This window comes from Argopecten irradians, chromosome 4 (genome assembly GCF_041381155.1).
Source record: "Argopecten irradians isolate NY chromosome 4, Ai_NY, whole genome shotgun sequence".
NCBI lineage: Eukaryota > Metazoa > Mollusca > Bivalvia > Pectinida > Pectinidae > Argopecten > Argopecten irradians.
Window position 1 is genome coordinate 15,620,515 of NC_091137.1, and position 144,179 is coordinate 15,764,693.

The 144,179-nt window shown below is 34.7% G+C and overlaps 10 protein-coding genes across 17 annotated transcripts; 4 read left to right on the forward strand and 6 right to left on the reverse strand.

Moving 5' to 3' along the window:
• Positions 1-20,673: 20,673 nt before the first annotated feature.
• On the reverse strand, positions 20,674-22,837 carry LOC138322119 (C-type lectin 1-like). The gene is made up of 4 exons (XM_069266177.1): positions 22,834-22,837; positions 22,358-22,615; positions 21,495-21,665; positions 20,674-21,058 (listed from the first exon to the last, which is right to left on the reverse strand). The coding sequence occupies exons 1-4, from the start codon at positions 22,835-22,837 to the stop codon at positions 20,811-20,813; spliced, it is 681 nt and encodes a 226-aa protein (XP_069122278.1). The 3' UTR covers positions 20,674-20,810.
• A 22,325-nt stretch (positions 22,838-45,162) lies between these two features.
• LOC138320729 (uncharacterized) lies at positions 45,163-51,032 on the forward strand. 2 transcript variants are annotated; one of them, XM_069263899.1, is made up of 12 exons: positions 45,163-45,262; positions 45,556-45,615; positions 45,824-45,903; positions 46,257-46,328; positions 46,567-46,684; positions 46,937-47,028; positions 47,903-47,986; positions 48,297-48,405; positions 48,896-48,961; positions 49,783-49,897; positions 50,298-50,503; positions 50,860-51,032. In XM_069263899.1, the coding sequence occupies exons 1-12, from the start codon at positions 45,235-45,237 to the stop codon at positions 50,982-50,984; spliced, it is 1,155 nt and encodes a 384-aa protein (XP_069120000.1). In that variant the 5' UTR covers positions 45,163-45,234; the 3' UTR covers positions 50,985-51,032. The 2 variants fall into 2 exon arrangements, with proteins under 2 accessions (XP_069120000.1, XP_069119999.1); XM_069263898.1 differs by having other exon boundaries at positions 45,164-45,262; positions 48,896-48,976.
• A 4,782-nt stretch (positions 51,033-55,814) lies between these two features.
• LOC138320733 (L-proline trans-4-hydroxylase-like) lies at positions 55,815-67,596 on the reverse strand. The gene is made up of 9 exons (XM_069263904.1): positions 65,858-67,596; positions 63,846-63,921; positions 63,379-63,460; positions 62,877-62,987; positions 62,673-62,764; positions 62,032-62,122; positions 59,943-60,072; positions 58,488-58,639; positions 55,815-57,241 (listed from the first exon to the last, which is right to left on the reverse strand). The coding sequence occupies exons 1-9, from the start codon at positions 65,862-65,864 to the stop codon at positions 57,137-57,139; spliced, it is 846 nt and encodes a 281-aa protein (XP_069120005.1). The 5' UTR covers positions 65,865-67,596; the 3' UTR covers positions 55,815-57,136.
• Positions 67,597-67,745: 149 nt separating this feature from the next.
• Positions 67,746-87,574, reverse strand: LOC138320732 (histone-lysine N-methyltransferase SMYD3-like). Of its 2 annotated transcripts, none has more exons than XM_069263901.1 (13): positions 87,365-87,574; positions 84,629-84,692; positions 84,198-84,308; positions 83,657-83,723; positions 83,265-83,392; positions 82,951-83,018; positions 80,400-80,508; positions 79,855-79,965; positions 70,212-70,278; positions 69,915-70,040; positions 69,414-69,588; positions 69,045-69,153; positions 67,746-68,231 (listed from the first exon to the last, which is right to left on the reverse strand). In XM_069263901.1, exons 1-13 carry the CDS (start codon positions 87,460-87,462, stop codon positions 68,115-68,117), a joined length of 1,350 nt encoding a protein of 449 aa, XP_069120002.1. In that variant the 5' UTR covers positions 87,463-87,574; the 3' UTR covers positions 67,746-68,114. The 2 variants fall into 2 exon arrangements, with proteins under 2 accessions (XP_069120002.1, XP_069120004.1); XM_069263903.1 differs by lacking the exon at positions 87,365-87,574 and adding an exon at positions 85,266-85,558 and having other exon boundaries at positions 67,747-68,231.
• Positions 75,981-79,861, forward strand: LOC138320731 (tripartite motif-containing protein 2-like). The gene has a single exon (XM_069263900.1). It carries the CDS (start codon positions 76,564-76,566, stop codon positions 78,817-78,819), a length of 2,256 nt encoding a protein of 751 aa, XP_069120001.1. The 5' UTR covers positions 75,981-76,563; the 3' UTR covers positions 78,820-79,861.
• Positions 87,575-90,520: 2,946 nt separating the features above from the next.
• LOC138322120 (uncharacterized) lies at positions 90,521-93,465 on the reverse strand. The gene is made up of 5 exons (XM_069266178.1): positions 93,453-93,465; positions 91,896-92,083; positions 91,230-91,601; positions 90,783-91,041; positions 90,521-90,708 (listed from the first exon to the last, which is right to left on the reverse strand). Exons 1-5 carry the CDS (start codon positions 93,463-93,465, stop codon positions 90,521-90,523), a joined length of 1,020 nt encoding a protein of 339 aa, XP_069122279.1.
• A 1,942-nt stretch (positions 93,466-95,407) lies between these two features.
• Positions 95,408-103,632, forward strand: LOC138320739 (flavin-containing monooxygenase 5-like). Of its 3 annotated transcripts, none has more exons than XM_069263910.1 (7): positions 95,408-95,552; positions 97,121-97,263; positions 97,823-98,037; positions 98,617-98,916; positions 99,499-100,053; positions 100,361-100,526; positions 102,436-103,632. In XM_069263910.1, exons 2-7 carry the CDS (start codon positions 97,155-97,157, stop codon positions 102,681-102,683), a joined length of 1,593 nt encoding a protein of 530 aa, XP_069120011.1. In that variant the 5' UTR covers positions 95,408-95,552; positions 97,121-97,154; the 3' UTR covers positions 102,684-103,632. The 3 variants fall into 3 exon arrangements, with proteins under 3 accessions (XP_069120011.1, XP_069120013.1, XP_069120012.1); XM_069263912.1 differs by having other exon boundaries at positions 95,414-95,552; positions 97,143-97,263; XM_069263911.1 differs by having other exon boundaries at positions 95,432-95,516.
• Positions 103,633-108,346: 4,714 nt separating this feature from the next.
• LOC138320740 (flavin-containing monooxygenase 5-like) lies at positions 108,347-119,631 on the forward strand. 3 transcript variants are annotated; one of them, XM_069263915.1, is made up of 8 exons: positions 108,347-108,365; positions 109,791-109,895; positions 115,318-115,427; positions 115,762-115,976; positions 116,357-116,656; positions 116,938-117,492; positions 118,215-118,380; positions 118,821-119,631. In XM_069263915.1, the coding sequence occupies exons 3-8, from the start codon at positions 115,319-115,321 to the stop codon at positions 119,072-119,074; spliced, it is 1,599 nt and encodes a 532-aa protein (XP_069120016.1). In that variant the 5' UTR covers positions 108,347-108,365; positions 109,791-109,895; position 115,318; the 3' UTR covers positions 119,075-119,631. The 3 variants fall into 3 exon arrangements, with proteins under 3 accessions (XP_069120016.1, XP_069120017.1, XP_069120014.1); XM_069263913.1 differs by lacking the exon at positions 108,347-108,365 and having other exon boundaries at positions 109,678-109,895; XM_069263916.1 differs by lacking the exons at positions 108,347-108,365; positions 118,215-118,380 and having other exon boundaries at positions 109,673-109,895.
• LOC138320741 (uncharacterized) lies at positions 119,578-126,839 on the reverse strand. Of its 2 annotated transcripts, none has more exons than XM_069263918.1 (7): positions 126,737-126,839; positions 124,568-124,623; positions 124,206-124,333; positions 123,194-123,343; positions 122,249-122,295; positions 120,525-120,591; positions 119,578-119,711 (listed from the first exon to the last, which is right to left on the reverse strand). In XM_069263918.1, exons 2-6 carry the CDS (start codon positions 124,609-124,611, stop codon positions 120,526-120,528), a joined length of 435 nt encoding a protein of 144 aa, XP_069120019.1. In that variant the 5' UTR covers positions 124,612-124,623; positions 126,737-126,839; the 3' UTR covers positions 119,578-119,711; position 120,525. The 2 variants fall into 2 exon arrangements, with proteins under 2 accessions (XP_069120019.1, XP_069120018.1); XM_069263917.1 differs by having other exon boundaries at positions 120,514-120,591.
• Positions 126,840-127,828: 989 nt separating this feature from the next.
• LOC138322121 (uncharacterized) lies at positions 127,829-134,606 on the reverse strand. Its single transcript, XM_069266179.1, has 6 exons — positions 134,503-134,606; positions 132,330-132,385; positions 131,968-132,095; positions 130,942-131,091; positions 129,915-130,043; positions 127,829-127,902 (listed from the first exon to the last, which is right to left on the reverse strand). Exons 2-6 carry the CDS (start codon positions 132,371-132,373, stop codon positions 127,829-127,831), a joined length of 525 nt encoding a protein of 174 aa, XP_069122280.1. The 5' UTR covers positions 132,374-132,385; positions 134,503-134,606.
• Positions 134,607-144,179: the final 9,573 nt, after the last annotated feature.

The following is a 144,179-nucleotide window of genomic DNA, read 5'->3' on the forward strand; positions in this document are numbered from 1 at the left end:
AAATATAATCGATTATTTGTATTATACCGACCACATAACCTGCCGATATAACAGAGACAAATATAATCGATTATTTGTATTACACCGACCACATAACCTGCCGATATAACAGAGACAAATATAATCGATTACGTGTATTATACCACATAACCTGCCGATATAACAGAGACAAATATAACCGATTATTTGTATTACACCGACCACATAACCTGCCGATATAACAGAGACAAATATAATCGATTATTTGTATTATACCACATAACCTGCCGATATAACAGAGACAAATATAATCGATTATTTGTATTATACCGACCACATAACCTGCCGATATAACAGAGGCAAATATAATCGATTATTTGTATTATACCGACGACCACATAACCTGGCGATATGATAGAGACAAATATAACCGTTTATTTGTATTATACCACATAACCTGCCGATATAACAGAGACAAATATAATCGATTATTTGTATTACACCGACCACATAACCTGCCGATATAACAGAGACAAATATAATCGATTATTTGTATTACACCGACCACATAACCTGCCGATATAAACAGAGGCAAATATAATCGATTATTTGTATTATACCGACGACCACATAACCTGGCGATATGATAGAGACAAATATAACCTTATTTGTATTATACCACATAACCTGCCGATATAACAGAGACAAATATAATCGATTATTTGTATTACACCGACCACATAACCTGCCGATATAACAGAGACAAATATAATCGATTATTTGTATTACACCGACCACATAACCTGCCAATATAACAGAGACAAATATAACCGATTATTTGTATTACACCGACCACATAACCTTCCGATATAACAGAGACAAATATAACCGATTATTTGTATTACACCGACCACATAACCTGCCGATATAACAGAGACAAATATAACCGATTATTTGTATTACACCGACCACATAACCTGCCGATATAAACAGAGACAAATATAATCGATTATTTGTATTATACCACATAACCTGCCGATATAACAGAGACAAATATAATCGATTATTTGTATTACACCGATACCACATAACCTGCCGATATAACAGAGACAAATATAATCGATTATTTGTATTATACCGACCACATAACCTGCCGATATAACAGAGACAAATATAATCGATTATTTGTATTACACCGACCACATAACCTGCCGATATAACAGAGACAAATATAATCGATTATTTGTATTATACCACATAACCTGCCGATATAACAGAGACAAATATAACCGATTATTTGTATTATACCACATAACCTGACGATATAACAGAGACAAATATAATCGATTATTTGTATTATACCGACCACATAACCTGCCGATATAACAGAGACAAATATAATCGATTATTTGTATTATACCGACGACCACATAACCTGCCGATATAACAGAGACAAATATAATCGATTATTTGTATTATACCACATAACCTGCCGATATAACAGAGACAAATATAACCGATTATTTGTATTACACCGACCACATAACCTGCCGATATAACAGAGACAAATATAATCGATTATTTGTATTATACCACATAACCTGCCGATATAACAGAGACAAATATAATCGATTATTTGTATTAACACCGACCACATAACCTGCCGATATAACAGAGACAAATATAACCGATTATTTGGATTACACCGACCACATAACCTGCCGATATAACAGAGACAAATATAATCGATTATTTGTATTATACCGACGACATAACCTGCCGATATAACAGAGACAAATATAACCGATTATTTGTATTACACCGACCACATAACCTGCCGATATAATAGAGACAAATATGATCGATTATCTGTATTATACCGACCACATAACAGCCTTTCGATTAAAAGAGTTGTTAAAAGAATAAATAAATAAAATTGATTACACTAGGACAAAAATATCTTAATATTTATATGAAATAAAGCAATGCTTGTTTTTTCCTACTTATATCATATCATCACAAATACATACATAAATATACATATATGGCAGGATTCCAGATACGGGACGGGACAAACAACCTACAATTTGTATAACATATTGTATCATGATTCCAAAACTGACTGGTATTAATACTATACTATACGCATATATGGCCACTGAAAGGATAACTTACCAATACTTACGACTTACTAGTCAGCATACTACGACTGCAATAATGATTAAGTCTCCAAGCAATAAAATTTCTTTCGAACGTAACTTTTTGCCCGTTCCCAGCCACCGTCCACGACTATTGGCTTTTTATGTATATTGTTATGTATGACACTAAATACATGTTGTTATTAGATAAGGGAGATAACTCCTATAGCTTTATTATCAATACATCCTATAAAGGTCATATCATTGATTTAGGTTATAGAACTTTCTAGAATATTATCATGTATAAACTAATATGTTTGTAAACATGTTGATTATAAGTAGAGATCTAGAATGATTATTTGTTTACTGTTTTTAGTTAGATATTTCTAGAAGTAGAAGGTTCTCCAATATTCTTGAATTAGGGTTTAGCTATATATACTCCAGCTGTCCAAGGCTAATCAGAACTGTAATGAGAACTGTAATAAGACCTGTAATGAGACATATCAAGAATTGTACAGTGCCATATTAGATTCTATTGGGAGAGCTATTGTGACTTTATCTGTGGATTATTACAACACTTTGTGTGGATTTATTCATATTGCCTGGAACTTTACAAATCATCTGTGGACATTCATTTTCCTTGTGGATTTTTTGATTATTGTTAATTTGAAACCTGGAAGGTTCAAGGATTATACCAGGACATTCACATACAGATAAGTAACACTTTAAATCATCGTATTACTATTGTACCACCACCAATTACTTTAGATATTGTAAACCATCTCTGTATAATATTGTATATATAATTAAATTGTGTTTTGAATTTAGCTGCTGGTTTCTCATTTCTGTTATTCTGGGTCATAACAATTTGTATGAAGTTATCAATTTGGAAATTGTAAAGTGCGCCCATTCTTTCTTCTTTAGAAAGATGTATCTTTGGAGTCTACATGCTCTCAGGAAAAACTTACGGTCGATTGTTTCATATTATTGTCAAAATATGATCAAATTTTCAAATTCACTAATTTTATGCACATAAATTTCAGATGAGTATCATGGCAACAATAGCTGCATTGATTGAAAACTACCATTATAACTGAATGAAGGGTGTACTAAATGCATTTCAAATGCAACAACGTAATTGCTGAACAGTTGTTATACCATAAAGGGCACATACTCCATATAGTCATGCATTACACAATATTAAGTAGTCGTTTTCAAAGTCTTTGGTGACGTTTGTGAAACAAATGTATAATTCCAACAATTTGACGTAGTTAACGTTTACAAGACACAAAAAATGATTTAAATATCGGAAATTAATCGACAAGCTTCCTTCGGTTTTTGTAATATTTTTATAACAAATACCCTAAAATAGCTTTCAACGGTAAAATTAAAACCTTAATATATTAAATAATTTAAAACCCCATTTTTTCCAGAAATACCGTCCCTTTGATTCCAGACCTATATTTTAAATGTAAGCATTAGTTGTATGGTGTTCACATTCGATCCAGTTATATCTATGGTGCTTTGAGCGCTCATAGTCATGACAGTCAGACTTAATGTGTCCGATCAAGATATTAGTCCAGTAAAGATAGGGTGCTTCTCCAAAATAATTGAAACAGATTTTTTTCTTTGTTTTTCATACAGATCTGACTTTTTTATATAAGAAAAAAAGTCGCCACAAATAAAAATTTGGGAAAGTGTTTTTCTTGACCCCCAAAAAATCAGAAAAAATTGGGATATTTGCATAATTTCCCAAGTTTGAAGCCAAATATAAACTTACATGGTTATCATGAGATACTAGAAAATTAATGTATGACAAGAACGTTATAAGGACAGCACAGATTGACAAAAACATAAGTTGAAATCAACACAGGGAAAAAGTATAACAGCATGAAAATTGCATAATTATGTTCTTGCAACAGCCAAATATGCTTTTGTTGGATTGTTAAGATAAAAAATTGTTATTATCAACAATACCATTGATATTCATTTTGGTGGAATCTTTTAAAATAAAACTTGTTGATTAAAGGCTTTAAAAGTAAAACATTTAAGTTTCACTACCTGAGATAATATGGTTGCTCAAAGTTGGTCTTTTGGCCTTTTCCAAGGACATTTTGAAGTCCAAATCGAATAATATGTCTTTTTCATTCAAGAATTATTCAGTAAGTACCGTCTCAAGTGTTTAAATAGTTATTAATTCAGATTCTATGTAGGCTATACTCACCTAAAAGAGACTACTATATCAAGATATCCCCAAATATAAAAGACGTGAGGTCGATCAAATCCACATATAGTGCCAATTAGACTAAACTTCTCTAATTGGCTAAGTCCTTAAGTTGAAATGTTAAAAATGTGAATATCTATTTTGTGACTAATCAGATTGCAAAATTATTTGGCAGATATTACCACCATAATGGAGCGCTTTTTATAAAGTGAGATTGAAGTTTCTTTTTGATCAAACATTTGCAAAGGTCAGTTTTTCATTTTTCAATAATGGAACTGGATGGGGGTTATATAATTTTCAATGAGATAAAGGAATAAAATAAAAGCTCAAGTTAAATTTTATAGCTGAAAATCATCACAGTTCTGATTTATTTACTGGCAAAATTTTATGACAAACGAATAAAGCATATTCGAAAAATTAAGATTTTTGTATTGCAGATTTATACACTTAGACATATTTTGGTATTCAGCCAAATTAACGTGATAGGAAGTTTTTACTACTAAATAAGATGTGCATATTCATACCGTTTTTACAACAAATGATAAAATGACAAGTACAAAATATACAAAAAAGGGCATAACATATTTGGAAGCATTTGCTTTTTTATTTTCCGAAATATTAACTACCAAAATGGGTGTTTTGCCAAAAATCTAAGTATACAAACACTTCAAATTGGCACGATCAGTCAACTTTACATGTTAATTTTTTTTTTTTTTTTCTAGCTAATGTATTTTCGATCATGCATTAATATCAAAGAAAATTGAATTCTTTAAGGCATAAAACATAAATTGATATAGTTCAGAGTAAGATTTTATAAATGTTTGCATCTAAAAAGAACAAAAACGGTAATGCTAGCTAAATTCAAAAGGTTTTGAGCCGTTTTCATCCTTCTTTATTTCTTGGATTGACTGAAATTATTATATCATTTCAACGTATTTGTACTAACCTAAAGTTTGTCTTTAAAAGTGGTCAAAAGTGTAATTTCTATATATTTTCTTATTTTTCAGGTGTTGAAAAAACGACTTTCCGAACATATGATTTTTGGCGACTTTTTTCATGGAAAAATACTAAGATCCTCCAACCCAAGAAGCAGAAAACAAATTCTGTTGCAATAATTTGGAGGTTAGGCCTCTATTTTTCGTATTTTTACTGGACTGTATTCTTTTACGTTTAATGTGGGGAGACTAAGACGAGATCAAGGTTAAGCTCAGTATTCGATCATTTCATTTTTAATATGACACATTGACTATACAGTACAATTTTAAAAAGTGCAATTTATGGAAATAACGGAGCCGAATTTTCTGGGTTTTTTTTTTAATTTATATATTCACACTCTATTCTGTCCAAAAACCCTCATTTGAGAAGGAAACCCCCATTAGAGAACGAAGAAATTTTATTTCCATAACGGATATTCCGTTTTTGGTCAGTTGATTATATTGGGAGGTGGTCTAAATCACTTGAACGCTTACGAATAAAGAGCGATAACACTGAGCTTCTGCTGGACGAAACTTTCGTTTGTCAGATCATAAGAGCATTTGTACCGCTTGAGTATATACTGAGCTTACGTCAAAGCATCGTATCCATGGTAATTACCCATGATTCCCCTCCACATAGGTATAAAAAATGGCGGTCGCAAACTGAAGATGTCAGTGTGTAGGATCTGATTTTGAAGATTGGGTGTTTTCTTTCATTTTCATATGCGTGTTACCTTAGAAGTGCTTCGCCCTTCGTGCCCTTCGGGCAAGCAATGGCTTTTTTGTACGTTTTATATGAATTTAAGACAACCCTCAGAAGAGCGCAGCTACATATATAAATGTAAATATAGTTAGGATTATAACCTCAGAATGAGATTAAAACTGTTTAAACTTGTAGTCCGATAATTGATTTTTTTATTGAATGCTATTCTTCAAATGTTTGTGTCTAGCAGTCGTCATATACAGGTTAGAAAGAAATATTCAACTGGATTATTTCAATTTTTTCCGATCTTGTTTCTCTCTTATTAATGCGGAAAACTTGGCAACATGCCATGTATCAAAAATACGCGGGAATATGTTGTGTCATCTTCAGGACCAAGCTTCCTGACGTCACGGCTGACGGTGCCGTGCGCTTGACAACCCACAGACAGTATATCATTTTGACCAGAACATTTATTGTATCGTTCTTGTCCATGTGTAGTTATCTAAAACTACTTACAGTAATTTCAAAGTGTATCCTGGTGATAAGTTTTGCCTACAGAGAAAATTTAAAATCTCGCCGTGCTGATTGCGAGAATTAAAATATGGCTGCCTGCATGGAGGCACGAGACTTTTCCCCGCGGGACACGATTTCAAAGTCCAAGGAGTACTGGAATGTATTGGATTCTATATGTTCACACACGTGTTATGGTTAGTAGGGCTTCGCTCTACGCGGCCTTCGGCCGCGCAGAGAGCTGCGCTCTTATTAATTAGTATTTGAAGATATCTTCAACGTTGTCACAAAGTTATCAAATGAATAATATTAAGTTTTAATGAAGTTATGTCTTCATGTTGTGAAAGAATTGAAATATAGTCATGAATTGAATTAGTTATGTCTGAATAATCATAAATAACAAGATCTCCTTACGTTTCAACTGTAGTCACAAATTTTAAATTAGATTTATTACGACTGCAAGATTTTTAAGATGTCATAAGGTAGTGTCGTTGTAAGGAGATAACTCGCGTAATTTTCTAAGGTGATAAAAGCAGATTTTAAATATGTTATTTTTGTGTTGATATTACTTTATTGTGGTGCACTTTATGATTCCAACAAAAAATACAGGTTGTATTTGACGTAATTTCAATAAAATGTGCTTGAAACGAAGTCCACAACGATCCTTGTCTAGAACGATCGCATCGCTTATCGCCCCTGATATCACTCGTAGATTCGTGACGTCGTCTGAGACCCTGCTGTGACAAGAGCCGGGAAATTCAATTGGGTAGTGTTGCGGTATTCGTCATTATAGATATTTAAAACAGTCGCGCTGCGTGTAATTGCTATATTGATAAGTGGAAATGTATCCGTATATATAATATACAATCTATAACATACCCTGATATAATAAAAAATCGTTTACTCATTCTAATCGTTATATTCTGGGCTAAAAAATTGTTATGTTAGGTTGCGGTTGACTCTTGTCTGTAAATTAAAACTCTAAACATAGACTATAAAGTTTATCTCAACAAGAAGACATATAAGTTTACAAGAAAATGGACCAAACCAATAATGACACTACATGCTACATGTACATACATATAATGCATATTTATAAAAGTAGACCTCGCCATCCTTCATACCCTTTCTAAAACCCTATCATACCGCGACAAACGTGCCCCTATCCCGCCTTATGTATGTACTACACACCTCTATTTTCTATTTGGAACTTAATCCTTCAGAACACCGCACAGAAAGGGTAAGGCTTATTTATTTTTTAAAGTTCTGTAATGAGTTTTACGGATTTATTCGACAAAATTTCGGGGCTTTCCGTGTACGAAAATAGAATAAAATGTACAATAGTAATAATTTTAGTTTAAATCAATTTTATTGTAACAAAAGACAAATGGATTGGACAAAAGTTATTACAACTTACTGACGTCCTTTCCGAACAAATAAATATATAATTACAATGATAGTTTGTCACGTGATAGCTTAAATATGTCTATATATGTTTATTTTATATATCAAAACAAAACAAAAGGTTACAAATTAGGATATAGCTAAAGAGATAAAGGAGGGATGAGAGACACCAACGCATATTTTTGTTTGTTATAGAGGGTTTTACTTAGAACGTGTGAGTGGTTATTCTTAACTAGTCGGCGTAAATATAATCCTTGTCTACACACACATAACCTTCTGCTTTTCTAATGTTCAGTCACATCCCGTGCCGCGTTTGCCTTTCACCATGATACTCCGGGTCCTTACGAATTCCTGTCTTTCGTACTTAGCCGACTAGATAAGATCAACCAGGCACACGCTCTTTATTGTTGGATAAATTTATGAAAATAAATAAATTTGTTATATTTACATTTGATAAGTAATCTACGAGCTTGAAGTAAAAGTGGGAGACGTTGGTGCTAAAGAGGAGAGTGGGGGGAGTAGGGCCTAGATTTGGGCAGATAAAGTTGAGAGTATCCTGGCCGTCCGTTATGGTTGGTGGGAGTTACATGTTAAACCGTTTAGAGTTAGAAATAAAAAGTTGGACAGATCTACATATTTGAATATTTAGATTAGCGTCTAGATTTGTATCTCCAAAAAGAAGGTGTTCCACAGTGATTTCCTTGTACCAGTTAAGAGACAGGAGCATTAAGATGCGGGACTGATCGTGATTTTTACAGTATAGTAAGAAGTGGGAAGCATCTTCTGGGTAATGTCCGCAGTCGCAAGAGGAGTCGTCTCGAAGATTAGCTTTATAGATAGAGGTCGTAATGTAGAGGGCTACAGCGATTTCGTAGTTGACAATGTAAAATGTTAGTTTTTCTAGGGCTATGTTCGAGAAAGCATTTAATGTGAGGAAGTATGGTATTCTGAGGTCGAAGGAGAGTTTTGAATTGTTTGATAGAGTCAGAAGACTTTGTTTCTGTTGGTAGGTTGTTCCAGGAGTTTGAAGTGTTTGGTATGAAGGATGATTTTGTGATTTGCAGTCTGTAGTGTGGGTTTTGGAAGTTATTATTGTTTCTAAGATTATAGTTGGAGAAGTTTGACACAAGTGGTGGGAGAAGAGATTTAAGATATGAAGGAGCGTTATTATGATAAATATTGTAAAACATTGATAATTTTCTGTCCTTTCGCCTTTCTGATAATGTTTTCCATCCAAGCTCTCTGTAAATAAATTCTTTTTTCGAAAATATTGGTAAACCGGTTATGATTCGACCAGCTTCGTACTGCATGTTTTCTAATTTATTCGAGAGTGTTATATTACAATTATCCCATACTTCGCAGGCATATTCAAAACATGGTCTTATAAAAACAAGGAATATTTTGTCTATGTTTTTTCTATTTAGGATGTATTTTAGTTTCCTTAGAGTTGCAATATACTTGGTAGAATTTGATAGTATGTGTTCAATATGGGTGTTCCATGTACCGTTGTTGTTCATAACGACTCCTGGGTCTTTGTGATTTCTAACAATAGGTATAGATGTGTTATTGAAAATAAATTGGGGGTTTGCAGGAATATGCATGTTAGAGACTAGGAGTATTTCTGTTTTGTTAGGATTAAAGTTCATTAGCCATTTCTGTGACCAGAGGTGTAGTTGTTCCATGTCATAGTTTATTACTTGTGTTATGTCATGTACGTTTTTAGAGGAGTATGCTAATGTTGTGTCGTAGTAACAATGCAAGCACGACCGATAAAAAAGACGGGACATAACACAGATACTAGATACAAAGACCAAATATACATGACATGTACTCAACTAACACAGGGCCATGAAACAAAATATTTCTTATAAAACATATTTATCATTTACAAGACCGCTTCATTATATTATCTAACCGTGCGCAGTTATGGAAATAACAAACCTTTCGACCTTAAGTAAATTTCAAAAGTATTCTAACAGTCCACTGGGATTTGAGAATTATTTAGTTTATCTTAACAAGAAGACATATGGACACACTAGATAGCCTATTGACTGTTATGAGACGATTTAGGGGTCTAGATAAAAAAAATCGGTAAAATTCGTATTCTACATATACGCAAGTGTACTATGTAGAATATAACAGGAAATTAATGAGTACGCAAATTGGCCAAATTGGCGAGCATTGTGGTGTTTTGAGGGTTCGGAGGAGACCCCCGGGAAAAATATTACGATTAAGAATGGCTGAGATATGAGTTTCACGATGTATTTTGATGATTTTGCTAGCAGTGAAGGCGCGATATTTTGGTGTTTGGGGGTGAAGGTCTCCCCCGAGAAGGAAAAAATATTACTATTTACAATGCCTGTGATCAGCTTTACGATGCATTTTGATGATTTTAAAGCGTTATTAACATTGTAATTTTTCGATTTTAAATTATCTGCATTTAAATAATGATAATATTGTGAATGTCGTCATATCATTATGCAACCCTGCTCGATCTGAACATACCGGCTTCACGCCATCGGCACATTGTTGTGTAACTCAAAGTACAAAGAAATGCAATAATGAATTAATTGTCTTGCTAAGACTTATACACATTTTTTGAAATACATGCAGAAGAATCCTTAAAAGGAAGTATGAAAACTGTGCAGGAGGACCCTTTTTTCAGTCGACGAAAAAAGGGGGCAAAGACACAACAGATAAATTATTGTTTTTTGTTTTTTTATTGGTTACTGGTGTATTTTTTATGTCTCCTTATGTTTGTAACGGATGATTTTATTCATCAAAACGTAGGTCTAAAGAGGTGGGCCGCAATAATATTGTCCATTTTCACTACGATCTTATTTTGCACATAACATTACCAGTATGTATATCAAAACTCCCCGGTTAATTTTATGTGTAAACTATAAATTACATACATGCACAGTCGCATTACTCCAGGGTGGACTGAATAGGAAAGTAATACTTATTTATTCGTGAAAAAATGACCTCATGTTTAACCCCTCACACGATACTCCACATGATATATGTACTCGACATTAATGACATCATCATTTACATATAGAGACGTCATTTTATAGGTTATGACGTCAGTAATGTGTCATTATGTAGGGGATAAACACGCTACCCAATAAGTCAAATTCTAACATATTTTTCTCCGTTTGTATTTCCGTAAGTACTAAGACCTGTGGCTATAATCCACATGCATGTTGACAGTTCCGTGATCGGCACACCGGCTTCCGCTAGTTGATTGTCTCAGATGACGTCACAACTCATCGGAACTCAAGGGAGGTAAGTCATAGAAAAAAAGCTGTCGTCAAAAAGATGTGAATATTACTTTCATTAATTTTACTATTTAGAGACAAAATATAAGCAAATATCAAACTGATATATGTTTTAACAGGACATGCAAATGTTTCTAGCGTATTATCTCATTTTCCATGTCCTTTCCGTTTTTATCACCTTTAAGCTGACTACCATACAAACTGAGGCACCCGACAGCCATGTAGAACCTTCTTGTTGATGACGGTGTCCTTTGCACCAGATACCCCACGGTTATCATTCAGGTTGTAGCGTTGACTCAGTATCGTCATGCACTCTAATGACCACATTAATCACACTACTTTGATGTGACGACAGATCTATTTTATTTTAAACACCACGTCCCCAGTGATGTTTTAACTAGATGATAAAACAGGAAAAGCATACGAAGGATCAATACAGTAAAGGGAAATTATTACCACAATGGCAAGATCAATGAGAAATAAAAAAAAGGAAAGCTGATAAAACTACTCGCATGCTGCTTATTATCAAAACGTATCAGAATTTGACATGATCCATAATCCATACTATGTAGCAATACAAGATACAATAAAACATAAAAATGAGAAGCAATTCCCAACTAGCAGTACCCAGAACAATACATCGCATCTGTGCGGCGACACTTATCCAATGCAGTTCATTAAAATATGCTCGTTTTGAGCAGCAAGGAACAAGATTACGGTGATTTCGATTGTAAATTTATCATTGTTTACAGTATTTAACCGTTAAAACTATCAGCTTTCTAAACACGTACCTAACGATATTAGTGTGAATGTACATCAAGTATAGATACTAACCAGAAAGAATCCTTATTAAGATTTGGCTTTAGAGTCTACAAGCCCTCAGTTAAGTTTGCCCTCAGTATATATTAAATTACGCTGAATTGTTTCACATAATTGTCTATTTCCATGATTTTATGAACACAAATTCCGGAAGGGTACCATGGCTGCATTGATTGAAAACTACCATCAAATGCATAAAGGATGTAATAAATGTATTTCAAATACAACAACTTAATTGCTGAATAGTTGTTATGACGTTTGGGAAAAATATACATTTATATCAATTAAATACATTGTATATGTAACGCTAAGCCCGAATTCATAAATAAATAAACAATAAAACTAAAAGATATTCGAAAGAAGTCAGTAAAGTTCTTTCAATTGTTATAATAGTTTTATCACAAATAGCTCAAAATAGCTTCCAACGATAAGCTTAAATCATAATAATACTGTTAACACTCCCCCTCCATTTTTTACAGAATTACCATCTCTTTGATTTCCGACCTAGATTTTAAATGTAAGTATTCGTTGAATTTTGTCCACGTCCGTTCCAGGTACATGTATGTTTCTTTGAACGCTCATAAGCCATGACAGTCATACTTAATGTGTCCGATCTTAGACATCCTTTTACATCCTATTATGCTTTCCGTTGAGAGACCAAAACGATACCGAGATTAAGCTCAAATTTTGATCATTGAATGAATAATATTAAGTTTAGACGAAGCAATGTCTTCCAATGGTACAAAGAGAGATTATAAACATAATGGCTAGATCAATGAGAAATAAAACTACTCGCAAGCTGCTTCTTATCAAAATTTGACATTATACAAAATCTATAATCCATTAAATGAGAAAAAATTCTTATTTGTTATGAAATATTGGTAACTTTTGTAAAGTTTAAAACGAACCCTAAAAATCAATAGTAATAACAAATAGCAATATGTAGAACAATACAACGTACCTGTATGGCAACAGTGAATCCAATGTAAACTGTCCATGACAATTTATATACGTGAAAAGCTTTTTGTTAGTAGCACGGAACAAGCTTCCGGAGATTTAGATAGTATCATTGTTTACAGTATTAAACTATTCAAGCTATCAGCATCTAACACCGTATCGCACGATATTCGTGTTAAAGGACGTCAATTATAGATACAGTACCAAGCAGAAATAAGCAGAAATAAGCTAAAATTTATGAAAAGACGCTATCGTATGGATAGCAATAAGATATTTGACCGGAAAAATGTATATTACGTTTGTTATTAAAAGTAACGATCTGTAGCAAATAAGAAGTTCCAAAAGTATCTTCCATGTCTACCAATCGTAAAAAATACTTACTGTGTCAACCATGGCGGAGACGAGTGTATATTTTGGTATGTCCAGGTTGGACATAAAGATGCTCCACCGCCGACAGAGCATAAAGAATACTCGTCATTAAACAATAATTGGCGTTTAATCGTGGAAATATTTGCGTAATTAACACAAAAATAATATAAACTGATTTATTTCCTTTTTAGTGCATACGCAATCAGTACTTCGTTCCATATAGGATGTAGTGCCAAGGTTTTTTTCGGATGCAATTATCATTTTTTATTATGTTTATCTTCATGTAAAAAAGAAGCCCAAATGGTGCTAATGGTAAGTAAGTAACTTTTGCAACTGAAGAAAAATATCAATTAGTCTGCTCCTGTTTTTGATAGAGAAAAAATACCGTTTGTCAGCGGTGGAACATCTTTAACACCTCATCTTATTTATAGTGATATTGTGAATAACACTGGTCAATACTTCACCCTCGTTCACACATACAAGTGAAGCTCAACTCAAAGACTCAAATTTAGACGGTAAGTAAGTGGGCATAACAGAGACTGTCATAATATCCATCTTAAGATAATGCCATAGTTAAAACAAAAGGCATTTCAGTAGAACAAAGACCATTACCAGGCTAGGGGAAATATTGTTTGCGATAATCATGCATGGTTGTTTTATTTCTCTATCCAAATTCACCCATTACGATTTCATCACTGAGGAATGTTAAGAGTTTTGGCAACAGGTCTCCGCTTCCATACGTTTGAAAGGGAAGTGTGACAACGGGTTCGTACTGACTTTTCGTTTCAGTAGTATTATAAAATGGACAAATTGCCGTCGTTACATGACTGTACGTTTTGTCGTTTACTGATTCGTCTACTCCGCTCAGACAGGTCTTTAATCTACGAAACCACTGACATTTAATGTTATACAGTATCCATCACAATACATGTACATTTGTATGTTGTATAGCGATCACGTCATGGATTTTTGTTCATATAATTGAATATATAAATGATATCGGGATGACACAATCTAACAATCCTGTAATTATTATCCTTACATTTTTTCTATTTCACAGTAAAACATATTTTAGTTGCAAGAGAGCATTTGAGTTTCCCCTACTTAACCATTTAACCTGAGCATCCAAGGTCAAAATAATAAAAAATATATGCTATAAATGATTAAAAATATAATTACCCATTTAACCTCCCGACGTTTAAAAGGTTTCTTTTTATATTATCATAGCTGAACTAGATCATTTAAAGATTATGTCAATTTTCAACCGCGGACTGACTTGGTGTTTATAAATATAACAATTAACAGGATTCCCATAATGGATATAGGAGAAATGTTAATATTTGCTACTTTAAACCGATTCATAGTATTCTTCATAGAGTAATTAAGGATGTTTGACAAGACCAAGTGACAATTTTGTTAATATGATATTGATAAAAAAAAATCGATCTCAAATAAATGGAGATATAATTATCTTTCTTGAATTAGTGTATTTTACTAGTTTTCTATAGTTGTGTTTTACTTATTTCCATATCTTCACATTTTCATATTCTTACTGAATTAGATGAAATATATTTTGTTTTGTTTCAGACAAACATACTAGATTTGATACATCCATTTCATTTACCGAATGTATAATTATACAAAATATCTAATAGAGTTATGTAAATTTATTGATGGGAAGTACATTTTGATGTTTTTTTCTTGACAAATCAGTGATGTTGGTGACCATAGCGTTAACTTTTATAACTGTAGAATCTCTTCTTAACCAGAATTTACAAAATTCTCTCATTACATCTCATTCTAGTGCTCGGAATATCGTTTACTAGGTACCCTCACACCGTATTCAATTGTGTACAGGGACAAAAGAATAACGTTTTGTTAACATTCAAAAGTCATAAAAGAATAACTTTTTGTTGACATTCAATAGTGTATAGGGACAAAATTATGATTTTATTAACATATTTTTTATCCAATTATTTGATACATTTTCACGGAAAAGTAAGATAATCCTTTAATCTTTTGAATGGAGATGATATTTGTTTAATATTGTCTTTGACGTTTTGTCTCCAATAAAATAGAAAAAATGAAAAATAAACAAACTAAAGAAAAAAAGATTGTAACAAGAACAAAAACACGATCAAATAGTTACCTTGAATTTGTACTTACCTACACATTGGTTAAGAAAAATAAATATCCATCTTTTCATCTTAACGTTTTCTGCGGTAATAAACAGAATCACATCTATAATTTCTTGTGTTGTACTGTAAAGGTTACGATAAATACATGGCTTTATGACAATGGGTACTCTAAGTCGGTCTAAATCATACATAAATATCCAATACCATTAATATCACACAAAATCATCTAAACTTATTTTATTGGACAGAATTTAAAGATTATTTCAAATACCATTCTCTACTATATACTATCTATTATAAAATGAAAATGATTTTAACTATTAAGTTCTTGATAACCTTATTGTAGTGTAACAAAGTAAATGTGTCATAATGAAACATTTGCTCATTTAATGAAAGTAAACATAAAGCATCCGTTCTGTTTTTACATGTATCCTTAGATAAAGGCTTAGAGCTATTCCTAACAAAGAATCCATCAGTAGCTTCTATTAGGCTATCCTCATCGTAATACAAAGGTCGTACAACCACTTTAATCAATGCGTATGATAGTTGGCCCATAGAAGTCATGTCGGATATACTGTTTGTTTAAATAAGAAATGTATCACTTCATATTGTTCAATAGGGGCACGACAGCAATATTAAAGTTTCGCCTGAAAAGTACTTCAATGACTTTATTTACTATTTTATTTCAATAGGCGCATTTCTAACAATACCGGACGATAGACATTTGCTATCGTATTAACATGAAAAAAAGACATGAAAGGCAAAATAAAAATATAAAAGTACAAGAATGGAAAATAGTAATAAAAGGTTTATCGATATAAATTTTAAAATGATTATTTATAAAAATTCATAAAATCTTTAAGAAAAGGGGCTTGGAAAGCAAAACAATCCGTGATACATTCTTGAACACAAAAAAAACAATGACAAGATTACGGTAAGCGCCAATTATGTGTAGTCATGTTTTATATTTAAATATCTCTCGCTAAGGATCAGCTCTGGTAAAAAATCTAAATATTCTGATGACTATCTTTTTTTCAAAAATAACTTTTTAGAAATAGGAGTACATTTTAAATTTAAAGATGGAATAAAAAATAATACAGTTTTGTGCTTAATGTTGAGCTATAGTGAATCAATAGAAGCTATTTGATGCCAATTGTGATTTTACTGGAATTCCACTGTTTTGACCATGCACACGACAACATAAAGCAATATTTTCCCAATTAGTTATCTGAGTGATAAGTGTAAATATTCGCATAATTGCCAAAACTAATGAAAATGAAAAAAAATACTTCAAAATCGACACATTCCTTTTGTTCAAAATAGCAGTATATTTTACCCCTACCCCCTCAAGTTTGAAGGTGAAAATACCCCTTTTTGTCTTACAATTAATGATGAACAATTTTTCCTAAAATTTTGAAGTTCAAAAGATGAAAAGGTTACTGTCTCATATAGCGGTCAGTGTGTTTGATGCTTGTTCCGTTTCAAAATTTATTATTCTCCAAAATTTATTGCTAAAATTTCAAATAACTTTAACTTCAATATAGTATAAAAAAATTGAACTCTAAGTGAAATCTACAAAGTGTAACAAATGTACTTTTTCAAAATTCCGCAAAAACTAGTCATTTTTAATATTTGTGTATGAGAAATTCTGCAAACAATAGAATTTGTTTTTAACTTATTTTCTATTTGTCAATTTGCTACCAAATAGAGACAATTCTTTTTTGAAAATAACAAAAAAACTGTTTAATAAATGTTGAAACAAGATTTCAACAAATTTGTAACCTCACCAGAGTATATGTTGAAAATAAATGCAAGAAATTAACTTTCACATTCATTGTATGGATAGATGATCAATGCCTCCATGACTTACGCTTTCCTGCATGTAAATTGTTAGAATTCCGCCCTAATAAAAAGTTACTAGAAATATGCATCATACTGTTTATGTTAAAAGATCTGCTCTCTCACACATTTAATATGCTGTCTATGATAAACATTGTTAGCTCTCTCACACATTTAGTGTGCTGTCTATGATAAACATTGTTAGCTCTCTCACACATTTAATATGCTGTCTATGATAAACATTGTCAGCTCTCTCACACATTTAATATGCTGTCTATGATAAACATTGTTAGCTCTCTCACACATTACGTGTGCTGTCTATGATAATCATTGTCAGCTCTCTCACACATTTAATATGCTGTCTATGATAAACATTGTTAGCTCTCTCACACATTTAATATGCTGTCTATGATAAACATTGTTAGCTCTCTCACACATTTAATATGCTGTCTATGATAAACATTGTTAGCTCTCTCACACATTTAATATGCTGTCTATGATAAACATTGTTAGCTCTCTCACACATTTAATATGCTGTCTATGATAAACATTGTTAGCTCTCTCACACATTTAATATGCTGTCTATGATAAACATTGTCAGCTCTCTCACACATTTAATATGCTGTCTATGATAAACATTGTTAGCTCTCTCACACATTTAATATGCTGTCTATGATAAACATTGTTAGCTCTCTCACACATTTACGTGTGCTGTCTATGATAAACATTGTTAGCTCTCTCACACATTTATTGCTGTCTATGATAAACATTGTCAGCTCTCTCACACATTTAATATGCTGTCTATGATAAACATTGTCAGCTCTCTCACACATTTCATATGCTATCTATGATAAACATTGTCAGCTCTCTCACACATTTAATATGCTGTCTATGATAATCATTGTTAGCTCTCTCACACATTTAATATGCTGTCTATGATAATCATTGTCAGCTCTCTCACACATTTAATATGCTATCTATGATAAACATTGTCAGCTCTCTCACACATTTCATATGCTATCTATGATAAACATTGTCAGCTCTCTCACACATTTAATATGCTGTCTATGATAAACATTGTTAGCTCTCTCACACATTTAATATGCTGTCTATGATAATCATTGTCAGCTCTCTCACACATTTCATATGCTACCTATGGTAAACATTGTCAGCTCTCTCACACATTTAATATGCTGTCTATGATAAACATTGTTAGCTCTCTCACACATTTAATATGCTGTCTATGATAATCATTATCAGCTCTCTCACACATTTCATATGCTACCTATGATAAACATTGTCAACTCTCTCACACATTTAATATGTTGACTATGATAAACATTGTCAGCTCTCACACATTTCATATGCTTCCTATGATAAACATTGTCAGCTCTCTCTCACACATTTCATATGCTACCTATGATAAACATTGTTAGCTCTCTCACACATTTAGTGTGCTGTCTATGATAATCATTGTTAGCTCTCTCACACATTTAATATGCTACCTATGGTAAACATTGTCAGCTCTCTCACACATTTAATATGCTGTCTATGATAAACATTGTCAGCTCTCTCACACATTTAATATGCTACCTATGATAATCATTGTCAGCTCTCTCACACATTTCATATGCTATCTATGATAATCATTGTCAGCTCTCACACACATTTCATATGCTACCTATGGTAAACATTGATAGCTCTCTCACACATTTAGTGTGCTGTCTATGTAGACATTGTTAGCTCTCTCACACATTTAATATGCTATCTATGATAAACATTGTCAGCTCTCTCACACATTTAATATGCTGTCTATGATAATCATTGTCAGCTCTCTCACACATTTCATATGCTACCTATGGTAAACATTGTCAGCTCTCTCACACACACATTTAATATGTTGACTATGGTAAAAACATTGTCAGCTCTCTCACACATTTAATTTGCTACCTATGATAAACATTGTCAACTCTCTCTCACACATTTAATATGTTGACTAAGATAAACATTGTCAGCTCTCACACATTTCATATGCTTCCTATGATAAACATTGTCAGCTCTCTCACACATTTCATATGCTATCTATGATAAACATTGTTAGCTCTCTCACACATTTAGTGTGCTGTCTATGATAATCATTGTTAGCTCTCTCACACATTTAATATGCTATCTATGGTAAATATTGTCAGCTCTCTCACACATTTAATATGTTGACTATGGTAAACATTGTCAGCTCTCTCACACATTTAATAATGCTACCTATGATAATCATTGTCAACTCTCTCACACATTTAATATGTTGACTATGATAAACATTGTCAGCTCTCACACATTTCATATGCTTCCTATGATAAACATTGTCAGCTCTCTCACACATTTCATATGCTATCTATGATAAACATTGTCAGCTCTCTCAAACATTTAGTATGCTGTCTATGATAATCATTGTTAGCACCCTCACACATTTAATATGCTGTCTATGATAATCATTGTCAGCTCTCTCACACATTACATATGCTATGATGAATCATTGTCAGCTCTCTCACACATTTCATATGCTGTCTATGATAATCATTGTTAGCACCCTCACACATTTAATATGCTGTCTATGATAATCATTGTCAGCTCTCTCACACATTTCATATGCTACCTATGGTAAACATTGATAGCTCTCTACACATTATGTGCTCTCTCACACATTTAATATGCTGTCTATGATAAACATTGTTAGCTCTCTCACACATTTAATATGCTGTCTATGATAAACATTGTCAGATCTCTCACACATTTAATATGCTGTCTATGATAATCATTGTCAGCTCTCTCACACATTTCATATGCTGTCTATGATAAACATTGTCAGCTCTCTCACACATTTCATATGCTACCTATGATAAACATTGTTAGCTCTCTCACACATTTAATATGCTGTCTATGATAATCATTGTCAGCTCTCTCACACATTTCATATGCTTCCTATGATAAACATTGTCAGCTCTCTCACACATTTAATATATTGTCTATGATAAACATTGTCAGCTTTCCCATACATGCTATATTATACTACATATATATGCTAAACAATGTCACCTCTCTCACACGTTTAATATTTTCTGTGTATGCTAAACATTGTCAGCATTTCCACCCATGTATTTTACTGTGTATGTTAAACATTGTCAGATCTTTTACACATGTATTTTGCTGTGTATGTTAAACATTGTCAGCTCTCCCACACATTTATTTTACTGTGCATATTAAACATTGTCAGATCTCTTACACATGTATTTTACTGTGTGTGTTAAACATTGTCAAATCTCTTACACATGTATTTTACTGTGTATGTAAAACATTGTCAGCTCTCCCACACATGTATTTAACTGTGTATGTTTAAACATTGTCAGCTCCCCCACTCTTGTATTTTACTGTGTATGTTAAACATTGTCAGGTCTCTTACACATGTATTTTATTGTGTATGTTAAACAAGATCAGCTCTCTCACATATGTAAGCCTTTGATAACAAACAATGGTCGTCCACTAGACTGCCATCATGTGTAAAAGCACAGTCAGCAGAGAACCGTTCTGGTAAATAGCTGCTGCTATAGTCGTTTAGCTGATGATATTCCCAGTAGGAGTAGTTAAGGAGGTTTCCATTCAGCCACACCCATGTCCCTTCTATCATCTTATCATTGATTCCGAGCCACATCTGGTCATTTGGAAAATGCTCTGTAAACAGATTACGGACATTTTACTTTGACTTACATACAAAGGGCACATTGTTGAAAAAGGCCAAAGGATAAATGGATACTTTGTCATTGCCTCAAATTCATAACGTATAGTAAAAGTTAAGATGCCAAGTTATATTTCATGGCGGAAATGGTGTAGGGCAAGATTTATTGGTAGTTTTGTTCAATGTTACATAAAATAGTCATATTCATATAAGTGCTAGGTTTGATGGGTTAAAAGCCGGATGGAACCTACCAACGCTAGGTTAGTACTTATAATGAAGCCATTGTCTCACAGATTTATGGCAAATTTCAGAAAGTATGTTAACTAAAATATTTTCTTTGTGTGTAGTGCAAATATGAAAGCGGCTGAGCGCGGTGATGTGGGTTTTACTGGTGATAGTTCGGCTTTTTAGCTATCTTTCAAGAAACCATACCTGCTAAGTATTGGTTAAGAGTATCATATTTGTAAATGTCGTCAATGACAACGAGCCGGCCATACGTGTCCTCACATTGCCCTTGGGCCTCGTCCCAGGTCAATAGGTCATTGTATTTCTTCACACACAGAGGTCCGCCCTCCAGAAGAACATAGCCCGCCCGCGTACAGCCTGTGAGGTATAACACAAAAATGAAATACGAGTACGTACTGACAATGTACAATGATTCAGAAGAATGCTGACTAAAATGATTGTCCAACTCGTCCCCACAAAACAGAGTTTATCATTTATGTAGAAGAACAGGGAATATACACATTCCTGTCGAGTGCCCCGACCAGGAATCGAACCTGGGTCTCCGGCGTGGAAATCTACGGCTCTACCGACTGAGTCAAAGAAGCATGATCCGTCAGCTGAGTGACAAAGACCATATTTAACACTATATTCAAGCCACACCGACCCACTGCTTTTACACTACTCCCCCTGTTTTTCTTGAGATTTCCTAAATTTCAACCCGAGACACTTTAACCACCATCCATGGGTTATTTAGTTGGGCGCCAATGTAGAAGAACAGGGAAAATACACATTCCTGCCGAGTGCCCCGACCACAAATCGAACCAGGTCTCCGGCGTGGAAATATACAGCTCTACCTAATAAGCCAAAGAAGCATGCTCCGTCAGCTGAGTGACAGATACCGTATTTAACACTATATTCATGCCACACCGACCCAGTCCTTTTACATTTATATTCAATACTATATTTTTTCCTTTTCTTAAATCTTACATTCCAAGTGTGCTTAATGATGCATTTTAGAAGACTTTCTAAGTAGTATGCCTTATTATTTTAATGATGTATTTTAGTCTCACTTTCTTTGTATTTGTAGATGACCTCTGACTTCTGTAGAATGGATGTCGGACTGTCCTGTAGGAACCGAAAGCCATGACACACATTGGTGATAGGACTGTATCCAGACATGAGACACTCAGAATTGTCCAGACAAACAGACACGCAGTCTGACGATCGGCGGGCTGTTGTGGTGAACACTACATCCCCTGTAGTGTTGTGCCAGTGGTACTTTCCTTTCTTCGTCCAGTATCCAGACTGAAGTGTACAATGAGCTGCATCTGTAAAAGTAACCAATAAAAAATAACAGTATCTAATCGTATATTCTGCCTCACATTCGATAGAAGTGCTGTTGTGTCTGACGCTAAACTCTCTTAGTTCAGTGTCCTGAATCCTACATTCAGCTGCACGTGACATTTCTGTTTTATATATAGATATTCGTACTATTGGTCCATGTTGTCTGTGGCGGTATCACAATATTGTTACCCCTGCTATGTACCCATGAGGACACGTTTAATATACTCATGTGGTCTGTGACATAATACGTCCAGTGCTTTCATACGTTCAATATAAGTACATATGCCACGTGTAATATAACAATGATTTTCATTGGCTGCATCCGACAGGAAATAAATTGTAACGTCATGGCAAAATAATTGTGTGACGTCAGGAAAATATGACATGACGTCATGATTTCGCCACGTCACGGTTTGAACCATATTTCATAGGATCTATCACTCATTTTGCACAATTGATACTAGTATTCACTAATAGGAACCATTAGTATGTTTCAGCACTACCTGCAACAAGGTCCAATCAATTTCCTTATTAAGAATGTTTCCACGTTTATAACTCTTTTAAAAAGTATGTGTTTTATCAATTTCTAGGCTCCAACAGTAGTGATCACAAACTCGCCATTGAAGTACAAATATCATATGGAAAGGGAATAAATAAGGTTGTATTTTAGTTGACATTCACATAAAGTGTACAAAATTCCGATATCCAGTTATCTCCTAGGGACCATAAACAATGGTCGTTTATACATAACACGCCTAATGGCAACGACAACATACGATAGGCTAGTACGTAAAAATTAATTGGTCTGCTTTTTAATCGTTTGTACAGGATGTTGTGTATAAACGGGCTATAAGTGATCCTAAAGTGCATATAGTGAAACGGACTATAACGCATGTTAAATTGCATTGCTTACAAACGCTTAAGTGATCACTGTATAAACGTTGTCCTCTTGATGCTTGGTTACATAAATGAACGGTTTGTAAACACACGAGCTCATGTGTATTTTGTTCCTTAAAAGCCCAAGAAACATAACATGGTGTCAGAAGTAGGATGGCAAATAAACAATGAACATACCAGGTAAGCGTGCAAGTGATTTTTGAAAGAATCGAAGTGAAAACGAACATTTTTGTCACAAAACAGCGGGCGAGCTGTAATCACGTGGTCGAGTGCGGAGGACAAAAATGGCCAGTTATCAATTTCCACCCCCAGACCGTTGAAGTTTAGAGAGCCTGGTCAATGGGTGAAATGGGAAAAACCCGTTTTACTAGATTCAGAGAAGCTTCGGGATGAAATGATCCGAGATAGACTTGTCGTCGGTTTAAAAGACAAACAGCTCTCCGAGAAACTTCGGTACTCGTAGATGCTGACCTCACACTTGCAAAAACGATAATTCGTGTTAGACAAAGTGAAGCAGTAAAACAACAATAAGAAATCGTTAGAAACGATGATAGTGCAGCTAACAATGTTTACCGGATATAGGGCAAATTTCACAAAAAGAAATCCTACAATAAACCTGACAAACCTAACAAAAACTCTTCAAATTCAAATTCGAGCAGCTGTGGTCGTTGTGGGTCGTCGCCGGGACACCCGAAAAATAGATGTCCTGCGAAAGCCTCAAAATGCTATGGACGTAAAAAAAAGTAGGCCACTGGAGTAGAATGTGTAAAAAAAAGGCTCGAATCAGGTGAATGAAGTTATATATTCCGGAATCAGCAACGGAAATGCCTTTCTAGGAGCAGTGACTGATAAGAAAACCAGAAGTAATTTGTGGAGCGAGAAAACCAGAAGTAATTTGTGGAGCGTCAATTTAGAAATCGGCGGGAAAACTGTACAATTCAAATTGATACAGGCGCTGATGTTACCGTTATACCGGAAAGTGTTCACCGTAAACTCAAGTCAGCTCGCTTAATGACAGCAGATAGGGTACTGATAGGGGCCGGGCAGCAGGAACTTTCATGTTAAGGTCAATTCATCGGTGAATTGCACGGAAAAACAGTAACAAAACAAAAGATCTACGTGGTTAAAGCCTATGTACAGCCGTTATTAGGTCAACCTGCAATAGAAGCACCAAGCTTACTCCAAATCGTGGGGTCAGTGAAAGTGCGTGCTGAAAATCCAACGTTGTTTGAGGGACTCGGTAAACTCGATGGTGAATATACGATCACATTGAAGGACAACTGTGAACCCCATCAAGAGACAACGCCACGACGTATCTTCGTACCGTACCTCAAACCGGTTAAGAATTAACTTGAACGCATGCAAGACATGAACTTGATTACCAAAGATACAGGTCCTACTGACTGGTGTGCAGGCATGGTGGTAGTTCCTAAAGCCAATGGTAAAATTCGAATTTTTACCGACTACACTAAGCTGAACGAGGCAGTCAAACGTGAAATACACCAAATGCCAGCCGTTGATAAGACACTCAGTTTGTTATAAGGCGCGACTGTGTTCACCAAATTTGATGCCAACTTGGGATTTTGGCAAATTCTGTTAAGTGAATAGTCGTCAAAATTCACCACTTTCATAACACCTTTCGGAAGATTTCGATACAGCAGGGTTCCCTTCGGTACCTCAAGTGGTCCTGAGATCTTTCAACGCAAAATGAGTGAAATCCTCGAAGAAATCGAAGGCATAATCTGTCAGATGGACGAAACCTTGATCTTCGGAAAGGATCAAGCCGAGCATGACATTCGGTTAAAAGCGGTCATGGGAAGACTTAAAAGTGTCGGACTTACTCTAAACGTGGATAAATGTGCGTTCTCGCAGAAATCTGTATCGTTCTTACGTCACATTATTGACGCCAATAGAATCCGACCTGATCCCGGCAGGATAACTGCGCTCGTGGAAATGAAAACGCCAACGGACATCTCAGAACTGCGTAGATTCTTTGGCATGGCGAATCAACTAGGAAATTTTCGCCCAAACTCGTGGAACTTACTAAACCCCTCAGAGACTTACTCAGTGTTAAAAACGAGTGGTGTTAGGGAGAAGACCACAATCGTGCGTTCAACGCAGTAAAATAAGAACTTAGCTCTGTCCCGATTCTGGCATTGCACAGTCCCGAGGCTGAAACAAAACTCTCAGCGGACGCGTCATCTTACGGACTTGGTGCTGTGCTCCTTCAAAAGCAGCAAAATGATGAGTGAAGAGCAGTCGCATTTGCCTCACGATCAAATACACATACCGAAAGAAATTCCGCGCAGGTTGAAAAGGAAGCTCTCGCGACAACGTTGGCATGTGAGAAATTTACGGACTTGATAATCGGAAAGTCAGTTATTATTGAGATTGATCATAAGCCTCTGATAGCACTACTAGGCTACAAGGCGTTAAATGAACAATCGCCACGAATACAACGTTTTCGCATGAGACTTATGAGATATACATACACGATAAGCTACACACCAGACTCGGGCTCGTCAATTCGTGTTGCGGACACCCTATCGAGGGCACTGGCAGCTTTAACGGACAATTGTGATGAGTAACTCGAGGCAGAAACAAGTGCGTATGTGAATTATGTTGTGTCTACACTACCAGCAACAGCGGGTAAACTGAAGCAAAATTTCGGCGAACAGCAAAAGGACATGACGTGCCAGGAACTTATCCGTTACTGTCAATACGATTGGCCGGATAAAAACAAACTGTCAAATCCAGCAAAGCTATATTGCCCAGTTACATCCGAGATCACCGTTCAAAATGGTCTCTTAATGCGGAATTCGAGAATCGTCATACCGTCGAGCATGCAAAGAGAAATGCTCGAAAGAATCCATGATGGTCATCAGGGTATCGTGAAATGTCGACGACGAGCATCTGAATCAGTGTGGTGGCCAGGTATGAAGAAGGAAATAGGTGAACTTGTTAAAGACTGACTGAAATGTGCTAAACACAGGACGGACCAGGCCGAGCCGATGATAATATCGCCATTTCCAGAACGCCCGTGGAATAAAGAAGGCAGTGACAGGAAATAACTATCTCCTTGTTGTGGACTATTTTTCCAGATATATCGAGATAAACAAGCTCAGTGGCACAACTTCTGGTACCGTCGTGGACATTTACGTTCAATGTTCGCGAGATATGGCGTCCCAGAAACTTAGGTCTCCGACAACGGACCCCATTACTCCTCAGAGACCTTCCATCAATTTGCGACAAGTTACAGTTTCGAACACCTAACTAGTAGTCCAGGCTACCCACAGAGCAATGGAGAAGCCGAGCGAGCAGTACAGACTGTTAAACATTTGTTAGCAGAGTCGTCGTATCCCTATCTCGCCCTTCTAACGTATCGAACAACACCACTGGAAAACGGTCAAAGTCCGGCCGAGTTACTTATGGGGAGGAATCTGCGGTCAACACTTCCAACTCATCCGTCGGTGTTAAAACCAAAATGGAGAAACCTGAATAACATCTCGCGGAGAGAGAGAGGGAACAGAAGTAAACAAAAACTGAACTATGATCGTCGTCACCGAGTTCAGCTTCAAACCGAGCTCGAACCCGGAACTCCTGTGTGGATCAACCGACAAGAAATACATGGAGAGGTCAAAGAAGCGGCTAATAAACCCGCTCGTACATTGTTGACACTTCACGCGGTGAATTCCGTAGAAATCGTAGAGACTTCTACTCTCATTAAGGACGCGAATCCGCCCGAGGATATCAACCCCGATGACACATCGCTGATGACTCCGACGGTTCCCGATGTCGCCAAACATGATGTGGCCAAACCAGATGTCGCCCAAACCCCTCCAATGAACATCCATACTCGATTCGGGAGGAAAATCAACAAACCCAAGTGACTCGATCTCTAGGAACTATGTTAAAGTGTTTTGAGTTTAGGTTATAACAGACTGTGCTAAAAATATGTTACAGACTGTGCTAAAAAACAGTGTTTTTCTAGTCTTTTAATTAAGTTCAAAGTTAAAAGTTAAAAGAGTTAAATATAAATCCCAAAATGGGAATGTTGTGTATAGTAATCTGAAACGGACTATAAGAGATCCCAAAGTGCATATAGTGAAACGGACTATAACACATGTTAAAATTGCTTTGCTTACAAATGCTTGAGTGATCACTGTATAATCGTTGTCCTCTTCATGCTTGGTTATATAAATGGACGGTTTGTAAACACACGAGCTCCTGTGTATTTTGTTCCTTAAAAGCCCAAGAAACATAACACAGGAGAAACTTTCTTTGTATTAAAATTATCGTCAATATGTAAGATGAAAAAGACTATTTCACGTTTTGTACTAAAGTATTGGTTATGAGGCAAGCAGAAAAAGTTTCAAGTAATTTATGATTTTGTTTTAATAGATGTTGTTGCAAATTAACGATACAAGCTATTCGCCTCTATAATTAAAATGTTTTTATATAGTTAAACTGATTCATTTTAATAAAGAGTGATTTTTTGCTTCTACTGTTCAAAATGAATAATTTTGTAGATGAAATACAATTAATCATTGATGTCAGTATTTTCAGGGATTCTTTTTTACAAATTAGTACGCAATGTCAATGTTTCTATTGTTAAGTCGAAATAACGTGGGGTTTTTGCGCCTTTCTCTGATTTTTTTCCATAGTAGTATGACAAAACAGGATTGTCCAATCAGAAATAAAAGAAAAACAAAACAAAAAACCCAAAAAAGCCATTTCAATCTTTGTTTTAACATACCAACTGTAGGACTTTTTCCTTTTGTGATTTTAAAAAGCCGAAAGGGCCTGAATTCTTCGTAGTCATTTTCATTAAAATTACATACACAAACATGCCAAAAAAGCTAAGCCTTTGTTAAATAATTTACGTTTGTTATTCATAAATCTTTTTTTTTTTGAAGTTTTTAACGGAAAATTTTGTTTGAAATAATATTTTTTTACGAAAAATTAACACTTTTTTTCGGAAAAAACGAAAACGGAACATTGCTCTTTGTAATCTCATTTCACCCTGTTATTGGTTTTGTCCATAATTTTACCCACAACTAAAAATATTCGTATGATATTTTCTATCTATAAGTTTCAAGATTAAAATCCGGGAAAATAGTTTTTGAGTGACTTAAAAATAGAGAGTGGAGGTAGCAACGGACCACTTCTATCGTAGTATACATAGTTATACATTTCCAGTTAATGATTCCAATATCCGATGTAAGTGAAAATCGGTGGACATTTATAAGTTTAGATGCTAAATATCATGGTAACACCTTTGAAAGTAATGGGTGTCATGGTAAGAAATCGAAGGCTTCTGATTGGCTGAAATTTAAACAATGTCAGAAATAAGGGAAGATTTGTATATAGGGGTTCTGAGACATGCTGAATAACATGGTATCACTTTCAAAAAAATTGGTTGCCATGGAAACAAAATGGAGGCCTCCGATTGGTTGAAATTAAAATATTATTCGATATGAGTGAAAATTGGTACATATGGGTTATTTGGTATGCCGAATGAGATAGTAACCGTTTTAAATACATTGTTGTCATTGTTTCGAAAAAAAGCCCTCTGATCGGTCAAAATTAAGATTTTGGCCTTTGCAGTGTTGGCATTAATTTTGAATCAAATGGAAATCTGTTTCCCTTTTTCATCCTTTTTTATTCAATTTAAAAAAAAAGTTTATCTACATTAAGAGAGATGGATCATCTTAATTTGTGTCTTTAAGTTTAAGGTGCTGACGAAAATATAGTTCTTTCCAATAGTTATTACATTTCTGATATTAAAAAAGAAACTATTTGTTTCACCCAAGAGCATATCTAGTTCGTAGGCTTTTTTGTACTTTTAGGTAAAATGTAAGAATAAAAATGCACTATTTCTTGAGAGCATATGTTTGTTTACAAAAAAATAGATCAATAACTTTTGTTTTGTTGTGTTGTCTATTATCAGTTTTAAATTTACGGTCATCTAGGGCAAATATTGATTTTTAAGAAAATTCCTCTCGTTACATTTCAGCCTATGAAATGCTATTTTCCCGGATTTCATTTTTTGGGGAAAAAGTATCTGTTAAAAGATTATACCTATATGTTTTTAAAATGGTTTAAAAGTGATGACAAAAACGATAACATGCCAAATATTTCGAGCAAAACCAATATCATCAATTTTTATTCTGAGGGTTTTTTTTTTTGCTTAAAAATTAATTTGTCGTAAAAATAATTCGTAAATATCATTATAAATGTAAACCAAATACAGAATGAAAGATCTTTTCTTAACAAAAATAATTAAATGATAAAAAAGAATGTGCCACGTGACCGAAGTAATTTAAAAGGAGTATTATATAGATATTGTACTTACCATTTAATGAGAATATGTATATCATCAAAATAAAAGAGTAGTCACGCATATCGACTGCTTCCGTGCTGGGTATAGTAGTTTGTATTTCCCTACGTTGCCAAATTTTTGTTGGAAGCTAACTCTACCATATGACGCTAACTGTGCTGTTAGTACGGACATACCCGTAAAGGAAATAGATGGTATCGATTCCAATACTTTTGTGTCAGCCAGAACCCCAGGAGAATTCTACTGTGATGGATTCCACATATATTGTATAGCTGTATCAAGTTCAATTTAAAACTTATGAATCATTCACAAATAAATGATGACAGTCGATTTTAATTGATATACCCGTTTTGTCGATTTTGCAAATATTTTCCCTTAATCAATTTCGTTAATTAAATATAATTGATTGTCTTAATTTTGCAAAATACAAATAAAAAGTGCGTTAATAAAATACCGCAAAGCATTTATGGATAAAAAATTGCAAAGTACATTTTGTAGGTACTGATTTAGATAAATATGCCTTTAGTATTGTCAATGTCAAAATAAAATATATTTGAGAAAAGGAGAGAGTGAAAGTATATCTTTTCCGAAGACATGCACCCACACAAATATTATGCGTTACATTAAGTAGTTGTACATATATCATAATCTATACTGAAGACTTTAATTACACGTGCACGTGATTGGTTCCTCTTTGTAGCACTCTTCCTGTCCGTTACGCGACCATGTTAAAACAAAACAGTATTTAGTAGATATGGAATTGATATAATATACACGTCAGTGCGTCATTGATCATCGGTGAGAAACATGACTATGGCAAATGTCGCAAAACTACAGGATTTAAAGTAGGACATTGTGGCGCTAGTATCTCTGTGTACTTTGGGCAGATAAATTAAATAAAAGATAGTAGCAATACAAAATATTGATTCATACATGTCAATATTTACCCTCGTTTTTAAACAAAATCAACTCTTTACTTTTCGAATAAGAGTGATGCGATTTTTTAATGCATTAGTGGTACAAAAATGAAAAAAAAAGTGCGGAAAATGTCTACCAGTACCTGGCATATATAGAAGATCTTACATGAGTAGCTATGTGATATGAAACGAGTTCGAGTGGCATTCCGAATTAATGAACTCGTTTGATCATATAGTCACTAATGTAAGATTCTATTTAACACGTAAGTTTTATTAATAGAATTATAAGTAAAACTGTAAATTGTGTGTCTATATAAAACAGTAGAAATCCAGCATGGAGTTGACGTTTCCGTCCACTGAGACAATCATGCGACGTCATATAAAGATTATGACGTCAAAACTACCCGTGACGTCACAATAGTGTTATTATACTAGTGTCTTACGGTATATATGACATGGCCGTATGATATGGCTGGACGGACCAGTTATGTGTTATAAATATTTTCTATAATACAATCATGGTGAAAGCGATATTACCATAGACCACTTTTTAACACAGATTCCTTTGATTGCATATTTTACAATAAAATCAACCTACATGTGATTTATGATTTTTTTGGCGAGAAATAGCAATTTTGATAACGCAGTGACGTCACGACGCTGTATCTGTATTGCGTATTTAGCCATGTAACAGAGCTTCAGACGACACGAGTGCATTGTATGAAATAAATCGATCAGTAATACACCTTTAGGTATGAAAGATAAACCAGTATTACACCGAGGGTATGAAAGATAAACCAGTATTACTCTCAAAGGCATTAAAGTTAAACCAGTATTACTCCCTAAGGTATGAAAGTTAAACCAGTATTACTCCCTTAGGTATGAAAGTTAAACCAGTATTACTCCCTTAGGTATGAAAGTTAAACCAGTATTACTCCCTAAGGTATGAAAGTTAAACCAGTATTACTCCCTAAGGTATGAAAGTTAAACCAGTATTACTCCCTTAGGTATGAAAGTTAAACCAGTATTACTCCCTTAGGTATGAAAGTTAAACCAGTATTACTCCCTTAGGTATGAAAGTTAAACCAGTATTACTCCCTTAGGTATGAAAGTTAAACCAGTATTACACCCTAAGGTATGAAAGTTAAACCAGTATTACTCCCTTAGGTATTAGAGATAAACCAGTATTACACCCTTAGGTATGAAAGATAAAACAGTATTACACCCTAAGGTATGAAAGTTAAACCAGTATTACACCCTAAGGTATGAAAGTTAAACCAGTATTACCCCTTAGGTATGAAAGTTAAACCAGTATTACACCCTTAGGTATGAAAGTTAAACCAGTATTTACACCCTTAGGTATGAAATAAACAGTTCACCCTTAGGTATGAAAGTTAAACCAGTATTACACCCTAAGGTATGAAAGTTAAACCAGTATTACTCCCTTAGGTATGAAAGTTAAACCAGTATTACACCCTAAGGTATGAAAGTTAAACCAGTATTACACCCTTAGGTATGAAAGATAAACCAGTATTACACCCTAAGGTATGAAAGATAAACCAGTTTTACACCCTAAGGTATGAAAGATAAACCAGTATTACACCCTAAGGTATGAAAGATAAACCAGTATTACACCCTAAGGTATGAAAGATAAACCAGTATTACACCCTTAGGTATGAAAGATAAACCAGTATTACACCCTAAGGTATGAAAGTTAAACCAGTATTACACCCTTAGGTATGAAAGATAAACCAGTATTACACCCTAAGGTATGAAAGTTAAACCAGCATTACACCCTTAGGTATGAAAGTTAAACCAGTATTACTCCCTTAGGTATTAGAGATAAACCAGTATTACACCCTAAGGTATGAAAATTAAACCAGTATTACACCCTAAGGTATGAAAGATAAACCAGTATTACACCCTAAGGTATGAAAGTTAAACCAGTATTACTCCCTTAGGTATGAAAGTTAAACCAGTTTTACACCCTTAGGTATGAATGATAAACCAGTATCTCTCCCTTAGGTTTCAAAGATAAACCAGAATTACACCCTAAGGTATGAAAGATAAACCAGAATTACTCTCTTAGGTATGAAAGATAAACCAGTTTTACACCCTAAGGTATGAAAGATAAACCAGTTTTACACCCTAAGGTATGAAAGATAAACCAGTATTACACCCTAAGGTATGAAAGATAAACCAGTATTACACCCTAAGGTATGAAAGATAAACCAGTATTACACCCTAAGGTATGAAAGATAAACCAGTATTACACCCTAAGGTATGAAAGATAAACCAGTATTACACCCATGAGGTATGAAAGATTATACACTTTTTGAAGATTAATACGAGGAATTGTTTGACCTGAGAAAAGGCCGAAATTGTTTTGTTTTATCAAACGATACAGGTTTAGCAATTTGAAAAATAAATGAAGCAAGGAAAACGCAATGACTCATTTAACAAAAAAGAAAGAAAATCTTCATTCATGTATCCTCAGTACTTACTTTTAGTACATCAGGTAGGCTTTGTTTCACAATTATTATTTTCGGAGATTCACTGATAACAAATAAGGGGGATATTAATCATTGATGTCAGTATTTTCAGGGATTCTTTTTTACAAATTAGTACGCAATGTCAATGTTTCTATTGTTAAGTCGAAATAACGTGGGGGTTTTTGCGCCTTTCTCTGATTTTTTTCCATAGTAGTATGACAAAACAGGATTGTCCAATCAGAAAGCCAGATTTTGTATGAAAATAAAAGAAAAACAAAAACAAAACAAAAAACCAAAAAACCATTTCAATCTTTGTTTTAACATACCAACTGTAGGACTTTTTCCTTTTGTGATTTTAAAAAGCCGAAAGGGCCTGAATTCTTCGTAGTCATTTTCATTTAAATTACATACACAAACATGCCAAAAAAGCTAAGCCTTTGTTAAATAATTTACGTTTGTTATTCATAAATCATTTTTTTTAAAGTTTTTAACGGAAAATTTTGTTTTAAATAATATTTTTTTACGAAAAATTAACACTTTTTTTCGGAAAAAACGAAAACGGAACATTGCTCTTTGTAATCTCATTTCACCCTGTTATTGGTTTTGTCCATAATTTTACCCACAAATAAAAATATTCCTATGATATTTTCTATCTATAAGTTTCAAGATTAAAATCCGGGAAAATAGTTTTTGAGTGACTTAAAAATAGAGAGTGGAGGTAGCAACGGACCACTTCTATCGTAGTATACATAGTTATACATTTCCAGTTAATGATTCCAATATCCGATGTAAGTGAAAATCGGTGGACATTTATAATTTTATAATTTTAGATGCTAAATATCATGGTAACACCTTTTAAATAATGGGTGTCATGGTAAGAAATCGAAGGCTTCTGATTGGCTGAAATTTAAACAATGTCAGAAATAAGGGAAGATTTGTATATAGGGGTTCTGAGACATGCTGAATAACATGGTATCACTTTCAAAAAAATTGGTTGCCATGGAAACAAAATGGAGGCCTCCGATTGGTTGAAATTAAAATATTATTCGATATGAGTGAAAATTGGTACATATGGGTTATTTGGTATGCCGAATGAGATAGTAACCGTTTTAAATACATTGTTGTCATTGTTTCGAAAAAAAGCCCTCTGATCGGTCAAAATTAAGATTTTGGCCTTTGCAGTGTTGGCATTAATTTTGAATCAAATGGAAATCTGTTTCCCTCTTTCATCCTTTTTTATTCAATTTAAAAAAGTTTATCTACATTAAGAGAGATGGATCATCTTAATTTGTGTCTTTAAGTTTAAGGTGCTGACGAAAATATAGTTCTTTCCAATAGTTATTTCATTTCTGATATTAAAAAAGAAACTATTTGTTTCACCCAAGAGCATATCTAGTTGGTAGGCTTTTTTTGTACTTTTAGGTAAAATGTAAGAATAAAAATGCACTAATTCTTGAGAGCATATGTTTGTTTACAAAAAAATAGATCAATAACTTTTGTTTTGTTGTGTTGTCTATTATCAATTTTAAATTTACGGTCATCTAGGGCAAATATTGATTTTTAAGAAAATTCCTCTCGTTACATTTCAGCCTATGAAATGCTATTTTCCCGGATTTCATTTTTTGGGGAAAAAGTATCTGTTAAAAGATTATACCTATATGTTTTTAAAATGGTTTAAAAGTGATGACAAAAACGATAACATGCCAAATATTTCGAGCAAAACCAATATCATCAATTTTTATTCTGAGGGTTTTTTTTTTTGCTTGAAATTTAATTTGTCGTAAAAATAATTCGTAAATATCATTATAAATGTAAACCAAATACAGAATGAAAGATCTTTTCTTAACAAAAATAATTAAATGATAAAAAAGAATGTGCCACGTGACCGAAGTAATTTAAAAGGAGTATTATATAGATATTATACTTACCATTAAATGAGAATATGTATATCATCAAAATAAAAGAGTAGTCACGCATATCGACTGCTTCCGTGCTGGGTATAGTAGTTTGTATTTCCCTACGTTGCCAAATTTTTGTTGGAAGCTAACTCTACCATATGACGCTAACTGTGCTGTTAGTACGGACATACCCGTAAAGGAAATAGATGGTATCGATTCCAATACTTTTGTGTCAGCCAGAACCCCAGGAGAATTCTACTGTGATGGATTCCACATATATTGTATAGCTGTATCAAGTTCAATTTAAAACTTATGAATCATTCACAAATAAATGATGACAGTCGATTTTAATTGATATACCCGTTTTGTCGATTTTGCAAATATTTCCCTTAATCAATTTCGTTAATTAAATATAATTGATTGTCTTAATTTTGCAAAATACAAATAAAAAGTGCGTTAATAAAATACCGCAAAGCATTTATGGATAAAAAATTGCAAAGTACATTTTGTAGGTACTGATTTAGATAAATATGCCTTTAGTATTGTCAATGTCAAAATAAAATATATTTGAGAAAAGGAGAGAGTGAAAGTATATCTCTTTTCCGAAGACATGCACCCACACAAATATTATGCGTTACATTAAGAAGTTGCGTACATACATAATAATCTATACTGTAGAATTTAATTACACGTGCACGTGATTGGTTCCTCTTTGTGGCACTCTTCCTGTACGTTACGCGACAATGTTAAAACAAAAAAGTGTTTAGTAGATATGGAATTGATATAATATACACGTCAGTGCATCATTGATCATCGGTGAGAAACATGACTATGACAAATGTCGCAAAACTACAGGATTTAAAGTAGGACATTGTGGCGCTAGTATTTCTGTGTACTTTGGGCAGATAAATTAAATAATACAAAATATTGATTCATACATGTCAATATTTACCCTCGTTTTTAAACAAAATGAATTGTTTACTTTTCAAATAAGAGTGATGCGATTTTTAAATGCATTAGTGGTACAAAAATGAAAAAAAGTGCGGAAAATGTCTACCAGTACCTGGCATATATAGAAGATCTTACATGAGTAGCTATGTGATATGAAACGAGTTCGAGTGGCATACCGAATTAATGAACTCGTTTGATCATATAGTCACTAATGTAAGATTATATTTATCACGTAAGTTTTATTAATAGAATTATAAGTAAATCTTTAAATTGTGTGTCTATATAAAACAGTAGAAATCCAGCATGGAGTTGACGTTTCCGTCCACTGAGACAATCATGCGACGTCATATAAAGATTATGACGTCAAAACTACCCGTGACGTCACAATAGTGTTATTATACTAGTGTCTTACGGTATATATGACATGGCCGTATGATATGGCTGGACGGACCAGTTATGTGTTATAAATATTTTCTATAATACAATCATGGTGAAAGCGATATTACCATAGACCACTTTTTAACACAGATTCCTTTGATTGCATATTTTACAATAAAATCAACCTACATGTGATTTATGATTTTTTTGGCGAGAAATAGCAATTTTGATAACGCAGTGACGTCACGAAGCTGTATCTGTATTGCGTATTTAGCCATATAATAGAGCTTCAGACGACACGAGTGCATTGTATGAAATAAATCGATCAGTAATACACCTTTAGGTATGAAAGATAAACCAGTATTACACCGAGGGTATGAAAGATAAACCAGTATTACTCTCTAAGGTATGAAAGTTAAACCAGTATTACTCCCTAAGGTATGAAAGTTAAACCAGTTTTACTCCCTTAGGTATGAAAGATAAACCAGTATTACTCCCTAAGGTATGAAAGATAAACCAGTATTACACCCTAAGGTATGAAAGTTAAACCAGTATTACACCCTAAGGTATGAAAGTTAAACCAGTATTACTCCCTTAGTATAAAGATAAACCAGTATTACTCCCTTAGGTATGAAAGTTAAACCAGTATTACTCCCTTAGGTATGAAAGTTAAACCAGTATTACTCCCTTAGGTATGAAATTAAACCAGTATTACACCCTTAGGTATGAAAGATAAACCAGTAAGTATACCTACTCCCTTAGGTATGAAAGTTAAACCAGTTTTACTCCCTTAGGTATCAAAGATAAACCAGTATTACTCCCTAAGGTATGAAAGATAAACCAGTATTACACCCTAAGGTATGAAAGTTAAACCAGTATTACACCCTTAGGTATGAAAGATAAACCAGTATTACACCCTTAGGTATGAAAGATAAACCAGTATTACTCCCTTAGGTATGAAAGTTAAACCAGTATTACACCCTAAGGTATGAAAGATAAACCAGTATTACACCCTTAGGTATGAAAGATAAACCAGTATTACACCCTAAGGTATGAAAGTTAAACCAGTATTACACCCTAAGGTATGAAAGTTAAACCAGTATTACTCCCTAAGGTATGAAAGTTAAACCAGTATTACACCCTTAGGTATGAAAGTTAAACCAGTATTACACCCTTAGGTATGAAAGATAAACCAGTATTACACCCTTAGGTATGAAAGTTAAACCAGTATTACACCCTTAGGTATGAAAGTTAAACCAGTATTACACCCTTAGGTATGAAATTAAACCAGTATTACACCCTTAGGTATGAAAGTAAACCAGTATTACACCCTTAGGTATGAAAGTTAAACCAGTATTACACCCTAAGGTATGAAAGATAAACCAGTATTACACCCTTAGGTATGAAAGATAAACCAGTATTACACCCTAGGTATGAAAGATAAACCAGTATTACACCCTAGGTATGAAGATAAACCAGTATTACCCTTAGGTATGAAAGATAAACAGTATTACACCCTAAGGTATGAAAGATAAACCAGTATTACACCCTTAGGTATGAAAGATAAACCAGTATTACACCCTAAGGTATGAAAGATAAACCAGTATTACACCCTTAGGTATGAAAGATAAACCAGTATTACACCCTAAGGTATGAAAGATAAACCAGTATTACACCCTTAGGTATGAAAGATAAACCAGTATTACACCCTTAGGTATGAAAGTTAAACCAGTATTACTCCCTTAGGTATTAGAGATAAACCAGTATTACACCCTTAGGTATGAAAGATAAACCAGTATTACACCCTTAGGTATGAAAGATAAACCAGTATTACTCCCTTAGGTATGAAAGATAAACCAGTATTACTCTCTAAGGTATGAAAGATAAACCAGTCTTTCTCCCTTAGGTATTAGAGATAAACCAGTATTACTCCCTTAGGTATGAAATTAAACCAGTTATTACACCCTTAGGTATGAAATTAAACCAGTTATTACACCCTTAGGTATGAAAGATAAACCAGTATTTCTCCCTTAGGTATGAAAGATAAACCAGAATTACACCCTAGGTATGAAAGATAAACCAGTATTACACCCTAAGGTATGAAAGATAAACCAGTATTACACCCTAAGGTATGAAAGATAAACTAGTATTACTCCCTTAGGTATTAGAGTTAAACCAGTTTTACACCCTAAGGTATGAAAGATAAACCAGTATTACACCCTTAGGTATGAAAGATAAACTAGTATTACTCCCTTAGGTATTAGAGTTAAACCAGTTTTACACCCTAAGGTATGAAAGATAAACCAGTTTTACACCCTAAGGTATGAAAGATAAACCAGTATTACACCCTAAGGTATGAAAGATAAACCAGTATTACACCCTTAGGTATGAAAGATAAACCAGTATTACACCCTTAGGTATGAAAGATAAACCAGTATTACACCCTAAGGTATGAAAGATAAACCAGTTTTACACCCTAAGGTATGAAAGATAAACCAGTATTACTCCCTTAGGTATGAAAGTTAAACCAGTTCTACACCCTTAGGTATGAAAGATAAACCAGTATTACACCCTTATGTATGAATGATAAAGCAGTATTTCTCCCTTAGGTATCAAATATAAACCAGTATTACACCCTAAGGTATGAAAGATAAACCAGTACTACATCCTAAGGTATTAAATATATACCAGTATTACACCCTTAAGTATGAAAGTTAAACCAGTATTACACCCTTAGGTATGAAAGTTAAACCAGTATTACACCCTAAGGTATGAAAGATTATACACTTTTTGAAGATTAATACGAGGAATTGTTTGACCTGAGAAAAGGCCGAAATTGTTTTGTTTTATCAAACGATACAGGTTTAGCAATTTGAAAAATAAATGAAGCAAGGAAAACGCAATGACTCATTTAACAAAAAAGAAAGAAAATCTTCATTCATGTATCCTCAGTACTTACTTTTAGTACATCAGGTAGGCTTTGTTTCACAATTATTATTTTCGGAGATTCACTGATAACAAATAAGGGGGATAATTAGTTCTACAAAGAGAATTATATAAGGGAGACAACTAGTACATACAAACATACAAATTGTATTTTCCCTTCCTCTCATTTCTCATTCACTCTATATTCATACAGTAAATGAAGTTCTGTACATAGTATTATGTATTTTAGAAGTAATTCTAATTGTTCTACAACAAAAGGTGATGATAGTAACCTTTTTTTTCTAGAAGATTGATTGACATTTGAAGAATACATCTTATTTTCTTTTCCTTTTTTGTTACATTGGACTGGTAATCCATTTCAAGTATTCCAACAATTTTTATTAATCTTTATCCATATGAATAAAGATACATTGATATGTATTTTCTTAAATTTTTATTTTTTTATCATGTGCTTAATTTACAGTATAATCTTACTGTAATTGTTCATATATATAAGAAAATATGTTAATTCAGATAAATATTTTGATAGTATTTCTTCAAATAACAATAAGTCTCTTACTAATGAAGGGGAGTTACCCCATACAAAGCAAAATATATATGGGAGTTAACCCGTACAACAAAATGTATCCTTTCATATTTTTGAAACATTTCTTTCTCTCTCTCTCTCTCTCTCTCTCTCTCTCTCTCTCTCTCTCTCTCTCCCTCTCTCTCTCTCTCTCTCTCTCTCTCTCTCTTAAACAATAAGTGCAGACTTCAAATATAAATATAAGTATATATAAAAAGGAAGATTTTGATACTATGAACTATACTAAGGCATTTGATAACATTTTGCACTGTTCCTTTTTTCTTGAATTTTGACATTTCAAATAATTTCCAATATTTTCTATAGTAATGCTTTTAAAGTTAACAAGTACAGATTGGACACTTATATTCTTGTTTTGGTACTTACCAATATTTCTAACTTTCGATACTGTAAATTTAGTGCTGATAACAATTGTTTCCAATAAATCTTTCTCTTTATCTTCATAATTACCTAGCAGAAATATTTCTTCATTACTTAATATATCAATAATTTTCTGTATCCAAGAGATTGATTAGAAAAATCGTGTTTTATACAAGACAAAAAATTCTGAACATTATTACATGTGTAAAATAAATGACACAGTGTTTTAGCATTTTCACAAAAATGACATTTTCCATCAGATCTATTCATTAATTGTAATTTTGTTTCTGTAAAAATGGTTCTATGTAAAAAACATCCACTCAAACTCAAATTGTTCATTTTATTGTGAGATAGCAATGTACTGAAATTTGGTCCATATTATTTGCCATTTCTTTTTTTTTGTGTGTCTAAACTACTATTTTGGAAGTAATCTTTCCATTTTACTTCTGCAATGGGTTCACAATCCGGCATCATATTTTTTTGTATATATATTTTCCTTTATCTTTTCAGAAGAAATTAGTGTTTCTTTATTCAATTTGTTGATTTTAATAGCTATTTTTAAACTGTTTAATATATTGAACATAATAATCTCTGAGTATTTGTAAAAAAAAATTTTAAAAAATGCGGAATTGAATTTTTAATAATAGTAAATTCTGCTATCCAGTTATGTTTTTGTATCAATTTTCTCAGAAGTAGCACACTATCAATGATTTTTTTACCTTCTTCAATCATATTATCTTTAATTTTTGTCAAATGAGACTTAATAAAAGATTTAAAACATTGCGATTTACCATTTACAAGTATTTCTAAAAAGGGAAGGCATGCTCTGATTTGATTTCTCAAAAATGTAAAAGCGACAGGGGACGGGGATTTCCCTGTATCAATTTAAAGCCAGGATACCATATTTGCAATGTCAACCTCTGAACAGGTGTTCATCGGTCTCAGGTTGACATTGAATTTTGTAAAGATCTGTCCGAGCTGTCTAATAACAAAATAACGTCATATAACAAAATCCAGTATTACAATTAAAGGTATGAGAAATAAACCAGTTTTACACCCAAAGGTATGAGAGACAAACTAGTTTTAAACCCATATGTTTGAGAAGTGTGGTATTGCGTTATTTTCTGTGTTGTCATTGTGAAAGATAAGAATTTAAAGGTTGTTTAAAAGTATCTTCTGATGTATAGGAAAAAAAGAATGACAGAATTTTTTGGAAAAAAATGAAAATATGCATCCTAAGTTAAATGCTAAGCATCATTTACGTCAGTCTATTCTAACACACTCCAATATTTTTAAAGCCTTCGTCCATATTATTTTAAAGTAAAACAAACATTTTTTATCCTTCTTCCTTTGAATGTATTCTTCAATAAACTGCTACACTATATATAGGACAAGTAACCTTATTGTATCACTACCATCATGGTGTTTATTCTATTTCCCGATATCATCCTCTTTGTATTGACGTACAAATTGTAGGATTACTTCGCTACACTCCACATGATATCCTGTACCTATTGTTGGCTAAAATGAAATTTAATTGCAATGCATGTCCTCACACGTTAACCTGTATAAGAATGTCGCCACGTTTTATAACTTTATAGGAAAGTAGGTCACCACATTTCACAACTATAGGAACGTAGGTCACCATTTCAGAACTGTGTAGGAACGTAGATCACCACATTTCAGAAAAGTGTAGGACTGTGTAGGAAAGTAGGTCACCACATTTGAGAACTGTGTAGGAAAGTAGGTCACTACATTTCAGAACTGAGTAGGAAAGTAGGTCACCATATTTATGAACTGTAGGTAAGTTTTGAGAACTCGTCGCTATGGAGACGTTTATTTTGGTTACGGTTCGCAGTCAAAGTCACATTCACCCTGTCTACTGTGTAGACAAGCGAGTAGTCACTCATTTAATGACCTGCTTTGTAATATTTTCCAATAATTCCCATTGATATACATACCATTACCATGTCTAGGCCCGGTTTTCTACTGTGTGCATTAGTCTCAGCATGATAATATAGGCCATGTTGGTTCTGTTCATTAAATTGTTTTAATTAAACACAACAACAAGTAAATTAGTTAATGAATCGTAAATACACAATTTGTCTGATAATGCAAAGCATAAATCAGTCATTCAAGGATTGTTGGTGTTGTTTTGATTAATTTAGCTCACGAACCGTTCAATAATAAAAACCAATAATAACAACCTCATATAAAGAAGAAAGCGACAATAGATGATTTGTTATGTGAGAATAAAGGCGCCTTTTTCAAAACATTTAGTTGCAAGATACCAAGTATCGACCATATATCGATTCCAAGGTTATAGACTAATTTACTTCGGAGATAACAAATATTATGGATAAACATACAGGGTCATACTCTGATTATGAAGTACACAAATAATTATTCCACAATTCGACCTTTACTATTCAGTCTCACAGACATATACAACACAAGCAGTAGAATCAACAACAAACATATTCTAAATCGACAATTTGATAAGACACCGCACAAAGTATATTGATTTTATCCATTTTGAAAAAAGAGAATAATTTATCATTCACATACTAAATAAAATGTCAGTGGATTATATGATATCTATTTGTTAAAATGATCTTTTATTGGGACATTGGCAGTCTTGATTAATACTACAAAACGTAGAAAGAAATAGCGAAAACTGACATGATATTCCGCTTTTTGTCCGTATCGATTTATGAGACAAAGGTAAAACAACGTTGGATATATTGTCGCACAGTACATTCATTTCAATATCAAAATCGCATTCCATATATATATGATCTTACATGAGTGTTCATTTCAAATGAGATTTTATGAAACAAGCATGAGAAGTTTTTTATTTTGCGAGCCCTGGCGAGCAAAAATTAAAACTTTCAGACGAGTTTCCTAAAATCGCAAATGAAATGAACACAAATTTAAGATACTTTTTATCACATATCTACAAATACCTACATTACAAAGGGTTTAACGTCAAAATGTATTTCGAAAATCCAGCAGTTACCGCAATTTTGTCCTGCCTTACTCGTAATCCTGACGTCGCGTCATTTTACTTGACGTCATTTAATTGTTTCTGTGTTACGTCACAATGAAAATCTCTCCAGGTCATATTACACTAGTGACATATGCAAAAATATTACACGGGCGTTATCAGTCGGATAATATGATAAAACCAATTACCAATAAAACATTAACTTGCATAGTTTGCACAACGTCATCACAAACCGTCAAATGTGTTTCGGAGGAATAAACAATGTCTAATGGAATAAGCGATTTCTGCCGTACTAATGAGAAAGGACATCAGCTACAATTCGACAATCAGAGTGTTATATCATCAAAGTTTATGTAGAGTACAATCTTTTGTATTATATCTCCATAGTAATCTATTTAAATTACACCTTAAAGGGACATGAACCTAAATAAACCATGTAAATTTGAGTAAAATACATATTTAAGACGTATCAGATACCTTACTAAGTAATATATATCAGTTATTGTGCAAATGTGTCAAATAAAATAATTATAATGGAAATTCAATCTTTCTGTATTTTGAACCGGCCCGGTCGAATTATGTAAAGATAATATAGTAGTGTTAAACTTTAGTGACCTCCCATAATGCACGGCACACATGTAAACAAAATGGTGGGTCAAAAACGTGGGTGAAGCGAACACAAACGAATTATGATAGAAAAAAAAGTGTACGTCAAGAGTCAGTTACGTGCGCGATTTGGAAAGAAGGTAAATACAAATGGATCGCTGAAATGCAAGAGACGTGAGGAACTCCCCACTTTATACTTGCGTGCTGTTCATATGTGCAATAAGTCAGGAACCTCACTTCGCGGTGCCCTGCCGAATGAAAAGTCTCGTTTGACTTTTGACTTATCATTCTTACGCTAAATACAAATTGTTTTATAACGAATATGGCTTAAACTTCATTTGTCAACCATCGTAGTAGAAAACAAATATTCCTTGTCATGTCAGCAAGTTTGTTGTTCATTATAACCTCGCATTCGGCCAGCTTTCGATTAGTGTTCCAAAAATAGAATATGACGGTCTTTTTTAAAAATAATTTTTGAGGTAAATATTCCCATGTTTTCCTGTCGTTTCAGATAACCAATCATTGTAACAAAATATTCAATAAACATCTGAAAACCATATCTAAGCATACAGAACAACTTATTTAAGGTCCATGTCCGTTTAAATAACTTCACATCTAAATCTCAAAAGATAACCACACAACTATATGTCTATAGTACAACAAAACAAGTAGGAAATGTGAACACGATATTAGCCCCGAAACTATCTAGTTTCCATGAGTCTAAATTCATATAACCGCTTAAGTTTACTCTTACCTTAGAAGTTGACCTCCATGACTAAAGACATATTACACATGGAATATAAGCATTATTCGTTGCATGAACAGGAACATACAATACACTTCATCGTTAATATTGGAAACATTGAAAGTATCATACTCCTGTTTATATGGTATATTTACACTTTCTTCACCATCATTATTGCCATTACAATAATTTAAAAAATATCGAGAAAAGCGCTCTATAGTGCGATTGTTTATAGTTTGTATATTGGGTATATGATGAGATAGATATGATCTCATATGCTGTTACAAATATCATCTTGAGCTATCAAAGATATTTCATAATCCATATCAAATTTATTATCATCAACTTATTCAGTTATTTCTTTTATTGTATTTCAGATAAAATTTGATTTAGATTATACACATAGACGCCATTGATAAGATCTCGCTTGAAGTTCAACATGTACACCGTTAAGGCGAGAGTCAGTCAAGATAAGAAGATAATATGGCGAACACTACACTGAGGCGAACAGGTTTGGACTTCACTCCCTGTGGTCTAACAACCGATTTAGATAGACAAACAGAAGTTTAAAGAGTTCTTTTGGTTGATTCTTAAATATTAATAACGGATTCGTTAATGTGTCTGTGTACTAATAGTAATGATGAAATATAAACAGGAAACGGCACACCGTTATCCTTGTTATACATTATACATAACGTTCCGAGACACGGAGATATATTCCATGTCTCAATAATAATAAAAAAACATGTATAAAGCGTGCTTTTGAATGATATAGAACTGTAATACATATATTTTACCATTTAGGAGTGAGCTGGTTAATCTATATAAGTCTGGTAACTATCGTTCGATCAGGACTATACGATGGTAGGTATTAACGCTAATGAGATATTTACACTGATAAGAAATACGTTAACTGGTAACATTGATAATCATTTATAGATAGATAATTAATTGTGTCGTTCGCATCATTTTAAAAAGTTTATTTTAAAAAAATCCATACGGTTATGGCAATGGCTTTTTCAATTTTGCCAAAACCTTATACTACATGTATCAATTCATATGACCTTGTAAGGGAGACAACTCTGCAGCCAATGTAATGACCGTGACAACAGTACGGACTGTAACACTTATGTATGGTGTGCCAGCAACCAGGTAGGACATGTGTCAAATTGTTTTACGTAGAGTAAACGAATCGTAAATCTATTTAGGTAGGAATCAATATTAATATAAAAGATGAAGATTTTGAGTGATTGACATATTTTTTAGCTGCAATATTGATTTTAATATGACGTCTTGAGTACTAATTTGTAACGTTAATTTACTGTTTTTTCCAAATCGTTCGTGAATCAAACACATTACTGGAATATAATTTATTACTTATTTTATAAGCTCTAACAAGACACGATATAAAAGAAATAAAATCAAAAATAAATGATAAGAAAAAAATCACACCATCTTTGTTGACATCTATCAACTTGAAATTAACTTGATTGTTTCCGCTAAAGAAATGCCTAACATCCAGCTATATAACGACGGATGGCCGAACAAAGTACTTCACTGGCTGTGTAGGTAAACAGGTAAGCAAATCAAAGGCAAATTTACAAATTTTATAATATTACAAAATCATGGCACATTAATGTTCACATGAAATATTCAAATAGATTCACAATAGTTTTATAAATGATATTATGAAATGACAAAACATGTCTGAGGGTACTTTTTTTTTGAGGATCTTGATAAAATATGATTACACATTCGACCTTTCCCCCCACCCCCCACGTTAAGGTCACTTGAGGAATTTGTTCTTTACCTTAGGCTTGCGATGATCTAGAACAGCATGGAACTGTAATACCGTTAACAGGACTCCTTCCAGTTCCGTCCAGTATATTTGATCAGAGCTGCTGTGATGGTCAGGGATGTAATGGTATCAGGGGTAGGTATCTGGTCACTGTTTTATAAAAAACAATTACATCGTGATATTTGTTTTAAATTTTAATAGTGAAATAAGTATGTTTCTAACAAATATTGTTTGAACCATATAACGTTTAATTATGACCATTTATTTTTAGTTATCAGTGATACACAGTAATTATGAAATCTTGAATAATTAAGGTTGTCAAAGTCGAAAAACATTCACCAAATAAGTGAGGGTGAATAAATCTCAATATATCAATGATATTGCCAGACTCACCAACTGGACAGCCGATGTGTATGACATGTCCGGAGATCGAGGATCCATCTCAATGTAACAGGGCCAACTTGTGTAGTGAACATCAAGTGAGTTTCCTAAATAGCATGGACTGAATATATCGTATTTGCTCTTTTCAATATTGAATGACATTATAGTTTAATAAATTGATCTCCGTTTATTTATTTGTTTTAATATTTTAGTATAATATGGTATTTAACCACCTAGTTCGTACGCGAATTCAAATGTTTCGCAATATGTAAATGTTTAGCGAATATTTGTATTTAAATCTCATATTTGGATGCACGATTGTACGCAAGAACTCTTGATCGGAAGTTTTGAATTTGATGAAAAATGTGTTAAAATTGATGAAGATACGAAATACTTACTGCATAGGGGAAAAATAAGCGGTGTACAGTTTACCAGAGAGGATCTGTAAACATAACAATTTATTAATTTTAGTACATTTTTACAATATGTTTGCTTTAAAATGTTTTTTTTTGTGTTTTTAGCATATTAAACGTTTCCACTCTCTTTCCTTTATCGCGAACCAAATCCAGCTATGTTTTGTAATATATTTAAGCATTGATTTTTTTTTTATATAATTTGTCTTATATTAAATTTTACAATTATATTTGATAGTATAAAACATGTTTAAATACACCAATCTTGTGAATTTCAAGGGATTCTTTTTCCGAATGGAAATGATACACAATGTTAATGTCTCTATTGTGGCGTCACAATAATGACGGGGTTTCGCGCAGTTCTCTGATTTATTTTTCATTTTCATAGAGGTATGCTAAAAAGTATGGCAACCCAGAAAGCCAGATTTAGTATGAAAATGAAGAAAAAAATATATCCCGATAATTAATTATTCTGACGTCTGACGTTGTTCATATCTAAAATTCCTTACTGTGAGTTGGGGCAGTGTTGAGATACCTAAGTTCTAAGTGTTGTTTGTAGGAGTGCCTGTATCACAAACACTTACACTTCGATGCTCAGTACCATGTTATCTATAAATACGAACTCAAGTGCGAGGATAAAAATGTGAGTTGTCTTTCCGGAATGTATACATATATATTGATCATATAACATTATTCATGAGTGATTAATCAAGCAATGAAAAACTTAGAATATAGGAATAAGAAAAACAATGCACTTTTTATTATTTTTTAAGACAACAGTTTCAAGCAAATTAATTTAACTAATGAAACTACACAATTTAAAGTTCTTTCTTTATTACTTACAGAACCACTGTATTTCCAATTGCTAAATCGTCTAAAATATCTATTTTTTCAATAACATGTATAAAATTTAGTAATTAATGACTCCTCGAGCACTAGCTGTTGCCTTTCAGTCCTGTCCAGCTAAGAATGGATCCTGTCACCCTTCCCCCAGGTCCCCAGGGTGTACAGGGGATCATGGCTGCTGTACGGGGGATTTCTGCAATCTCTTCCACGCCATGTGTAAGTCCATAGGTATCGTTAAATGAGCTTCATTTCAGAATAGGAATGTTTGATAATGCCTGTTACATTTTTTCGGGAATATGTTGTCCAACCATTCACCTTGCGTTTCAATATTGCATACCAAATATCTTACAATAATTATCATATCTAGTATAAAAATTAAGCACATTTGATTCGGTCAATATAGTGTTATACCACCCTGATAGAATATCAAATAAAGACATCGAACTATGCCCTCTGTCATTATTTAATTCTAGAAAGGTGGTAAAACACCAAATGGACCTCAGAAAATGTATATAATTGATAAATTGCCTATATATCACATTAGTTATAGCGATGGATTGAACACATTAAATTTGATAATATTGTTTAATATCCATTTATATATAGAAAGTTAATTCCTTCCAGATCAAAAAAATAAGTCAATTTCTGTATGATATTAGGACAAATGAAAAATAAGCCACTTAAAAGTGACTTTTATTTTTATCAGACATGAAGAATTTAACATCGACGCAATTAGACGCCGGCAATATCCAATATCAAACTGCTGGAACAGGTGGTGCGCTAAGTAGTAAGTGAACAGGTGTTACTTCATGCAGAATCATTTCAATTTTATATGGAAGTGAATCGTCGCAAAAGTTTACATCTATCCCATCTCTCGACAATACTACAAGGCAATATTGCTCTCTCAATCACGCCATAATAGATAGATTCCTTCTGAAGTACGCATATTTGCTAGTCTTTGGAGATATCATTAGAATATAGTTATAAGCGATGTAATGTTACATTAGAAAGCGAAGAATATAGGTAGTGAATCGACCATAGTCTCATTAATTATGACTGTTACTGCCACTTCATCAGTAAACGTATATAATGTTTAATTAAAAACATTGTTTGAAAGTTTACTTTGTTTCTAATTTATGTACAATCACTAAAGAAATGGGAGAGGTTTTTAGCCATACTATTATCATGTTGCACCAATTGTTACTTAACATTAACTGAAGTATTTAAAAAAAGAAGAACATGCTTTCTAGTTCATATGTGTGTTTCTACAGTTTTATTAATAAGGTATGTTTGTTTCCACTTAAACTGAATACTTCTCCCGTGGTATCAATACTGTATTGCCTTTCTTGTTCGGAATGCCATATGATAAACAATAAAATGAAAATGATAAAAGGTGTTTCTGATTACATAAGTGATATTGACAAGCTCATGGCGCCTCTCATCTGACATACGGATCCATTCTGAGTTTTATTTTTTAGTCTTTTTGTACATTTATAAAACATTCCATTCAATATATGAATATAAATTGCATAGTCAAACATGCAAAACATAACAAATCAAATAATACTATTGATTGTTTGTTGATGTGACCAGCGCAGTGTTACCTGGGAGCTGACACTGGACAGGTACAGGTGTGTACAGGGGCCACGCCTTATTGTCTGACGAACCTAACAAACTACCACAATGGGTATCGCCACGTCATCAAAAGGTGGCTAGTAACCGAGTTATTGTAAAAGTATAACATGATTATTATTGATTATAATAGGTGTTTATACATTAAGACGTTTAAAGGTGTAGTAAAGAAAGGATATTACTTTCACATTTGTGTCCAGAACTATGCAAGGCCATAGACAAGATTTACACTTATATCTGAAATGGGGATGGGGTATCTACTATTCTCGACTTTACCTGTTATCAGTATTGGGGAATATTAAACATTCAAGTATTTTTTTTGTCTAAAAAATAGGAAATAATTTCTTATTGAGCATTACACATAAATAACTATTCCATAATGTATTTTATGTGTTTTATTTTCTTCCTATTGATTAAAATATTAGTATATCTGTCAAAACTATGTGTTATGGAAATCTGTTTCTTACGTTTTCTAGTTGTGTAAGTGAAGCTGACTGTTACCAACTCTCAAACAGAGTTATGTCGAGTCACTGCGACCTATATAATCCGGACATTCTATACCAAAGAGACTTCTCCTGTTCGTATTGCTGTAACAAGGACTTGTGTAATGGACAAATCGTTCCCCCACTAGAAACCATGTACATTCCCAGCATAGGAAGTTCTCATATCGTGGTTCGTGAAGGTAAATGCTGTTTAGATTTGAAGAGCACATACTATTCAATTATCCATGTTAATGGCTTTACAAGATGCAAACAAATTGAATTTCTTTTATTATAAAAGTTCGGCTTTTCCGAAAGATATGTTCGGTATTTAACAAGGATCTAAATAATATTGAGATTACGTAAGATAGCTAATGTTATTTGTATTTTAATTTTGCAAATAATGAATACAGGATCATGACTTATACAGAAGCTTTAACTTAACTTAACGTGAGTGGATAATTATCAAGTTGAGACCGTTTTAGACTAACGACTGTTTTGTGATCATGGGTCCTAGTCTGACTTTATTATGGATTCTTAAAATCGATCATTTGTACAGAGCCCAGTGACGTCGATGTAAATGACTGCCGAGATGTGATGAGTGTGGACCAATGCCTCGTCTTCCCTTGTGACAATGAACACCTCGCAAGGATATACTGCAGAAACCACTGTAAACTGTGTTAGTTGATTGTTGTATATTTCACGGCAAATAAATTATACATTACAATATAACGCATTTTATTGGTATAAATTTATTGGCATATCATCGTACGATTTTTTATGATCATGGGGTATAATCATCGATTATGAACCTTTGTTGAGGTTACTAGTATGTTATATCGCCCTGTTAGAATTTAATAATAACCGAGGGCGTAGCCAAAGGGTTTTATTTTAGATTCTACCAGGGTTGTATAATACCATATTGATCAAATCAAAGGCAAAATACATCAGTTATATTTATTTTTTTCTGAAACAAAAATCCATTTTACATATATACCATTGGACACTACATTTTATCAGATATTGCCATATGCCTATTTACGACTTTTAAAGAAATATGCGGAAACCAAATGACGCACATAGTTATCATTTTAGGGATCCCAGATTTTCGATTCGGAACATTATTACAAGAAGAAAGATGATCTTAGGATACCAGCTATATGTTCGGGCTATGTAAGCTCAAGTGCATTAGTAGTATTAAGTTGGAGTTACCGAATATGGAATTACCGAGTTGATATGCTAATTATCTGTACATTACCATATATTAGCTAATCAGTGAAATATTAAAACCCATTTAATAGTGAAGTGTAAGAAACGCTTACTCGTATCAAAGTTTTGTTTTATCCATATACCGGAAGTCGGTTGTAATAATCATGAAATAGGCATGTAATTTACATTGCCACTGCATAGTTCCTATATGTTGCTACTAAGCCCAATGTATGATATTTTCTAATATTAACATTGGCAGTTAGGCTCTGGCATACTAATACCACAATCAAAGTTTAAGAGTTCATGCAAACACTAGGTTTTATTCAGTGTGGGACTTCTCTGAAAAAATGTTAAAATATTCTTAAAAATGATCAATATGAAAATAATATTCTAATTGAAATATTTGAAATGGATTGAAGTATTGTATTTATCTAGGTGTTTTGGTTTTATCAATAGGACTATTTTCATCTATTGCTATTGTTTAGTCCGTTGTTCAGGACAACAGACCGGAAGCCAGTGCCACCCAGTATTTTCCCGCCAAATCTTAGGTTGTTCCATCGAATGATATTTTTCTCAATACAGACGTATAAGTTTTATTTTCATGCTTATTTTTCTATATTTCTTTTTAAAATGATAATGACCAATTTAAATGTAAATATAAGCATTGGTTATCATATTTTTGACATGCATTGGTGTGTAAACATACATTGGGTTTTCTAGTATATATATCATGGTGCGCTAACGCGCATCACTTGGATATTGCTAGAACACCCAATGTATGTTACACACAAATGCATGTCAAAAATATGACAACCAATGCTTAAATAGACTTAGTTAATTAAAATGGAGTAACGAGAAGTGTCTTATCATAAGACCGTTTTAAACTAGGGACCACGGTGCTACAAGCCCTCCAGCTCTGGGTTCCCGAGTTCGAATCCTAAGTTAGACAGTTGCTAGGTATTTTTCAGCGTATAAGCCTGACACGTCCTTAAATGAGCATGGCTGTTAATAAGGCGAGATACAGCCACCCCGCTTATTTACCTTCGTTTTATTTACTTATACATGTACTATATATAATGATTTGTATAATATCATTTAGTGTTGAATCGTAATGCGTTTCCATTTTAAATTTCGACTGATAGCAACAAATCCCTAATATAAATCTAGATCACAATATCCCGACTGTTCTTTTCTTGATATATATTTTTTGAGATAGAAGAGACAAAACCATTTCGTTAATATGCCTTTAATTACATATATTTTGACATTAAGAGACAAAATTATATGACTTTTAATTCTGTACAACACAAGTGTCACTGAGCGGAGTGATACGGTGGCGGTTACAGCCTGGTGTGGTACAGCAGTCCATGTAGTCTATAGCATCGCCATCCTCTATCCTGGTCGGGCTAGGGTTCCCAGCCTGAAGCTCCGCCTGCAGCGAACTGCATTCCTAGCAATAACCACAAGCAATATATTATACAATTGTGAATAATAGCGTTTGGTCGCTTAGGGAATATAGTATTTCAAATGTATGATAAAGACTCAATAGGAAAATGGTACAGATAATCACATCGTCAGAAAAATACAAAATATAATAAAAAATAGTTTTTAATTCAGCCTGACTTACGTGAAATTAAAATGACTCTTGAATTAAAAAAAGAACATTGCTATGCAATGAACACGCATCAACATATCTATGTATCCTGCAGAGAATAAGCTCTACCGGATTTCGTAAGTGTACACATTTTATAACTTTCATAGGATAAAAAAATGCATTTTTTAAAAGTGAAAAAAAAAGAAATATCTATAGTATACGGATTCATTGTTTTTTATCAGTTTATTAACAATTTATATTTTATAACCAAACTTACCTCTACTTTCTTGCATCCAAGATCGTAATGACATGGATTTCCATAAAAGTCTCCTATCCGTCGGTTTATGTAACATACCTGTACATAAATACACGAACTGTCGTTCCAATTGTATATATGTGAATGTAATTAAAAAACCTCTCCTATCTATCTACGTGGCTCATTGGTTTTAAATATTGCTGATCATTACCAATCCAACATAATTCGATAGGGTATCAACCCTAATATTATATCACATGTTTATAACAATGTCTGTGATAAGTTGAAAAGCATCTCATGACAGGGAAATAAAACGTCGTATTTCCTTCGGGGGAAATTTAACATCTTACTTCCCTGGGGCACGTGCCCACATATGGTGACCGCCCGTCTTTCCAATGGATTTAATTCCCTTCCAATTGTACAGCAATAACGGAAGAAATGTAAAACGTCATTTTTTACTCGTCGCAATTTGAAGTTATATCTAAATAAGTGTAGCGAATCGTGAATTTTCGGTATAATAAACGATTTCAGTCCCCGGTGGCAGTGTGATATGAAGGTTTATTAACCCTCAGATGTATTATTTCCCTTGAGCTTGCCCTCGTGAAATATAACACCTTCGGGTAAATAAACCTTCATATAACACTGCCACTGGGCCATAAATGCATATTATTATGCCACATGTTTATGACAGTGTCTGTCATTAGTTGAAAAAACGTCCCATGACAGGGAAATAAAACGTCGCATTTCCTTCGGGAGAGCCCTCGGGAAACATTACACCTTCGGGCAAATAAACCTCCATATAACACTGCCATTGAGGCCATAAATACATACAATTATTTGCAATGGAAAGTATACTAGTACTGTAAGTATTTTTTCTCTCGAGGATTTTGCGTATACGTCTTTAATGACTTCTTCCACGGAGGATTAATACAGCGATTTGGAGCGATTTGGTCAGAACTTGTTTGTGGCGATTACTTTTCTCGATTTCTATAGCTCGTGAAATCCGCAAGTTTTTAACATACACAAAAATAGTTTTGTTTAAAATTAAATTTTCTTTGCATAATGTATCAATTAAAAAAATAATGAGCGGTTATCCCCGTTCAAAATGAAGAGACTAAATAAAATATACTACTTTTTCTTGAATATGGTTTTAAATGGTCCTTGTACCCCATACTGAACGCAGCATCCTTCTACAATTTTGTAGTATACAGACTTGCCTCGTCTTCCTGGCAGAGATAGGTCTTGTTACATGCTAATTCGTCAGTCTCCAGCCAGCAGTCATAGCATGTCAGACGGCCAGCTGAAAGTTCACACAAATCACATCAGTCAAGGCAATTTTCATGGAAACTTAATATATATATCTGTATTAAAAACAATATATTCGGTGTTACATTTATATCTTAATGTTGTATTTACTATAACAGCATACATATATGTACATGTAGCTTATGACGTTTTGAAGACGCTTCAATACGCGGTTGATGTTTAGAAACGCCTATTTCAAAGACATTTGGTCTCATCGACCAGAAGATTTGTATCGAGCTCGTCGTTCAGGAGAAAATTCTGAAGCGATGTGGTCTTTTTTAAAATATTTTTATCCTGTGTTTCATTTGGATAATTAGGAAACGTTTTGTGATTCTTTGAGGGTTAAAAATGACGAAAGCATGAAATTAATACCCATGAAGATATTTATTTTCGTTTTGACGCGCCATCGTCAAGTCACCTTTGGAATGTTATCTACTTCATCAAGGTAAGGTCAGGCTACCATCTTGACCGGCTGGCTACTTGACAAGGGTTTATATTGATATTGATGTGTCCGATAACGGAATTTATCTACTACCGGGATCTCTAGAGACTGGAAACGTTATAACACGTTATTACAGAAATGTACAAAGCAGTTTTATAGATAGTATAAAAACATGGCTTACCTGTCACAGACCCGATGGCAACACCTATCAAAATAATTAAGCATGCAACTGAGGGATATCAATTATAACCATAAGACATGACCATATTTCTGAGTAGAATTATACATGTATTCATGATTCCATTGATATATCGAAATGTCTTTTTTATATGAACCAATGTGTAATATTAGGGTCCGTATTGATGAAGAATGTATAAAAGGTTTGATTTAAACCAATGTGTGACAATGTTGCTTGAACGCACTTTCCTGTCTTACCATTAAATAATCATTGTTAACAATAACCGAGAACTCCTAACACCTAGTTATAGATTTCAAGGATAAAAACGAACTGATGACGAGACAACTTTGACAAAACTTACAGGCTAGGGCGAGAATCGCGACGGGAAATCTGGGTGACATGTTGGAATCTTAATCAGTACTGTAATATTAAAGAGTCACACGCCTAATGTCCCTCGCCAGCATTATTTTACATTTAAAGTCTATTTCAAATACATACATTTTAGCAACGACAACACTGAATAAATGAAATAATGCAATATCGCGACGTCACTTTAATCAAATCATTTTCATAGCCTAGCAAAATTTTGTTATTTCAATTGTAAAATGTTCCGTAGCTTGCACCTTTAAAATTTTTCAGGAGTAGCGCAAAAATAAGATAAGGATCTGACCAAGTATATCATAAAGGTAGTAAGCGCGAGAAACCTCTGGGATTACGTGTTAATGAATGCATCGACACGTATTCTGTATATCCATATTACAGAGTTATCTAACATTGCGGATATGTATTGTTCGTGACTTCATGTGTTTGTGAGAGCTTACTTTTTCAGAGAAAACAAGGTCGATTTCGCTCAAATGATTAAAACGTCACCATGGATATCTGCCCGCAAGGGAACTAACTCTGTAATATGCGTCGACGACTATTAACAAATAATGCAGCCCCTATCGTACCAATCATCTATATAATTAACGAACCTGTCTGAAACAAGACGTCCTTGTCTTTCTAAGAGGAAATCTACATCTCCTGTACATGTTCCGCTAATTGCGCCATTACCGTTACTATGTTTGCTCGACATGACCATATCATGTCGTTTTTTGCTGCGTTAATTCAGTCATTTGTTGTTTACATACTTTTATGAAATAGATTGGTTAAATAACAATAATATTCACTCATGCTAAGTAATTGTCTCATTTACTGCACCATAGAAATCACTATTCCCTTTCAGAAGTGAAAGTTGTTACCTCTGTACACAAAGCCACCTTCCCCATCGCCACCCCAACAAGTCCAATACATGTAGCATATGGTCATTTCCGTCCGTAGTACTGGTATACCTCATGCAATATACTCATGTTTGCTGAGGCTGTATACCAACACAGACTTGTGACCTTACTGCATCAAATTTGAGCTTCATTTTCTAGAAAACAGGCTGAATTTTATGTTAAAAGAGGTAAACAGCTCGCAATGTTCACGTATGGAGTATTAACTTACAGTCGCAATCTTCGTAGATCTTATTGCTGCAGATTTCAAAATGGCGGGATTTTATTATTGTGAATTGAAACAAACACGTCGAGGTATGAGATGAAAATACTCTATTATATAGTGGATGTAAAGGATATGCATTTAAATGAGTTGATATTCCAATATTGCATTACGTTTTTGCAATTGATGAAGTTGTATTACTAGCCATCCTTCATAATAGAAAATCGGATCATTTTGTATGTTGAATGCAAAAATGTACATTAGAAAGAAGATATAGGATGTAATAAAAGCGATTTGGTGAATCTCGAGCTATTGTTAGAGTTAGGGAATCCCAGGTACCACTCTAAATGATATCACATTCGATTGTCTGTCACTACTCTGGTTTAACTTTAACAGTCACATCGTTCTTCGGGTCAAGAAATACTTTTCCTGACAAGTCTTCTTCATTCTCACACTGCGCTATAGCACTATCAGCGACCTGGTAAGAACACAACAGTAATGGTTAGAAATATAACGCTAGTGAGAATATGAACAAATATGTGCACTGAAGAAAGGAAACAAAAATGACTTACGGGAAAAAATTCTACCAACTGCGTTCACAGAAATATAATTCAATAAATGTTGTATAGCTATAAACTTCAGCATAATGTCATAATCAATACCAAAACATATATAAGAAACATTATATATACGAGTATCGATATAAAGATAAATGAAACAAATGGATATGTGTTGATTTGTTAAATAAAAAAGCACCTTTGTAACCAATATAACATTTAACTTTTCCATTTTAAATAAAACACAATTCAAAAGACTTCCTCACAATTTACAAAAGCCGATATAGATGTGATAAAACCAATAAATCTCTTATGGTTACTTTGCGTATTCAGTCTTAGTTGATACCAAAAACGTAAATGCCAAAATAACTACATGTAGAAGCTAGCAGAAATTATCACAGGTAAAATCAGCCCTTTATACTGTAGTAGGCAAAGGGATGCTTGGCCACCCCTAGTTATAAGGTACAAATCTAGAATACCAACCTTTTGTATGGGATTGTAGTAGGCAAAGGGATGCTTGGCCACCCCTAGTTATAAGGTACAAATCTAGAATACCAACTTTTTGTATGGGATTGTAGTAGGCGAAGGGATGCTTGGCCATGGCATAGTTATAAGGTAAAAATCTAGATAACCGACCTTTTGTATGGGATTGTAGCAGGCGAAGGGATGCTTGCCCACGGCATAGTTATAAGGTAAAAATCTAGATAATCGACCTTTTGTATGGAATTGTAGTTGGCGAAGGGATGCTTGGCCACGACAAAGTTATGAGGTAAAAATCTAGATAACCGACTTTTGTATGGGATTTATAGTAGGCGAAGGGATGCTTGGTCACGGCATCGTTATAAGGTAAAAATCTAGATAACCGACTTTTGTATGGAATTGTAGTAGGCGAAGGGATGCTTGGCCACGGCATAGTTATAAGGAAAAAACCAAATAACCGCCTTTTATATGGAATTGTAGTAGGCGAAGGGATGCTTTGCCACGGCAAAGTTATCAGGTAAAAATCTAGATAACCGACTTTTGTATGGGGTTATAGTAGGCGAAGGGATGTTTGGTCACGGCATCGTGTAAGGTACAAATCAAAGAAAACAACCTTTTGTATGGGATTGTTGAATAAGGGATGCTTGGCCACGGCATCGTTATAAGGTTAACATCTAAGTAACCAACCTTTTGTATGGGATTGTAGTAGGCGAAGGGATGCTTGGCCACGGCATCGTTATAAGCGGCAGAGTAAGCTATAGCGTATGCAAGTCTTTGCTTGGAGCTTGTGTTGTTGCCACTGGAGTGAAGTAAATTAGCATGGAAGAAAATGGCATCACCTGGAAGAGAGACAATGGGCTGCAGTTGTCGTAATCATCAAATAATCCCAGAATACCTGTAAGGAGCATTTTCATTGGCCTTAAAATTACGCTATTATCTTACAACGTAAAATATGATGTCGTCATTTGTAACGACGTTGTCTGATTGGTTGAACCAACGGCTCAATGATTTCATAGAAAACACGGAATTCGATTGGATGTTAAGGATTAACTTGAATAGATTTTATGTCAGGACGTATAACACAAAACATCACTATGCTCTCAATGTAAACCTCTTCGCTTGTATACTTATACTTAAAATACACAGTTTTTTTGTGTTATACCTCCATAACTTAAACAAGCTTTAAAGTTAAACCTTTAATATCACGATGGATTTTGACGAACTTGACTCAATTTTGATAGTAGGTTATTACAAATGCCATCTATGAAAGCAGTTTGCATCTAGATTTCGCTTTGATGCCATTTTCACGATGATAACAAACAGCACACACTACAAACAAGTAAAAACAGTCACCGGAAGTCCCCTAAAGGTCACCGCGCACGGGTCATGGAAGGCAGAAACCTGCGCGTGGGACTTGGTTTTTTTTTTTTTTTTTTTGAAATCTGTGCTATTTTCCCCTTCCTTTCCCTTTTTCCCTTTTCTCTCTATTTTCTCTTACTTTGATATCTCTTCTATCGTTTAAGACCATCTGCATGTCTGTATCTTGATAATTAAGCTCACAACGACAGGTTTCCGGGCACACACTAAAATCCGGATTTCAGACCTCAATTTTTGACTTATTTGGGCATGTTCAAAGGTGATTTGTGACGTCACTAATGCAATGACCGAATCGATATTGACATGCTATATAGGGATGAACATCTTCTTTTCAAAAAACTAGTATTTAGTTTTCTACGGTCTCAGTGGGGCTCCATAAGGGTGCATGAAATGGGGCAAATGCATAATTACGCATAAATACGTTACGGCCGTCCAAAGGATATAACCATCTACACGAATAATCTTATCATTGTTGGTCATTTTTAAAAACACATGGTTGAATATTCAAGGAAGAGTACTAAGGCCAAAACGTCACTACAATTGATTGTCCAAACTGAATAAGCAAATGTTCTTATTTGATCATAAAGCATTTGCAAGAGTTTCTTTGATTTGTGTTCATAATGAAATCAGCAAAATGATCCAAAATCTATTAGCCAAAATAAACGGATCCTGCTATCAGTAAAATATATTCTCGAAATCATATTGCTAGTATATAAACTATAAAATCGTTGCAATTAAAATTAAATTATTTCATCTAAATTAAACCTTGATTTAGCTCAACATATTCAAGCTTCAGTTTCTCTTTCAGCTTAGACACTCTCTCAGGCTCCGCCATTTGTTCGCCTTCGTAAAAGCCGTGATCTAACCGGCCACACTTATGGGAGGACCGTAGAACCTGGAATCATGAAACGGAATTGGCCAATACTATGATAAAAACTTAAAAATTTAGGCATCAAGTACATGTACGTAATGTCCATGTATACCAATTAATAAGGTTAAAAATGAAATTATCATAAAAAACATTCAAAGAAAAATGCATGGTTAAATTCCGATACAAAAGATTTTCAAAACAAGTGGCAGTGACTCCATTTTAACTATTGTGTAAACTCTATTAAAGACATTTAAAGCTTTATACAGTGAGCAGTTGAGACTATCTTAAAATGTAACTTGAAGATATAAATTCAAAAAGAAAATAATAGAAAAAGAGACACAGAGGGCCTGTATTGCTCACTTGTTTTTTGTTTTCACTAATTATCACAAACACTCTTGAAGAGCACAATCGATTCCACGATTTCTTTAATTTTGAATCCCAACCATATAATGTTGCTAACAATATCATTTGGATATGAGCGTTATTTAATACTAAGTTTAGAGAAGAAGTTTGTTATATGAAAGTCGCCATATTACCCGTTTTGTACAATTTTGACCCCGCCCCTCTGGTCCCCAAGGGGTCAGCCCCATCATTTGTACAATTTTGAATCGTCACCATATAAGGATGCTACAATTGCATTATGAGTACTATTCCTTACTTAGTTACAGAGAAAAAGTCGTTTAAATGAAAATAGCCAAATCGACAATTTGTCCTAACCCCTCAGGCCCTCGGGGGTTTGCCCGATCATGATTACAATTTCGAATTTCCACCCTATAAGGATGATTCCTTTGCATAAGGAGTGCTATCCCATACTTAGTTTCAGAGAAGAAGTCTTTTTTATGAAAATAGGCAAATTGAACCTTTTGGTCCCGCCTCTCAGGCCCACGGGTGTCAGCCCGACCATTTGTACAATTTTCAGGCAGGACCTCATAAAGATTGTACCAGTCAAATTTTGTTAAATACCGAGCAGCAGTTATGGAGAAGAAGTCGGACTGACGGAAGCCAGACGACGAACGCCGCTGTATCGGATAAGCTCATCTTGGTCCTTCGATACAGGGGAGTTCAAATTTATTTGATTATTATGTTTAAAGATACATTGCAAATATTATATAAATACTACCTGCATTAGAGGGTGACAGCGCCTAGTGTCACCCCGAGGATATCACTGTTCGCCGAGGGTGACAGTGACATTCCGAGGGATGGCACTAGGCACTGTCACCCTCTAATGCAAGAAGTATTTATTTTATTATACCAAAAGTCTAGAAACAAAACTAGTTTTCAAATATTTGCAATCTATTGAAACGTTTAACTGATTTTAGCAAAAGTCGAACAATCACCGTCGGGAGCAGAATAACACACAGCTTCTACTCAGTAGCGCTAACTATCATTGCATTATAAAAAAGAATATTCACAATAAGCATTTAGTGAAAATTCTTGTTGTCTTGTCCCCTGCGTTTGTTAAAATCTCAACGTTTTTGTAAATCTCAATGAATTTTGGTTTCGTCCTGTCGTCTGTTTACAACAACATTAGCAACGTCACAAAGACGCTTGAAATCGCATATCTGCCGTTCACCTAATCACCGACGGTTCCATAAAAACAAACATATAGCGCTTGCACGGTAAGCGAAAAGGTGTAAAAGGAGAGCGCTGTTTTTAATTTGGAAAAAAATATTGATAAACAGACTAATTTGGCAAAACTATTACTAAATAGATCCAGATAGATTTTGAAGCGTCGCTTCAAAAACAAAGATGGCGTCGAGAAAAGAAACGAGAGCGCATTTTTCGGGAGGTTAATATTTTGCACTATCAAAAATACACTATCAACCGTTGCTAGGGGGTGCTACGAACGTGTCTATTGTTCCTATTGTTCTAATGTTACCTGCCGTGTGAAAGTGTAAAATACCAAATATCTCTCGACCAATCAGAATGCAGGATTCTCACTTGAGGTATAATAAAATATTATATATAGAATGTATGTAATACCTGCAAACAGCCATTTTCTTTGGTATTCTCGTCGACTGCGATGGACACCGTCATCATATCTGGGTAAGGAAATCCCTGTTTGTACCAGTACCTGTGTCATGGTAAAGTGGATGATAATCGTAGATACCCGGTAATAGTCTGGCACGAAGGATCGTGTGTGCGCTGAGAAAGTAACTATTACTAATGCATACCAGGAGCCAACAGCAGACAATGCCTGCTCTCGAATATATATTTCTTTGTACAATGAAAATACGATAAATTAAAACAAATGCATAAAAAGTTTGTTTCTAAAGCAAGAAAATGAACTGTTTTCCTGGTTATGTATACAAATGAAACACTGCTTCGGGCTGGTCTAAACCATAGCATTTAATGTATTTAAGTCAATTATTTGAGGAATAAATCATATTAATATAGGTTTGAATTCAAGTCACTCTAAAATTGCACATACGATATTACTGCACAACAAAAGCCAAAATAAAAAGCAAAAATTTGGATCATGATAGATATTAATAAAAAGTGTTCTACGCATGTGATTTGGTAGTTTGAAAGCAGTTATTCGTTTTGATAACATGGTTGTGGGGGAGAAAGGCATTCTTTCATCGACTGTTAATCAAAGTAAATACGGATCTAGATTAGTTTACCCATAATCCTGATGCCACACAAACTGTCCACCGATTGATGGTTTCTTCAGTATCGCCTTCGCATGGAAATGGAATAATTCACCACCAAGCAACTGAAATGGTCGAGGAAGAACGTGAAGTAAAGATATCTCACACCGTATTGGTACGTTTTACATATTTACAACTAAATACTGCATTTTCTAAACATAGAAATACATTGATTACGTGTTCACAGATGTTGACGATTTTTTCGCTGCGGGCTACCATTCCTGTGACGTCATTTCCGGGGTTGTTCCACAGACTTAAAATGATGTCCCGACCGTCACCGGATGGAATCTATGTGGAAAAAAAGAACATTCTATTGCAACAAATGTCAATAAAGAACCGAGCGAATAAACTTATCACAATGACATTATGAGCTAGGAGTGTTTTTATTGCAGCAAACATCACCATACATGCCATTAACACACGAATTTTAATACTGTAGCAACAGACTTAGACCAATCAATATTGTCAACATTTCCATAGGGAAATATTATACAACACTATAAAATGTGCAAGTCATCTACTAAACTATACCTAATAGTAAACAAAATCCCAGATGGAATATACAGGTGCTTAATCATGTATTTCTAACGGATCAAGTTAGCTTTGCATTACAGACGAACGATACTACAACGTGTCTACAACAATAAGAATGGTATGAGAAAATCAACAGAAAACCTACATTGTATTGATGTTTCATCACACCATTAGGGTTTTCAAAAGCGCTTCTTATCCTTGTTATTTCCTCCTTATTGAAAATGTTTCTGTTGATATAAAACAATTATACAAAGTCAGTACGATTATAATAATCATATGATTCGATATGAGACCACTTACCACGCTGCATTTGTATAAGTACACGGTAATTGTTACTGCATCATTGTCGGAAACGAACGAGTCATCGCTCTCTTCTGATGTGTTTCCGACGATGCATATTCATGTTAATTTTTTCTTTCATTGCACATGTCTGCATTGTAAAGAATATGTGTTAAAACAAATCGTTGATACGGCTGTTGTAAGTTGTTAGTTGCGTTACATCATTGCTGATATAATATATTACAGTTGAAACAATAATATTAGATATCGAGCATGACGAGAAGGATAAATATAGGGGTCAAATTTTGGTATAAGTAACTCATGATCACTCACCTCATAATGATATACCCAAAGTCGTCATATTTTTCTTTGATAACATCTAAGTCAACGCCGTTTAGGAAGTCAAATTCTGCAAAAGTGATAATGATTTTTTTTCGAATCACTTGTATATTTCGTTTAAACAACATCAAGGTACAAGTAGGAAATCCGTTTCATGATTTCTTTATATTTTCTGAATACAACTAATGTGGTACATTCATTTCTGTCCTGTATTTGTCTATTACAGAGGTATCCGCCCTTCTGAATATGTATTGATTTTGACGTCATATTTTTGTGAGCAGAATGTCATACTTTTCGTGAATTTCACTCGTAAAATAAAACATTATACATTAATAATTCAATGTTGCTTGTTACGAGCATTTCCATTGGCTTAAAAATTTACTTTATCAGCCCATAAAGGAAAAAATGGCGTCGCACTTTGTAACGTCGCTTCTGATTGGCTGAGAAGACGGCGTAATAATTTCATAGACAAAAGAGTCCCAAATGAATTTTAAATGTTGAAGAGATTATCTTTAGTAAATTGAATTATAAGGATTAATTTGAATAGATTTTTTATGTAATGGAGATATAACACAAAAATCTGAGTGTACTCTCATCATAAACCGCTTCGCGGTTTATTTAGAGTACACTCAGATTTTTGTGTTATATCTCCATAACATAAAAAATCTATTCAAGTTAATCCTTAAATATAATCATGTATTTTTGCACTCACATGGAAATAAAACATTATACATTACTATCTTCGTGAATTTCACTCGTAAAATAATAACATTATACATAACTATCCGCATGAGAGGTATGGGACTATTTCACGTACCACGTGATACCCGACAACGTGTGTGCGGAACTAGTTTCTCCAGATGGAACGTAACTATTTGTAATCTTCCAGCTAAAATGACGTTAGCGCGGTATACCATCTTTTGACGTCATTCCATCACCAACAGAATCAAAAGTCCCGCACAAACATTATCGGATACAAGGTACGTAAAATATTTCCATTAACGATATGCTTTTCTAAATTTTCAGATTACAGGTATCTATTCTCGTGATTAGGTATTGATTATGAAGTCATATAATTGTGAGTGTAACGTCATTTTTTTCAGAGAAAATGACGTAATTTGTACTGTAAAGAAATGAAGTCACGAAAGATACATGTACCTGTCCATAAGAAGATAACTAAATAATATGCAAAGATGGTTTAGTAATGCTGTGGCATTTTCGTGATGTATGTGATAAAAAATCTTTCCACTTTGTAGTATTATCTAATTGAAACATACTGCCAAAGGCAGCGCTATTCAGTTCCTCTCTGTACGCAGACTTTCCACTTGAAAGTGTTATTTAAGTGAGAAATACTGCTGATCTTAAGGTTATTAAAAATATGTACTTAGTAAGGCATTGCGAGATTCAGGTAGTAACAACAATCTAAAAAAAACATGTACACAACATTGAACCTGTTTTATAATTTTAACCGTTTGTTTGTATAAATCTTTCATGGATAGTCAGAAGGGTTTAACGCATGAAATACGCAATCATCTATTAAACGGTACTCTAAGTAATCATTTAAAGTCTACAGTGTTTATATGTTTCGATTATTGTATTTCATATGATTAAATTAATCTAGGGCAAAGGCAAACAAGTTTCTTTATCATGATAACTGACTTCACACATTAAACATTTAAACAAATCTGGTGGAATGGTGAAGCCTGTTGAATGTTGTAGTTGTAACGAGATAACACCAGTAACATAACACATTATTCATGGAAATCAGCATTGCCTAATATTATACATTTTATTTGTTTAATGCAATTGAATTAAACAAATATCTAAATATTGGACGAATTCACCACAGCAATATTTACAAGACCAAAGTGATGATTCATGTAATTGTAATCTTCATGTAACGCCCCTGTGAATCAAGCGATATTACCGAACTACGTATCAATAAGAAACATCAATTGATAAAATATGTATTTACTATTATGTATATCTTTGTAAACAACGCTTACCTGCCATAGTTATTCTTGCTGACTAGACCATCAATAATATATAGACCTTTTAATAGCTCAGCAGACGAAATGCCTGGGGTAGATATCTTACACATATGATAACTGTATATATATATATATATAGGTAAACAAAGATATATAAAGGTATCGTAGGGAAGGTCAGGTCATACTTAAGAGATACACAATTTAGACTGTCCAGCGGTGATGTCAACGACATAAACAGTACTAGATATAACCCAAATACGAAGCGACTTTCTATACAATGGTCGAGGGTTAGATAAACTTCCTAAATATACTAAAAACGTGTTAAACTAAACACTTAGCACAAATTCTCAGTGTGTTACTTATTCTATTTATTCATTCATTTTGCTGTAATATCCATGTATATTTATTATGGTAAATAAGCGGCTACACTTATTCTCAGACTATTAGTCTGACTATAAGTATCCTGCAAATATTTTTTTTAATTAAAAAAAATTCAATTCATTTTTGTGAGGTGCGTTGTCACGGGATATTATACAATTTTGACCCTCTCTGGAGGGATACATCAAGAAATGGCTCCTGGGAAAGTAATTTTTCAAGGGCGAAGCTTGAAATAAAATAATTCGTCCCAGGAAGACAATTTTAGATATATTCAGACACTAAGGTACATGTTTTCTTATAAAGGTTATACGGCATTACGTTATATTCAACATCACCGAGAGTATAAATATCCATTTCATGTTATGATGTTATAAGTTGCTAAATACGTCGGACTGCAGTAAATGAATGTAACACCAGGCACTGACTCCATGATATAAGGTAATTAATGTATTCAGTTACATTTTTCATAGTTAGAGCAAGAAAATGGAATACTCGATCTTTGAGCAGAAGGCGTTTTTTGGTACCTTTTCATGTTTAACCAATTTAAATAACCTCATTTGTATTCAATCAGTGATCCTATGGTTATCTTGTAGAATTGTTTTTATCAAGTCCTGGTTCAAAGGGAGACTACCTTCATAGAACGCTGTGTAGACTTTGGTATCTATTAACAGAAATCATTTCATGTTCGTGCTATATAACAGCGTCGAATAGTATTTTCTAAGTGTTTGTTTCATTTTGGTTTCTGCTAGGACATTTCATAAATATTGTCCCCGAATAATTTTTGATAGGAACATCTGTACGGTCAACGATTTTCCCTTTTATTTTTGTTTCCCTAAACTGATCCTACTGGTTGGGACACACTGAATTCTATAACAGTGGTAGTTTCTGCTACTATTTAGCTGCCCATTGTCAGCATTATGTGACCGGGTCGGTATTCTTTAGTGAGATAGCACTATAAAATGGACAATTTTCCACTATCTGAAAGGGACACAACACGAACACAGAACCCGAACATACCGACATCAACACACAGCAACACATTGCGAGGCCGTCCATAAACGACCCTGGTAATTAATAGGACGTTAGTAAACCAAACCAAATCTTGCGATTTCCTGTAAGATCCAAACCACTTATCTCTTTGTACATTTTAACACTACAGCCCTTTTCGATGAGTTTCATTTTAGCCATTTTTGTTCATTAACGCAATGATATTACTTAGATACAGATTACAGCAAGTATAGTTCATAACCCACCAAAATCACGCCAAACGCAAATAACTTAAAAGCACAAAATGAACCTATACATTTGTATCTACAAAGTTTAAAAACTTACTATTATATATTATAAACGAAAAGCTCAATATATTTAAGACGGATCATAGCTTAAGCATAAACATATTTAACACAATATGCCCCATGTCAGACATTAAATAAAGAGATAGGAACGCAATCTTAAAAATAAAGCATACAAATATGTATATAAGTTCATTTATTTCTCAAAATACACATAAAGATCATAATTCCAATGTTTCATGAGAATAGGCCTAATGCGCACACCACAAGGGTTTTAAATTACAGGAATTCATCATACATATAAGCATCTCAGCTTACAAACGTTCCTACATGGACATTCCTTATACACATTTTGTTTTCATTTGGGAACATAGCAAATTAAAGAAAAATCAAAAAAAATCATAGTTTTAAAAGATGCATCATTCCTTTCTCTTGAGTACTTTTAATTGAAAAAAAGAAGAATATTTGAAGACAACAAGAGTGCTTAGACATCATCCAAATCATAAATATACGTAGTACATAGATGTCCCAAACCAGACAAAAGACCTTGACATTACATCACATAGGTCTATGAAGGCTAAACAGAAATAATCTAACGTATGCTAGTCCTGTATAGACATCCTGACCCTCATTTCCTCTGTACACTGGTGTATAAGTTCAGCCAAATCATCATACACAGGATGAGATCTGCCGTGAGTTATCAATAGGATTTTCTCTGCCTACAAGAAAAAAGTCTAACATAAATGTATTTCATTTTCATATCATAAATAAATATCTTCTCTTCAGTAACAAATGATATTTCCCCCCATCATACCTTCCTTAATTACATCAATTTAAAACAGTTGTGGTAAAACTGATAAAAGTTTATACTAGACATAACTGTAGAGGCATTTCAAGTGAAATCGTTACAGGGTTATCAGGAGTCACACTAAATGGCCAGCCCTACGCTTTTCCATGACATACCTGTAGAGGCATTTCAAGTGAAATCGTAACAGGGTTATCAGGAGTCACACTAAATGGCCAGCCCTACGCTTTTCCAAGACATAACTGTAGAGGCATTTCAAGTGAAATCGTAACAGGGTTATCAGGAGTCCCACTAAATGGCCAGCCCTACGCTTTTCCAAGACATAACTGTAGAGGCATTTCAAGTGAAATCGTAACAGGGTTATCAGGAGTCACACTAAATGGCCAGCCCTACGCTTTTCCATGACATACCTGTAGAGGCATTTCAAGTGAAATCGTAACAGGGTTATCAGGAGTCACACTAAATGGCCAGCCCTACGCTTTTCCATGACATACCTGTAGAGGCATTTCAAGTGAAATCGTAACAGGGTTATCAGGAGTCCCACTAAATGGCCAGCCCTACGCTTTTCCATGACATAACTGTAGAGGCATTTCAAGTGAAATCGTAACAGGGTTATCAGGAGTCCCACTAAATGGCCAGCCCTACGCTTTTCCATGACATAACCAGAGATAGCTGTCAGGTGAAGGTAATACCAGTAATAGAAATAAACCTCTGAAACATCGCCTACCTGTTGTAGTGTCATCAAGGCCTGTGGGCACTGCTCCAGATATAACTGAATCTTCCCGACCTTCATGAGTTCTATCCCGACATGAGGACTATTGGGTGGGTAGAACTTCCTGTGGAACATTGTGTTTTAGTAATATAGAAATAACATCATATGTCAAATAAGGCACTTCCGTTTGAAGTTATAGACAATTGTCCTGCTTTAAAAGAATACAAAAAAAACCAATATTTAAGGTGGTATAATTGTTTATATCAATTAAATGATTAATCAATACCATTGAAAAGATAATTTGAATGGTCGATAATAATAATTATATAAGAAAAAGCGAAACCAGCATTAGGTTCCCAAAGCTTTAATATTACCATCATTTACCTGTAAGATTGTTGAACACGTAAACCATGCTGCAGTGCTGTCGTCCATTGACCACTATCAATCCCGGCGTCAAAAGCCTTAACCAGTAACTGGGTGCAATGAACATTATGGTCAGTGAAAAATTTATTCTGTTTTTCTTCACATTGCTTGCACATTTGAAGTACTTCCGCGGGATCTGATGACAAACAAAGCGTTAATTTCATAATACATAAAAGAATGATGTATTATTAAGCAGTTGGAGAGGGCTTTATATAAGTTTAATAAGTTATGCTCACTCCTCTATAAAATATGTTTAAACTAAGTATAGTTATTGATAAGGTATAATAATAGTACGTTTCAAATTATAAATAAATACCAAATATTGAAGTCAAACTGATAAACACGTGGGGAAACCTGTGATGCTTATTAGCATTTAAAATGAGTATAATATATAATTTAATGATATGTTTATCAGCACACGGTGACATTGTCCAGCTATAGGAAGGTGCATTTGTTGTTTACCAGTTTTACTTGCTTCCTTTATTTTCCTCAGGCATTCCAGACATGCTTCATAAAACTGCTCCACATCTTCATTCCTGATGTTTTTACCGCCATAACCACACTCTTTACAATTTCCAAAATGGTTATCTGCAATCAACATTGTATACGCATCATATATTTTTGATGATGTTATTTTTCATAGTTTGATCGGGGTATCAAAATAATTGTTTGCAAATTCCGTAGCAGATTCTCACAAAAGTTTGCAAACAATATGAAAACAAAAGAAAATCGATAATATTTTTATCGTTACATGTTTACCTTCCCGTCTGCTGTGGTAACCCTGGCAACCACCACTCTGGCACTTCACACCTAACATCTCTCTGTCCTGGAAATATATACGATCATTAGGATGTGTGTAATATAGGATAAAGGTACCATACCAGAAAAGTTAAGTGTGCAGCAATATTGCTTCAATATAGCAGCTTTATTGCAGCACAGCCATCTGTATGCAGCAAGTTACTACAGTTATTGAACAGGTTAGTGCGGCTAGCCGCACCATTCTGGCACTATTGCCGCACAAATATTTTGTTGTGGCTATATTGCCGCCTTCGTTCAAGAAAACTTTTGTGTAAAAATAGTGCCGAAAATTGTACTAGAAGCCTCCTACACAAAAATACTGAAGGATGTTGCAGTTGCAGCCAATATTGCCCTAGTATAACATAGAATCATGGCTATTCAAATGAACCTTTGCTAAAATAGGTTACAATTAGTTGACCTTAAATTATAACAGTGACTCACGAGGTTGTGGTGTATGAAGGACACAGGTGAAGTAAACTTTTTTCCGTTGGATTTATAAGGTAGCATTCGATTTTCAAGTGGATGTAGTGAGTATTAGTGTCATTGGTTTCGATTCGTTTTGTTGATTAAGTTTAAACAATGATTTTTATTGGTCATTTATGTCACAAATACTCAAATGTTCAGTTTTCTAAAAATCATGTATCCCGGCCTACTAATTTTTCATTTCACGCTAACAAGGTAATTCATTATCAATAAAAACCAATTTTATCGCCAAATAAATCCAAAAGGTCTTTGCATATTAAGCCAATACCTGTAAAAAGAGTGATTTTTACATCTCTTATATTAATACCTTACGTGTTTATATATAGACCAGGAAGAGTAGCGGCGGCAGGTGTGGGCGGCTATGATGCGGTAAGTGTGTGTGGCAAACTTATTTCGTACGAAAAGTATGTATTGCAGGCATATTGCTGCTATACATCTGTAATATTGCTGCAACTATGTGCGGCTTTGGTGAGGCAAGTATATATAGCTATGTTGTGGCAAGTGAGTGCGGCTGTAGTGCGGCAAGGGTACACAATTGTTTTGAGATCATTTATAGTATCATCTCAAAGTTCAGTAAAAGAAACTTCATATTCATGTAGAAAGTATGTAATTATAGTATTGCTTGTTCGTAAGAGGCGAGTCTGTTAAATTTTGGAATATGACCGGTTTTGTAAACTTCTTTCCGAGAAGTCTATAACTATTTGTTATGTAACCTCTTACAGTTATAATACTTTCACGCCGTTGTTACAGTTGTTAATCATATGGCATTAGAAAGGTCTTCATAAAAAAGAACAATCAGTAAGGAACAGAAGATTGGAGATAAAATTATGGGCTATAAAAGTTCGCCAACGTATGGCTGTTAGTTATCATGTTTATCTAAATTTTTATTAGTTAACCTAAAGCTCGTGTCTTTTCAAAATTTGAAAACTAACTGATTCGAGTTTGATAGAGATGATATAACAACAGTCACCTGTTAGGGAACCATTATTAAAGACATTTTTGTATATCCTAAGGTACACTATTTCCCTACACTTGTTTTTGCATAATCAAACTACTATAATATCCCAGAGGTAAAATACTTTAACACACTGGTTTATTGTATGTAGTAATAAATAATGTAAAGTCAACGTGGCAAGTATTGATCAATATATACCAGCTGGAACACAGACTAGGGCTTCGACTTACAAGGTGACAGCTGCATTCATTAAGCACATATCTGGTTACAATCTTGTATTCAATATCTCCAACTGATGGATATATTGGAACTACGGCTTCGACGTGTACAACAGCCATAAGATTATCATAAGAACTTCTTATTCGCTCGTAAGGCATTTATTGTGTGAATTAAATTGTGCTGGTCGTTTTAGCTCACTTGGTCAAAACGGAAATTAATCGCGATTGTAGTAAAAAAATTAAGATTTTTTTTAACCAAACAGAACCAAAGTTTGTATAAATATTGGCTCTAGCCCCATGGGGTAGAGTTAGGAGGAGTGGGGTCCAATACAGAAATTAGAGGTAAATATTTTAAAACCTTAAGGGAATAAAATTTAACCTGTATTCAAAACAAATCAGGTGAACAATAAGTCCCTCTGGGCCTCTTGTTTCAGTTTCATTCTCCCATATACACCCATGTTAAAGGCCACCGAGTACATCTGAAGTAACATGAATGTTTCATAAGAACCATCCATACAGGTAAATTTCGTTCAAGCTCTTCATTAGAGAACAATTCGGTTTGTCCTATAATATTTTATGGACACATTCACACGAAAAACGAAATTTAGAAGAAAAAAAGAAAAGAATTATTTCTTATAATCGATCTATTTAAGAAGTGTTCCATTTACATATCCTAATACGGGGGTTTCGAGATCCAAAAACGACGTTGGTAAAGTACAATTTACCGTCGATTAGTCCCATCTTCCGGTGATTATGACGTCACGAAACTCACGTCAAATGATGACGTCATAATTACCGGATGGTGGGACTAATCGACGGTAAATTGTACTTTACTCACGTCGTTTTGGGACCTCGAAACAGACGTATTGGTCTGATATTTCGCTCTAGATAAAATCTATGTATGTACATGTGATGCTGGACATCTGTCGACTTAACACGACAAACTGTATATATACCTGATTAATACTAGTAAAATGTCCCAGCTGTATATATAATGTACTCGATATACTGCAGTCCAAACTGTCACTCAGAACCACGACCACATCGATAACAAACTCTCTACTTCTTTAAAGGCATGTCGACCGACATTTCACAAATCACAATCAGGGATACGATATAGCGTATATTTATTCGTTATAACAATATCCAGTCTGATGGAATCCTGCTCAAATAATCTTAGAAGACTTAGAAGCAATCTTAGCGCAACAATCCATTAATTCATAACGAAAATGTTGATATAATTGTGATGTCATAACTTCAATCAGTATTCTCAAATAACAAGGTGCCCAAGAGGCCTTGACGGTCACCTGAGTGCTGATATAGAAAGAGCATTGCAAAGTTATTTCAAATCTGTAAAAAGTGTTTACAAATTAGAATAAACTTTAAAGTTGAACCTTCGTATTAGAATTTTTATTTTTTGTTTTTCATTTTGATACTTAGTGTATTATGTTACCAAACCTTATGCTTAAAATTCCAATTTGCTTTGCCAACGTTAAACAACAAAACCAAACTAGAAGTCAGTCAGTGTCAATGATTTTATAAATTTCACTTTTTAATCTATGAAGATTATTAGGTTCTATCAAACCTGTGAATTCAGAAGAAGATTTTTGAAATTTTAACCATTTTGATCAATTTTGGCCCCGCACCTCTGGTCCCAGGGGGTCAGCCAGGACCAATATGGATATGGTGTTAAAATGATATTTCAGGTTAATAATTCTAACCCAGTTTGACTAATTTCCTATTAAAAATAAGCAAATAATGTCCATAAATGTGTTTTCCTATATAAACTATAGTAAACTTGAACCACCTCCCCAGGCGGAAACACGAGACCCCAGGGCCATATAATTCACATCTTTTGTAAAGGACCTTAAGACCTTTCCATCTATGAAGAGTATTTCATTCTACCAGTTCCAGAATTTCAGAAGAAGATTTTTGAAGTTTTGGCCTATTTGACCCCTTTTGGCCCCGCCCCTAAGGCCCCTGGGGGTCAGTCATATAAAATTTGTTAATAGGATTCAATAGCCATTTCATAGGGATATTTCTGACAACAATTGACTAATTTCCTATTATAAATGACCAAATAATGCTCCAAAATGTGTTTTCCCAATATAAACTATAGTAAACTTAACCCTCTCCCCAGGGGGAAACCTGAGACCCATTGGTCATATAATTCACAATTTTTGTAGATGGCCTTGAGACCATACTATCTATGAAGAGTATTTGATTCTACCACATCTGTGAGTGGAGAAGAAGATTTTTGAAGTTTTAGCCTATTTGACCCCTTTTGGTCCCACTTCTAGGGCTCCTGGGGGTGAGTCTTTGAAAAATTGTAAATAGAATTCAATAGCCATCTCATACTGATAATTCTGACAACATTTGACTTGTTTCCTATTACAAATGACCAAATAATGCTCAAAAATGTCTTTTCCTTATATAAACTATAGTAAACTTGACCCCCTCCCCAGGCGGGAGGGGGGGGAACGTGAGACCCCAGGGTCATATAATTCACAATTTTTGTAAAGTACCTCAAGACCTTTCAATCTATGAAAAGTATTTGATTCTACCATTTCTGGAATTTCAGAAGAAGATTTTTGAAGTTTTAGCCTATTTAACCCCTTTTGGCCCCACCCCTCAGGCCCCTGAGGGCTGGGACCATATAATTCACAGTTTTTGTTGATCTTTGGCTATGGAAGGTTTCTGCAAAATTTCAACTCATTTGGTTCAGTGCTCTTGGAGAAGAAGTCGAAAAAGTAAATTGTTTATCGCCATACGACGCACGACGGACGACGACAGACAAAAGGCGATTATAATAGGTCACTTGAGACTTCGTCTCAGGTGACCTAAAAAGATAGAGAATAGGAGAATTCAACATTACATTTGAAACTATTAGATATAAAATTTTATTCGCGAAATCAGACTTATTGAATTGAAGCTATAAGCCGTGATTTAAAACAAATAGCGGTATTAATTGTACATACAATGAAACCTCGCCTATATCCAATATACATGTATCATTAACTTAACATGTACGTTCTCCCATTAACTATTTACATGAGATTGTTCTTCTTAACTCGTAAATAGGTTGAACATCTAAGCCTTATAACTTATCTTACCTTATGATTTCTTACAAAAACTATTGGTACAAATTAGCCTGCTTCAGTGATCCTCCTCCTTATCAATATTCCACGTGTATGTAGAGACCATCTGTTGTTTGAGGGTCTACACAGGAGTATAGTTACTGACAAGACTTATTGATTACCAATATTAGGAATACATCATTAATGTTTAAGGTTATCATCACCACGAAAAGCTATTTACTAATTAATTCATTAAATAACTACATGATATGCACAATGCCTCTTCCATAATCAATATCAATCATGATGCTTTACGTGTACTTTGGGTAATGAAGGGGCGTCCTTTGAGGGCATCCAAACTAAGAAAACCAGGTGCATTCATGGACATAATATGGTAGATACGTCTTTTCCTTTACTATACAGATCGTTACTTCGTCATTCTATATATCAATTTGGTTTAGATATGTGATTTTTTGTCCAATACCGAAAATTTGCAATTTATCTCAATTTGCAGACACAATTTCAGGTGGCAATCAGCGAATTAACTTGGTAAGAAGACTTAATGAAAAGAAAGCGCGTCAATGACAAGAAGTAAAATTATTTTCGCTGCGTTAACGTAACCTATAACTATAATACTAGGTATCTGATATTTCACAAAACGACCAATTGTAATATTGTTCATTTAATTGACACGATTTTAACGCAGATAGTTAAATACATTTTAATCATATTTGAATCAGTGATATACAGTATATGTGATCGACTAGTGTAATATTCTAAACAAATTCCATCCGTAACAGATAAATAAAGGACGGCTTAAATATCTCAAAAACTTCAATGAAAACTCCACACATGCGCTCACTCCTCTGGTCCAACGTCCCTGAACACGTCTGTGTAATAGATTCCGTACACGTGTCTATCAGGGATACGTCCCCATATCATAAATTGGAAATCAAACGACATAACAGTAACACCACATCTTGCACGTCCCGTACATTAAGTCCAACAACAGAGCAACAGTACCATATATGTAGATACAGCTGCAGCGACAACATATGCTGGAGGCCTCTGTAGACTTGTAGGTAAATTCATATGAATCCAGACTTTATTACACATACGGGAAAACGTGGACGTAATTCAAAAACAGGAGTTTTAAATTTTATTTTCCAATCTGATCATCTGAATTTGGACGTGTACACCATAGCAATATTGACTAATTTTGAATGGATATTTACTTTGCTTTTTGAACCGAACTTTTATTTTTCATTTGAAGAAGCAGTTTGTGATGTTAAATAACCTAAAACTAATATGGAGATGAAAGACTAGTGAGTAAAGAGTCCGTAATATGAAACAGTAAACGGTAAATTGGTAGCGGACGTATATTATACTTACGAGAGCCACATTTATTACGTAAGAAAGTGAAGTCAATCTCAATAAAACAGCAATCGGTATCATTGCTTCGATCAATGAAGACTTAATGCACAGAAGCGTTCCACAATTGTTCCGCTAAATAATATCTTTCACTATCAATTATTCACACCAAGGGATCCTAATTATTGGCAAAGTCATTATCTCCGGCGATGGCCAGTCGTACTCCGTCAGACCTAACGCGCTGTGCAATCTGTCTTGGAGATCAGATGTCGCCTAGAGCTTTACCTTGTCTTCATTCCTTCTGTGAGACCTGCCTAGAGAAGCACGTACAGACTTCACATATCTCTATTGGCCAGCAGAGCTTAACCTTCCGCGGTCAACAATACCAAAAGTCGTTTCCTTGTCCAACCTGTAGAACATCTACAGCTATGCCGTCGAGTGGAGTGCAAGGATTTCCGAAGGATTTCCGGATTATTGAGTTCAAAGAAGCGTGGCGATCCACCAAGGAAAGTAAAGTTGGGAATGCTCCAACGTGTGATGTATGTGGGGAGAAAGTGCCCCTCAAGACAGCAGAATCATTCTGTGTGGACTGCTGTAAATACTTTTGTGTCAATTGTAGCTCCCGTCACAATAAGAACACTGTGTTACGATCACACATTATGGTCCCCATCACCAAAGACCTCACTTTGGACTGTTCTAAGACGGCTTGTTGCAAACATCATAAAACGGAGGCTGTGAAATTCTTTTGCGAAAACTGTAAATATGGAATATGTGTCAAGTGTCTCCTTGGTGCTCATGGTGACCACAACGTTACTGATGTCACAACAACACTCAACTCAAAACGAAATGATTTAAAACAATGCATCCACCATATCCACGATCAAATATGGATTTTACAAGACATACTCTTTAATCTTACTTGTTTGGAAGGTAAAATAAAGGGCAAGTACGAGGAAACAAAACTGCAGATGAAAAAGAGCTCCCGAAAACTCGTAAACAAAATATTTGGTGCAGAAGTGAAACTTTTATGTGAACTAGATGAAGCATACCAGCGACAATCAGATGATGTTTACAGACGTAAAGAGCAGTGCAGGACACATCTGGAACAGTTCAAAAGCCTACAGTCACGGCTGGACGGCATTTTGAATGTCGAAGATGTTGACAAAGTTCTTGAGAACTACACTGACATTCTGAGTGAAGTTCACGAAATCAACATAACTAAGCAATACAAATCAAAATTTCTGAAGTTTCCGGAATCTATGGAATTTGTTCCCAATGGAAGCGTCTCCATAGGCAAACTCAGCTTAGAGCCTAATGATATACAGGTGCGTAAAAGAGCATCATCACAACACAGACTACTATCGCGATCAACAAGTAGACCGGTGAAACAAACAGAGCAGTCAGGGAAATCCTTCTCTGCTCAAGGAACGAAACACAGACTGGCGTCCCCTGCCAGTCAAAATAGAAATACTGGACGGTCGAGAAATTCTCTTCACAAAAGTCAGCCAATACTGTTTGATCAGCACAGCGAAGATTCTATTAGCCCCGATCTCCCGCATGCATCAATCACGTATGATCCACAGAGGTATCGTGAAGAGATGTCCTCAAACTCTGAATGTGTCCCTGCTGTGAAACTCGTGTATAAAGTAAACACTTCTGGTGCTGGACGCGGGCAGCTCAGTCTTCCATTTAGTGCTACCTTCGACAAAGAAAACCGCCTGCTTGTTGCTGAGAATGGCAACAAACGATTGCAATTGTTCGGAAACTATGGTCACACGGTCAAGGTCATTGGATTATCAGGTTGTGTGCCGAGGTGTGTCACCACAACGTCTCATGGTGATGCATTCGCACTCACAGACGAGGAATCAAAGTGTGTGAAAATATTTTCAGAGGAAGGAACTCTCATCAAGGAATTGTACACTGCTGGAGACGCTTTTCCTTTTGGAATCACCACACTAGCCGATGATAAATTTGCCATATCCGATATCATATATGAAAGTGTTTCTATTATTTCAACAAATGGGGAAAAAGACATACGGTTTGGTTCACATGGAAATGTGTCAGCCATATTAGAAAATCCTTCCTACCTTACCACAAACCTGTACGGCAACATCTTGGTGTCAGATTCAGGCCATCATGAGGTCAAAGTCTTTGATGGACTGGGGAATTATCTCTACAAGTTTGGAGGGTATGGCACAGGTAGGGGACAACTGAGGTACCCTAAGGGTATCGCTTGTGACAGGAATGGTCTAGTGTATGTAGCAGACTCTGGTAATGATAGAGTGGCGGTTTTCTCTGAGGTAGGCCTGTATTGTGGGGTACTCGTTGGTCGGGAGAGTGGGATAAAACGGCCAACAGGTTTAGCGTACAGTCCCAGTGGCCTAGTGGCCATAACAATGCCAGACAATGACGAGGTCTGTGTGTACGAACTGACACGGCCAATGCCGCGATCTATCACACAGTAAGATCAAAAGCTTGTGAAGCGTTCACTTACAAATTCAAAACAACATTTTTCCAAAATATTAAATTCATTTTTTTTCATTGAAATATTTTATCAACCACCTCCATCTCATTGTATTTAGTTTACAAATCTTACGATCCACAAATATATTCAAACGATGAGCTACCATGTTGATTTTTTCTGTCAATTTTTGTAGCATATGGTTGCCTTTATGAACTAGGTCTACAGAACACATATTGGTACTAAGTTTGATTTGATTATAACTATTTTTCATTTTACATCACTTAAATATTTAATCATTCAGTGACCTATTTAAATGTTTACATGTAAGCACACTGTAACACAAAGATACTATCGACATTGCCATTAAATGTTTGCCTTGGCCACAGACCAAGTACAATATTTCTAATTGTGTTAAAGAGAACAAACCGTAATGTGCGTGATCTAACAGGCCAAACTTGATGGCATGAAATGCTGCTTATCAAGTTCAATATTAATTCTGTTATTTTGTAGATAACAGTAGCATGTAGACAAAGGACACAACATTAACTTATCATCTGTGAACTGATAGGAATTTAGTTATATAAGCTATTAATTAGAAACTAAGTTTATATAAGATCCAAGTCAATAAGAAATTTGATAAATGTAATCTCTGAGTAAGAAAATTAGCTTTTATAGCCTCTAAAACATAAAATAAGTTTCTATGAGTATGAATCAAGAATTTAGTTTATATAAGCCTAGAGTCAGGATTTAGTTATGAATAATATTTGTTTTATGCAGAAATTTCGTTTGTATAAGCTAAGAATAAAAAATTTAGATTGGATAATCCCTGAATCAGAAATTTAAGGTTTTAAGCTCTGAATAAGAAAATAAGTTTTACCAAGGTATGAATCAGGAATTAAGTTTCGACAGTGTTTAAGCTCTGTTACTGGAAAAACGTCTTCATATAAACTATAAAACAATATTACAGAAAGACTTATCCTAGTCATAGATTTTACAAAGCTGTAAAATCTTATTGATATTACAATGTGTTACTCACGAGACTATTGTCATTACACCTGCTACACTGACATGTGAAGTAATACTGCTCCGACAGCTGTCTTTGTCTCTCGGCTTTGGTAGCCAGCTGGTCCACATAGCTTATAGATATCTACAAACAGGTCACACATCAGTACAACTTAAATTACCGAGAACACTCATTACTACATCAGACCAAAACATATAATTATTTATAAAGCTCAATACTGTGAACCAACTTTCTTTTGTGCTTATTGAATTTCGCAATTTTCATTTCAAAACAAGTTGGCAGCCATTAAAATTCGTGAATTATAAAAAATCAATGGAAATTCCAATCAATAAATATGATCTAGATAGTAATTATTGATAGTTGAGATAAACTTTAAATTAGCAAATTTACCTGGATTGCAAAATTTGCAAAAATAATTTGCACACAAAAGAAAGTTTATTTACAGTACTTGATGTTAATATTCACACATCAAAGTGATCCGAGAGTAATTAACAGGTAGAATTATCCTAAACCTTCACTATGGTTAATTAAAAAGGTACTGTTGTTCTATAACTCACATTAGCTGGCGATGGGTCTGGTATATCCTTAATGGCCCTAACTGTCAGTTTGGTGCCTTGGAATGTAACTACAGCATTAGGCTCACAACTGTGATCAAGCAATGAGGGACTGGAAATGAGTCAAACATTAAAATATAAAAGATGCTTGTCAATCCTTTTAATATCCTCTCACTCAATATATGAAGTTTGTTCAGATGTTAATTTTGACTAATTCAATATTTGAACTTAATTGATAAACAAAGATTTGCTATAGCCTATACGACCAATTCTGAATACGTTCACAAAAACATTGTATATTAAAGTTATAAATTTTTCAATTATATAGAGTAAATTTTGAACAATATTATAGACAATGAGTCCTATATAGGGCCTGTACCAATCATGGTATATTAACCTAAGAAATTGGCATGGCACTTTCTATGGCCTCCAGGCCAATCCATATCAGTGACAATTAGTGAACATTTCAAACAGGATATTTCTGACCTAATTACAAAATATTTATGTTCTTTTTCCCACCAGGATTTTTGGGTTTTGACTAGATGAGCTTAAAAAGGGCTATTGAAATATAACATGAACTTAAAAGTTTGTAACTTTTTAGAATATTTACATATATAATCCCTTTGCAAGGATGTCTGACTCAAGATTGAACTCATTGAGAACATTTAAATTTGTTTTTATTTATTTCTTCTTATACAATATACATTAGCTTAGTAAAAAGAATGTTTTCACCATATTGTGCAACGGTAAGTAACTTTATAGATCATTGATTGTTATGGTGACATTATAAGTACATATGCAATATGTTTCTGGGTACATCAGGCAGCATTCAAATTTGTTTTAAGCATATATATAGCTTTTTAAAAACATGCATATCCAATTATTTTCTACATAATCTACATATTTTATGCTAGTAATCAATTTACGGTACTGTCAAGTCTTCATTTATTCATGCAGTGGTGCTTAATTTATATTTTACATCAAATTGATGGGAACCTCTGTACGGTGTAACTTGTTCAAACAAAATGTCTTTGTGACCAGCATATCCAGCCGGTATAGAAAGATTTCTGTATTACACAGGTTTTAATTACTCTATATTACAAAGGGCAATGTCCTGTATTCAAGGTGGAATATAAAAGGATTCAGATTAAGCAAGGGCTGGTTACACTGTGGTATGATTGGTGTGTGTTTTTGGTTTCTTTTTTAAAGTAAATTAAAATTTCTTAAATTGTATTCAGTTTTGCTTTGTATTTCAACCATCAAATTGTATCAAATTTTGTTTTTGAATTTAATAAAGAGTCCTGATATGGTTTGATGATGTTTTATTGTTTTTTGGTACCTTGTTGTTGATACATGCAACATACATGTACATGTACATGTATATGTCATTTCATTAACACAACTCCAAAATATGAAAAAAAACATAATTATATGTCTTAAGATTTTAACTAAAATAAAAAAAAATTCAAAAATAGAACCCACGTTGCTCAACAATTTTTAATGTAAACAGTGATTTATATTGCATGCGAAAACATAAAATAACAATGGCATTTTTCAGTCACCCACACTAAATGTTCTCTCTGAAGAATGATAATTTGAACACTAAATAGTTTTTAACTTATTATCATTAATTTTACAAAAGGCAAATATAATGACAAAGCAATACTTGTAGAAGATAATAACAGTATATACTTGATAAATAAGATGGGAATAACTTCACACATGTGAAGAAAAACTTTTTTGCTTATAGTCAGTATGAGGCTTGATGAACCCTGACAAACCAGATGTTTTCACTTGGGTCGATGTAACTTACTATCTTCTAACAGACTGATATTTGATTATATTTCTGTAATTAAAAGCCAATCGATAAATCATTGTATTTTAAAAGAAATTTCACTTTATCATCACCAAAAAACTGGTATAGTATGAACCATATATCAAAGCTGATGTTCACAATTTACAACTTATTCTGATGTCAGTTATGTGAGCTATCAAACTCCCTCTAATGTCGTGTAAAACTTAAGTTGCTATTCATTATTAATATAACTCTACTTTATTTATGCTATATAAAAGTTACTTTCTTAAATTCACTAACTCCCTACTTTTTTCCAAAACCCTCCCCTCAGCTGTGTGTTAGTCCTTTCGAACTAACACACACCTGGAAGCTAGCACACAACTCGGCTATTTTATGTTTAACACAATCAGATTCGAGGTGGGCGGGACTCACGCCATCAGTGCCAGGTGGGCAGAGTTAGTTTCTGATCACGCCATCTTTCATTTAGTATCGATCGGAAATTCTTACCGAACACGTCGTCATGTTTATCTCATAAGAACTGAAAAATGTAATGGGGTCAAAGGACAATACCTTATATATGTACATGTACGTCAGTTGTACACTATCCCTATAATCCCTCTACTTCATACTTTAAACTGTATGAGATGTCATGAATGGTGAATCTGTACAAATTCATGGGAATTTTTTTTGTGGAAATACATGTAAGCCATTATTCTGAATATATCTTTGATTTGCTGTATCAAACAGCAGACTACCTACCTGAGGTAAATAGCCACTCCTATAGGCTGCAATTCCCCATCACAAACAGTAAAGCTGTTTATCAACATCTGTAAATCATTAGTTAACGAGAAGGTACACTTTAAAGTCATCATTAATTTAATTAGAGACTAATATTATAGTAGCATTATATAAAACAGCTCGATTAATATAAAAATAATTGTAACAAAGTTTTGTAATACTATTCTTTGTTATCATGTGTTTATACCACTATTAAAAATAAGTGCAAACTGACAGTATGGATGGACAGTAACAATAGCAACTGATAAAAACATTATTCAACACCAGGCACTTACCTTCCCAAACGTTTCCATTAACTTGTCTCCGGGAGGAAGGCTGGAGTCTCCGAGCAGTTTCCTCAACGTGAAAACAATCTTAGATAGTTGTTCTGTCCTGTTTTGGTCACATTTGATTTCTTCAGAATCTGCAAGGTAAAACGTAAATGGAAACTTATTCAAAAACTACAAGTAAAAGTCATTTTTGAAGTAAAAGTTACTGACCTTGTACAGGTAATATGTAGACAAACATAGATACAGCATATAAGAGTTACTTCCCTTACACATACATCCACATAGAGGAAATGTTTAAGAGATACACAGCTCAGATCAAATTATACAGTGAAACTGAATCATGGAATGATACCTTTTAGAACAATAAAAATTATTTAACTGCAGTAAGATTTACTCACGGGATTTGAAATCAGAGAAATTTCTCCACCCAATATCATTTTTGACAGATTGTCCATTGTCACCTGCCTAATGAAGAAAAACAAACAGATCCAATCAAAATCACATTTTCTTGACACACCTACCAAATTTTTTGTATTCTTTTACACTACAAAAGCTTAATATCACTTTTACCAACCTACTTTCATGTTTAAAACACAGGTAAAGCAATTACATTGAATATGTATGTGGTTGTAACAGTTATATATTTTGTCTACAGCAAATACTATCTTCTGTAAACTAATGGAAAGAGAGAGAATTATTCATAAAATTAACAGCAAATATCTATGTAATTAATTTCAAACAACTTTTGATGACATATCATGGTACCATCACCTGTTTTGAAGCACTAAAATGACCAATAAATGCTTCCAAGTGTTAATGTTACATTCCTCTTAATATCATATTTTGTAAGACAAATGAAATATGACATTAAGAGGATTCCACAGTAATAGAATAACATGTTAACTCTTTAACTTATCAAACTCAGTTGGTTTGTCCTACCTTTTGTTTGAGGACGAGTTTTAACATCAACCGTACACTGTCCAGAGGAACATCAGGAAAAACTCTCTTCAGACAAGGACATTCCCCCTTGTGGGAAGTCCAATCCTCTTTCTGTAATCAGTTAAAAGAAAGGTGGTTAAGGTGCTTTTGTTTAGCTGGTTTATCATATCGGACAATCTATACAGAAAATTGTACAAACATCATCGTATAATGCCATCAGCTTGTGTAGCATGAGGTTTTGTGTGTTAATATCGCTGCTTCCCATCCCCTCTATATTATTATTCACTTTTTCAATTTTAGTTACGAACATGTACCATCAATACATTATATTCAAACATTATAATCACTTATATGTACATGTCATTTGTAGTTTTTTTAAATAAACTTAATTTTAACTCAGAAATAATTGATTCATCATAAGTTTTACCTACCTGGCACATGGCATTGCAATAGCGCACTACCTTACACATGGTACATCTCTTGAGATTCTCACCACTGGAAACAAATGGTACTGATTACCTATACTGGAGTGTTCACATTAATTGTAACTTGTATGTATCATTAAAATATATCTATTGAACATTAAGGTACTGCATGTCTTATCTTTTAAAGTATTAAGTATAAAAATACTATTTCATCTTACACACGTAACATATATTTACATGTATGTAACATCATATGTAAAGATGCATGTATGACAGGAAGAGTTGTTGCCCTTGGTTAGTCGAGATTGTTTTTGAAATGTGCATTCTGGAGGTTATTGAGGATTCTTTTAAGTCTAAGGCACAGGTGCTACCACCATTTTTAAGGACAAGTGTATTGGCCGAACTTTCAAATCTTTTATTCTGAGTTACATGAACTATAGCCTACACAGGCTGTGGTCAAAGGTAATTATTAGCCAACTGATTATTTAAACTATTTGGTACGGAATAACCACTTTACGTACAATGCACATGTATGTATGTGATTACAGTAGCTGTATACTGTTATACTGTACTATTTGTTGTAAAACCTCGTGCAATGCCACACATGAAACTACACGGTCACTGATAATAAAAGTATACTCACCAGGAACTGTGGCTCTTGGCGAGTACAGGCATAAACATACATATCATCTACAGTCAATACAAGTCATAGTCAATGTCAATACTAAATAGATATGTAATTAACGTGTTTACTGGCTGGTGCTGGATTCAAGACTGGCGAGATTTGTCAACTACCTATCGGACGCACACAGATACTCGAGGTATCCCGAATACCAGCGGCATTCCGATAATTGAGACAACTCGACCAAACCCTGTTTCACTACATATTTCACTGTATAAGACATACAAATGTATGTATGCACATGACACATATATACAATGTACATGTACATATACATTCAAGTACAAATACCACAGGCGTCTGCGTCTGGTGTTGGAAAAATAAAATATCCTAACCCTACTATATGAACTTTATTTTTCCAAAACCAGACGCAGACGCCTGTGCATATACATGTACATTCTTCTTTGGTGAGTCACCAGCCGTCAATAGTGGCGATTTTAGGTGAGTGATTGGCTCAGTGGCGTGGGGGAAGGGGTTATATACAGTGCTTTTTTTTTTTTTTTTTTTTTTTTTTTTTTTGTGCTGGAATAGATAAAAGTAGATAGGTTAAAATCATGATAAAAAATGAGGTGTTTATTTGTGAGTGGGGGCTTCAAGGGCTACGTGGTTTATGTTTGCCTTGAAGCCCTCCAGTGTAGTGTTTTGTACTGTTGCCACAGGGAGGAGATTCCAGTATGTGATGGTGTGTGGGAAAAAGGAGTACTTAAATGTATCCTTTGTGGCGGCGATGTGTCTGTATGCATAGGGATGTGTGTGTCTAGTGCGGGTGTCTACAGGTGTTAGGTATTGTTCTGGGTTGATGGCAACGAGATGGTGTGTGATTTTGTATAGGAGGATGAGTCGTGATTGTAGACGGCGTGTTTGTAGTGTTGGCCATTGGAGTGTGTATAACATGTCTGAGACTGAAGAAGTGTTATGATACCTGTTTTGTACATATCTTGCTGCTCTGCGTTGAGTTTTTTCTATTTGTTGTATTTGGCCAGTATTGTGTGGGTCCCAGATAGAGGAGCAGTACTCAAGTTTGGGTCTAACAAGTGCTTTATATGCGTGTTCTTTAATGTGTGGTGAATTGATTGTGAGGTTTCGTTTTAGGAAACCTAGTGTTCTGTTTGCATTTGCGGTGATGTTGTTTATGTGTTTGTCCCATTGGAGGTTGTTTTGCAGTGTGAGGCCTAAGTATTTACTGTGTTTGACGTGTTCAAGTGAGTGGTTATGGAGAGTGTAGTTGTGGTGGATTTTGTTGCGTTTGGTGGTAGTGGAGATGACGTTGCACTTGTCGGGGTGAAATTGCATTAGCCAGTCGTGTTCCCATTGTCCTGCATTGTCAAGGTCTTGTTGTAGTTTCTGTGTGTCTTCTTGTTTGTGTATGGTCTTGTAAATGATACTATCGTCTGCGAAAAGTCTAAGGGTGCTGTGTTTCATGTATTCATGTAGGTCGTTGATATATATTAAGAAAAGTATGGGGCCCAGACAGGTTCCTTGAGGGACTCCGGATGTTACTGGGTATTTTGTGTGAGTGTTTGCCCTCGAGTATTACTGTCTGGGTGCGATGTGAAAGAAAATCTGTTATCCATGCATGTGTGTTACCTGTGATGCCGTAGTATTTGAGTTTGTACTGAAGGCGTTTGTGTGGTACTTTGTCAAAGGCTTTTGCAAAGTCCATGATTATGATGTCTGTCTGCGTGTTGTTGTTGTGGTTTTGTGTGAGGTCGTGTATGAACGTGGCCAGTTGGGTTTCGCACGATCTGGAAGGTCTAAAGCTGTGTTGTTTGTCGTAAAGTATGTTGTTGTTTTTCCAGATGTGACATGGTGGCGCTGGTGATTATATGTTCCATTAATTTGCATGTGATGCATGTGAGTGATATTGGTCTGTAGTTTGCGGGATTGTATTTGTCGCCTTTTTTGTAAATGGGATTGACATTTGCGTGTTTCCAGTCGTGGGGAAGTGTTCCTGTGGTGAGTGAGCATGTAAATATTTTTGTAAGGATTGGAGCTGTGATGTCTTTGAGTTCTTTCAATATTCTGCCATGGATGTTGTCGGGGCCATTGAATGCACCTACCTTTTGAAGCATGAATCACACCTTCTGCCTCTCTGTTTATGTGACAATACGTGTACAAATGGTTCTGACTGTAACAGTATGTCGCCTTTTCTCTTCATTTCTTCTGTAGTCACTCTAGTGGTCAGTTATTATATAGTTAATACAAACACACGTGATGAACGCAGCTATAACGAAAGTAGACGGAAGTTGAAAGGGTTCATTCGGAAATCCTCTAGTCTTTTTAATACAAACGTACAATATATATATTTCAATAAACCAGTTTCGGTTTTGGTTTATGATTTTATACTGGTGCACAAACTTGTTCGTAAATTAGGGCCGTGTATCGTTTGTAAAATTATTCATGATTTTAAAGGCCCGCTAGATCTAACTTTCCGCCAAAAATAGAAATAAAAGTTTCTTAAACTTAACAAGAAAATAAGAAAAATTCTATCGATAGTAACAGTGAAGATTCATGTCGCTGTTCAATACGTTATCGCCTGGTGCAGTGGGTGGTAATTCGACTGACTTATTTGAATTAAATTGTCCAGAAGATGATGATACATGTACACGTAACGCAAATCTAATAACTTTGACAACTCAGCAGAATTATCAAAGTGAACAGTCGGGCAAGGATGGCTAAAGTCGGTAAAAATGGTGTGAATGTATCCAGTATAATTTCTTATGAAATAAAAAAATAAAATCTCTCGCCAAAATCTGTCTGCGTACGAAGAAATTAATTTAAAGTATAGGAATCCTAAAACGTCCTCTCGGCTGACTATGTCCGTGGTTACATTTACACGCAGCCTCGAGCTCGCTTTCAATGCTTTCAACTTTCCTTTACTTTAAAGTTGTATTTCTGATAATTTTCATTGTAACGATATGTCGCTTTAATATTTGATGTTTGAACATGGACATGTAACTTAATGATTAAGCTCCCCAAAACCATATGTCAGCCTGTAAGAGAGCCGAAATCTAGGGATCATATATTCATGGTTTTGAATAAAACGCCTTCAATCACCGCCATGTTCAGTACCTTCGGGTTTTGTCGGAATTCCAAATCGTATCACGTGACTGACGTCCACACGTCCTGCACGTGGTGATCAAGGTAACTAGCGTAAGCGCACATGTGTTTGTTTACGTTTTCCTTCTGGCTAAAATTAATCATGTGGTACATGTACATGTCCACAGAGCGAGTATTTGAAACAATTTTGTGTGTATCAAATATTGTAATGAGCGAGAATTAATTTCTTTGTAAATCCAGTTTGCTGAGGTCGACCACATATTTTGTTTATGAAAAATTGTTGACATTTTCTCTTGGTTTTACAACTCTCGTGTTACTTCGAGATTGTCGCGACGACGTTCGGAAGAGTTCGGAATGATTCGGCATCTTTCGAGCCTATTTTCCACTAGTTCCGCAACTCCTGCCTATATTTATTAGGCTTTTTTTTTTTTTTTTTCCTATATTAGGCAAAAAAAATAAAAAAAAGCCTAATAATATAGGCAGGTTTAACGGACTAATTTTCCACGTGTACACGTTAAAAAGATTTTTTACATTTATAATTAAAAATACTTCCAGTGCTGTAACTTTTAAAAAGTGGTAAAATTAGAAAGTTTTAAACTCAGACAGACGGCGAAAAATATGTGTAACACTTAAACTGTTTTCATTACGACAAAAAGAGCGAAAGTGATAGATCATACAACTTTAATGGTCAGAACTGGGAAACGTATTTGTAAGCAGAACTTGGCCGTCGTATTAATATGTGAGAACATTTGGAAGGCCAATGAACGCATTTAGACTGGTTTCCTCGCCCGACTATTCACTTTAATATCGTTTTACATTTTCATTTCAAAGAAAGAAAAAATAAATAAAAAGCCATCTGGGAAAGGTATAGAATCTATTTATTTTATACATTGTAGCTAAGCATTGATACATTTGTACTTATTCAGTAAGCCTCTAGGTAAATTACATTGTACATACTGTGAATTATGTATGTGTAATCTAACAAGGATTTTTTCCGTCAGTGCTATATATTGACAGGGTTCACACCAGCATTTGGAATTCTGGCGCCAAAATTTTCGCCAACATAAATATTTATTCGCCAAATTATTTATTTTGGAGCCAATATTTTTTAACACTTTTCAGGTTTCTTGGATGATCGGACGAAACATATAATCCGTCGATGAGATGCTGAATTTACAACATTACATTGTGTATACATGTATATATATATATATATAAATCAACACCGAATATAGTTCCATTTTATTTTATTAATTTGACATATGTTTCAACAGCAACAACAACAACAATAAGTTAAAAAACATCAACATCCTTTTAAAGAAATTTACCTATCATTGTAGTTCATGTTCAGTTGTTATTAATGAATTTTAAATGCAGATCCTATAAGATTATAAAAAACACTCAATGCACTACAAAGTTCATAAATAGATACTTGAGTAAGAAACTGTTTTTAATCAGAATCACTATAAATAATGCTTCTGTTCAACAGTACATCATGAAATACTTAGTTCATTGATAAAATAATAACCACAGATTTTATGCACTACAGAGTCCTTCAATGTACAGCACAACTATTTTCCTTTTGCATTATCAATCATCACATAGTTCAACAACACTATTTTCACCAATTCAATTATCACAGTCACTCACTGAGAATCCTCCTAGCTTTTACTGTGGCCCAGTGCCTGAATGCTGCATTGTAGTCCATTTCTCCTTCCTTTCCATCAATGCTGAGACGGAGAAGGTGGTCCAGTGATCTGGCACTAAGTCTGTTCCTCAGGCAAGACTTGATCAGGTTCTGTCTAGAGAATCCTCTCTCGCAGTCGACGGTTGATACCGGAAGTACCAGAAATCTCCTACACATAGCTGCTACAACTGGGAAAATGTCATTGCACCTAATGTTTAGCTGTGCCACATCAAAAACTAACTTGACTCCCTGACTGCCTCTAACTACCTGTGCATTGACGTAAGCCTCAAATCCTATCAACTCCTGTTCTAAACAACTTGCATCTCCTAAAACACACTTTCCAAAATACTCAACCACAGTACTTAAAACCTCACAGTCAACTTTCTTCTCTGCAACTGGACTCAAAACCTGAGAAATAGCAGTCATGACCCTAGAATCAGCCCTATCGCTAAACCTCTCCCTCAAACTACTAACAGTGTGAGTGACAAAACTGGTCACAAGCAGAGACAGCCCCATTCCTCTGACCTACACTATCCCTAATTGTATGTCCCTTGAACTCAAACTGGCAAGTGTCATCATCACCTAGAACAGGCTCACTAGGAACAGCTGCGAGAAACTCCTTCAAAACTGGGCCAGACTTTGAATCACGAAGATCCTCTAAGACAGAAATGGTGGATGTTAAGAGTGGTTCAACCTCAGAAAACTCAACCCAGACTTCTGAAAACACTTACTAAGGACAGAGAGATGTTTCAGAACATCAGACAAGAAGTGGGCACAGTACAGAAACTTGTAGTTAGAAACTGGCTTATGGAGACTGAGAGACTTGGCAGAATTTTCCTCAAGGAACACTGACAGCATAGCAGAGTAATTCCTAACTAAAGCATGGACACTTCCCTCAAAACTGAGCCACCTAGTATGAAACACCTGTTTAAACCTACTATGACCAACACCATCTAACACTGTCTGAATTCTTTCAAGAGATGCCATGTGCTTAGGAGAGAAATGAAAGTATTTGAATATAGAATTCGAAATTTCCTAAATTTCACTAAGTAGCGTACCTTGTCTGTCCCAAAACCACAACCAAGAGCCAACCTGTGAGCATTACAGTGAACTGAAAGTAGGCCTGGACACACTTCCTTAAGTCTAGTGACAACACCTGACCTACAACCAACAATTACTGCAGCACCATCTGTAGCCATACCAACAAACTTACTAGTATCTAAGCCTTTCTCCCTAAGCACCTGAAGAACCTCACCAGTGATTGCATCAGCATTAGCCTGAGACATTTGCCTAACCGCAAGAAAGTATGACTTTGGGATCCACCTACCACTATTCTCCTCCAATATGCGTATATATACCAAAAGATTCTGATGCACAGAGATATCTGTAGATTCATCTATCATAATACTGAACAACTCTGACTTCCTAATCCTATCAACTAACCTATCCTCTAAGACCTTAGCAAGGGAAGGCTGAAACTCCTCTACAGACTGGTTGTGAGTGTAAGATGCATGGTTGTTCCGGTGCAAATCTCGTAACTGCTCAACGCCCTGTGAAATTCAAATAATGAATTTAATCAGTTACATAATTATGATTATCATAATCACTTAAATGTACATGTATGTTATATTGCAGTCTACACAATCCATGGTTATCTTTAGATCAGGACATTGAAAGCAATGTTTCAAATTTTTATACCTAGGCCTGATTATAATCATTTTGATAAACATGTATGTAGAATTAAAGAATCTTAGATCTTACTATATATATTTAATGATATTTTTTTAAATTTTATTTCAATTTGCATTAAAAAAAACCATTTCCTATTTCAATGAAATACCTACCTGTTCAATGCAAAGTCCATTTAATTTCACTGCTGTGGAGTTGGGTAAGTCGTTGACAGCAGCAAAGAATACATTCCGAAGGGCAGCAATAACAGCATTTTTGTTTTTGCTGACAGCAGCCGCTCTGGCAGTATCTAAATCCTTACCAAGGTTGATAATCTCCAGTGCACGGACATGACTGTTGTTGCCTAAAAATATTTTATAATCCTAATCAAAATTCATTTATACTTATTTATATTTGTACTATTTTTTTCCTTTTTTATCACGCATAAGATTAGATTATATCATTCTATTAAAAATAATAACTAGAATAAAGTTGAGTTATTGTATGATTCAATTCATTAAAATTTTTTTTAAACAATTTTATTTATAGAAATATCAAATATTTGTATATATATATATATATATCAAAATGTCCCATAGCATGACAAAGGGTTACATTGTGTGTTCAGTTCATTTCAAAATATTTTAGAAATAATTTAGATAATAATATAATTAAATTTCAATAGTAGGAGGACAAAGTGATAGAAATTACTTAAACATTGATCTATTATCAATAATTGTAATGAAATCATAGCTTCTTGAGTCGGCTATTATAAATATATCAGAGATATAAAGGTACGTACACTATACTTTGATCATCTTACAATATTTCCCCTGATTCTTCTTTCAAATTGTCTTTGGTTTGCTCTTAAGAAATAAAGGGAATATTTAAAGTAGACCGTCCCTTCTGGTTTCCTCTCATGGATTTCGTTCATTTTTTGATATTTTGATTTTATGTATACCCTGATCACAAAAACCACATAAAAATCATCTGTCAACGGGTTAATTTTTCTTCCAGGGTTGCTTAAAGATATGTACTAATGACATAAAATTCCGGATTTTAAGGACTTTTGAATAAATAATATTTCCTCTGTGTAACATCCCTTAACATATACAGAATATGCACGTAACATGTTCATACCTTCGGTAGGTGATATAGAATTCATAAATATATCAAATAAGCTGGGTTTTTCACAATTAAACGAAATATCATTATTAAAAATTAAATCCGGACCCAATTTTTGTGAAAAATTGCATTTTTTTCTTAATTGATCTCAAGAAAAATCGATTTTTTTTTTATAATTTCAATGAAGATTGACTTATTTGCAGTAAGAAAAACCAATAAAAAGTATACCTCACAACATTATTTTACAAAATATCACGGATTTGCTGTCTAATGCCCCTTAACTTTTCGCCTGAAAATGTTAAAGTGAATAGTCGGGCAAAGAAAACCAGTCTAAATGCGTTCATTGGCCTTCCAAAAGTTCTCACATATTAATACAACGGTCAAGTTCTGCCTACGTTTCCAAGTTCTGACCATTGAAATAAAGAAAAGTTGAAAGCATTGAAAGCGAGGCTGCGTGGAAATGTAACCACGGACTTAGTCAGCCGGGAGGACATTTTAGCATTCGTATACTTTAAATTAATTTCTACTTACGTAGACAGACTTTGACGAGAAAGTTTATTTTTCTATTCCATAAGAAATTATACTGGATACATTCACACCATTTTTACCGACTTTAGTCATCCTTGCCCGACTGTTCACTTTAAGAATAGGCGAATCCGTAGCACTTTTCAACGTTTTATGTTATTCATTTATCCATGTTAATTTTCTATATTTATTACATTATTGGAGCATACAAGATAACACAATTACATATATTAATGATTTTATTTTTTTATTATATAAAATATAACAAACCAGTTTTCAAGCTATATGTTGGCCTTACTTCAAACTTCCAAAAAGAGTCTAATTCAGCAGAAAATACATCAGCTTTTTCTGAGACAAATATTTGCTCTGTGTGATACTGTATTAAAATGGACTATTTTCCGTAATGGCATCTTTCAAATTATAAGTAAAGGTTTTAATACAAAATAAAATGAAAAAAATTTCCAGCAATTTTATTTCTGTATTTTGTTTGTCCGTTTCCGGACGAAAATTAGTATAGCGGTATCGAAACTCGAATGTTTCATTCAAAAACACCATTAACTTCCTTCGGCATCCATATACAGTGTAAATTTATTTCTGTTCTGCAAAAAGATAGATATACAATTATAACGATAATGGTCATTCATTTGTCACTACTGACGTGAAAGTTTCAATTCAATTCTTTATGGGTATTTTACAATTACATACACGTAGTTCTTCAACAGCAATATAAACAACAGAACAGAAGCAACAGCATGAACGAATATAAGGTGGTCCACTCTCCTCAGTTCAAGGGACTGTTTTATGAACAGGCACAACTGCTGTATAAATTTTAAATTACCGATCGTTAGCTAACTTATCCAAGTCCGATAGATCTCCATTAGCAATACGCAATCTCCGAAGAGGTGGCATATTGTTTCTGGTGCTTCACTAATAAAAAAGATGTTGAGCAGTGATTTTGAATTCAATTGTCACTATCAAAAATGAAATATCTATCTAACTTCTTGCTCCTATTTTTCTTTTCCTCCTTCTTTCTCTCTTCTTCTTTTTTTCTTTTTTCTTTACTCATGTTTTCATTGGGTTTTCATTATTTTTCATATAAGAATATACATTGTATCTACATTTAATTCTTATTCTTCTCAATCTCTTCTTTCTATTTCATCCCATTATCCCTTCTTTCCTGCCCAATGCTTTGTTCTTTATTTTATTTTTCCCTCCCTCCTCCCTCTCTATCAAAAAACCCAAACAATGTAATTATACTGATGAATGAAATAATGACAGAGTGAAAGATGTGCATGAAAGATAACTGTATTAATATATTTCATGATTATGTGATTAATGTAAAATCGATATATTGTTTGATAAAAAAATATACCGTCTTGACAGAGTTGCATGAAGAATGTCGATTTTCTCTCAAGTTTTATCATATTAGTTGATTCATAAGGGCTGAGATGGAGTACATCATACAAAAGGGATAAAATTGACTAAAATTTCAAAAATCTTCTGCTCTACTCACAGATGTGGAAGAATCAAATACTCTTCCTAGATAGTGTAAATGGTGCTGCGGGGAGGTTTTCATTTAGAAATTTAAATCATTTCGAAAATTTCTGCCCCAACTATCTTTATTACGCTTCTTTTCAAAAAGACCATTTTTGGCTGGAAAAGAACTATAACTATACGTTACTTGAAACAAATGAGGCTTTTTTGTGAAATGTATATTGGCATTAAAAGTGAACGTCTAAAGTTTATCTCCATCAAAACTTGCTCTATATCATCGATAAGAAGTTTTTACAATGTGCTTTAGCTAATTAAATGCACTTTTCTAATAATGTGAAAGCAGGTTCGGAAAGTAGTATACTCAAGAAGATTTTTTAAACGAATTCACTACAATGTCAGAAAAGATTTCACCGTTTACATGAAATAAAAAAAAAATATCGTTATAAGGCCTTTCTGTGTATGTTTTGTGCCACGGTTATGCCCCTTTAACCGAGTTCACCAGAACTACACTCATGTTTACGTTTTATGCGGTGGTGTAGTTATCCCCCTTTGACGCCTCATACATGTAATGTAAACATATGTACACGACTACATGCTGAAGTACACGGACTACGAGTTAACCATGCTGTAACAACGGTTGACACAAACGACAGGTGCTATATTTCACGTGAATCAGTTTCAGCAAGCAGGTAAATACGATTAGGTCCATTCGTTGACTACTGGTCTGCATGGACGTCGACATACACATACACTTTAATAAACATATAGGCCTATCCACATGTATCAGTGCATTGTGACCTAAATAAATACATGTGTGGAAGGCCTGTACTGTGTACAGTTGTACTTTAGTCGTTTAGACCACCCACGACCTTTTCAATTAACATGTCTTTCTAATATTACATTAATTTGTTAAGTTAATTATCAGCATCCTAAATACTGACCTGCGCGAACTACATGTACATTTGTATGTTACGTACACGTACACATCATTGATATCAGATCTACATTGTATGCTTCTGGGTCAAATCAATCGAAGGCTGTATTTGATGGAAAATAACCAGGCTGCTAATTCACTGTTATGTTTACTGGTATTGAAAAACCGTTACCTTTCCCGTGATTTCAGAAATTATTGTCACAGATCTGCATTTGAATGCCTACAATTGACAAAATGTACATGTAATATATTTTATGAAGACTTTGACATTTAAAGCCTTCCGATCGTCTTTGTGTATTCCTCAGATTATGTTATATTAAACTATCGCTGTAACACCACAGCATTGTTGATTTTTTTGAGAAATAATATTTGAAAACTTTTATTATGAATCATCACAGTTCAATGATGAGTGGAGAATGTTAAGATCACTGATTACGATGTTGAGATAATGACATATTTACCTTTACGGGTGATAGGCCTAGTCCTAAATGTCAATGTCATTTATATTGTGACGTCACGTTTTCGCACAATACATGTATTAGATCCGATGTAAATAAAAGTGATATCAATTAATGCTTATAACTATTTTTTCAGACTACTTGACAAAAGAGAATATGTTTAAACGTACAAATTCCACCGATTTCCAAGGGGATTTTCCAACACCATACGCAAAGTCGATGTTTCTATTGTAATGTCACGATAACGTTGAGTTTTCGCGTCATTCTTGGATGTTTTTTTCTTCGTAGAGGTACGAAGAAACATAAAAGGTCAATCAGACAGTCTGATTTACAATAAAAGTATGAAAAAAAAAAAAAAAAGAAAATGATTATTGACAAATGAAAAACAAAAGTCGAAATTCTCTTGGTGACATTTTTTCAGTATTCAACATACAAATATTGACTTTTTGTAGGGAAATACGAGGGGATTGTTAAACCTGAGAAAGGTGATATTACTGGAGGCCGAACCTTTCAAACAATCCTCGTATTCACTTACAAAAAGTCATTAATTGTTTTTGTTATATGAAACGATACAAGTTTTGCTATTTGAAACAATTTTGAAGCAAGGACAGCGCAATAACCATAATTGAAAAAAATCAAAATCTTCATCCACGTATCATCTGAAGGTATTTGTACCTAACTTTAACTTGGCCCTTTTCAGACCAGTAACAGTTTAACCTCAGAAACTGCCTAACTTTAGGCCTTTTTCAGACCAGTAACAGTTTGACCTCAGAAGACTGCCTAAATTTAACTAGATCCTTTTTTTTCAGATAAGTAATAGTTTGACTTCAGAAGACTGCCTAACTTTAACCAGGCCTTTTTTCAGATCTGGAACAATTTTACCTTAGTAGACTGTGACAATGAAGGAAGTGGCCGTTATAGGGGCAGGGGCCAGTGGTCTCACTGCCATCAAGTGTTGTTTGGACGAAGGGCTGGTACCCACGTGCTTCGAAAGAACCAGTGACATAGGTAAGCACATTGTATTACATGGGTGTTTGTTTGTTTGTTTGGTTTGCTTTATTATATTTAACAGCCAGGGTCATGTAAGGACATGGTGTATTGCGGGTATGAAGTGCGAGGTGCGTGTTTTGGGAGTTCAGCATATTCGTGTTGTGTCTTCTTGTAATGTGGAACAATTGCCTTTTCATAGTGCTATATCACTGAAGCATGCTGCAAAAAAAAAAAAAAAAAAAAAAACACCAAGCAACCCGATCTACCATGTCACATTATACTGTCTGACAACGGGCAAACGAGTCGTTCAACCTCCTTACTGCTGAACGCTAAGCAGGAGCAGACACTACCACTTTTATAGATTATGGCATGTGTTTGCCAGAGGACAGAACCCAGAGCCTACCTTTCATGGGCGAGCGCTCAACTGAAGGCCAAAAAAGAGGCATTGTCAAGGGAGACGTTAGGAAGAAAAAAGTTTGTTAACAATAAGAGAAGATATCAATCAAATTCACATTCAAATCACGCTCCATCATTTTGGTGAATGCAAAGGTATAATAATTAATTTGTATATTTGCAGGCGGGCTGTGGAACTACACGGATGATATAAGAGATGACCAGGCGTGTGTGATGAAGTCGACAGTCATTAACACCAGTAAAGAGATGATGTGTTATAGTGACTTCCCAATCCCAGAGGAATTTCCTATGTATATGCACAACAAGTATGTCAAGCGGTACTTCCAAATGTACGCGGACAACTTCAAACTGGCCAAGTACATTCAGTTACACACCGAGGTAAGTTCTGTTTGAGCTGGTTCTCATTATCATGATATTTGTGATGAAGGTCTATTAATGAAAGAGAAATCAAAGACACTGTTGATCAGGAGTTGGATGGAGATTCTGTTTTAGTTCTGATCTTGCCTGATCGTTCCCTTGTTGCCATCAGGTTCTTATTTGAGATGATTGTAACAAGAGTTGCCATTATAATCAAAACGTTTGTTTCTTACTTTTGAATAGTTTTGTTATTTGTCAGAATATGAATACAAAGCTTTTTCAGGCAAATGTGGTAACCTTTCTTGTCGGACTTGGTATAATATTATGGACTCAAATGTTTACTGTAGATAAAAAAACTAAGTTTACAATTTTTTTAGGTATTTATGTATTGTTTTTCCGAATGGCCAGCAAAACGGCAATAGAGTGGGTCAAAAGTTCGCATCGTTTTCCATTGTTTTCATTGATTGATTCAAAAGTCGAATTTGAAATATAATAGTTTAGGGACAAAAACAGAATGCTTAAAGTTGGGCATGGAGATACTTACCTACATGATACGGTGGGCTGCGGATTTTAACTCAACACGAAACTCTTTTTCTGAAGGTATTGTCCATAAAACAAGCCGAGGATTTCGACAGTAATGGACAATGGATCATTACAACTCGCGACAAAAAGACAAAAAACGAAGTCACCAAGACTTTTGACGCTGTGTTGGTGTGCACAGGCCACCATGCCAGTACGAACAAACCGGATTTCCCGGGACTTTCTAAATTTAAAGGCAAGGTTCTGCACTCGCACGACTATAAGACGCCTCATGATTACCTGGATCAAAGGGTTGTCATCATAGGGATTGGGAATTCTGGAGGTGACGCAGCCGTGGAACTTAGTCACGTGACTTCTCAGGTAAGCTTCTCTAATTAAAGAATAAAGATAAAAATAGAATTTAATTTTTAATTAGATCACGCAAAGGTAACATATAGTGATGCAGCTTTCATTCATTCATTAGATTAATTGATATTGGTAAATATATCCTATAAATATAATTAGTTATATAAGCCTTATACGCTCTACTAATCCATGCTTTATGGATACATCTTTCGCCTTTACCGTTATGAAGTATGGTCTATGTGTGAAAATTCGTATTAGCAATAAGGATAACTACAATCATAGTATAATGTATAATATAAAGAATAATTTGGTTTGTTAGTTGTAACTCCTAAAATAAATGGAATTGAAGAATGCTGTCAAAGTGCATATTTAGTCGATCCTGAGCATATGTTCGGCTAGATACCAAATATATTTAAAGACAGGATTTGTCAATATTTTCCAATGTATTCTGCATGTTATGTATACGCGTGAGGATATTTGGTGTGAGCATATTTTCTTTTTTTCATTAATATTCTATGCCATGAAAATGGGATGGTGCTGCACCCTCTAGTTATATACTTGACTAAATAAGTATATTTATTGTGCATGTATTTGCAGGTTTTCCTCAGCACAAGACGGGGTAGTTGGGTACTGAACCGTATAGGTCCAAACGGTCTACCTGTTGACATGGCATTTTCCTCCAGGTTGATGACGTCTATGTTGAAAATCATCCCGATGTCTATCCTAGAATCGATGGCACGTTCTCAGGTGAACAAAAGATTCGACCATGCAGCCTATTCATTACAGCCAGAGCATTCCTTCTTTAGCCAGCATCCTATGGTCAACGACGAACTGCCTAATCGTATTGCCAGTGGCTCGGTCAGAATCAAAACAGATATCAAATGTTTCACGGAGAATGGCGTGGAATTCACAGATGGAACAAAAGAAAATAATATTGACGCTGTGATTCTTGCTACTGGCTATGTGTTCGGGTTCCCTTTCATTGATAAGTCCGTCATTGATGTTCAGGACAACCGCATAGAACTATTCAAATACATGTTTCCACCAAACCTTAAAAAGTCCACCATTGCCATCGTCGGTTGTGTACAGCCAATTGGTGCATTGATGCCAATATCCGAACTTCAATGTCGACTTGCAACCAGGGTGTTCAAGGTAATGTAAAACCAACAGAATTCGATCATGCAATTACTGGTAAAATAACTGATGGAGACGTACTGATTAAGTTATTTTCTTGTATTCTGTACTTTAGCAGGATAATAGTGACTGAACAATGAACATTCTTTTATATGTGCAGCTTTCCAGTGGATGGCAAATTTAATCAGATAAAACCAATAGTTTCTTGATCTTTATATAAAAGACAAATGGAAAATTTGTAGAAGAATCTTACACCTTTGATTGTAATATATTTAAATATGTTACTGTCCAGGGATGAGTGTTTAAATATAAATATATTGTGTAGGGCGATGTGGTGTTACCATCTAGGGATGAGATGTGGGCCGACATTCGAGGGAAGGAAGAGATGATGAGACGGAGATATGTGAAATCTAAACGCCACACCATACAAGTAGACTGGATTCCTTTTATGGACGAGCTCGCCACATTGAATGGCTGTAAACCAGACCTTAGTAAGTATACACTTTATTGATACCATCACTTACGATAAAATACCATTAAATAAAATGGCTGTAAACCAGACCTTAGTAAGTATACACTCTTATTGATACATACCATCACTTACGATAAAATACCATTAAATAAAATGGCTGTAAACAGACCTTAGTAAGTATACACTTTATTGATACCATCACTTACGATAATGAATACCATTAAATAAAATGGCTGTAAACCAGACCTTAGTAAGTATACACTTTATTGATACCATCACTTACGATAAAATACCATTAAATAAAATGGCTGTAAACCAGACCTTAGTAAGTATACACTTTATTGATACCATCACTTACGATAAAATACCATAAATAAAATGGCTGTAAACCAGACCTTAGTAAGTATACACTTTATTGATACCATCACTTACGATAAAATACCATTAAATAAAATGGCTGTAAACCAGACCTTAGTAAGTATACACTTTATTGATTCCATCACTTACGATAAAATACCATAAATAAAATGGCGGTAAACCAGACCTTATTAAATATACACTTTATTGATACCATCACTTACGATAAGTATAACTTCTCAAGTTCTACCAGTCCGATTTAGCTGAAACTTACATGAAATGATCCTGACATGGTACCGACAAAGTGTTGTTATTTTTTGAGTCGATCCGAAATCCAAGATGGCAGCCACAGCCGTCATCTTGAAAAAACATTTTGAACTTCTCAAGTTCTACCAATTCGATTTGGCTGAAACTTGCATGAAATAATCCTGACATGGTACCGACAAAGTGTTGTTATTTTTCGTGTCGATCCGAAATCCAAGATGGTCGCCACAGCCGCCATCTTGAAAACACATTTTGAACTTCTTCTGAAGTTTTACCGTTACTATTTGGCTGAAACTTGTATGAAATGATCCTGACATGGTCCCGAAAAAGTGTTGTTATTTTTCGTGTCGATCCAAAATCCAATATGGTCGCCACAGCCGCCATCTTGAAAACACATTTTGAACTTCTTCTCAAGTTCTACCGGAACTATTTGGCTGAAACTTGCATGAAATGATTCTGACATGGTCCCGACAAAGTGTTGTTACATCTCTGGTTGATCCCAAATCGAAGATGGCTACCATGACACTACATCTAATTAATTTCCTATGTGATTATTGCCAAGGTAGTCAGATGTCCGTTAAGGCCCTTGGGCCTCTCGTTTTTTACGTGACAACAAATACAAACATCAAATAAGACATATGACATGGGTTTTCCACATTTAGCCCTCTTAAAATATTAAACTAGAATGATATATTATGTATCCACTGCCTATTATATTAATGGTTGACATATTTTACACCCCCCTTATATTGTTGTTTGTTTTCACCTGTCTTTGTCATTCCGTTCAACCGTGTATCGAATACCAAACTATAATCTCAATAATGGTATCAGATTTTGGATGTTTGAAATGTCATTGCCACATTCGACAGTTTTTAATTCTCCAAAGCCACATTCAGCATCCGGCCATGCATAATGGTCCATAAGGAATTTTGAAAGTGTTTTGGAGTTCCACGGTCTTAATTTTTGGAATCTGTTTCTATTAAAAATATTAAATCAGATTCTTTGCTTAGAACGTTGTTTTGATTTGCGACTCCGTTGTGTCATTCGAACTCATTGGATATTACGTTGACCCCGAATCCAATCTAGCAATCGTATGTTAGGTGTTTTCACAAAGAACACTTACTCTAACAGTAAACACCAGGGTTTTATTCTCCGTGTCCTTTCTTAGGAATAAAATATATTTTTATCCATTTATCCTATCCAGTCTTTGTGTATTTGTTTTCTATTTAATGATCGGCATAAGTAATGTTTTAAAATAATCTTGAACAATAAACAATTTTTGTTCTAAACTTATCATCCACTTACAGAGCTGTTGCTTCGGCATGATCCACAGCTTGCGATGAAGTGTATGTTCGGACCGTGTACCCCTTACCAGTTCAGACTGGAGGGACCGGGGAAATGGAGCGGTGCTAGAAACGCGATCTTCACGCAGTTTGACCGTACCATGAGCTGCCTGAAGACGAGACCGTTAGGATTTGAGCCGAAAAAGTCTCGAGGAATATTGCTGTTCTTTCTAGTCGTACTGCTTGCTGTTATGTATAAACTGTTCTTCTAAGTTTCAGAAGGGCTTGAAATAGTCTTTAACTAGATAATGATAATGTGTGCCGGTTGATGAGTGTGACGGTAACATACATAGACATAAACGACATTGGATAAATAATAGTTGTTGAAAATATTATATAGATGTGTTCATTTGACTATTGTTGTATCAGTATTTTGATCTAAATTATGTTTAGATTAAGTACGGGTCTGTTGTTGGATGGATATTTACTTGTTGTCATTTAATTTTTTAATTGTTAGAAATAGACTGTTACTTTATGTTTATCAAAATATATGTTTTTATTGTTTTAACTTTACATTAATTTTGCTAATTAAGTGAATGATTGTATTATTTGAAATATAAATTTTCCAAGTATGCTAATGAACAAAATGTGGAAATCTGCTTTATTCTTGGTAATCTATACGTTTCTATTTCCGGTATATTTATTATTAGCATTACTCCACCGGGCCCAATTTCATCAGTATAACTTCGAGTAAGCAAAGGTCTTAACTTCATATTATCTGAAGGGGAACATTACGATAGCTGACCTTTTAAAATCAGAAATTTCTCTAACTCCAGGTACGATAAATGTCTCTAAATGGATTTTTTTTCTCAGTAAATGAATTTTCTCATGTTAAGGAAATGTATAAAATGTATTCAGGGATATCAATTATTAACCTATTGTGTTTGTATACCCCGGTTTACTGAGGACTTGTATCATAATAATAGATCGGGGGCTATTGTTTTCGTTCGTGGTATTATGACAATCAGTCGATCTATTATAAAACATATTTAACATGTAGTTTATTTACACAATGTTAATGATATAATGGATGATAATAATGAGAAATGTTATTTTGAAGCAACTCTTGCCGAAATGTACAAATACCAATCTTCTGATGTAACAGAATGACATGTGTTAATGGATGTGTACCATTATTATTTAGTACTTCAAGTCAACGACTTTATTTAATGATGTTTGCATAATTGGTGGATTGAAATTAACCAGAGATACACGGAATATCAGTTTGTAGAATATCATAAACAACAATCTATTCCAATACAAAACAACTGTTAACCAGCTTATCTTTGCCTGTAGGGGTAGAAGTCTTCATCATGACTTAAATCGTCGTAAAAGTAGTTATAAAAGCGCGAAATATGTTTCGTTTACACTATATTTGTGCTGTCTGACTCATAACTCATTTATTTTTAAATGAACAGTGATTTCTGAGAATAAATAATTAAGAATTAATTTATAAAATAATGCTGCTTATACTTTGAAACGATACATGTATCTGCTGTTACCTAGCAGTGATTAATCTTAAAACAATTTGCTGAAGAACGAATGTGACTATTGGTATGATGTATGCATTTTAAGACAATGAATTCTTCCATTAAATCCTCTTTGTAATGGTGCTACCAAATCAATTATCATTTTATTGAATTGATCTCGTGATGCATTGTTTTAATTACATTGAAAAAAAATAATAATTGTGATTATGTATATAATTTCTATTGTTTATAATATTGGATGTTTACATTAGAGCAGGGATAGATCAAGCATAACTTTTCACCTCTGTGAATAACTTAGTAGTTGTTATGACATTTACTGCTTTGTCAGATATGAAATATTCTATACGTTATCCTTTCCGTATTCAATAGAACAAATTCCTAAATAGTAAAACACTATTGTTTTTATATATGTTTGTTTATCGCAGATTACAATAACCATATACCTTACTTTACCAATGTATTTGACACTGTGGTGAAAATATCTATTACAGACGAAATATAGATTTTTAAATACATTTACCTGTCATTATAGTAAATAGACCTGTCATTAGAAGATAAAACGGCGTAGAAGGAAAATATCTACATATTCTTTGAACTGTCATAATGTTTTGTAAACTTAATGATTAAAGATAATTCCCTACAATATTGCGCTTAATATTCGTTTTCTTGTATTATATTTGTTACTTTATTTGTAGCGGTTTGAATAAGTTATGAACATTTTGTTAATACTTAAACGAATTTGTAACTCGACGCAAAAGTAGTATGAACACATACATTTATTTTGAGAAATCGGTGTGCCAGATTTAGAAACGCTATTTATATTTCTTTATAGACTGGTGTGACTCGGCCAGGGCATATAACCTAGAGCCTTAATTCCTCGCAGGGGCGAGCGCTCAACCGAAGGCTAAAGGTGAGGCCGTGTCGAAGGAGATGTTATGAAGACGGAAGTCAGATAGGAAAAGTATAACAAATAATGTTTGTCTCATTTCTTTATATGACATATAGACCGACCAGTCCAGTGTAATAAACATTTGCATAGTACATGTTTAGGGTACAAGCACCTGAGTAAATAAATAATAAAAAAAACAGTTGTGAAAGCACATTGACTTTTCATGCATTATGACGTCGGACCTGGGGATGAAAATCTAATGTTTAAATTTTTATGGAATATGTACATTAAGTATATATGGGTCTTCTAAGGGTTTCTGAAGGAATGAGTCCTCGCAAACGCAACATGCTAATGGAACTATCGATCATTTTTACTATCGTAATGCTTCACTTTAAAGTGATGTAATAATATAAATGTCACACTGTGACCTAGTTAGCTAATCACACGTGTATATTTGGAGTGTCCTATATAGAACCGCGATGTTTTATGTACCCTGCACTTTAACACTGGTTTTCCAAGGTGAAGGTCGAGAGGACATATCTTCTATTTGTTTTGATAAGAACATATCAATCCGCTGTTACTAAATCTGTATAACACATTGTGTTCCGCTTGACCTTTTATGGTTATGTAATTTATATATATATAAATAGTTTGTGTTTATATATTTGCGAAATGAACAAGAAAGTATAAACATTTGTATGATTTCTCACCTATTAAGATGTGAATGGTGTTCTGATCATTAAATGATTATGCAACCAGTTAACCTCTCTATCCTTGAAGGTATTTGCTTTCAGTCTATTTTCAGAATTAATCAAGATATAAGATGGTGTGACCTTGGAAGGGGGATGGTTTTAAAGGTCAAATATATAGTTGCCGACACCCTTTTTAACCCAAACAACATTTAAGAATGAATTAAAAAAAGCTGCAATGTTTATCATGTGGAGAACACGAACAGGGAACATGACCTTCAGATCAAATTTCTACAACACATTAGATATAAATGGACACTTAAATTGGGTTGCAGTACACTGGCCCCAGTATCTCGTAAACAAAAGTGCAGACTTTAGTAAGTTTTTCTCCTTATGTAACTAATTTAAATATTTATGACTTAAGTAAGTTTTTTGAAATTGGACTCTGGTAAGATATATAGTCTTGATTTTTAACAGGTTTTAAGTTTAGATAGAGGAAATAGAAGTTTACATGAATTGGCCGAATTTAAATTACAAGTTATAATAGACACAACCATAACTTAACTAAAACATTATTTTTGCAGAATTTGGTAACTGTACACTAAATGGTATACTGCTGTGATTACATGGACCGTAACTGCTTCTGCAGTTTTCAAACTGTACATAACACTAGAGATTCCTATCGGAAATAAGAAAGTTATATTGTAATATATTATAAAGATGTTTATGATTATCTGAACATTAACAATTTTGTAATGGAAACTGGTATTGATCTGTAAGATATTAATTAATATCATAAAATATATATGTAAATAACGGTGATTTAGCGGTACTAACGACTTGCCGATCGTTGACTAACATTGTGATAGTATATTAATTTTAGTACGCTGCTGTAATATTTATTTGTCAATGAAAGGTTAAATTTACTTATGGATGTTGATAAGCTTATAGAAACAGATTACATTTGCATAAGGTCATGTGACGGATAGCTATATATCATTTATGTATTTTGCTGTTAGAGAATCATAAGATCTATTGTAGATACTGGTTTTGTATCGGTGCTGAATCGAACTAGACTGGGCACCAGTCTCTAGAATATTGAAAATATCACTAAATGTTGGCTTTAATATTTTGTCTCGTCTACATTTCTGATTCAAGCTTAGGGAAGATAATCTAGTACAGAACTCTGGTTAGAAAATAACTTATGGTCAGGATAGTACCACGACAGTTATGGGTACCCCAAATTCCATAATATCCATAATGCAATTTCGGATATTTGAAAATGAAACATGCATATCCGTACTGAGCAATGCCTCCTTTTATGAATATTCATAAATTAATTATGAATATTCTAACATTGTAACTTTTTAGGTCACCTGAGACGCAGGTGACCTATTCTAATCGCCTTTTGTCTGTCGTCGTCCGTCGTGCGTCGTGCGTCGTATGGCGATAAACAATTTAGTTTTTCGACTTCTTCTCCAAAACTATTGAACCAAATTTGTTGAAATTTTGCAGAAACCTTTCATAGCCAAAGGTGAACCAAAATTGTGAATTATATGGTCCTAGCCTCTCGGGGGCCTGAGGGGTGGGGCCAAAAGGGGTCAAATAGGCTAAAACTTCAAAAATCTTCTTCTGAAATTCCAGAAATGGTAAAATCCAATACTCTTCATAGATTGAAAGGTCTTGAGGTCCTTTACAAAAATTGTGAATTATATGACCCTGGGGTCTCACGTTCCTCCCTGGGGAGGGGGTCAAGGTTACTATAGTTTAAATTTGGAAAAATATATTTTTGAGCATTATTTGGTCATTTATAATAGGAAATGAGTCAAACTTTGTTAGAATTATTAGCCTGAGATAGTGTTTTAACATCATATTCATATTGGTCCTGGCCGACCCCCAGGGACCAGAGGGCGGGGCCAAAATTGGTCAAAGTGGCTAAAATCTCAAAAGTCTCCTTCTGAATTCACAAATTTGATGGAACCAAATACTCTTCATAGATTGGAAGGTCTTTTTAAGGCCCTTTTCAAAAATTGTGAATTTCATGGCCCAAGCATCTCGGACTTTCCCCTGAGTAGGGGGTCAAATCTATTATAGTTTATATTGGAAAAACATATTTATGAGCATTATTTGTTTAATTTTCATAGGAAACAGTCAAACTTGGTTAGAATTATTACCCTGCGATAGCATTTCAGCATCTTATCCATATTGGTAATGGCCAACCCCCAGGGGTAAATGGGCCGGGCCAAAAGGGGTCAAAATGACTAAAATTAGAAAAAAAACTATTCTGAATTCACAGATTTGATGGAACCAGATACTCTTCATAGATTGAAAAGTCGGTTATAAAATCACTGACTGGTTTCAAGGGCCTGATGGGTCAATATATATATATATATATATAGTGTTTATATGTCTTTTTTCATTCTGCATCCGAACTCAGGTGATCGCTAAGGCCCATGGGCCTCTTGTTTACTTTCTGACTTACCATAAAATACACATATTGGTTCGAATGGAACGTAGATAATACATATACTAATGGAAATTAACCGAATCAATAATACTGGCGAGGCCAGACAGTGATGTCGACGCCAAAAATTATATATAGTGTATATACTGGTCAAAGTGACCTCACTGAGAACCTTATATATATGAACTAAGCTTTATCCTCGTAGCCTTAATTAATCTGTAAATATTTTATTTCTTGTATTAAGATTAGTGGCTTGGCAACACGAGGACCCGTTTTAGGACATGACCTAGTGACCTTGCAGTGCATACATTCCTCGCATACCTTTACTGGGTATATACAGTACCAATGGTCAGTTGAAAAAGGTATGCGGAACACAAGATTTAAAAAAAATATTTTGCTTTGAAATCCCCTGTTAATCATTCGCGCGTTATGCATCACAGATGATCACTAGAAAGACACATTTACAGAAATAATTATGGATATAAAATTAAATTAAAATTATTTTTTGATTTTGTCGGTTGTGCTCCATATCTTATTACATACTCCTGGGTGTTTCACAACACTCAACTAATCAATTAAAAATATAATAAATTGTTATATCGCTGTCTATGTTGATATTACTAAGTAAAACATCGGCATTCATTATATAGGATAAACACTTACTGTGATATCTTTTAATGAAACTACAGAGTTTAAATCAGATTCAAATCAGAATAACATATATTTTCAAACAGACGTTAGTCTAAGGGAAGCTTACCAATCAAGTAAACAATTTGACAATATCTGTCATTGTTTTATAGCCATTTAGGTTTTTCTATTCAGAAACTTTACATTAGCGGCAATATTTCAAACATTTTATGGTTGACTACCAACCTGATAAAAGTGTTTATAAATATAGTTGGCACTGTAGTTTAACACAAATGGATCGATCAAATTTGATTTTTTTTTCTGTCTAAAATCAATTGTATTCTTTAATCAGGATGATTTACATTTCTTTAAAAATGTTTTGTGTTAGGAAGAAAATGGTTTGTATATAAAACTTCAAACTCTGCATAAAGATGTAATTTTAGTATGACAAAGAAGTAATTTACTGGCTTCATAAAGAAAAAAAATAGGATTTAATAACATAAGTGGAAGGATTAAATATCAGACATACTATGAATACCAGGGTCAACAATCGGCATCAATTAAAGAAAATCATGATTTGATAGTTTACGTTTCCATTAGATATGTGAATTAAAAATTATATTGCATCACTATGATAAAACTAGTGTTGTTTAGATAATGACATTGTACATGTAGGTGTATTAATTAGTAATGGCATCATCATATCCACACAAAAATATATAATCATCATTTTTGAACATGTGAAATTAAATTGGATTTTCTTTGAGAAATTAATTTTTTTTGCTGCTGGTTAAGCTGCATGTTTATGACTGTTATGACCTGCGCCTAAGTGCACTTATTAAGTGGTCCCAGACTTCGTAATCTCGCCATAGTGTATCACGAGGTCACTGCGTGTACATAGGTTTGAGACACTATTCCCCTCAGTAATACACACGTATATATATATGTAGCTTCTGTTATTGGGGCAAAAGTCATTGCTAAATCTTTAGGATTCTATATTAAAAATATTTTGTAATTGACCTACGTACTAAGTGTTACATGTTACATGGTTTATATTTTTGGAAGAGCAGTGATTGAGATAATGACCATATGTGACCTTGGGTCTGGAATATAACCGTGCGCTACAAAAGTTAACCAGTGACATTGTACGATGTTCACAGCTGACTAGTCAGACTCTCTAGGAGCCATTATTCCACTCGGCAGGCAGCAGTGACGGACCATCCTCCTCGTGTTAGCTAGTTTCTTTGTTTGCCCAGAGGATTCAGGTAGGGTTCATATTTTACTGATACTTAAATTATACATACTTTGTGATTATAAAAATCAGACAAAATACGTTGCTAAAATGTGCTTCGGTGTCTTGTAGTCTCAGATGGTAAGACATCATTATCAAAACATTCCTATGACGTCATCCATTATGTACAACATATGTTTCACTATCCAACGGTGGTCAGTTTGATAGTTTACTAGTCGTCAAATATCCAAAAGTGCTAATCTAGTGATAATTATGCATGGTTTTTAAGCATTTATAAAAAATAAAAGACTTTGAAACGGCCCTCGATAGGTGTGTTTTCTCTGGCCTTTTCTGCACCAACGAGTTGTTTATCAAACCTATCAATAAAAAAAAAAACAATCGGTGATGGCCTTAACACTCTGAAACTGAATGTGGCACATATGTAATTACGTATTATGATTTTTTAATGATATCAATGATTCATAAAGCAATTAAAATGTACATGTGTTGCTATACAATCCATATATATGTGTTTACATTCTGAGACTTGATGTTTGGTGACTGAGTATTTTGAGACATAACTAAAATGACGTTGTTGGGTTCAGTATCATTCAAATTGTGGTGACATAGAACACATGCTACTAGCTAATTAAAGTTATATGTGCTGTGTTAAGGTTTTAAACGTGCATGCTTTGAGTCGATAACAAACACTACTAAACTTAGGTATACGATGTAAAGCAGTGTGTCTGGCGTCATTTATTGTAAATCGTGCGGATGAATAAACTTGTCCAATGAATTCAACTCCATTGAATCAAGCATAAAACTTGTATAGGAAGGTATACTCTCAAACAATGGTGCGCAAAAATGTGTGTAGTGGGCGTATCGTTCTGGTATAAATTTAAAGATCGGATTACTTTTCTGTATTTCAATGATGTTTCAATGGTTTCTGTATACTACATAACAATAAAGACTTTACCGCAATGCTAAATAGTCCTATCGATGCCAATAATGTATAATAATTGTCTTCTCGTCCCCTAACAACATAATATCCTTTTTATGAACGCTATCAATTGATACTGTATAATACACATACTAACAATAGTTCTAAAAATAAAATAATTTTCGCGATCCCTGTTTGCCATGTGCTCTCCGATAAAATACTCACAATTGTTTTTCGATAGACAGATTACAGGTATGATTGACGGATTTTTTAAAATACAAAATGAGGGAAATCAAGATTTTTCTCCCCTTTCCTCCTCTACTTCGGACGAAGTTCTCGAGCACATGTGAGTTTATATGCATTGTAATTCCTATTGGAGAATAAAACAATTGATGGTTTTAATGCTTTCCTTATATATCGGTAATCATTGAATACCCGAATCTTTACTTTAGTATAGCAATTAAGTACTATTTGATATTGTTTATTATCACTAGTAAATATGAAATAATATGTGTCCACAATATTAAACACCCAGCACAGCTTTAAATAACAGTTGATATAATTATCATTAAATAGAGAGGGTTGCATTGGGGGTTTACTCAAATCTAAAAAAGCCTATTGTAAATATCCTTACTAAATAATTAATACAATACTGACATGATCACTTAATGTTCGATATGAGATATATCAACTTGTCGAAACTGTATTATAGTCATAAATCAGTTCATAGTTACATGCACAAGATACATTACTGGCCATTTTGCTTGATACACCATGGCCAGGTGCCACCTGACCTATCTAGTGTTTCCATAGATACATAATACCTCTTTTGCATAATAATAGAAATGCTTTTTGAATGTGAATATGTAGGAATTGTAATATTATATTTTTACAGAAAACTCATCGGAATGATACATTTATAAGTCAATAAGCGATGAATGGAATGGTAAAATATATGCTTGTAATAATGACAGTGGCTATCAGGGCTCGACTGTCTTGATGAGTAATGATATTAAACATTGTGTTATGAGTATTGAAGGATTGGGTGTCAGTTTTTAGCCCACCATCAACAGATGGTGGGCTATTCAAATCGCTTTTTGTCCGTGGTCCGTGGTCCGTCTGTCCGTCCGTCCTTCCGTCCTTCCGTCCGTTAACAATTCTTGTTACCGCTATTTCTCAGAAAGTACTGAAGGGATGTTTCTCAAATTTCATATGGAGGTTCCCCCTAGGGCCCTAGTTGTGCATATTGTATTTTGGGACCAATCGGTTAACAAAATGGCCGCCAGGCAGCCATCTTGGATTTTGATAGTTAAAGTTTGTTACCGCTATTTCTCATAATGTATTGGAGGGATCTTTCTCAAATTTCACATGTAAGTTCCCCTAGGGGCCTAGTTGTGCATATTGCATTTTGAGACCAATCGGTTAACAAGATGGCCGACAGGCCGCCATCTTGGATTTTGATAGTCTAAAGTTTGTTACCGCTATTTCTCAGAAAGTACCGAAAGAATTCTTCTCAAATTGCATGTGCAGGTTCCTCTAGGGGCTTAGTTGTGCATATTGCATTTTCGGACTGATTGATGAGCAAGATGGCCGACAGGCCGCCATCTTGGGGATTTTGAGAATTAAAGTTTGTTACAGCTCTTTCTCAGAAAGTACTGAAGGGATCTGTCTCAAATTGCATGTGCAGGTTCCCCTAGGTCCCTGGTTATGCATATTGCATTTTGGGACCGATTGATGAACAAGATGGCCGACAGGCCGCCATCTTGGATTTTGATAGTTAAAGCTTGTTTCCACTATTTCTCAGAAAGTACTCAAGGGATCTGTATCAAATTGCATGTGCAGGTTTTCATAGGGGTCTAGTTGTGCATATTGCATTTTCGGACTGATCGTTGAACAAGATGGCCGACAGGACGCCATCTTGGATTTTGATAGTTGAAGCTTGTTACCACTATTTCTTAGAAAGTACAGAACGGATATGTCTCAAATTTCATGTGCAGGTTCTCCCCTAGGTCCCTGGTTATGCATATTGCATTTTGGTATCGATCAGTGAACAAGATGGCCGACAGGACGCCATCTTGGATTTTGATAATTGAAGGTTTTTTTCCGCTATATCTAAGAATGTTCTGAAGGGATCTGTCTCAAATTGTATGTGCAGGTTCTTCTAGGGGTCTAGTTGTGCATTTTGCATTTTAGGACCGATCGGTGAACAAGATGGCCGACAGGTAGCCATCTTGGATTTTGATAATTGAAGTTTGTTACTGTTATATATCTCAGAAAGTAGTCAAAGGATCTTTCTCAAATTTCATGTGTAGTAATATGTAGTAAAAGCTTGAAAAGTAGAGAAAATATCCCTCTTTCCTTTGTCAGACAAAGATCGTTCTTAGGTGGGCGCCAAGATCCCTCTGGGACCTCTTGTTACATGTTAAATTAGTAATGATAAGTAATGATAGTAAACATTGTGTTATGAGTAGTGAAGGATTGGGTGTCGGTTTTTACATGTTAAATAAGTAATGATAAGTAATGATATTAAAAATTGTGTTATGAGTAATGAAGGATTGGGTGGTCGGTTTTTACATGTTAAATTAGTAATGATAAGTAATGATATTAAACATTGTGTTATGAGTAGTGAAGGATTGGGTGGTCGGTTTTTACATGTTAAATTAGTAATGATAAGTAATGATAGTAAACATTGTGTTATGAGTAGTGAAGGATTGAGGGGTCGGTTTTTACATGTTAAATTAGAAATGATAAGTAATGATATTAAAAATTGTGTTATGAGTAGTGAAGGATTGGGTGGTCGGTTTTTACATGTTAAATTGGTAATGATAAGTAATGATATTAAAAAATGTGTTATGAGTAATGAAGGATTGGGTGGTCGGTTTTTTACATGTTAAATGAGTAATGATAAGTAATGATAGTAAACATTGTGTTATGAGTAGTGAAGGATTGAGGGGTCGGTTTTTACATGCTAAATTAGTAATGATAAGTAATGATAGTAAACATTGTGTTATGAGTAGTGAAGGATTGGGTGGTCGGTTTTTACATGTTAAATTAGAAATGATAAGTAATGATACTAAACATTGTGTTATGAGTAGTGAAGGATTGGGTGGTCGGTTTTTACATGTTAAATTAGAATGAATGATACTAAACATTGTGTTATGAGTAGTGAAGGATTGGGTGGTCGGTTTTTACATGTTAAATTAGAAATGATAAGTAATGATACTAAACATTGTGTTATGAGTAGTGAAGGATTGAGGGGTCGGTTTTTACATGTTAAATTAGTAATGATAAGTAATGATAGTAAACATTGTGTTATGAGTAGTGAAGGATTGAGGGGTCGGTTTTTACATGTTAAATTAGTAATGATAGCAAAGCATTACATGTAGGTAACTTTTATGCACCTAATGTATTGAATGATATGCTAGATTTATTTTCGCTTAGTTAATTCAAGGTTGGAAGGTTTGGGCGGTTATATTTTAATGGGTGGTGGTTATAACACTTCTCTTTGTTCTTTTGATAGAAGTGGAAAACTTACCATGTAGAAAACAAATTTGTTAAAATGATAAAAGATTTAATTGACACACACATAATTTGGCTGATTTGTGGAGGAGTAGAAATAAACAATGTTCTTTTTTTCCACGTAAACAAATTAGAGTGATGTCTCAAAGCAGGATAAATTATTTTATTGTTTCTCGTGACCTTTTTTAATCATAACCAATTTGTGTATGACAATGACTCTTCTTTAAGTGATCATGGTATGATATCACTAAAAGTTGAATTTGATGACGTAGATAATAGTCCGGGACTTTGCGTTCTTGATTATAATTTTCGTTTTGAATAAATGTATGTCCTAAAAATCAAAGGATAATTTCTGTTAGGAAACAGGATAAAATATATAATACATCTACTTTAATTTGGTTCGATAATCTAAAGTATGAGATTAAGTATGTATCGCAACTGTACGGTAAATCTAGGCGGAAAAAAATCTATTCTGACTACAATGAAATTCAGAATGAATCGAGTTATTTATCTGCAAAACTTGTGGATGGTCAGAATGAGTGGTTTCATTAAAAAAGCAGAGAAATAAAATCGGATCTGGAGAAATTTGAAACTGAGAAATGTCAAGGGGTTATCTTAAGTTTATTTTCTTCTCAATGAACCTTTAAAAAAAGATTTTCACCGAAAATTAACTTGATATAGCTAAACTGTTGAATTAAAAAAGAGTGAAATTTACCTCTCTAACAATTTTCTTCAAAAACTGTACTAATTTAGGTAGCGTCATGTTACAGTTTTACCATATACATTTAAAGTACCACTATGTTGAGTTTATGTTAATTTTATGAAAGTAGATTGTGCATTTTGAAAATATGTAAGTACATATATTTTGTTTTTATTATAAGCTAAAACACACAATTGTTAATGCATTTCCTTTTCAGTCGAAAATATTTGAAATCATTGTTCATGATCAAAATTTACCGATAGAATGTGATAAATATACTTCTGTTTTTTTTTACAGTATGAAGCGAGTAGCGATAATTGGAGCAGGTGCTAGTGGTCTGCCTGCAATAAAGTCGTGTATAGAAGAAGGATTAGAACCCATCTGTTACGAAAAAGCAGATCAACTCGGTAAAATTCGATTTGTATTTTACAATACAGTTATCATCTCTGTCATCTATTGTCTCAAAAATTTCTTAACTATTTATATAAAACAGTGTTTTGGTTCCATTGTTAGATTGGAATTTGGTAATTAAGTTTAGTCAATTACTTCAAGTTATCATCGCATTAAACCACTGGCACAGTCCATTTTCAATCATATAATTTTAGCACGTTAAGTATTTGTCATTTAATAAATAAAACAAAATGATAATATCAGTGTATTCCCTTAGATAAACATTTTACTACATGTATTCCCCTTATATCTTTAATGTACTAAATGTAAAAAAAAACAACGTCTATTCAGGTGGGCTGTGGAATTATACTGATGAGGTGAACGAAGACCAACCGTGTGTTATGAAATCCACTGTAATCAACACGAGTAAGGAGATGCTAAGCTACAGTGACTTCCCTGTACCTAAGGACTATGCCATGTTTATGCAGCATACATACGTTCTCAAATATCTTCACCTGTACGCTGAAAAGTTCGACCTAGCCAAATACATCCACCTAAAAACCGAGGTAATCAACATTGTATAATTTAAGTTTTCATAACACATTTTTTTTACATGTATTTGTCTTCTGAATAACGATTAGGCTTTTTCTTCATTAACTGATAATAGGAATAGTTGTCGATTCTTGGACATACATATTAAAAATGAGATTTATTGTTGTCAAGCATTCGAAAATACAATAATATGATTTTTTTTAAACAATATCTAAAGACAGCTATTGTCTTCAGGAACCAGCTTTATGTTCGATTTATTTGGTTTCTACGACGAGATTACAAAAATAGTACATCTACTTGTAATCAACCTCCTTCATTATATTAAAGACTATGTGATAGTGACCTTGTATCTGTCGAGAGAAGTAGCTGAGACGATATCTGGTGTTATATCTAGGTGCAGTCTGTAGTGATGGCTAACGATTTTGAAACATCCGGTAGATGGGACGTTACAGTCAAAGATATACCAAGCGGTGAAATAAGTACGAACACTTATGACGCAGTTATGGTCTGCACTGGTCAACACACATACAAGTACAGCCCAGAGTTCGCTGGAGCCGATGAATTCAGCGGTAAAATACTGCATTCCCATGACTACCGCGACTCTCGAGGTTATGAAGACAAGAATGTAATCGTGGTCGGTGTTGGAAACTCCGGGGTAGACACCGCTGTGGATCTATGTAAAACAACCAAAAAGGTAGACTAATTAGTATAGCTCGCCTCTTATTAGTATCAGGCATAGTGCTCATATATGACTAGGTAGTACTATGGGAGATAACTCGTTCAATACATAGCCAAAATCATTCTTGATATCAGTTATGAAATCAAATGACATGGTTCTAGCATTCACATGCCCCGAACTGAATTACTTTACTTAAGCTATTGGTTATAAGCTTTCACTCCTTATGTTTTATTTCTTATGAAATGTCATTATAATCATATAAACCCGATAATTAAAGTCTTTTTGATCTCTCACAGGTGTATCTTAGTACTAGACGTGGTTGTTGGGTATCAAAGAGGATAACAGGAAAGGGTCTACCTAATGACATGGAAGCCTACAGGCGGTATCTGTTGCTCATCAAAAAACATCTTCCAAAGAGTATCCTGGATTGGGGAATGATTCGGAAAAGTAACCAACAGTTCGACCACAAGGCTTACTCCTTAAAACCTGATCATGGCTTCTTTTCTCAGCATCCGACTATAAACGACGATCTGCCTAATCGAATCGCAAGTGGTACGATCGTAGTGAAACCAAACATCAAACGTTTCCATGCCAACAGAGTGGAATTTGATGACGGGACGACTTTAAATGACATCGACGCCGTAATACTGGCCACTGGGTATAAGTACAAGTTCCCATTCCTTGATTCGTCACTGATAGAGGTGAAAGGGAATAGAGTGGACCTGTACAAGCATCTGTTCCCGCCGAATCTGAAACACAACACCCTTGCACTTGTTGGTATTATGCAGCAGATTGGAGCTGTGTTCCCTATATCTGAACTACAATGTCGCCTGTCAGCAAGAGTTTTCAAGGTGTGTAACAATGTCTTTTTACTTTAATTATGATTTCTCACGTTTATTATTTTTTAAAATGTTAATTTCATTTTTTGAAAACGTTTATTTCATTTTTTGAAATTTCTAAATTGCATTTTGTATCCACATGACAAAGTGTGATTTTTTATATTTAATTATAGATATCTGTCAATCTCACTGGGCTATCTATAACATATTTATATATATATAATCGGTGCCTTGTGAGTTTTCTTTGTTAATGCGTCTGGTCCGAGTTTTATTTCATTGGTAAGTTGTTTCTTGTGATCATTTTGTATACACGATCATATATCGATCTATTGACCGCTATGAAATATGAACCTTTGTGTTTGCTATGCTCAGTTCAGACTCTCTTCAGGTTTTTCTACTTGCACACGACGGTCTCTTGGTAACGCCGGTAATGTTTGGTATATATCTGTGAAATTTGAAATGTATTTCACTACATGTTTTTTTTTCTTACTAGTGTATTTACACCATGTAATATATTACTGTAAAATATACTGTTGCATGTTGTTTAGAATATAAAAAGGTTTTTTTTTTTCAAATGTACATTATGTTGGGAGTAAACTCCACTTAATTTAAAGTTATTTTATTTTCGTTTTTATTTGTCTCTTTTTTGTTGACTTGTGCATAAATTTGACCTCTCTTTCATCTTGTGGAGTTTCATTTTACTTTGCAGTGACACACACTTACCACATTTTCAGGGGGATATCCAACTGCCCTCTAGTTCTGAAATGTGGGATGACATCAACCAGAAAAGGATGGTTATGACCAAGCGATTTGTCCAATCAAATCGGTACACTATGAAGGTAGATAGTGTACCATATATGGATGAGCTTGCAGAGCTTCATGGATCAAAGCCAGATTTATGTAAGTTTTGAACCTTTATAAACCTCCTATACCCGCGACCTGTAAAGTAAGACTTGGTAAGTCAATGATATGGGTTATGGATCCCGGAAACGTAGCCATGAATCTATCATGGTGGTTTAATAAACGATTGATTTCTTTCCAGCATAATCCACAAAATAATTATATATTCCGTTGACGCCATGCATCTACAACACAGCTATCGCAGCATAGCATCTGGTTGTGCTCAGCTAATAAGAATTTTAATTTCAGTATTGTCGACAGCCTCTTGATCGTTAAGTATATTTCCGTAACACTGTAATCAAACATAACAGAAACTTTCTTTCTAGTGAAAAGCCAAAAAGAAATTTTGCTCACTCAACCCAGTGGTTGGATTGAAATTATATTTATAATTCTGGACTTAAATGTAAAAGTGTTAAAGTCCTATTTTTTGCCTTTCGCAGATCGCCTTGCCATGTCCGACCCGAGTCTGGCGTTCAATTGTTTTTTCGGTCCATGCACACCCTACCAGTTCCGGTTGGAAGGTCCCTGTCCGTGGGACGGTGCCCGTGACGCCATACTGACCCAGTGGGATCGTACGTGGCACCCAATGAAGACGAGGCCAACAGGTCCCTGTTCCTGGACGGAGTCGGCAGACACCTTCGTGTACACTATAGTGTGCCTACTGATGGCATACATAGTCTTTGTAATGTTTTGATGACGAGCTTATACGGGACTACGATACTCTGCTGAACGATTCTTAAGGATGAATATAGTCAGGTGAAAGACTTCCATAGGAAAAATTTTATCTGATTAACCACCTTCTTGTGAATTGACCAATCAAGCCATTGATACTGTCTTGAGGGACTTCCTAAATCATACAAATTGCGAAGAAGAACTTCACTATGGAATTGATAATTAAGATGGCAAACTTCCCATACATATATATGTGAAACAGAACATTGTATTTGGAATCTGTGTGCTGTTAAGGAAGAGTATAGTTTTGTTTACTCAGTTATGGTTGAAGGGAGAGAAATCTCGTATATAATAACGTCAAACAACTAACTTATACAATATGTATTAACTTTAGTACTTAATTGGTGTCCTGTGATACAGCACGGACGGTTTGTTTGGTGAAGAATGCATAATGTACATATGGATTATAATTACAAAACAGAAAGCTGTTAAGATTGTATATTATTATAACTCTTGACACGTTCGTTTTGTATTATGAAGATCAAATTTTAATCACATTAAAACTGAACATTAACTGAATTTGAAAACAATGTGTGATTAGTGTAAAACTGATATTCGTCTGATTTATTTTTCTAAATCAGACTTCAGGTAACTGCAGCCTACAAAGACAAAAATAAAATATCTTAAATATGTTGTCTACACTCATTTAGGTAATTGACTTAAACGTTATCACAACATGAAATAGAAGTATTACGAATTAAAATTTCTTTATCTACTGGAAATCACAGAAAGAATATAGGAAGAGACTAATATACACCGTTTGATACAATGTATCCATGCATACATATTTACTGATTTGTTAATGTCTATGTAGTCTGTATATTAAAAAAAATACATAAGACTACAGTACCCTGAATCGGATCAGTACTCAAAACGGACCACTTTTTGTTTATATAATACTGGCGGATGCATTAATTAACAGTGATTTATTATAATTATGAATACTTTTGTTTTTGTGTTATGTCAACTCACACTAGGGAAAAGTAACTTTGAAATGTTAGGGATTATAGTACGTTGTTGACTGTATCAAAAAATATCCAATGCGATGTATAGTTTCTATCAGCTGTTAGGAAAACTGTGCCTATAGAAAACAATGTGTCATTATCAATAATTATATATTACATGGATTGATATGTACATTTTACGAGTCCATTAATCTAACACTCTTTTCGGGATCCGGTTTGGGTATTCCGATAAACCACATGTCCCAAATAGTGATTTTAGAACGTTATACAGCTAATTCATTCGGGTATTCGATTTCACTACACTCTCCGATACTGTATTTAAGCTAGATATAATTAAAAGCAATAAAGAGGGACGTCTTGTTTGATGATCTGATATGGGTACTTTCACCTAAAAAGAAAGTTTGATGTGAATTCAGATTTATATCTCACGGCTTACCGAACACTGACTTTATGATTGTTGAAATGGTGGTAATCCGATCAAGAAGCCGTATTTATTGATGGCGTCAATCATGACCTACAAAAGAACAAAGGAAGGTATCGTTTGTTATTGTATCAATGAATGAAGCTAACTTTAGAGTTTCCTAAAAAAGATGTCGTAACAAATTACAATTTAAAAACTGTTTCGAAAATAACACTTCTAGGTTGAAAGGTCGTAGTCATTATTTCAGTACGTTTTGTATGTAATCAAACACCTCAGTAAAAATGCAAACAACTGTTTAGACCCCTAGCGTAAGGTGGCAAACTAGTACTATATGTACAGTAGGCGGCATATAGGACCATTCAATTGTCCCTCAATCATAACCGCAGTTGGACAATTACTTAAAGCACCACTCAATCTTCCGCAGAATTTGATAAAAGTTCATTTTGACATATCAGTTTCTTCTTGTTTGCTACCATAGTAATAAGCGGTTTCGAGTCGGTCTGAAATCCAAGATCACGGTATTCACCTGTAAAACACATTTGTAACTTCACGTGTTCCATGGGACTGTCAATTAGTTAGCATGAACAGGAAGGACATACATGTACTTGCGCAATCACAATTTTCCAATACAGGACCTATTTCAATTTTCCCTCAATATTCATGAGTGGGATTGAATAAAAACTGCCTTGAATGATCCTGAGATGGTCCTGATTAAAGGTTGAAAATTCTTGGGTTAGTCATATACCAAAGATGGCCTCCACAACCGCCCTCTCAAAAAAACAATGCATTTTAGTGTCACCATAGTGATTCAGCTCAATATTGCATGAAATATTTCGTACTAATTGCTACTCATACGTTCCCAAAAGTCTTTTATAAAATCAATATCATGGTCAGTCTTAATATAAAGTGGAACTTGGTTGATACGAACTCGGATAATTCGACAACCCGGCTTAATACGAAGTACTTTGACGGTCCCGGCCGAATTTCCTCTTTATATTTTTTTTTTTAAAAACTCAAATATTCGGATAATACGAAGTACATTTTGGGTCTGAATGACAAAAATCACACATAAAAAGTTCGTATAACTAGAAATGAGATTTTTTGGACAACGAGATCGCCGAAAATACCGATTTCTTTTTCATAAATCTGCCGTAGAACGGCATTTCAAAATATACATATATGTTTTCTTGTTATAATTTTGCAACTACCATCGGTGATTTTGACATTTCTCTTCTTCGTATCGTTTTACGACATGGAACTAGTTTATTTATACCAAGTAAAGAGATAGTCAGTAGACATTAGAACTCGCTTAATTCGAACACTCGGATAACTCAAAGTTTTATCTCGGTCCCATCGAGTTATTAGTAACAGAGTTCCACTGTAGTTTATATGAACTATTTTGTTGTTGCAAGATAGAGTCAAATGACCTTTGGGGGCCTCTTATTCATTCATCAATGGGTTATAGAGAAGCTGAGATGTTTGTGTGCATCTTTGATAACTTCAAATCAATTTCAATAGAAATCCATTCATTGAACTCCATTAATGGCCATTATCTTCAATCGGCGTAGGATTAAAAAGAAGTCTTAAAATCGAAAAAAATGCGCATTCAATGATTTTTTTTGAAAAGTCAAGAAGTAGTTTTAATGTTCTGCGCAGACAAATGAATACTTGGATTATAGTTGACTATTATTTTTCTCGGATTATCAAATTGATATGTAATGTTATGACTATGGTGTAAGCTGGCACTTACTTGGGTGTAAAAGGTGTCAAATTCCCTGCGGCTCACTATGTTATCTCCTGGAAATAAAACATTAATAAAGACAAATCAGATACATATATGTTAGTAGTGAAGACTATGACGGTGTAGATACTATTTTGACTGTCTAGCTGACACTGACTGTAATTGTTATATTTCGTATTTCGGCATATTACAGAGAAGCCTCCCTTGTGGGTAGGTTTCCATTATGACATTAATTTTTTGTCAGCGAAATATACGACGTTTCTTCTGGAAAATAAATAACGTTAGGGTTGCTAACACATGACGTCACTATCAATACCAACCACAAAGGCAGGGAAATTGTAAGGTTCAATGCTCATAAGCATAAATAATATTAGTGTAGACGTTTACATTTTGGACCTCTCCGCTATAAATCGCCAGATATGACTAAAACATGGGATTTTTGGCGAACATTTTGAAAAACCAAAAAATGGTGTTCGCCAGGATTGTAATTATTTCTTAAACCATACGTCCTAAATTATCTTCGATACTCCAGGGGTTACTACCACTGACGTTATATCACTAATATTGCAATAAAGAACGGCAATATAATATCTTAACTTAGTATTAAGACTTGTTAACATGTATATTTAATGGAGTTTTAAAGTAAACAGCATTTATAAATATGGGAAAATATAGTAACGCTACTCTGTAGCAGAACCGTTTTGATTTAAATATACTGTCAACATTACATGGTGGTTTCCCAATACGCCTATTCAATCTTTACATATTACAGAGTAAGCTCCCTTGCGTGTAGGTATTGATTGTGACGTCATTATTTTGTTATCGCAATTCACGTCGTTTTCTCCGAAAATTATGACGTTACGCTCGCAAACACATAACGTCACAATTAATACCTTCCCGCAAGTGCAGATAACTCTGTAACTTGTAATATGTAAATACAGAATTTGTACGTACCGTTAGAATCCATAACAGCATACTGTCCGTACACAGAGGAGTCGTCAAGGAAACCATCATCGTCATGGTCGAGTTCTAAGAACACTATCCTGGTGTAGGTATGGTTTGTGGAGCGTGACTCGAATTCATTCTCGCTTATTTTTCCATCCTCTTTTGGAGTAAAGATAGAACAGAGAATTCAGAAATAATATAGATATATCAATGGAGTAAAGATAGAACCGATTATTCAGAAATAATATAGGTATAACATATATAACAATCGACTAATGGTAGAACATGGCACTCAGAAATAATAATTATTACCTGTATTAGAGGGTGACAATGCCTAGTGTCATCGCTAGTTTTGACGGTTTTAAAGGGATAACCGGCAAGGTCCGGACTTGATAAACCAATCAATTTGCAAATAGATAGCTTCAAACAAAATTTCGAAGCGTCGTTTCAAATATACAAAAATGGCGTCGAAAAAGAAACTAATACGTGTATCGCGCGGTTTTCGCAGTCAAAAATACGCTATCATCCATTGCATGGGTATTTTGGGATTGCTGCTGTGTGATATTGTGAAATTTCAAATATCTCTTGACCAATCAGAATGCAGGATTCTCATTTTAAGTTAAGTTATAATAATTTAGATATTCTTAAAAATAAACTGTTTGGTTCTCTATGGTAATATTTATATCAAACGAATTGAAACCTTGATGTCAGGTCGGATTTTAGTTACACATCTAAATATTGAGAACACACCTACACATAATAGCTCACCCCCACACATACACACAAACAAACAAGAAAGAAAGGCAAAGAAGAAAACTGGTACCGGGGAAGCGAAAGTGTTCGCATATTGCGACAACTATATCCGTCAATAACAAACGGCATGCTAAAATAAAAATATAAAAGAAATTGTTACAGAATGGGAATAAATACTCGTTAAGGCAAATAAATCCCGTGTTCGGGATTGCCATTCAAAATGTAAGTACAACAGTACGTTACAGACGTACATGAATCAACCACTCACTGTTAAAATCGATATGGTGGTAGGATTCTAATAGTTCGTCAAGCGCTAACAGGCCATCTTGGTTGGTATCGACTGCAACGAACGAGTGGTCGACGGCCATCAGTATACTGGCCATGGTGTCGAGAGCCCTGTGGACAGAAAACCATCAATGTTATTTCCTTTTGAAGTCATACACAGTGATTCAGATATCCTGAGGAGCGCATGTACAAATGATACATTGCTAGAATGTTCCAGCATCTTTACATTTAAATGGAAATCTGAGATCGCTTTAAAGTCGCTAATGTCGAGTAACAACATACATATCCGAAATCACAAATCAACAATGGTCTAATCTCAGATAGAAACAATGAACATATACTTACGCGAAAGCAGAGCATATTCCAAGAATGAAAATAAACAATTGCATTGTGTCTTTAATCTGGAAAAATGCAGAAAAAGATGTTAAAAATTTTACTTTATCGTCAACTTTAAGTCCACGATTTCCAACCAGATTTAGAAGAGTGACGACGTCCTCGATTACTAACCGGGTTTGGCAGGCTGACGACGTCCTCCATTACTTACAAGGTTTAGAAAGGTGACGACGTCCTCGATTACTAACCAGGTTTAGAAGGGTGACGACGTTTTCGATTACAAACCAGGTTAAGAAAGGTAACGACGTCTTCGATTACTAACAAGGTTTAGAAGGGTGACGATTTCCTCAATTACTAAAAAGGCTTAGAAGGGTGACGACGTTCTCGATAACTAACTAGGTGTGGAAGGGTGACAACGTTCTCGACTACTAGCCAGGTTTGGAAGGGTGACGACGTTCTCGATCACTATCCAGGTTTAGAACGGTGATGACGTTCCCGAATACTGACCAAGTTTAGAAGGGTGACGACGTCCTCGACCACTAACCAGGTTTAGAATGATGACGACGTCCTCAATTGCTACCCAGGTTTAGTAAGGTGGCGACGTCCACGATTACTAACCAGGTTTAGAAGGGTGTCGACGTCCTCGATTACTAACCAGGTTTAGAAAGGTGACGACGTCCTAAATTGCTAACCAGGTTTAGAAAAGTAGCGACGTCCACGATACCTTACCATCTTAAGAAAGGTGACGTCGTTCACGATTACTTACAAGGTTTAGAAAGGTGACGACGTCCTCGATTAATAACCAGGTGTAGAATGGTGACGACGTCCTCGATTACTTTCCAGGTTTAGAAAGTGACGACGCCATTGATTACTAATCAGGTTTAGAAAGGTAACGACGTTTCGATTCCTAAATAGGTGTGGAAGGGTGACAACGTTCTCGATTTCTAACCAGGTTTGGAAGGGTGACGACGTTCTCGATTACTATCCTAGGTTAAGACGGTGACGACGTTTTCGAATACTAACCAAGTTTAGAAGGGTGACGACGTCCTTGATTACTAACCAGGTTTTAAAGGGTGTCACATACTTAATAGCTAACCAAGTTAAAAAGGGTGACGACGTCCTCGATAACTTAGCAGGTTTAGAAAGGTGACGACGTCCTCAATTGCTAATCAGGTTTAGAAAAGTGGCGACGTCCACGATACCTTACCATCTTAAGAAAGGTGACGTCGTTCACGATTACTTACAAGGTTTAGAAAGGTGACGACTTCCTCGATTCCTAACCAGGTTTAGAATGTTGACGACGTCCTCGATTACTTACCAGGTTTAGAAAGTGACGACGCCATTGATTACTAATCAGGTTTAGAAAGGTAACGACGTTTCGATTACTAAATAGGTGTGGAAGGTTGACAACGTTCTCGATTTCTAACCAGGTTTGGAAGGGTGACGACGTTCTCGATTACTATCTAGGCTAAGACGGTGACGACGTTCTCGAATACTAACCAAGTTTAGAAGGATGACGACGTCCTTGATTACTAACCAGGTTTTAAAGGGTGTCACATTCTCGATAGCTAACCAAGTTAAAAAGGGTGACGACGTCCTCGATTACTTAGCAGGTTTAGAAGGGTGACGACGTCCTGGGTTACTAAAGAGGTTTGGAAAGATGACGACGTCCTTAATTGCTAACCAGGTTTAGAAAGGTGGCGACGTCAACGATTACTTACCCTCTTATGAAAGGTGACGTCATTCTCGATTACTTACAAGGTTTAGAAAGGTGACGACGTCCTCGATTACTAACCAGGTTTAGAAGGGTGACGACGTTTTCGATTACAAACCAGGTTAAGAAAGGTAACGACGTCTTCGATTACTAATAAGGTTTAGAAGGACGATGACGTTTTTCATTACAAGTACTAACCGCGTTTATAAAATAATATAAAACATGTTTGTTGAAGGTTTGGCAATGAATTATTTATATTAATTGTGAGCATGATTACGATTCAGGAGATATACATTGTAAAGTGTAATTATTTTGGAAATAAAAAACAATAAAAAACAAAAGATATATAAAAACTCTAGATCGAAGTAATACACAACAAATACCAATAATAAATGCTTATTCTAGGACAGAGGTCCCGTCCGTTATAAGAGATAGGAAGAGGTATAGATCGTTAAAACACTACTAACCTTCTCTGTGACAAGCACCACAATCAGACGTGGTCGTAAGGAGTGACCGGAGATACTTATACTGTAGTGTTTATCTGGGTATAACACCTTCACGTCACGTTACTGTCAATACAACCTTGTTTCGAAATGTCAAGTCTAAGTTCACGGGAACGCACCTTGTGTAAGCTAAAGATAAGTTAAACGACATAATATAGGTTAAAAATCATGAACTTTAGTAATACCGTACAGTCGGTCACTTTTGTAAAATTGCTATTTTATCGTGAAAAAATTAAAGTAGCTAGTATCTTTACTATCATTTTTATTACATAAATGGTATTTTTGGCGTAATCATTATTGGGATCATAATGCCGGGTAATGTCAATAATATTATAAACAATTATATATACACATGAGTACATGTATATAAAGGCAATCTTGGCGTTCAAAACACTTTATTTAACCAGAAGGCACTAGTACCTCTTCTGATTGAGAAAAAGAGTGTGTAAGTGATAATGTATTTTGCAATCTGTCTCAGTACTGCTATCCATATGGAAAAAGCAAATAAAAATAGTTTCAAATGAAAAAATAATTGAGAAATATAAAAAAATATTATATTGTATACCAGAAAAGCCTGATCGTAGATTAAAGAAATTATAGAATTTGTTTTGCTCGTTTTTATTCAAAATCCCTATTTTAATACGTGAAATGAAGACAAATGAAGATAGAGGGCTGTCTGTTGGGCCCAGATATCGAAATACAAATACTTTTACGTAACTTGATAAAGCACCGTATTTTTTTCTTTAAAAGTTGTCAAAGAGTATTAATATTTAGGGTCTTGGTATAGCAGAATACTTATCAGTGCCTGTGATAAGATATGTGGTTGTGGCCTAAATTTGTGTTTGTGCTGGATAAGAAACAAATTTTTTAGAAGGTTAGGTTATGATTATAACAAGGAACACAATACAAATCAGCAGAATTCAGCAAAGATAAGTCTTTGGACAAAATGCCAATTTTTTTGAGATATATTTGACCACAATGACCTTCATCCAGAGAGCTATAAGCCGAATATCTAACTTTTTGTCCTTCTCTTATTGAGAAGTTGTTTGAAGATTTTCACATCTTGCCATCTCTGTTCTTGAGGTAGCCTGTCATCCCAGCATACTGCAGGCCCAGTTTCAGCATAATTCCTTAAACCATAAACTCATATGCTAATGTTTCATTTGCTAATGCATTGCAATGATACAAATTTTGTAATATCTTCTAATTTTCAGTTTGAATTGTCATAACATGTGATATTGCAGTGATTAAGTTAAGTGCTGGCATTAAACAAACGGATAATATCATTTCTCTTATATATTTGATAAGTTTGATAATATTGGTCTTTCGGTTTACACTGTTGTCGTTAGATAGTTTGTACTGAGATGGTCCCTCAATTACACCGACAGTTAACCATTAATCGATTCCAATTGTTTACATCATGCGAAATCAGAGGCTCTTCTAGAGTTTGGTCCCTTTATTCGTAAATTACTCAGGATTTAAGTTCCTATCAACAATAAATAGATAGTGATTATCCTATAAATTGATATCCAGATTATGAGATTATTAAAAGATATATCTGGCTTCAAATATACATTTAGCCATTCACAGCTGGATACACAGTAAGAAAGTCCTTTATTTTTTTCATTTCATTTATTGTAATGTATTCGGTAAACAAAAAACAAAACTCCCTCTGCCTGTTTATAAATTGTCACTATTTGAACATTTGCTTTCTTCGATGACTCATACGCGCCTTGTCAATATATACAAACATAGTTTTGACAGTATTTTCACACAAACGTTGTCAGCAACAGCAAAAGCAGTCGAGTTTTGTCAATTGCTGTACAATTCTTTTTTTTCGAATTCGGCAATGCTTTTACTTTATTTTGTCAACGTTGTGTTTGGCCCTATACGCCTATAACTTTTTTACCTCGCTGGGAAACGAATTAATTCATTATGTATGCATAGAGAATAAGGGAAATTATACCCTCGAGATCACGAAATATGGTAAAACACTCGGCATGCCTCGGGTTTTACCACATTTTATGACCCCCACGTGTGGGATACCCCTATACTCCATGTATACATATGGAAGAGTCTTATAATCTTACATTACTATCTTACGTGGGCAAACTCTATAAATAATAGTGTGATATGAGAGAAAAAATCAAATCCTGTACTAGAATGTGTCCACCCAAGTTAGGGAGTGCAAACAGTACTGCAAACAAACACGTCACAGATAAAATGTACATATCTAAACGCTTTAATAAGTAAGTTTAGGAAAAGTTCGAGATTTAGGAAAATGAAAACAGAGAGTGGATACAATAGACGTTAACAAAACTATACATAAAGGAAACATTTACTTCTAAATATAAAGTAAACAAACATCTCATGTACGTTTATATCTATATTTAACTTTGGGAAATAAATACAACAAACCAGATATTTGTTATATTTTTGTACGGTGTATCAATGATTGTATTGACGAGACGAAGTCACGAACGAGACAGAACCGTTATCTCTAATGGCCTTCTGCTCCTCACGGAAACATTTTATGAACTAGAGTGTTGTAGTACCGAGACTTGTCTTACAATAACATTGGAAGTCTTAAAGTGTGTTAAACAAATTCTAATCAAGAAAACAAATGGTGACTGACAAAGCAACATATGTTTTCTTGTTATAATTTTGCAACGTCTGGTCGGTGATTTTGACATTTCTCTTCTTCGTATCGTTTTCGACGACATGGAACTAGTTTATTTTATAACAAGTAAAGAGATAGTCAGTAGACATTAGAACTCGCTTAATTCGAAACACTCGGATAACTCAAAGTTTTTATCTCGGTCCCATCGAGTTATTAGTAACAGAGTTCCACTGTAGTTTATATGAACTATTTTGTTGTTGCAAGATAGAGTCAAATGACCTTTGGGGCCTCTTTATTCATTCATCAATGGGTTATAGAGAAGCTGAGATGTTTGTGTGCATCTTTGATAACTTCAAATCAATTTCAATAGAAATCCATTCATTGAACTCCATATAATGGCCATTATCTTCAATCGGCGTAGGATTAAAAAGAAGTCTTAAAATCGAAAAAAAATGCGCATTCAATGATTTTTTTTGAAAAGTCAAGAAGTAGTTTTAATGTTCTGCGCAGACAAATGAATACTTGGATTATAGTTGAATATTATTTTTCTCGGATTATCAAATTGATATGTAATGTTATGACTATGGTGTAAGCTGGCACTTACTTGGGTGTAAAAGGTGTCAAATTCCCTGCGGCTCACTATGTTATCTCCTGGAAATAAAACATTAATAAAGACAAATCAGATACATATATGTTAGTAGTGAAGACTATGACGGTGTAGATACTATTTTGACTGTCTAGCTGACACTGACTGTAATTGTTATATTTCGTATTTCGGCATATTACAGAGAAGCCTCCCTTGTGGGTAGGTTTCCATTATGACATTAATTTTTTGTCAGCGAAATATACGACGTTTCTTCTGGAAAATAAATAACGTTGGGGTTGCTAACACATGACGTCACTATCAATACCAACCACAAAGGCAGGGAAATTGTAAGGTTCAATGCTCATAAGCATAAATAATATTAGTGTAGACGTTTCCATTTTGGACCTCTCCGCTATAAATCGCCAGATATGACTAAAACATGGGATTTTTGGCGAACATTTTGAAAAACCAAAAAATGGTGTTCGCCAGGATTGTAATTATTTCTTAAACCATACGTCCTAAATTATCTTCGATACTCCAGGGGTTACTACCACTGACGTTATATCACTAATATTGCAATAAAGGACGGCAATATAATATCTTAACTTAGTATTAAGACTTGTTAACATGTATATTTAATGGAGTTTTAAAGTAAACAGCATTTATAAATATGGGGAAATATAGTAACGCTACTCTGTAGCAGAACCGTTTTGATTTAAATATACTGTCAACATTACATGGTGGTTTCCCAATACGCCTATTCAATCTTTACATATTACAGAGTAAGCTCCCTTGCGTGTAGGTATTGATTGTGACGTCATTATTTTGTTATCGCAACTCACGTCGTTTTCTCCGAAAATTATGACGTTACGCTCGCAAACACATAACGTCACAATTAATACCTTCCCGCAAGTGCAGATAACTCTGTAACTTGTAATATGTAAATACAGAATTTGTACGTACCGTTAGAATCCATAACAGCATACTGTCCGTACACAGAGGAGTCGTCAAGGAAACCATCATCGTCATGGTCGAGTTCTAAGAACACTATCCTGGTGTAGGTATGGTTTGTGGAGCGTGACTCGAATTCATTCTCGCTTATTTTTCCATCCTCTTTTGGAGTAAAGATAGAACAGAGAATTCAGAAATAATATAGATATATCAATGGAGTAAAGATAGAACCGATTATTCAGAAATAATATAGGTATAACATATATAACAATCGACTAATGGTAGAACATGGCACTCAGAAATAATAATTAAATACTACCTGTATTAGAGGGTGACAATGCCTAGTGTCATCGCTAGTTTTGACGGTTTTAAAGGGATAACCGGCAAGGTCCGGACTTGATGAACCAATCAATTTGCAAATAGATAGCTTCAAACAAAATTTCGAAGCGTCGTTTCAAATATACAAAAATGGCGTCGAAAAAGAAACTAATACGTGTATCGTTTTCGCGCGGTTAACATTTCGCAGTCAAAAATACACTATCATCCATTGCATGGGTATTTTGGGATTGCTGCCGTGTGATATTGTGAAATTTCAAATATCTCTTGACCAATCAGAATGCAGGATTCTCATTTTAAGTTAAGTTATAATAATTTAGATATTCTTAAAAATAAACTGTTTGGTTCTCTATGGTAATATTTATATCAAACGAATTGAACCTTGATGTCAGGTCGGATTTTAGTTACACATTTAAATATTGAGAACACACCTACACATAATAGCTCACCCCCACACATACACACAAACAAACAAGAAAGAAAGGCAAAGAAGAAAACTGGTACCGGGGAAGCGAAAGTGTTCGCATATTGCGACAACTATATCCGTCAATAATAAACGGCATGCTAAAATAAAAATATAAAAGAAATTGTTACAGAATGGGAATAAATACTCGTTAAGGCAAATAAATCCCGTGTTCGGGATTGCCATTCAAAATGTAAGTACAACAGTACGTTACAGACGTACATCTATCAACCACTCACTGTTAAAATCGATATGGTGGTAGGATTCTAATAGTTCGTCAAGCGCTAACAGGCCATCTTGGTTGGTATCGACTGCAACGAACGAGTGGTCGACGGCCATCAGTATACTGGCCATGGTGTCGAGAGCCCTGTGGACAGAAAACCATCAATGTTATTTCCTTTTGAAGTCATACACAGTGATTCAGATATCCTGAGGAGCGCATGTACAAATGATACATTGCTAGAATATTCCAGCATCTTTACATTTATATGGAAATCTGAGATCGCTTTAAAGTCGCTAATGTCGAGTAACAACATACATATCCGAAATCACAAATCAACAATGGTCTAATCTCAGATAGAAACAATGGACATATACTTACGCGAAAGCAGAGCATATTCCAAGAATGAAAATAAACAATTGCATTGTGTCTTTAATCTGGAAAAATGCAGAAAAAGATGTTAAAAATTTTACTTTATCGTCAACTTTAAGTCCACGATTTCCAACCAGATTTAGAAGAGTGACGACGTCCTCGATTACTAACTGGGTTTGGCAGGCTGACGACGTCCTCCATTACTTACAAGGTTTAGAAAGGTGACGACGTCCTCGATTACTAACCAGGTTTAGAAGGGTGACGACGTTTTCGATTACAAACCAGGTTAAGAAAGGTAAACGACGTCTTCGATTACTAACAAACTTTAGAAGGGTGACGATTTCCTCAATTACTAAAAAGGCTTAGAAGGGTGACGACGTTCTCGATAACTAACTAGGTGTGGAAGGGTGACAACGTTCTCGACTACTAGCCAGGTTTGGAAGGGTGACGACGTTCTCGATCACTATCCAGGTTTAGAACGGTGATGACGTTCCCGAATACTGACCAAGTTTAGAAGGGTGACGACGTCCTCGACCACTAACCAGGTTTAGAATGATGACGACGTCCTCAATTGCTACCCAGGTTTAGTAAGGTGGCGACGTCCACGATTACTAACCAGGTTTAGAAGGGTGTCGACGTCCTCGATTACTAACCAGGTTTAGAAAGGTGACGACGTCCTAAATTGCTAACCAGGTTTAGAAAAGTAGCGACGTCCACGATACCTTACCATCTTAAGAAAGGTGACGTCGTTCACGATTACTTACAAGGTTCAGAAAGGTGACGACGTCCTCGATTAATAACCAGGTGTAGAATGGTGACGACGTCCTCGATTACTTTCCAGGTTTAGAAAGTGACGACGCCATTGATTACTAATCAGGTTTAGAAAGGTAACGACGTTTCGATTCCTAAATAGGTGTGGAAGGGTGACAACGTTCTCGATTTCTAACCAGGTTTTGGAAGGGTGACGACGTTCTCGATTACTATCCTAGGTTAAGACGGTGACGACGTTTTCGAATACTAACCAAGTTTAGAAGGGTGACGACGTCCTTGATTACTAACCAGGTTTTAAAGGGTGTCACATACTTAATAGCTAACCAAGTTAAAAAGGGTGACGACGTCCTCGATAACTTAGCAGGTTTAGAAAGGTGACGACGTCCTCAATTGCTAATCAGGTTTAGAAAAGTGGCGACGTCCACGATACCTTACCATCTTAAGAAAGGCGACGTCGTTCTCGATTACTTACAAGGTTTAGAAAGGTGACGACTTCCTCGATTACTAACCAGGTTTAGAATGTTGACGACGTCCTCGATTACTTACCAGGTTTAGAAAGTGACGACGCCATTGATTACTAATCAGGTTTAGAAAGGTAACGACGTTTCGATTACTAAATAGGTGTGGAAGGTTGACAACGTTCTCGATTTCTAACCAGGTTTGGAAGGGTGACGACGTTCTTGATTACTATCTAGGCTAAGACGGTGACGACGTTCTCGAATACTAACCAAGTTTAGAAGGATGACGACGTCCTTGATTACTAACCAGGTTTTAAAGGGTGTCACATTCTCGATAGCTAACCAAGTTAAAAAGGGTGACGACGTCCTCGGTTACTTAGCAGGTTTAGAAGGGTGACGACGTCCTGGGTTACTAAAGAGGTTTGGAAAGATGACGACGTCCTTAATTGCTAACCAGGTTTAGAAAGGTGGCGACGTCAACGATAACTTACCCTCTTATGAAAGGTGACGTCATTCTCGATTACTTACAAGGTTTAGAAAGGTGACGACGTCCTCGATTACTAACCAGGTTTAGAAGGGTGACGACGTTTTCGATTACAAACCACGTTAAGAAAGGTAACGACGTCTTAGATTACTAATAAGGTTTAGAAGGACGATGACGTTTTTCATTACAAGTACTAACCGCGTTTATAAAATAATATAAAACATGTTTGTTGAAGGTTTGGCAATGAATTATTTATATTAATTGTGAGCATGATTACGATTCAGGAGATATACATTGTAAAGTGTAATTATTTTGGAAAAAAAAAAAACAATAAAAAACAAAAGATATATAAAAACTCTAGATCGAAGTAATACACAACAAATACCAATAATAAATGCTTATTCTAGGACAGAGGTCCCGTCCGTTATAAGAGATAGGAAGAGGTATAGATCGTTAAAACACTACTAACCTTCTCTGTGACAAGCACCACAATCAGACGTGGTCGTAAGGAGTGACCGGAGATACTTATACTGTAGTGTTTATCTGGGTATAACACCTTCACGTCACGTTACTGTCAATACAACCTTGTTTCGAAATGTCAAGTCTAAGTTCACGGGAACGCACCTTGTGTAAGCTAAAGATAAGTTAAACGACATAATATAGGTTAAAAATCATGAACTTTAGTAATACCGTACAGTCGGTCACTTTTGTAAAATTACTATTTTATCGTGAAAAAATTAAAGTAGCTAGTATCTTTACTATCATTTTTATTACATAAATGGTATTTTTGGCGTAATCATTATTGGGATCATAATGCCGGGTAATGTCAATAATATTATAAACAATTATATATACACATGAGTACATGTATATAAAGGCAATCTTGGCGTTCAAAACACTTTATTTAACCAGAAGGCACTAGTACCTCTTCTGATTGAGAAACAGAGTGTGTAAGTGATAATGTATTTTGCAATCTGTCTCAGTACTGCTATCCATATGGAAAAAGCAAATAAAAATAGTTTCAAATGAAAAAATAATTGAGAAATATAAAAAAATATTATATTGTATACCAGAAAAGCCTGATCGTAGATTAAAGAAATTATAGAATTTGTTTTGCTCGTTTTTATTCAAAATCCCTATTTTAATACGTGAAATGAAGACAAATGAAGATAGAGGGCTGTCTGTTGGGCCCAGATATCGAAATACAAATACTTTTACGTAACTTGATAAAGCACCGTATTTTTTTTCTTTAAAAGTTGTCAAAGAGTATTAATATTTAGGGTCTTGGTATAGCAGAATACTTATCAGTGCCTGTGATAAGATATGTGGTTGTGGCCTAAATTTGTGTTTGTGCTGGATAAGAAACAAATTTTTTAGAAGGTTAGGTTATGATTATAACAAGGAACACAATACAAATCAGCAGAATTCAGCAAAGATAAGTCTTTGGACAAAATGCCAATTTTTTTTTTTAGATATATTTGACCACAATGACCTTCATCCAGAGAGCTATAAGCCGAATATCTAACTTTTTGTCCTTCTCTTATTGAGAAGTTGTTTGAAGATTTTCACATCTTGCCATCTCTGTTCTTGAGGTAGCCTGTCATCCCAGCATACTGCAGGCCCAGTTTCAGCATAATTCCTTAAACCATAAACTCATATGCTAATGTTTCATTTGCTAATGCATTGTAATGATACAAATTTTGTAATATCTTCTAATTTTCAGTTCGAATTGTCATAACATGTGATATTGCAGTGATTAAGTTAAGTGCTGGCATTAAACAAACGGATAATATCATTTCTCTTATATATTTGATAAGTTTGATAATATTGGTCTTTCGGTTTACACTGTTGTCGTTAGATAGTTTGTACTGAGATGGTCCCTCAATTACACCGACAGTTAACCATTAATCGATTCCAATTGTTTACATCATGCGAAATCAGAGGCTCTTCTAGAGTTTGGTCCCTTTATTCGTAAATTACTCAGGATTTAAGTTCCTATCAACAATAAATAGATAGTGATTATCCTATAAATTGATATCCAGATTATGAGATTATTAAAAGATATATCTGGCTTCAAATATACATTTAGCCATTCACAGCTGGATACACAGTAAGAAAGTCCTTTATTTTTTTCATTTCATTTATTGTAATGTATTCGGTAAACAAAAAACAAAACTCCCTCTGCCTGTTTATAAATTGTCACTATTTGAACATTTGCTTTCTTCGATGACTCATACGCGCCTTGTCAATATATACAAACATAGTTTTGACAGTATTTTCACACAAACGTTGTCAGCAACTGCAAAAGCAGTCGAGTTTTGTCAATTGCTGTACAATTCTTTTTTTTCGAATTCGGCAATGCTTTTACTTTATTTTGTCAACGTTGTGTTTGGCCCTATACGCCTATAACTTTTTTACCTTGCTGGGAAACGAATTGATTCATTATGTATGCATAGAGGATAAGGGAAATTATACCCTCGAGATCACGAAATATGGTAAAACACTCGGCATGCCTCGGGTTTTACCACATTTTATGACCCCCACGTGTGGGATACCCCTATACTCCATGTATACATATGGAAGAGTCTTATAATCTTACATTACTATCTTACGTGGGCAAACTCTATAAATAATAGTGTGATATGAGAGAAAAAATCAAATCCTGTACTAGAATGTGTCAACCCAAGTTAGGGAGTGCAAACAGTACTGCAAACGAACACGTCACAGATAAAATGTACATATCTAAACGCTTTAATTAGTAAGTTTAGGAAAAGTTCGAGATTTAGGAAAATGAAAACAGAGAGTGGATACAATAGACGTTAACAAAACTATACATAAAGGAAACATTTACTTCTAAATATAAAGTAAACAAACATCTCATGTACGTTTATATCTATATTTAACTTTGGGAAATAAATACAACAAACCAGATATTTGTTATATTTTTGTACGGTGTATCAATGATTGTATTGACGAGACGAAGTCACGAACGAGACAGAACCGTTATCTCTAATGGCCTTCTGCTCCTCACGGAAACATTTTATGAACTAGAGTGTTGTAGTACCGAGACTTGTCTTACAATAACATTGGATAAAGTGTTAAACAAATTCTAATCAAGAAAACAAATGGTGACTGACAAAGCAACATAATCTGGGACTTAGTTCGACGAGTGTGGTTTTAAAAAGCCCAATATTCAACAATGTTGTCAAACGTCATACAAGAACAAAGTGAAAAATACACCGGATGAAAATCAATGCCAAATGGAATTGCTTATTTTTGTATACGAATTAAACAAAGCTAAGTTTAAGCTGGTGCCCTAATGACATGATTACAATGAAATCTAAATTTACAATTTATAAATAGCTGTACGAGTATTTTCTAAAGCTTGGTACGCATCTAAATATTCTTATGAAACATTATCTCAAATTAAATACAAAAAAAAACCAAAAAAACAAAAAAACAAAAAAAACCAACAAACTAATGATTTTTTTGGCTCATTGCAAATAATATATTTATTATAGAGTATGTTTTTTGGGGGTAATTATTGGTTTTTGAGTGTTTTTATATTGTTTCAGTTATATTACACATTTATTAGAGTTACTGTTTGCAAATGCGTTTAAATATTTCCTCGCTCCTATAGAGCCATGTGCGCACTATGCCTAGTTTTTGAAGAGACGCTTGTTTGTATGTCTGCCTTCACATATTTCATTGATGTTAACCCGGTAAAAAGACTGTTAAATTTATACATTTTTGAAATCGCATTATATGTAGGTTTAAACATTTTTGGGGAAGCTACAGGGGCAGAAAAAGGATCATTCCCTACCGTGAGGCTAGTTGAGAGAAAATATGTACCCTCGGAGGAGATTCATGACAGTATAATCCTCGGCAAGCCTCGAGTTATACAGTCATGGATCTCCTCCTCGGGTAGATATTTTCGTGTCCAATCTGTAACGTATCTATCAGTTAGGTTCGCTTACTTGTGTAAAGTACTAGTAGCACTACTTACTGTATAACTGATATGCTTGTGTTGAGTAACTTGTTGAATAAAACATGGCTGTTCGATATACATGGTTGTTGTCTAGCTGCTGCATTGTGTGTGCTATAGAAGCCATTAACCCACGTAACATGGTGTCAGAAGCGGTTCAATGAGTGGTAAGAAGATTGAAATTCACAAACATTCATTGAAATTATGAAAATTTACGCAAACGGGCAAGAAAATGAACTTTTTACCCAGACGAGGTGTAAACATGCTTTGACCATGCGGTTCCCGCCATTTTTACCAGTGTAGCCAATTTATGTGATGAGTGATTTACGTGAGGATAACTAACTGTTTATCACATTTAATCATCATGAGTACTCCACCCCAAGTACAAGTTCAACCCATGTTGGTACATGTTCCTTCCAATTTGCCGTTCCCTACAAAGTTAGACATGAAGGGAAACCTGTCTGTCAATTGGAAAAAGTTCGAACGTGTTTGGGAAAATTATGAAGTGGCTACAGGCCTACAGAGTAAGCCAAAAGAACTCAGAACAGCAACGTTGTTAACATGTATCGGTTCCGAAGCGTTAGAAATATATATGACGGCCTCACCTTCGATACAGATGTTGATAAGAAGGATATAGACAAAGTCCTGGAGAAATTCAAAGTATTCTGCATTGGCCAAACCAACGAAATTTATGAGCGTTTCATGTTCAACAAAAGAGATCAGGCTAAAGGAGAAACCATTGATGAGTATGTTGCTGCCTTAAGATCGTTAGCAAAAACATGTAAATACGGAGCGTTGGAAAACGAACTTATCAGAGACAGAATTGTTATGGGACTAGTAGACAACAATACAAGAAAGAAACTTCTACAGGAAAGAAAACTTGATTTGAAGAAATGTATAGACATCTGTCGTACGTATGAGAAAACAACTGTACAGATGAAGGAAATACAAGGCACAGAGGAAGTGCATTTTGTTAAGAAGAAGTTCAAACCCTCAGATAGGAAAACTGATCATGAAATAGACTGTAACTTTTGTGGCCTCAGACATGAGAGAAACAAACAAGTATGCCCAGCTGTTGGTAAAAGATGTCACAAGTGTGGAAAGACTGGACATTTTGAAAAAAAATGCAGAACAGACATCAGACATAAAAGAAAGGAAAACACCAAAGGGAAACCTATAGCTAGTAAAGGAAAACAGAGAAAACAAAATGTTCACAACATCAGTGATACATCTGAAGATGAAGAATTCATGTTTTCTGTTGAAGAGGTAAATTCCTTAGGTTCAAAACGTATAAACGCAGTTATGAAAGTCCACAAGAAAAACATTGACTTTCAATTAGATTGTGGGTCTTCTGTAAATGTATTACCAGCTAGTGTGTATGCTCGTGCATGCTATGACAGAAAGTTCTTGAAGTTACAACACACCAACAAGAGACTAATTATGTTCAACAAGAGTGAAAGTAAACCCATAGGGAAGAGAACTCTAACAGTGAAAAATCCTAGGACAAACCAGGCTTATGATGTGGAGTTTGTCATTGTAAAGGGAGATGTACACCCTATCTTAGGATCTTCAGACATTCAAAGAATGGACTTGATCAGAGTACAAACTGAAAACATACAGGAGAAAACAGCTGAGACTGAAACAATAAACATTGTTGAAACAAGGGAAATAACTCTAATAGACATGGAGAAAATGGGTGTTTTTAAAGGAGAAGGTTCACTAGAAGGGAAACTACATTTGGAAACAGATAATTCCGTAACTCCAGTGAAGTTACCAGTCAGGAAACTTCCTATTTCTGTGAAACCTAAAGTAAAGGAAGAGTTGGAACGTCTTATTAGTAAGGATGTGATAGAAGCGGTGAAAACTCCAACGGACTGGATCTCTTCTATGGTTGTTGTGACCAAGCCATCTGGGAAGATCAGGCTTTGTATAGATCCTAAACCCCTGAATAAGGCTTTGAAGAGAAAGAACTACACTATGCCAACCCTTGATGACGTATTGCCAGACCTAAGTAAGGCAAAAATATTTACTGTAGCGGATGCTAAAAATGGATTTTGGCACGTGTCTTTGGATGAGGAGAGTAGCGTACTCACAACATTTGGTACACCATGGGGGCGTTTTAAATGGAAACGAATGCCATTCGGAATCTCACCTGCTCCGGAAGAGTTTCAACGTCGTATTGATGAGAGCTTAGAAGGCTTGAAAGGTGTTAAAGCTATACATGATGACATTTTGATATATGGATCTGGAGATACAGATGAGGAAGCTTTGGTGGATCACGAGGCTAACCTTCGTGCATTTCTACAGAGATGTGTGGAAAAGAACATTAAACTCAACAAGGAGAAATTAAAGTTGAGAAGGACCAGTGTGACATATATGGGACATAACATTACGAGAAATGGATTGGAATTGGATCCGGAACGAACCAGAGCTATCACTGAAATGAAAACACCTACATCAAAATCTGAAGTTAAACGACTGTTAGGTATGGTCAATTTCGTACAGAAATTCGCAGTGATGTCGAGTATTACTACACCACTACGTCAGCTCATCAAACAGGATGTGGAGTTCATATGGAATGAGGAACATGATCAGGCATTTGAGGAGGTAAAACATCTTCTAACCAACGCACCTGTACTTAGCTATTTTGACCCTACTAAAGACACTGTCTTGCAATGTGATGCTTCACAAACTGGATTGGGAGCGTGTTTGTTACAGGAAGGACACCCTGTATGCTATGCATCGCGTGCACTTACACAGACAGAAGAAAGATATGCACAAATAGAAAAAGAACTATTAGCTGTTGTGTTTGGAATGGAAAAGTTTGAAACCTATACATATGGTAGGAAAGTTGTTGTAGAATCTGATCACAAACCTTTAGAGATAATTTGTCGCAAGAATCTTCTCTCTGCTCCAAAGCGTCTGCAACGTATGCTTCTAAGACATCAGAAGTTTGATATTGAAGTTGTATATACACCTGGGACGCAACTGTACATGGCTGACACGCTTAGTCGAGCTTACATTGAAAATTCCAGATCAGTAACAGAGGAGCAATTGGAATATGTGAATGTGATCCTCCCTATCACAGAAACTAGGTACAAGCGGCTAAGAGCTTACACTGAACAGGATGATGTTCTACGAGAACTTAAGACAGTGATTCTGAGAGGATGGCCAGATCAGCGAGACCAAGTACCAAAGTACTTGCATACATACTTCACGTTTCGAGATGAATTAACTGTTCAAAATGGGCTTATCTACAAGGGCGATAGAGTTGTCGTTCCTGAATCTGAGAGGATGGATCTCATTGAAACCTCGCATTCCCATATCGGTATCCAAGGTTGTATTCGTCGGATACGCGAATGTTTGTACTGGCCAGGAATGTACAATGATATTGAACAGTTTGTAAACAAATGTGATATTTGTAATTCTCATGGAGCTTCTCAGCAAAAGGAACCTTTGATTAGTCACGAAATCACAAACAGACCATGGCAAAAGATAGGAATAGATATCTTCACGCTTAATCAACGAGATTTTCTTATCACTGTTGACTATTTTTCCAACTATTTTGAGGTTGATCGTCTTCATGATAAAACTGCGAGAGAAGTCATTGGAAAGTTAAAACCTCACCTGGCAAGACATGGCATACCAGATTCTGTCATGACTGATAATGGACAACCATTTGGATCAGCTGAATTCAGCATGTTCGCAGAGAAATATGGTTTTGAGCACTTAACCAGCTCCCCGCTTTATCCTCAGTCAAATGGAAAAGTGGAGAAGGCAGTCCATACGGCAAAACGTATAATGACTAAAACCATCGCGGATGAAGGAGATCCATATTTGGCTTTATTAAACTGGAGAAACACACCTTCAGAAGGTACAAACAGCTCTCCAGTTCAACGATTGTTCAGCAGGAGAACAAAAACACAGCTACCTACAGCCTCCCAGCTATTGGAGCCTCAAGTTCCACATAACGTACGAGATCAGCTAGTGCGTAATAGGGCTAAACAAGCTTACTACTTTGACAGAGGTTCAAAGGAACTTCCATCTTTGAAATGTGGTGACACAGTCCGTATTAAGCCACATGGACATCATAAGCAATGGGAGAAGGCAGTTGTTGAGAATCAGTGTGATATTCGCTCATATAATGTGCGTACGGAGGATGGTCGAGAGTACAGACGAAACAGGAAACACTTACGTAAAACTAGAGAACCACCACCTACTGCTAGGTATGAACTATCACAGGATGATATGGTAGTACACCATACTACAGAACCAGAACAATTCTTGCGTAAGTCTGTAACTACGTCTCGCTCTGCTTCAGACAATCCTAAGACTAGTTTTGTTTAAAGAGCATACTATGGAACCACATGTGGTGACCACCAAGGAACCGGATATGACATCAGCACCATCACCAGTGGTACCACCTCCTATTCCAGCACCTAGAGTGACCAGATCTGGAAGGATTGTGAAGGCACCAACCCGCCTAGATGTGTGATGTTCTTATAGACAGACTGTGTATATTTGTAAATATTCAAGTTTTGTGTTCGCGTTTAAAAGACTTATAATTCGTGTTTTCTAGTCAAACATCTTCATGCTAAGTTAGAAAGACAACAGACAATCTAGTGCAGTGAAACAAATTTATTTCTAATTATTCAGTTTTGAGTTTGTGTTCAATCAGCTACAGATAAACAAATGAACATTCAAGCTTAAGTGATTCTACAATTTACGAACTGTAATTGTGTTCTAGAGACAGTAAAATACAAAGACATTTATCTGGTAATTTAAACTTATATGCTGAAGTATATTTCTAATAACTTGCAGTTATGATTTATAAATATACTATTGTGTTCTTAGATATCATATTCTTTGGTATGGTAAAGATTATCTAGAAGATAATAATTTAGTATACTTTATGCTATATGCTTAAGGAGGGGGATGTAACGTATCTATCAGTTAGGTTCGCTTACTTGTGTAAAGTACTAGTAGCACTACTTACTGTATAACTGATATGCTTGTGTTGAGTAACTTGTTGAATAAAACATGGCTGTTCGATATACATGGTTGTTGTCTAGCTGCTGCATTGTGTGTGCTATAGAAGATATTTTCGTGTCCAATCCTCAAGGTAGGAAAAGATCCTATTAATATGCATTAGATTTGTCCGATAGAATTAGAAAAACAGCAGTGCAGTGGATGATTATGGTGGTAGAAAAATATCCATGCTGATGTGAATAAATACGGACATCTGTAGCTGGACACCGTCCACCGATGCGCAACTACTGATCATTAATGTGGACTCCCATCCTGAGAGTGAGTCAAAACGCGTCGTCGGTGAATACCCGGAAGTTATTAGAATTTCTTTCCTCGCGATCCAAAAATTAGTACTAGAATTGGAACTCTTTTGTGTTGTGCAAGATGAAGTGCGGGGGTTATCTCCCATATCTGTCAAATTCGCGTGGGGCTATTTTTAGTTTTGTAGCAGACGTCAACAATCATGAAGGATGGTTCGCCGGGAATTGACGTTGGCTGAAAAGGAACAAGTGGTACGATTGAAAGAAGGTGGTAGAAAAGTTGTAGATATTGCCAAAATTGTAGGATTCTCCCATTCAACCATCAGTAAATTCTTAAAGAATTTTAAAGAAAGAGAAAGTATTGAAAATAAGCAGCGAAGCGGGCGGCCCAGATTAACAAGTGAACAGGGGGATCGACAACTTTTTCGCCTAGTAAAACATGATCGTCGGCAAACATTGACAAATTTATCTACACAATTTAATTCATTTACTCCTGATTACATTTTGAGTGTTATTCCAGGCGGTCTGTATGTAAGACGTTGACGATATCGGCAGTTAACAGGAAAAAACGAGTTGAGTGGTGCCGTGGACATAAAAATTGGACAATTTCTGAAAATTGGTACACTGTAATATTCTCTGATGAGACACAAGTAGTTTTAGGTACTGATCAAAAAAGTGTATGTGTGGAGAAAAGCCGACGAGAAATGGCGTCCCGAGTGTTTGGGGATCAGGACTGTACGTCACGGTAGTTCCCGAGTGTCAGTGTCGTTTTGGGGGTGTGTTTGTGCCTCCGGAGTAGGTGTGCTGAGACCAATAGAAGGAAATTTAAATACAGATAAGTACATTGAACTATTAGATCAAAATTTATGGCCT

Excerpts from the sequence above, each read along its gene's own strand:
- LOC138320729 (XM_069263898.1), top strand. The coding sequence starts at position 45,235 with ATGGCGAACACTACACTGAGGCGAACAG. Across the intron at positions 47,029-47,902 it reads ACTTGTGTAGTGAACATCAA|GAGTGCCTGTATCACAAACA; the intron begins GTGAGTTTCCTA and ends TGTTGTTTGTAG. Across the intron at positions 48,977-49,782 it reads AACAGGTGGTGCGCTAAGTA|CGCAGTGTTACCTGGGAGCT; the intron begins GTAAGTGAACAG and ends TGATGTGACCAG.
- LOC138320733 (XM_069263904.1), bottom strand. Across the intron at positions 62,765-62,876 it reads TCGTCAACATCTGTGAACAC|TTGCTTGGTGGTGAATTATT; the intron begins GTAATCAATGTA and ends CGACCATTTCAG. Across the intron at positions 62,123-62,672 it reads GTGTGGCATCAGGATTATGG|GTACTGGTACAAACAGGGAT; the intron begins GTAAACTAATCT and ends ACCATGACACAG.
- LOC138320739 (XM_069263910.1), top strand. The coding sequence starts at position 97,155 with ATGAAGGAAGTGGCCGTTATAGGGGCAGGGGCCAGTGGTCTCACTGCC. Across the intron at positions 97,264-97,822 it reads CGAAAGAACCAGTGACATAG|GCGGGCTGTGGAACTACACG; the intron begins GTAAGCACATTG and ends GTATATTTGCAG. Across the intron at positions 100,527-102,435 it reads TGGCTGTAAACCAGACCTTA|AGCTGTTGCTTCGGCATGAT; the intron begins GTAAGTATACAC and ends ATCCACTTACAG.
- LOC138320732 (XM_069263901.1), bottom strand. The coding sequence starts at position 87,462 with ATGAAGAGAAAAGGCGACATACTGTTACAGTCAGAACCATTTGTACAC. Across the intron at positions 83,019-83,264 it reads TAATGGAAACGTTTGGGAAG|ATGTTGATAAACAGCTTTAC; the intron begins GTAAGTGCCTGG and ends AATGATTTACAG. Across the intron at positions 70,279-79,854 it reads GGTGTAATGACAATAGTCTC|GACAGAGAGATGTTAGGTGT; the intron begins GTGAGTAACACA and ends ATATATTTCCAG.
- LOC138320740 (XM_069263915.1), top strand. The coding sequence starts at position 115,319 with ATGAAGCGAGTAGCGATAATTGGAGCAGGTGCTAGTGGTCTGCCTGCA. Across the intron at positions 115,428-115,761 it reads CGAAAAAGCAGATCAACTCG|GTGGGCTGTGGAATTATACT; the intron begins GTAAAATTCGAT and ends ACGTCTATTCAG. Across the intron at positions 118,381-118,820 it reads TGGATCAAAGCCAGATTTAT|ATCGCCTTGCCATGTCCGAC; the intron begins GTAAGTTTTGAA and ends TGCCTTTCGCAG.
- LOC138320741 (XM_069263918.1), bottom strand. The coding sequence starts at position 124,611 with ATGCAATTGTTTATTTTCATTCTTGGAATATGCTCTGCTTTCGC. Across the intron at positions 123,344-124,205 it reads CCACCATATCGATTTTAACA|AGGATGGAAAAATAAGCGAG; the intron begins GTGAGTGGTTGA and ends TTACTCCAAAAG. Across the intron at positions 122,296-123,193 it reads TGCTGTTATGGATTCTAACG|GAGATAACATAGTGAGCCGC; the intron begins GTACGTACAAAT and ends TTTTATTTCCAG.
- LOC138320731 (XM_069263900.1), top strand. The coding sequence starts at position 76,564 with ATGGCCAGTCGTACTCCGTCAGACCTAACGCGCTGTGCAATCTGTCTT.
- LOC138322121 (XM_069266179.1), bottom strand. The coding sequence starts at position 132,373 with ATGCAATTGTTTATTTTCATTCTTGGAATATGCTCTGCTTTCGC. Across the intron at positions 131,092-131,967 it reads CCACCATATCGATTTTAACA|AGGATGGAAAAATAAGCGAG; the intron begins GTGAGTGGTTGA and ends TTACTCCAAAAG. Across the intron at positions 127,903-129,914 it reads AATATTCAACTATAATCCAA|GAATTATGCTGAAACTGGGC; the intron begins GTATTCATTTGT and ends TTATGGTTTAAG.
- LOC138322119 (XM_069266177.1), bottom strand. Across the intron at positions 21,666-22,357 it reads CATCTACAAATACAAAGAAA|GCTGTACGCGGGCGGGCTAT; the intron begins GTGAGACTAAAA and ends TATACCTCACAG. Across the intron at positions 21,059-21,494 it reads TCTTAACCAATACTTAGCAG|AGCATTTTCCAAATGACCAG; the intron begins GTATGGTTTCTT and ends ATCTGTTTACAG.
- LOC138322120 (XM_069266178.1), bottom strand. Across the intron at positions 91,602-91,895 it reads ATGGACTTTGCATTGAACAG|GGCGTTGAGCAGTTACGAGA; the intron begins GTAGGTATTTCA and ends TGAATTTCACAG. Across the intron at positions 90,709-90,782 it reads GAAACATCTCTCTGTCCTTA|AGGATCTTCGTGATTCAAAG; the intron begins GTAAGTGTTTTC and ends TTTCTGTCTTAG.